Raw genomic sequence first — 143,240 nt, forward strand, 5'->3', positions numbered from 1 at the left:
GGTCCATGGCTTGGAAGCTGGCCTCACATTCTGGGGGAAAAGGCTGCTCAGATAGAGAAGGGAACACCAAGTAAAATGTGGTTGGAGACCATGCGCAGGAAGGGAGATGCGTGCTGAAAGAAGACTATAGATTGAACACAATTGCCACTCAATACCCCTATTGCAAACCACAGCACCCAATTGGAGAGAGATAACAAAAGGGAATGCCCTGCCACATAGGCAAGGTGGGGTGGGGGGAGATGGATTGGGGGTGAGAGGGAATGGGCACTGGTGGAGGAATGGATTCTCCAACATTGTATGAGGGAAACACAAGCACGAAAATGTTTAAATCTATAACTGCACCCTCACGGTGATTAACTAATTAAAAAATAAATAAATTTAAATTTTTTAAAATTAAAAAAAAAACCTTCTGTAAGTAAAACACTGGTTATAAAAAAAGAACTTCATATTGGGACTGGAATGATAGCACAGCGGGTGGGGCGTTTGCCTTGCACACTGCCGACCCGGGTTCAATTCTCAGCATCCCATATGGTCCCCAGAGCACTGCCAGGAGTAATTCCTGAGTGCATGAGTCAGGAGTAACCCCTGTGCATCACCGGGTGTGACCAAAAAAAAAAAAAATAGAACTACATATCTACAGACATCGTCTTCTGAATACAAAGAGGGGGAAGAGATACCTTTGAAGAGGAAACCAAGATCTTAAGAGGATGTAGTTATGACCTACATCGAACTATAGATTATAAAGCTGGATCATCGTACTGTTGCACTGTTGTCCCATTGTTCATTGATTTGCTTGAGCAGGCACCAGTAACATCTCTATTGTGAGACTTGTTGTTACTGTTTTTGGCATATTAAATACGTCACGGGGTAGCTTGCCAGGCTCTGCCGTGCGGGTGAGATACTCTCGGTAGCTTGCTGGGCTCTCTCAGAGGGGCTGAAGAATCGAACCCAGGTCGACCGCGTGCAAGGCAAATGCCATACCTACTGTGCTATCGCTTGGCCCTGAAAAATCACATCCAAGACCCCTGTCCACATCTGGACATTAAGGTGATGCCCTAATGGGGTAACATTTGGAAAAAGGATTATGTAGGCTTTTCTCTTTGTGGAAGGGATATGACTTGGGGTAAGAATGTGGGCTCTGGCAGATGTTATTTTGCAAATATTCCCAAACTACAGCCCACATCCCATATAGTTTTGTTTTTGGTTTTTGTGGTGGTGGTGGTGGTAATACTGAAAGCCTTTTCATCAAATGATGGGGTCTATTCCCTCTATATTATGTTTTGAGTGAATATTTGTGACTGTTTCAAGTAATATATTATTATGAAAATAATGAAACTAAGTTAATTATATGCTCTTCCTTGCACCTTATCTTGGGATACTTATTCTTGGACAATACTCAAAGTGCAGTGAGAAAGCCCAGCTCACATGGAAAACCCACAGGGAGATGTCCTGGCCACAATCCTAAACGTACCTCAGTCAATAGCTGATGTCAACCACCAGATATGATAAACAAGGAAGCCTTTGAGATGATTCTAGCCTCAGCCACTGTCTGACTACAGCTAAATGATATTCACCAAGTAAGAATTATATCCAATGCTCCATAAGCTATGAAGACTTGTAAAAAATAAAGAAGAGTTTGGGCTGGAGTGATAGCACTGCAGGTAGGGTGTTTGCCTTGCATGCAGCCAACCCAGGTTCGATTCCTCCGCCCTTCTCGGAGAGCCCGGCAAGCTACCGAGAGTATCCCGCCCGCACAGCAGAGCCTGGCAAGCTACCTGTGGCATATTCAATATGCCAAAAACAGTAACAACTAGTCTCACATGGAGACATTACCGGTGCCCACTCGAGAAAATGAGCAATGGGATGACAATGACAGTGACAGTGAAAGGAGAGGTCCTGTCCTAACCCTCCCTGTGGGAAGAAAAAGATTATTGCCCCAAGTCAGATGAGGTCCAGGGTATATAAGTAAATTATATTGTGCTCTGTCTTCTCCTCAGAGAGAATATTTGTGTAATAAAAATTTGTGTAATAAATAAATAAAGAGATCTTATATGGTTCCTGGGCTCAAACCTGGGTCAGCTGCTTGCAATACAAGCACTCTTCCCATTTCATCACTCCCTATCATTCCAGCCCCTTCTTTAGTGATCTTATAGCTAGAGAACATTGTTTCATTTTTGTTATTTTTTTTCTTTTGGGGTCACACCCAGCGATTCACAGAGGTTACTCCTGGCTCTGCGCTCAGGAATTACTCCTGGCGGTGCTCAGGGGACCATATGGGATGCTGAGAATCGAACCCAGGTCGGCCGCGTGCAAGGCAAACACCCTACCCGCTATGCTATTGCTCCAGCCCCCCCTTTTTGGATTTTGCTTGTCTGCTTTGTTTTGGGCCCACACCTGGCTATGCTAGGGTAAATGGAGTGAAGTTCTTACTCTTTTTTTTGGTGGGAGTGGGGGTGGGGTGGGCGGGGCAGCTCAGTGTAATCCTTATACAATTTATAATATAATCCCATAACTTTTGAGGGGGGTGTTGGGATTATATTGGAATCATAGAACCTCCCTATGACTCTCAGCAACCTAGACAGGCAGCCATGCAAGGACCCAAAGGTAAAGTGGTGCTCAGCTTCTGCAGTACTTGGGATTTCCTGGGACATCCAGTGCTCAAGGGCCTCCAGTGTGCTTATGGGACCATGTGGTTCCAGGAATTGATCTGCAGTCAGCCACATGCAAAGCATACAAAGGAAGGAAAGAAAAGAGGAAGGGTCATGTTCCGCCCTCTGTCCACTACCAGGTGCGACCCCAGAGCAAAAAGCCTGGACTAAGCCCTGAGCACTCCCCCCTTTAAAAAAAAAGAAAGAAAGAAACCCATTGTTTTCTTTTTACAGAAAATAATCTAATTAAAACTTCATAAAAGATAAAAATAACACTTCATATAGAGGGGGCTGGAGTGATAGCACAGCGGGTAGGCATTTGCCTTGCTCGCTGCTGACCCGGGTTCAACTCCCAGCATCCCATATGGTCCCCAAGCACCACCAGGAGTAAATCCTTAGTGCAGAGCCAGGAGTAACCTCTGTGAATCGCTGGGTGTGACCCAAAAAGAAAAACAACTTTATATAGAGCTGGATGCGCTGGAGCACAGGCTCCAAGTTCAGTCTCAGGTACCACATGACTCCCAAGCACCACCAAGTGAGATCTTGGTGGTCCCAAAGAATCACTCACCAGAATGATTCTAGTAACCCTGAGCAACATATCACTGGACCCAAGCACCTGTCAGGTCTGGCACTGATAGGGCAACTATCCAGGAGTGGCCCCTTGGTCATTGAGTACTGTTGGAGAAGCCACCCAAAGTAAGCCTCATCATACATTTATAGAAAATCATCAAAGTGGCAACCAAAGATTCATAGAATTTTTTATAATCATTTCACAACACAAAAACTTTTAGAATTATATAAATACTGCCAGGCCAACTCAATATGTTGGATAACATTGAGTTATCCTTGCTCCTCCCTCAGGGAACATTAGATTTATGAGTTACTTCCACAACAGTACCCCTGAGGCACACCCAATTTCATCAAGCACTAATAATTCTATATTGATTTTCTCCTTCCTTTATGTCATTTGCATGGTTTATTTGGTAATGTCCTTTTGTATAGACACAGAAAGACAGTTCATGCTATGCTTTGTAACGTGGGAGTTAATTGACTTCAATATAATATTTACTCTTGGTTATCCATATTTACTTGACTTAAGCCTCAGTTGCCCTTACTTCCTAGCACTCCATAAGCAAGGTCCCGACAAAGGGACTGGGTAGACCCAAGGCAAACTGTAAGCTACCCTGGTATCGAAAGGGGACAAGCTAAGCACCATAAGTATAAGTTAAGAGCATGGTCATGGGACAAACTCTGTCATGAACCAAACAGAAGTAACTGAATAAGGACCCTGATGAGGTTGGGAAAGACTAACCTGATCTGAGGACTGTGGTCTGGAATATATAGAGAGATGTCCCCAGGAAGAGCCAACCTTTAAGCTTAATACATCTCTTACTGGGTTCATACAAAATGACTAGAAATATTACAAGAAGTAAATTCACTATGATTGTTTAAATGGATTACTAGCTGAGGAAAGGAGAAAACAATACACCCTAGATAGAATCCCGCCCTTGAGCAGATCTCCTAGTAATTTGAAGTGCTGAACTCTCAGATGAGATTTTGTCCTTGAGTTAATCCCCTAGAACTTCCCCTGAAGGAATGGTCTTACCTCTGTTTGTTGTTATGCCAATGTTCAACCCCATCTACGTGTATCCCCACCCTTCATAATTTCTATATAACTATGCTGTAAGGGAGAGAGGGTAGTAGACGAGAACTAGAAGATTAAGAAGGAGAGGACTTTGAGTTGTATGAGGAGACTAGGATGATAGAACTATGAAGACTGGGACTACGACCAAAACTAAGACTCCGATTGTGCTGTAAGGGGAGAGATCAGACTATGCTGGGAAAGAGAGAGAAATAAACTGACTACCAACAAACCTGGGGCCCAATTCCTGTTTCTCCATTCCCCTGGTCCTTTTGTCCCATCTGTCACCGTGGACTGGCCTGGGGAGCTGGCTCTCGGCCACCGAATGCTCTCATTCCCCATGCGCCAGTGCCTTTCTTTGGAAACTCACTATTTTCATTTGCAATCCCAAAATGTAGGTGTAGAAAGGAGCAGAAATCTGACTTCCACCACTTGATTCGTGCGGAAGTGTGTTCAGCAAATTCAGAGAACTTTCCCTCCACTACCAATGTTCCCAGTATCCTTCCCACCACCCACACCCCTTCCCACCCCTTGAACATTGTATGACTGAAACTAATCACAAAAGTTTGTAAGTCTGTAACTGTATCTCAAGGTGATTCATTAAAATATTTTTTTTAATTTTTAAAAATCAAAACTCAAAAAATATCCAGAGAGCTCTCATTGGAAGAAAAACAGTAACAATTTGTCATTCTGTTTCTGCTCTATAGCTCTTTGAGGGAGTTGATAGAAAGAACTTTTGATGCTCAGGAGGATCCTAACTCCCTAGGCTCTCAGTTTTGAATCAAATTTTTTATTTTATTTATTTAGTTATTTAGTTATTTATTGCCTTTTGGGTCACACCCAGCAATGCACAGGGGTTACTTCTGGCTTTGCACTCAGAAATTACTCCTGGCAGTGCTCGGGGGACCATATGTTATGCTGGAAATCGAACCTGGGTCGGCCACGTGCAAGGCAAACGCCCTACCAGCTGTACTGTCGCTCCAGCCCCATGAATCAAATTTTTTAAAGGAAACACAGAAATCCTAAAAGCTCCATGGACTGCAGTTAGCAATAGTTCTAGCCTAACTCTGCTACTCCTGAGTAGGTTAGGGTGAAAGCAGTCATGATGATTTTCGGAGTTATTATTCAACCCAAAACTTTTTTATGATATATTACTGACACTATTGTTTTATACTTGTTGTGCTCGGTGGTCAATATAACTGTAACCTGAGGATGATAAAAGAAAGATGAGGGACGAAGGGGTGAGGGACCAAGGAATTGAGTCTGTCCGTTTCTTTCTTTCTTTTTTCTTTCTTTCTTTTTTCTTTCTTTCTTTCTTTCTTTCTTTCTTTCTTTCTTTCTTTCTTTCTTTCTTTCTTTCTTTCTTTCTTTTCTTTCTTTCTTTCTTTCTTTCTCTCTCTCTTTCTTTCTTTCTTTCTTTCTTTCTTTCTTTCCTTCCTTCCTCTTTCTTTCGCTTTTGCATTAACATTGTTCTATAACATTATATAGACTTTTATAACTACAGATTCACACCTCACCAAATGTGTGTTAGCACACCATACAAGCCTAAGTCCTAGGTCTTAGGGCATGATTAAATTCTGGGATACAGTTATAAAAGAAAAACTGCTTGCAGAAACTTGAGTTATTTAAAAGCAACGGTAGATTGGGTTAATTAGTATTCTAACATTCATGTTTATAAAAATTGATTAAAAATTCAGACACCACAGGAATAATATAGGAAGCAGGACAGATACAATTTTGGCTTTGCCTTCCTAATTTTGTTTTAAAGGGGAATGGTTACTCAATGAATTAGATTTTTTTCTGTCTGACGCTAACAGATAACATTATATGTAACCTGTTATATTAAGGGCAATTCTACTGGCTCAAATTGTGTGTGTGTTCGGAAAGTTCTGAGAATTTGGTTCATTTTGGAAGTGATAACACCTCTAATAAATGAATTACGAGTACAAAATTTCTGAGACTGGAATTAAATTGAGATTAGAGACTAGAAAAGGGAGATACAGTTTTATCAAACCCGGTAAAGGACTATCAGCTGGGGCTCTCTGCCAAGATGTGATCCCGGGGACCGCACATATGCGGCCTCACTGCAGTGCACGAGCGGCATGAGCATGATTCCAGAGGCCAGCTAAACTACTTTTGGTACCAGCAGTTTTTGCTGAATGTCTCCAGACTGAGAACTAAGCCACGGCCCCATGCCTGCCCATGAGGAGAAAGGTTTTTCTCTTTTGCCTTTTCCTTGCTGGGTGGGGTGGGGGGGGCGAGGAGGAAGGGCATGGCAACTGCCATATTATGAGGACCACTAATGAGAGATACAAGCTTGCAGTGATCCAATTTCTGGGGTATTGCCAGGGTGACCCTGTGCCCCATAACTGCTTATTATGCACTCCCCTTATTTTGGTTTTTGGGCCGCAGATGGATGTGCTTAGGGCATACTCCTATGTGCTCAGGGATCACTCCTGATGGTATTTGAGGATTATATGTCCCAGGGATCAAACCAGAGTCGGCTAAGGGCAACTGAGGCTTAAGTCAAGTAAATACGACAGATGCCCAGGAGTAAATGTTATTTGAGTTAATTAACTCTCAAGTTACAAACGCATAGTATTAACTATCTTCCTGAGTCTATACAAAAAGGATATTGCTCTAAAGTAAACTATGCAGGACATAAAGGAAGGACAAAAGCAATATTTCACTTTCCTGTACAAAATCCAGGGTCCCCAGAAGAATCTGACTTTACAAGTATGATTAGGGAAATGAACAATTAACAGAAGTAGAGCACAAAGGAGAAGTTAAAGAAGAATGGGAGTGCCTCAAGAGCATTGTAATGGGTGTTACTCAATAAACCTAAACTCCTTGTGACAGAGGAGAAAGGACTGGACCAATGTTATCTAACAGTCCTTTTCACAGTACACTTTTGCCCAAGGGCAGACCTAAGAGTAAGGTTGAATAGAAGTCCCTACAATCACCTCAAACACAAAGCACATACTATTCAAAATCACTATCACTATCACTATCATCCCATTGATCACAGATTTGCTCTAGAAGGCCCAATAACATCTTCATTCATCCTAGCCCTGAGATTTTAGCAGCCTCTCTTTACTCGTCCTTCCCAAGGTGCCTCATTTAGGCTCTTTTAGGGTCAGGGGAATAAGACCCATCATTGTTACTGTATCCTGCATATGAATACGCCACAGGGAGCTTGCCAGGCTCTTCCATGTGACAGGAAGCTTGCCAGGTTCTCTGAGGGGGAGAACTAGGCTATAAGATGTCATGCAGCCGCTTTGTGGCCACGTGCTTCCAGGAACTTGGTTTTATAGTCTCTGGATGTTAGCCGTTGATGAGATTACACGGAGCTGGGGGCAGTTTCTGAGTGTGACTGCTTAGCTACTGGAAAATGGGGGATCTGGGTGGAAGAGGCCCAGTCCTGATCCAAGCAGGCTTGGAGATCTCAGCCCTGGGTCCCGCACACCTGGGTCCCTTTGCCGGTTCCTTCATGAGTGAGGCTCATCCAAGCATGTGGAGAGTGGCCTTGAGCATGGCTGTGGCTGGGTCTATTGCTGGAGAAGGTCTATTAAAAATATATACAGTATTTTGGTATCTGCCATTGGGGTAGAGTGGGGGGCTGGGAATTGATGGGGAAGATGCACACCCAGCTATGATTGAGGCTTACAACTGGTACTTCCCTCCTCCTCAGGGATCACTCCTGGCAAGCTCAGAGGACCATATGGGATGTCAGGGATCAAACCAGGGTCAACTCCATGCAAGGCCTTACTCACTATACTATCTCTCTGGCCCCTCAGCTTCCCCTCAGCTTTTTAATAAGAATACCTTTCTTATTCAAAAAGGTACACCCAGCCATCTCAAACTTTGCCTAAGAAACTGGCTTTGAAGAACCATGAAGAGGGCATTGCTTCTCTCTCCGACTGATGTAGAGTAGGCACGTAGGTAAGGGAAGGGGTCCCCCACATCATGGAAATGAAATTTCTGGGAAGTAATAAAGTCACCAACCCTAAGTCTGACCCACCTTGTGGATACACAAAGCAAGACCTGATAAGACCTTCTCCAGCAATAGACCCTGAGGAGACTGGATCCCTCCCTACAGAAAGGGCCTGAAGAACTTTCAATTCCTTCCTTTAATTCGATTAAACCTCATCTAACTCAGACTAGAGAAGGGTGGACCCACCCTCCAAAAGATGATTCAGCAGGAACAAAGGTCAAGTTTTCAAAAAAAGAGTACTCCCAACTCTACCACTTAGCAACATCTCTAACAAAGGAGTCTTATCTAGCTAGAAAGTCCCACGTAGGGATAAAATTGGGAAAACCCTATAAAGGCCACTTTGAACAAAGGGAGCGCACACATATGCTGCCTGAGCCCAAATGCTGCCTGTGCCCATGTGGCTGAGCACATCTGGCACCCAAGTACATGTACCGTCTACATCTCCCCTCTTGAGATATGTGCTTTCATGCTTCCCTATCTAACTCCCTTGAGCTTGTTACTCTTTCTCTCTCTCTCTTGCCTTCCCTCCTTCATCACATGCAAAAAACTCTAAATAAAATCTGTTCTACTTCACTGCCCCTCTACTACTGAAATTCTTTTCTGCGAGGTGAGACTAAAACCCGGTAACCCTGGATAAGATCTAAGACTGACATTCCTTTCCTGCCAAGAGCAGTTCCTCATCCCAACCTAAGTCCATGGCTCTCCAAGAAATCGGGTGGTGGGGATCAACTCTTGTGCCAAGAAGACCACGTGGACATCAGGTGTGACTTGATGGTCATCTGGTGGGGCTGGCAGGGCTCTGGCCAGTGTCGAGCAGGGGCTCATTGCAGATTTTAACAGTCCTAGCTGGGTCTTGGGGTGACAGAGATGGATCAGGAGAAAGAACCAGCACTCTCCTCCCCACCTCACATAAGCCATTTCTGGGGCCTACCGACATCAAAATGATATTGCAAATAGTTAACATTTTGGGAACACCAAGCATGATTGAGAAAATGGATGCAGTTAAATTCTGAAAATCCCAGTCTGGAGGGGAACTCACTCACTGCCACCCGTGCCAGCTTCCTGAACTCCAGAAACAGGCTGACATAAGCCAGAGGTAAAAAGACTCCTGTTAGAGGACACTAATCACAACCCAGCACAATTATCTACAAGCATCACATTTGGTATCTTCTACCAAATAATCAGGCCACCACCTGCTCACTCTCAGAAAAGCCTTCTAGGGCCAGAAAGATAGTATAGGGACTAAGGCACATGCCTTGCATCAACTGGCCCTAGTTCAAATGTCCAGCACCACACATGGACCCCTGATCAAAGACTCAGATATAACCCCTGAGTACTGCCAGGCATGGCTCAAAAACTAATAAATAAATAAAATTTGGGTGGTGGAGCAATAGTACACTAGGTAGGGTATTTGTCTTGCACACAGCCGACCATGGTTTGATCCCCTAAATCCCAAATGGTCCCCTAAGCACTGCCAGGAGTAATTCATGAGTACAGAGCCAGGGTTAATGCCAGAGAGCCACGGGGTGTGACCAAAAAAATTAAGATTTTTTGTGGTACAAAAACACATTGATAAACACGAAGATTCTAAGAAATACCTCAGAGGGCCTTTAAGTGTGAAAGATAGTCATGTCAACATGTGTTTGCAAAAAGCTTCTAGTGTGTAATATAGAAACCAAATAGAAGTGGAACCTGGAGATAAGAAAGATATGAAGGAAGTGAGGAAAATATTTTTTATCATTAACTCAAAAAGGAAATAAGATGTTGCACCATGAAACAAGAACAGGAACCTAGTTTTTATTTTTTTTTATTTTTATTTTATTTTTTTTTTTTTTTTTGCTTTTTGGGTCACACCTGGCGATGCACAGGGGTTACTCCTGGCTCTGCACTCAGGAATTACTCCTGGCGGTGCTCAGGGGACCATATGGGATGCTGGGAATTGAACCCGGGTCGGCCGCGTGCAAGGCAAACGCCCTACCCGCTGTGCTATTGCTCCAGCCCCAGGAACCTAGTTTTTAAAAAGGAAAAGAAACACAGAGACTGAAGAAGGAGGCTTCAGAAATTAAAAAAAAAAAATCCAAAAGTTTTCAAAACGGTTAAAAAGTTAATAAAATATTCCAGAAAAGACAGATAGTAAGATTTCCTGAATGTACGAAAACTTGTAAAATAAATAAGGAGCTCATGGTGTGACTCAAGTCTTATTTGTTTGAGGCTGTAGAGTGATTCCACATGCCTGTCCACTCCCCCACAGCCCAGAGCCTCTAGAAGTGGCAAAAACAATAGCAATAAAATAAATTAAATAATAAAATTTTCTAGAATTGAGCAGTAAGTTCCAGATTAATACAACTGGTTTTAATTAATACAACAAGGTTTTAAATGTCAAAACCTTGAAAAACAAGGTTTTGACATTTCAGGCTGCTAGAGACAAAGGGAAAAATCATAAGAGCATCCAGAGTTTTTATTATTGAGATCATTTTTGGCCTACAACACTGTGTATACTTGAAGAAAACATCTTCAGAGTTTTCAGATATGCATAACTACACCACACCCACTACCAAAGAACCAATATCTCTCTGCCACTGATCACTGGAGCATCTCTCTCCTTGGTTTGCATTCCTAAATCCCCCTCTGATAACATCATTCTGTAGGACAGTCCAAGAGTTTGTTTTGGTTTGGCTTTGTCTATTGATTGCCTTGCTTCTGATGTATCCCACATATGACTAAAATCATCTGGTACTTGTCTTTCTCATTGTGACTTGTTTTGCTTAATATAATCCCTCCAATTCCAACTATGCTCTCCCAAATGGCCAGATTTTATCTTTTCATATGATGGAGTGGTATTCTATTGTGTATATATACCATATCTTTTTTTATCCACTCATCCATAGTTGTATACTTGGGTTATTTTCATACCTAAGCTACTGTAATATCACTGCAATATTGGGCCTGATAACACAGTAGGTTGGGTGCTTTCCTTGCACGCAGCAGACCCAGGTCCAATTCCCAGCATCCCATAAGGATGGTCCCCCAAACTCACTCAGGAGTAATACCTGGGGGAAAAGCTAGGAGTAAGTCCTGAGTATGGTAGGGCCCAGTTTTTATTAATTGCTGCAGTGAACATTGGAGTGTATATATCTTATCCCCCAAAAATTATATCTCCAGATAGTTACCTATAACTAGTATTTCTGGATCATATGGTAGATCTATTTTTATTATTTTGAAGACTTTTCATACTATTTTCCATAAAGACTGAACTAGTTTACATTCCCTCCACCAATGTGAGTAGATTCCTTTATCTCCAAACACTCGCCAACATTTGTTGTTTCAGATATATGCATTTTTTATAGAATGTGAGGAAATATGTTATTGTGGTTTTGATTTATATTTCCCCAGTAATGGTGATTAAGCCTGTTTTCGTGTGCCTGTGAGCCATCTGTATGTCTTCTTTGAAGGAATGTCTAATTAGCAGTTAGGCGCACATCATCTGAGATGGTTATTTTTGTTATAATTATTGAGCTACAGTGGTGAGATTATATGATGTGGAAATATTTTCTCTCAGGATGAATCAAAAGGAGAGGGACAGACACAGAATGACTGCACTCATTTGTAGGATATAAAAAAAATAGTATGAGACTAATATCCAAGACCAGGAAAAACAGGGGCCAGGAGGACTGGTCAATGGTTGGAAAGCTTGCCACAAGTGTGTGGGAGGCAAAGGGCAGTTAGGATAGAGAAGAGACTAGTATGACAATAATTGAAATGATCATTCTGGACAAGAATTGAGTATTGAAAGTAGGTAAAAGGGATATACATGAGATATACATGATAACCTTTCAGTATCTGTATTGCAAACCATAATGTACAAAAGGAGAGAGATACGGACACACAGAGACAGATATACATATGTATGTATATATATATGTATATATATATATAGAGAGAGAGAGAGAGAGGGGGGGGGAGGGCGGGGAGGGAGAGAGAGAGGAAAAGTGCCTGCGTCAGAGGCGGGGGCAAGGGGGAGTTGGCCAAGGGCAGTAAACTGGGGATATTGGTGGTGGGAAATGTACACTAGTGAAGGGATGGGTGTTGGAACACTATATAACTGAAACCCAATCATGAACAACCTTGCAACTGTGTATTTCACTATTTCTCCATACTGGAGAAATAGTACCAGGGTAAGATGTTTGTTTGCATGCAGCTGACCCTGGTTTGGGCCCCAACATCACCCAAGCACTACCAGGAGTGACCCCTAAGCACAGCCAGGTGTGGCCCAAAATCCCAACAAAATTTTTTTTATTTGTTAGGATGTCTGGGTTTTTTTATTTTTCAAATTCACATCTCCCTCTTCCCTTCATTGTTGTTGCTAACATTGCTGTGATGGATAATAGGGAATTACACACACCAGGCTGTGGGGCTCACTTTTTCTTATTTTTTATTTTTATTTTTTGCCGTATCACTTTCAGGTGTTGTACATCAGGTGTAGTGCTCACCCACTGAACTGTACTGTTCTTGTGCTATTATTTTGGGACCTGTCTTGCTGTGACAAAGACTTTTCATTTGATGCAATCCCATTTGTTCATTTTTGGTGTCTTTATTTCCCTTATCATCAGAGAAAAGTCCACCAACTCATTACTGAAGCCAATATCATAGAGTATATTGCCTATAAATTTTCTTTATTCCATAGTTTTAGTTTTTATATTTACATTTTAATCTGTTTTGAGTTTATTTCTGTGAATGGTGTCAATGGTCCAGCTTCCTCTTGCATGTGGCAATCCAGTTTTCTCAATACCATCTCTGTTTGTTTTATACCACACCCAGATATATTCAAGGATCATTCCTGGCAGTGCTCAGGAAACATATGTGGTTCAGAGGGTCAAACTGGAGTCATTTTTGCATGAAAGGCAAGGACCTTAACCCTATACTATCTCTCGAGTCCTTACCAATGCCATTTTTTAAAGCACTACTTCTCTTCTTTGTATGCTCTTGGCTCTTTTTTCATAAATTAACTTCATACACAGCAGTGAGATCTGGAAGACACCACAGAGACAGATTCCAAGCCAATTTCACCGGGGCACCCCAGATGGAGCAGGTGCAGTCTCCCCACCTACTCTAGATGGAATCCCGGCTACCAAGCGCTTCCACAAGCAAGGCTCAGGCAGGCACATCCTAGAACTAAATCTCCATGCTGCATGGTGGCAGAGGTGCCAGACTGTCCCTCCCCAGGTCCCCCCACACTCGTCAGCCTGGCTGTCACCCCCACAATGTGCTTTGGGTGCCATCTTAGCACATCAATAGCCCTGGCTCAGAGACTCCAAATTGAATCCCCAAAATTGGTTAGTGCCCTACAGAAATGTCTTTGGAACTCAACCAGTAACAATCTAGGATTCCAGAAGTGCGCGTTCCCGGCAACCATGATATTCAAAATGAGCAATGGACAATAAATGATCTAGCATTTGCCTCTGGCAGGCAGACTTAAAAGGTGGTGGGAAAATTCAAGCAAAATATAGTGCCCAAAAGTAGATAGAGTATTGGGTAAATTGCCTGCCATGGAAGCAGCATGAGGACTGGGATGTGGGGGGGGAATGGGAGGGGGGGGTAATATACCACCGGTGGTGGAAAGTGTGCACTGGTGAAGAGATAGGTGTTCAATCATTATACAGCTGAATCTTGAACATGAAAACTTTGTAACTATCTCACGGTGATTCAATTTAAAAAAAAAAAAAAAGAAATGTGGAGTTTGTGCCCAATTCAAACAGCTTAGTCAATGGCTGAATATAATAGCAATATTCCTACATTAATAATAATAATAAAATAAATTAACTTCATATATGTGTGGATATATCTGGGCTCTCAATTATATTCCTTTGAGCTCCAATACAATAATATTTTGCCTACCACAATTTTGTTTTATACTTAAAACTGGTAAAGTTCCATTATTTTTCCCTTTGGATTTGTTTTTGACTACTTAGTGTGTTTTCTTTCTTTTTCTTGTTTTTTGTTTTTGCTTTTTTTGGCGATGCTCGAAGTTTATTCATGGCTCTGACTCAGGAATTGGTCCTGGCAGTGATCATGGAACCATATGGGATGCCCAGGATTGAACCCGGCTTGACTGTGTGCAAGGTAGAAGATCTACTCGCTGTACTATCGCTCTGGCCCCACAGTGTGTTTTCTTATTCCATGAGAATTTCAGTGATATTTGTTCTATTACCTGGAAGAAGTTATGAGCACCACACACAAAAAACACACACACACAGAGAACACCACAACTGAAAAAGATATGTGAGGGGCCAAAGAAATAGCATAACAGGTAAGGTGCTAGCCTGGCACACAGCTCATCCAAGGCCAATTCCCAGCTTCACATATGGTCGGTCCCTGAGACCTACCAGAAGTGTGCCCTGAATGCAGATGGGTGTGGGCCCAGCCCCCAAAAATGTGTTTAGTAACAAGGTCAGGAAATATTATCTCTGGCAAGTACATGCACGAGCACTTATGATCCCTCACAAACACAACCATGTGTGCCTCAATTAAGAGGGCAAGTCAAGCAAGAAGTATGCAAACAATAATAAAAGAAGTGCAAGTCTTGGTCATGAGTTTAAATCTCCAGTGTCCCACATACATAATGCACAGTCCTGGCAACTCTGCCTTTTCAACCTAGTAACGGAAGTCCAAGTGTGGATAATGGCCACATCATTATCCAGTTGAGGGAGCACCTGGCAAGAGGAGTGTGATTCCAGTCAAGCACAAATTAAAGGATATATAAGTACCATGGCCAGATGAGTCTGTGACCCAGAGTCATCACATCATCAGCAATGAGGAAAGATGAACAAATAGAGAACAATAACTTTGTCTGGGGACCACACGTAGAAGTGCTCAGGGATCACTCCAGGTGAGACTCAGAGGACCATAAGCAGTACTGGGTATCAAACCTCATAAAAGGTAAACACCCTGCCCACTGTACTCTTTCTTCAACCCCTGTCACTGTCACTGTCATCCCGTTGCTCATCAATTTGCTCAAGCGGGTACCAGTAGCACCAGTAACATCTGCATTGTGAGACTTCTTGTTACTGTTTTTGGCATATCAAATATGCCATGGGTAGCTTGCCAGGCTCTGCCGTGCAGGCAAAATACTCTCGGTAGCTTGCCGAGCTCTCCAAGAGGGGTGGTGGAATCAAACCCAGATCGACAGTGTGCAAGGCAAACGCCCTACCCTCTGTGTTCTTGCTCCAGCCCTTCTTCAACCCCTAGAATAATATTTTTAAAGTAAATCACTTGTCCAAATGATAGAGCTTAGCTTAGTGTCTCTCTTTGCTTTTGTCAACCATAAGTGAATTTATTTTTGAAGTTTTATAGAAAACATGTGAAAAATCTCTTCAAGTAAGTTTCTCTTTGTCTCGTTTCAAGGTGCCACCGGCTATTACACAATATCTTAGATGACCCTTTTCCCTCAGAATTTTCCAATCATGCTTCCAATATTGCTTCTATAATTCTTTTCTAAAGTAGCTAAATACTGAAGAAATAAACATTATTATTAGATGACAAAAAATAATAAAGTAAATCACTTGTCCAGGTGTGCGACTCGTAGAGAACACAGTAACCAAGTGTGCAAACTCTAGCAAGTACCAAAACCAAGTGTGTGGTTGAACATTACAATGGTAACAGTGACAGGAACAATAAAGGGAAAGAAAGAGACTAAACACCTTTTTTAAATGTAATCTTTTTAAATTTAAGAGCAATTCTTTTTTTTTTCCTTTTGGGTAACACCTGGCAATGCACAGGGGTTACCTCCTAGCTTTGCGCTCAGGAATTAAGACTCCTGCCAGTGCTCAGGGGACCATATGGGATGCTGGGAATTGAACCCAGGTCAGCCGCATGCAAGGCAAATGCCCTATTCGCTGTGCTATTGCTCCAGTCCCCAAGAGCAATTCTATTACCTTTTCAAACTGATTTGTAAATTCGGAGGTCTTTTGGTGTGCCAGCCTCAGTGTTTCATGCAAACTGAAGAAGTGATGCATAATAATAAAACTAAGCTGGAAAAAAATGAAACTGCAATTTCAGTACTTAAATGCTCTACACTTGTGACTCTGGGGCCAGATAAAAGGAGAGAAATGCTTTGTCAGAGCCTAAGAGTCCATAAATCAAACAATAACCTCACCTAATGTTAGCCTGGCAGGTAGTATTCTCATGTAACAGGGCTCTATTTAGGTAAAGGTTGCAAATAAATCTCTCATTGGCATTATTTTTTGGTGTTGATAGAAATTAGAAAGGTAAATAATTCTAGACTATAACCAAGCAATAGTTAGCAAAGGTGGTTCATGAATGGATATGGAAGGTGTCCGGGAAAGAATGAGGCAACAGCTTGACCATCTTTGGTGCAAGGGGAAGAGTTCAGGTCAGAGATGGGACAAGGGTACCTGTGACTTGGGGACACTAAAAAGGTTAAGCTCATTAAAAGTAGAGACTCAGCATTGAACCCTGAAAGACAGCAGATTGCTGGAGATTTCTCCAGACCCCATACTGAGCCAATTCCATGGGGCACCTCAGATGGAATGGGTGTGCCCTCTCCACCCACTCCAGATGAAACTCTGGTAGCCAATGCTTCCAGAAGCAAAACCCAGGTACAAGGCATCAGGGATTAAGACTCCAGACCACATGGCAGCAGCAGAGATGGGCCATCCCTTCCCATCTCCCCGCCCACTTGGGGTTCTGGCTGTCACACCCACAATAACTGCCTCAAGGCACCATCTCAGCACATTAACGACCTTGATCCAGAGACTCACAAATGAACCTCAAAATGGATTAGCTCCCTACAAAGATGTCTCAGGACCCCAATCATTTACAATTTTAGAATTCCAGAAGTGTGCGGCCACTTTTGTGGCCGCGTGACCTCTCGTTATATTCATAAGCACTGTAGCACTGTCGCATCTCATTGTTCATCGATTTGCTCAAGCAGGCACCAGTAACATCTCCATTGTGAGACTTGTTACTGTTTTTGGCATATTGAATACGCCATGGGTAGCTTGTCAGGCTCTGCATGCGGGTGGGATACTCTTGGTGGCTTGGTGGGGTCTCCGAGAGGGACCGAGGAATCGAACCCGAGTCAGCCGCGTGCAAGGCAAACACCCTACCCTCTGTGCTATCGCTCCAGCCCTTCATAATAACACTGTCATTGTATTACTATCATCCCATTGCTCATCGATTTGCTCGAGCGGGCACCAGTAACGTCTCCATTGTGAGACTTGCTGTTACTGTTTTTGGCATATCGAACACGCCAAGGGTAGCTTGCCAGGCTCTGTTGTACGGGCGAGATGCTCTTGATAGCTTGCTGGGCTCTCCAAGAGGGGCAGAGGAATCGAGCCTGGGTTGGCCACGAGAAGACAAACACCCTACCCACTATGCTATCGCTCTAGCCGTTCATAATAAGCAAGAGAAAATAAAGTATCTAGCATCTGCCCTGGGCAGCCAGGCTTGAATGGTGGTGGGAAGGTGTAATGGTGGCAGAATTGGTGTTGAAATATTGAATGTAATCAATTAATGTGAACAACCTAAAATGTTTTAAATGTTTTTTAATTATATGGGTTAAAATAATTCTTTATAAATACATGGTAAATTTGTTATTAAACTGGCCAAATTGATCAAATTTAATATTTTGGAGTTTTTGTTAAAAATTAAAGCGGAGGGCCAGAGCAATAGCACAGTGGGGAGGGTGTTTGCCTTGCACACAGCCAACCTGGGTTCGATCCCCAGCATCCCATGTGGTCCCCCGAGCACTGACCGCCAGGAGTAATTCCTGAGTGTAGAGACAGGAGTAACCCCTGAGCATTTCTGGCTGTGACCCAAAAAGCAAAAAAATAAAAAATTAAAGCGGATATTATACATACAAAATATTACTGAAGGTGATTATAAACATTAGTGAGACAATTGGGGGATTCCTATAGGCAAAATATTAGGTCATAACATTCACAGTTCTTAGATTGCTTGATTCCATTAGGTTATCCTTGATTTGGTATAAGTTTTGGAAAATACCAAGTAAATGTTGAGGAGGGCAGTAGTATTTCAGAGTAAAGTAACATGATACAACTGATTCTCAAATAATTCAAGAATACTGATGTTGAGAAAGCAAATGTGGCAAAATATCAGTATTTGTTAGATAAATGAAAATTATGAGTGTGCATTACTGTTCAGTTAACTTTTCTACAGATTAGGATAAAAATAAGTTAGGAACTTTTAAAATTGAAGTGAAATACTTTTGACATTAAGAATATCAAAATGGGGCTGGAGCAATAGCACAGCGGGTAGGGCATTTGCCTTGCACGCCGCTGACCCGGGTTCAATTCCCAGCATTCCATATGGTTCCCTGAGCACTGCCAGGGGTGATTCCTGAGTTCAGAGCCAGGAGTAACCCCTGTGCATCGCCAGATGTGACCCAAAAAGAAAAAAAAAAAAGAAATGTCAAAATGACCTGCTTACTGGTTCCAGTCACTTTAAGGTTTGTGACTTTGTGGTATTCCTTGACCTTTCATCTAGAATGCCTGTTTCTCAACCACTAGTGTTCTCCAAAGCCTTCTTGACACCCTTTAATCATCCTTCTACTACTCCCTTCATGAATCCAAGAGCCTTTCTTTGGGGGTTCCAATATTCTTGGAAATTACAAAATAATTACAAAATAATTGCAATTGCCAAGTTACCTGTCCTTTTCTCAGTAAAGAGGCATTACAGAGGGTAGTTACCGTTGTTTTCATTTGTGTTATCTCCAGCATCTACCATGTGTGCTCACAGAAAGTCTTAGAACATTCTTGGGGCCAGAGAGATAACAATGGGTAGAGCACTTGCATTACATGCAGCCAACCAGGGTTTGATCCCTAGTATCCCATATGGTCCCCTGTACACTGTACGGGTAATTCCTGAGTGCTGTTAAATCCCTGAGCTGGAGAAACAAAAGATATGGCAGACTTAAAGGAATCAGAGAAGTGATGAAATCTGAAGCAAAATAGTTAATTATTGAGGACAAGCTGGAATGTCAGCCCAACAAGGAGAGGGCTTATTTTGTATGCCAGAGACCCTTGTTTTATGCCCAGCACCAGTCTTCCAAGCAGAGTCTGTAGTCCGAGTACTGCGGGCTGTAGCTCAAAACAAAAAAATTTTCATTTCATTAAAACACCATTAGTTATTAATCATTGATCATTGGATTACCATATTCCAGCACCAATCCCACCACCAGTGTCCACTTCAACCTTCATCGCTACTCCCAGTTTCCTTCCCACCCACCCTCAGGATCCCAACCTGCTACTTTGACACTTTTTTAAAAAAAGTTTGGTTGTTAAAGTCTGAGTCTGACTTTCATGTTTTCAATGCTATTGATTCTGTAATTCAGATATTTACCTACACCATTCCTCTACATCACCATATACCCATGTCCTCTTGACCCGTCCCTCATTGATTCTCATCTGTTTCTTCTTCTCCCTCAATTTATTTCCTTCTCCTTACTTCTTTCTATATTCTGGGCCGAGTGATCTAGCCATCCCCCTTTAATACACTACATTCCCTTGTCCACTTATTCTGTACAACATATATGAGGTCATCCTGTGTCCTTTTTCTGGCTTATTTCATTTATCTTCCAGTTTCATCTGTGTTGCAGTGAAATGGTTTCATCACTGTGTAGTATTCCATTGTGTATATGTAGCACATCATCCATCTGTCATCGGTCACCTAGATTGATTCCACATCTTGGCTACTATATAAAGTACTGCAATGAGTAATGGTGTGCCTATATACCTTTGAACGAATGCTTTTATGTCCTGGGAACAGATACCCAGAAGTGGAATTGCTGGGTTGTAATCTTCAGTTTCCATACTAAACCAGACAGCATGCCCTCCAGCAGTGGCTGAGAATTTTTCACCCATAATCTTGTCAACACATACTCTTCCCAGAATTTGATATGTGGCATTCTTACTGGTGTAAAAATGGCATAATTCTCACTTTGTTGGAGAAAGTCAGATTAGTATGAAATTAAGAGACCAAAGGACTAAAACAGGTACGGTCCCTCTGATTACACACAGAAACACATTTACTCACCCCACTAGGCCAAATATGTGGCTAGGAATCAGAAAGGAATGCCTGGGTGCCAGAGCAATGATATAGTGGGGAAGGCGCTTGTCTTGCATGAGGCCATTCCAGATTTGATCTTCACATGGCACCCCATATGGTCCCCCAAGCACCACCAGGAGTAATCCCTGAGCCAGGAGTGACCTCTGAGCATTGCCCAGTAGGAAGGAAGGAAGGAAAGAAGGAAGGGAGGGAGGGAGGGAGGGAGGGAGGGAGGGAGGGAGGGAGGGAAGGAAGGAAGGAAGGAAGGAAGGAAGGAAGGAAGGAAGGAAGGAAGGAAGGAAGGAAGGAAGGAAGAAAGAAAGAAAGAAAGAAAGAAAGAAAGAAAGAAAGAAAGAAAGAAAGAAAGAAAGAAAGAAAGAAAGAAAGAAAGAAAGAAAGAAAGAAAGAAAGAAAGAAAGAAAGAGGGAGGGAGAGAGGGAGGGAGGGAGGGAGGAATGCCTAACATAGTCTGAAGAGATGGCTCAACAGGATAGAGTGAATGCTTTGCATGAGAAGGCCTAAGTTCCACTCTGGCCAAGTCACAGTTCCTTGAGTACTGCCAGGATCAACCTCTGAGCAGAGCCAGGTGTGACCCAAAACAAAACAAGAATGTTTAACACACAATCCCTCTGCAGAGGTGACTAGAGATGAGTAACCATTTAGTAAAACCCACCAGGCAGGCTGTAGGGAGATTACTCTGAAGTGAAAAAATTTAGAGGCAGAGGGGGAAGACTAGAGGCAGGACCTCTGAGTGACCTATTCTTGAGGCTGGGCAGAGATAAATGAGTCATACATCACAGTTACAAGAACAGAGCAGAACAAAACTGATCAGGGTGTTTGAACAGGAATTAGACAGGGTTACAGAAACAATTAGTATATGTCTATATGGAACTTCAAACTAATTCTATTAGCGCATATGCTGCCTGGCCCAAGTGCTGCCTCTGCCAATGTGTTGCTGCCTAGCACATGTGGTGCCTGAGCACATATGTCACCTGCATCTCCCCTCTACAGATGTGTACTTACACACTTTCATATCTAATGATGGAATGTGTACTGGGGCTCCCTCCTCACTCTGGATAAGCCTGTTTCTCTCGCTCCACTTTCTCAAAACTTCCATATAAATTATACTTAAAAATATATTAATCACAAATTCTATTGTACCAACTATGTAATGTCAGCAACTATGTTAGAAATCTGTTCGATAAAGAAGAAATGCATCCAAAGAACCTGTATCTAACCTATATAAATTCCTTGGGCACTGCTTTCAGACCTTGGCCCATTTGTGTCGAACATAGGTTGAATCCACTTGCATAATAAAATTGGCTTTCCTTTGCTTTTAAGTGGATGGACATGGAGAGTATCATGCTAAGTGAAATGAATCAGAGAGGGACAGACATAGAATGACTGTACTCATTTGTGGAATATAAAATAACAGAACATGAGACTAATACCCAAGGAAAGTGAAGACAAGGGCCAGAAGTTTGCCCCACAATTCGAAGACTGCCTCACGAACTGGGAAAGAAAGCAGTTGGGATGGAGGACTCATTAAGTCAGTGATAGTTGGAGAGATCATTCAGGATGGGAGATTTATGCTGAAAGTAGATATAGGACCAAACGTGATGGCCTTTCACTATCTATATTGCAAACCATAAGGCCCAAAAGTAGAGAGAGAAAGTCTGGGAGAAACTGTCTGCTAGAGGCAGAGGGAAGGGTGGAATGGTTGGGGGGGGGGGGTGATACTGGGGACATTGGTGGTGGAAAATGTACACAATGTACACTGGTGGACAGATAAGTGTTTGATCATTGCATGACTGAAACTCAAACATGAAGGCTTTGAAACTATCTTACAATGATTCCATTTTTAAAATTTAATAAATTGGCTTTCTTCCCTCACACTTCTCAGATGCCACCTGTTTCTTGGTCAGAGTTTGCTAACAATTCATCCAGCATTTGAAGAGAAATCTCCACTAAGGCCCCCGTAAGTATTCTAACTGGGGAAGTGAATAAGGCACAGGCACTGCAGAATCGAAGTGATCCCAGGGAGACAAAGGCCAGAAATATGGCACTCTGAGAACAACCTCTCAAACCTTCCTAGGCTAGCAAGGGGCCAGAGATGTCATAATGCAATGGCAGGGGCAGCCCAGCACCCTGGCCCATTTTGTTACTGCTTCCAGACACAGTAACAGGAGAGCAAGTGTAGGCAGAGCTGAAGGCTGAGTGACCCCTGCTGATAGTGAAGGGAAGGGCAGGTTGGATGGACATGGCTACCCTAACTTGGCCAAACTATTTCTAAATTTCCTCTAGCTGGATGTAATCAGCTGCTGCTCATCTCACTTATCATGTTTACGTCAGGTTCATTTATCTCCACTTTCACTTCCTCAAAGAACTGAGAGGGCACCAGCCTTATTTTGGATTACTCCAAGTTACTGTCATTTGTTCTTTAAATAGTTGAGCCCCCACAAGCCCAGAATTTGGGTTTGAAAATTCACAAACCAAACTGAAAACAAAAAGCAATGTGTATTCCTCATGTTGCTTACATCCTACTGGAGACAAAGTCCAAGTAAATTTGTATTAAACATTAAATATATTATCTATATTTGTAATAAAAATATTATCAAATAATATATACGAAGTGGTCATGTATTTCAAAGCAGAGAAAAGTTGGGAAAGGGATTAAAATATGGAAGATGTGAGCTAGAGACTTAGCAGAGGATTAGGTACTCACTTTGTATGCTGTTGACCCCGGTTCAGTCTTCAGCACTGCGTATGCTCCCCCAAGCCCCACCAAGAATGATCCCCAAGTACAGAGCCAGGAGTAAGCCCTGGGCACCAACGGGTATAAACCAAAAAATTTTTAAGAACTACAAAGGGATAATTTGGGACAAAAGCAAATGACCTCTCTCAAAACATGGTGGGGGAAGGGGGATACTTACTGGTGCCCAAGGATCAGATTCCTGGCTCTGTGTTCATAGGATCACTTGTAGCAGGCTAGGGGGAACATGTGGGATGCTAGAGATCAAACCTGGGTCTGCCATGTGCAAGGTAAGCATCCTTTCCACTCTTCTACCACTCCAGCTCTCTAAACATCTTTACCTGTTAGAGGTGAGGCCTCTCCAAAGAGGAGGGGACAGAAACCAAAAGAGGCTGAGGAAAGGCCCCTCTCGAGAGAAACGCCATTCAGGGAAGCACCAAGACCTACACCTAGGGCTGGGTGGAATCCAGCCAGCTCCTCCTCTTCACTTCACAGGATCTTACTTTCCCCACTTTCCGCATACACCCCCACACCCTGTCTCTCTCTTGAGCTCTACCCCACCGACCTAATGACTGTTCCCAGAGTTTAGAGATCATGCACAAATCAAAAAGGCCTTTCCCAGAAGCTGACACTATCTCTTAAGTCCTTCCCTATTCTGAGACACCACTCTCTTAACCCTCTTTTAAGGGCCCACTGCCCCTGAAATTGTTGGTGTTTAGTGAGTTCCATACTCAATCCACTTCTCGTTTCACTCTAGCCATGTTCTTAGGTGACTTCTTGCTCCAAGACCTATATTTCTAGTTGTTGACTCTTAAGAGATCCTGCTCAGCATGTCTAATCATTATCAGACTGTGAATTAATGTGCTCTGTACATTACTTTGATGTTTACAGGAGATTTCTAGTTTCCAGCAATCCACTCAGTTCTGAGGAAAAGCAGACAGACCACCCCAGGGAGATACAGCCAGCTTTGATAGTTTCTCAGACTGATGACTACCTGGTAGCCCACTGGCAGTGGGTGAAAGAGCTTAAACACCAGCAGGTCTCAGCCACCTCCTCCCTGCCCATTGTTACTGGCCAAAGTTACTTCCCAAGGTTACAGCCATTTGCCACATAAACATTTTCTTTGTGATTTCTTGGAATCCAATTCTCCTCCACAGGCCTAAACTGACAGAACTAGTGCCCTCTCCGAGGTTAAACTGTGACAGAATCTCTGCTATCTAGGACAAGCTTCTGAGCACAGCTTTCCCAGGCCCACCCCAAACTCACTGGACTACATCCACATGTCTCCTCTCCCTGCCCACTCCAGTTCTTTAAACAACCTTCAATCTTCCTCCTAGCTCTGAATCCATGTTTCTGTTGATCAACACCTTCTTATACTAGAACGTAACTGTATAATTGCTTGATGCACACAGAACTATACTCTCACCTCTATAAAATTCTAACATACAACTTGTTAAGATCTTGTCAGGACAGAGCAATAGTACAATGGATAGGGTGCCTGCCTTGCACACAGCTGACCCAGATTCAATCCCTGGCATTCCAATGGTCCCCCAAGCTCACCAGGAGTGATCCCTGAGTGCAGAGCCATGAGTAAGCCCCTGAACATTGCTGGGCGTGTCCCCAAAAAAAGAAGGGGGGAAAAAAACCTTGTCAGGTAATTCCAAATATATGCCAGCCTTCCAATTCTGTGTCTCATTAATATTTAAAAAACAAAACTAGGGGCTGGAGCGACAGCACAGCGGGTTGGGCGTTTACCTTGAACACGGCCAACCCGGGTTCAATTCCCAGCATCCCATATGGTCCCCTGAGCACCACCAGGAGTAGTTCCTGAGCACCACCAGGAGTAGTTCCTGAGTGCAGTAGCCAGGAGTAACCCCTGTGCATCACCAGGTGTGACCCAAAAAGCAAAAAATAAATAAAATAAAAATTAAACAAATAAAAAACAGAACTAAATCCAATTTACTTCAGCGATTTTGAACAAGGTCTGGTGCACAACCCAAGGCACCATCTGAGAACCAGACTCATTATCCTTTGGGTGTGTGACTAGTAACTAACATAACTTCATTATCTTAATAGTCAACATGCTCTATATTTGCTACAAGTATACAATAAGACTATTGAAGAGCTTGAAAAATCCCATGTTCTCCTCTTTCCCCATTAATCCATATTCTGAATTGTGACCACAATTCTTGAGAGGCATAGTGTTGGGAATCAAATGCAACTCAAAACATGCAAGGAAAATACTCAACCACTAAGACACATCCTGGCCCAAGTTTCTTAAAGTTAAGCTAAAACATTCTGAGTAACCTACTCTTCCTGATTCTAGAAAACACCATAAAGCCACAAGAAACAAGGGCACAGGCAGATCAATGAAATAGAACTCATGGTCAAGAATCAGGTCTAACTACATACAGAAACTTCAAATCAGAAAAAGATGGACTAACATCTTTTAGTTATCTTAAGATAACAAGTAGTTATCTGAACAAGCTACTTGAATCTATGCCTCATGTTTACACAAGGATAAAATCTAAATAAAGGAAAATTCAAATGTATAAATCTGTCGGATAGTTTGTGCTACAAAAGTGACATCACAAAAATATTAGGAAATTTCTGAGAATCTTCTAACAGTCTCAAAATAGTGATGACATAAAGATGACTCAGGCAATGGCTCACTGCTTTATCTGCAGCCAGATGCCTGTGTGGCTGCCCAAGGGGAATCTGAACAGTCTTTGGTGGAAAACACTCTTACCTACCCCCAGCAGTCCTTCGGAAAGCCCTAGGTATGGTGACCAAGGCCCACACTGACCAAGTCATTGTGCCTAGTCATCTACACCAATAGACAGAACAAGAGCACGTGATTGAGGCTCTCTACTTTGAAGCAAGTTCCAGATCCCCAGCCTGCTACCAAGATTCGCCAAGTTCAGTGTGGGAGTTTGAAGACAGTGACTGCAGAACAACTCATCCTAGATAGCTGTGAGGTCTCTCATCAAACTCCCTCCCTCCTGTGCCCCCAATAAAACCTGCTTCTCTCTGCACTTTCCCTCTCCCTCTCCCTCCCCCTCCCCCACACCCTCCTTCTCCCTCTCCATGAATGACTTGAGCTTGAAATGTTAGCTCAGTAGTAGACACTGCCTTTGGTCAGAAATACCACAAAAAATAACTGAAAATATGTCTCAAAACCCCAAACTTTTATATCATGGTTTTTGTCTGACAGGGGGCCACACCCAGCAATGCTGGGGGTTGGGGAGGTGAGAAGGGCGGAAGTCATGCTATGCCTGAGATCAGGCTCAGGGCCTCATACATGCAAGGCAGATGCTCTACCAAATACTCAAATACTACCACTTAAGTATTTCCCTGGCCCCAAACACAAAAGCTTTTAAAAAATGATCAACTAATAATTAAACTGTTCAGTATGAAAGCTTCTTACTCTTAGAAATCTTAATAGACAACCCAGCATTTATATGGCCTCAGCAAGAACAGTGGGGAAAAATCCTGACTTACTGAGTGTTCCCCGTTTGTCAATAGTTCCTGCTCTGGGAATGCTATGATATCTCTGAAAATCTCCACAGGCAACTGAGCTTCTGGCTGGGGACAGTTACAGCAAAAAGCAAAAGTAGCAGTTGATTACCCAAGGACATAACTTTATTGGAAACAAGGAGCGGGATGATAGGAGAGGGCTAGGAATCAGGCTCTGTGGTAAGTGGTGGCTTCTCATCATCAGGGGGACAATCAATAAAGTCGGCCAACATGGCAGCTGTGTCATCCTGCTCCTTTTAGAACAAAGACAAAATATGAAATAGTCACACATACACAGAAGACTAAGTCAGGTTGTGGAAAAAGCTCTCCCCTTACACTACCTCCTGCTACCCCTTCTCCCATAAGCACCCCCTGACCCCAGAGCCACCCTCCCAGCTTGACCCATTCACCTTTTCCTGAAGATCTGCTGCCTCTGTCTGTGCCTCCATTTCCTCCTCTTCAGCTGCCCCAGATTTCTCAGGCAAGGATGGTACCTTGTCACCCCCATCCTCAGTTCCCTCTTCCAGCAGGGCTGGGGGAGCAGAAGGCTCTTCTTCAACAAGCTCTTTAGGAGGTGGGGAGGAGTTTGCTGGGGGGTTTCCCCCTTCCTTCTCTGCCTCTTCCTGGGAGGGGAGGACCTCAGGGGCAAGTGTGGGGGCCCTCTCAGGCCCCTGTTCTTCCTCTGCCCCAGGCTCCTCCACTTCCAACAACAGCCCAGGTTCTGGCTCCGGTTCAGGCTGCACCTTGGGAGACTCTGGCGGGGGCAGAGCTGGAGGCAGGCTTGGGGGAGGAGGCCCACCCTCTTCTACCTCCCCTCCTGCTGGGCCAAACTCCAACTCTTCCACTTCCTCCATTTCTTCTTCTTCCTCCTCATCTTCCTCCTCTTCTTCCTCTAATTCCCCTTCCTCTTCCTCAAACTCCTCCTCAAACTCTTCTTCCTCTTCTTCTTCCTCTTCAAAATACTCTTCTTCATCTTCCTCATCTTCAAAATCTTCTTCTTCCTCCTCTTCTTCCTCTTCCTCTTCTTCCTCTTCCTCCTCCTCCTCATCACTGCTGTTGATATTAATAACTGTTAAGTCTTCTTCCAGAGCTGGGGGTCCTCCCCCACTAGCAGTCCCTTCAGGGACCAGCTGGGGCGGTGGGAGTGTCACAGGGCCAGGAACAGGAGGGGGTGGGGGTGGAGGGAGAGGCCCAGGGACTGCAGGAAGTTCGTCAGGCTCCTCCTTGGCTGGCACAGGAGAAGAGGCTGTTGGTGGCCCAGCTGGGGCTACAGGGGGTGGTGTGGTGCCTGCAGGGGGAGGGGGTGGCAAGGGCGGCAGCCCCTCAGGCACGATTACCACACTGTCGTCAGAGTCGCTTTCCAAGGAAATCTCCACATCAGAAGCCTCCTCCTTATCATAATGGACAAAGGCTGGTCTGGGCACTCTCCCTCCAAAAGTCTCATCGGAGGATATAGGTGGAGGAGTGCCACTAGGTGCAAGGACAGGGTCCTCATTTGAGCCTGCCCGGTGGTTCTCAGGACCAGGGAGGAGTCTGGAGGGAACAGACACCAGGCCTGGAACAGCAAGGCCTAAATGGTTGGCTGTGGCTGGAGGTCCAGGCCGTGCAGGGGGAACTGGGCCCACTGAGGACATGGGACCTGCTGGGGGCATGGGACCCGCTGAGGGCATGGGGGCCACTGAGGGCATAGGGCCCACTGAGGACATGGGGCCCACTGAGGGCAGGGGGCCCACTGAGGGCATGGGGCCCGCCGCAGGCAGGGGGGCCGCTGTAGGGAGTGGACCAGGGGGATGGAAGGGTGGAGCTCTGAATGGAGATGGGGCCTCCGGAGGGGGAGCAGGTGCAGGTGCAAGACAGGTGGGGCCCATGGACTGTAGCGGAGGAACCCGGGGGTGGGTAAGAGCAGCACAGGTGACCAAGGCTTCAGAACAGAAAGAGGAGACCTGGGGAATGAAGATAGGGCAAGTGTGAGTGTCAGGACACAGGGCTGCACAGAGCTAGAAATATAAATAGGCCACCAGCCTCAGAAAGAACTGAATCAAAACCCAACAGGTGGGTTCAGCCCTGGTCAGCCGTTACCTCAAGGCTGTCTTCTCTTTGGCCAAGGGAGAAGGCCTGCAGGGCACAGGCAAGCGGAGGAGGGCAGCGAGGAGAAGGTGCCAGCAGCAGAGCCAGCAGCAGGCGGTAGAGCTCTCGGCGGCAACGGGAGCTGGTGTATGGCGAATTGCCCAGGACCTCGCCCTGCTGGACGCCCATAACCAGGGGCAGCACCAGATCATGCAGCCTCTGGAAGAGCCAAGGATGGATACCTGGGAATGTCACCCAACTCTTACAGGGCTACACCTAGGCTTGAATGAACCCACCTCTAGGCATCATCCCCAATCTGTACAGACGAGTGTTTCCCTCCGCAGTGTCCCAGGGACCAGCTCCACTCACCCTGTGAGTCTCCTCCTTGATGAGAGGCCCACACATGAGGATGGTCCGGCTGAGGCCTGGGGAAGAAGAATGGTGGGTAGGAGGAAGGCTACTAACAGGAGAGTAAGGAGGGCCTCTGAAGCCCCCAACTGGGGAACCCAGTGCTGCCACAAGACTCAGTCTGTTCCCTCAACTACAAAATAGGATCATTCAAGTCCCTCCCCACTACATGAGGCTAGTGCCAACGTGGAAATGAGATAAGCAAGGAGGACACTACTGATGTGCATCCAACTATGTAGGGAGAGTTGTCTCTTCTCTATTCAAGGAGTGGATGGCAGGCAGCGAAAACAGAGGACTCAAAGGAGTGACCCACCCAATAGCACCTGACTTGAGCTTCTGTTTACATATCAGCAGCTATGTTCCCAGTAAGAAGCCCTACCCCCCAAAACCTGCCCTGGGGAGAGCATTAAGTCCACAGGGCAGTAAGGATTTTCCCCAGGTGGCGCACACACATGCTACGGAGACAGCACCTGCCCAGCAAACTGCTTAAACAAACTTCTGAGACCCTCACTGAGCAGCAAAGCACAACACCCCCCACTCTGTTGCCCTGAAGCTGCATGGCTGCTTCTGCTCCACCCCGTGGTCTCTCTCCACAGGCCCAGCTGACTCTGCCTTTGAAGCGCACCCACCACACCAACAATCAGTTGTGTGATCACCAGGCTATCCCAGTGCCTTAGGGTACATAGTACCGGCCTCACCCACCTCTCAGTGCAGCTGCACACACATCACTGTTGGCATTGTTATCCCCTTTCCGGTGGCTGGGTGGGGCCATCGTCTCCTCAACATCCAGCTTTAGCTTCTTGGGGGCACTGGGCTTGCTGGTCTGCAAACTGTCAGGGCTGCCCCGGGGACTGCGCAACTGGTGGAGAGAAGAAGACTCAGACGAGACAGGTCACAATCAGGGGATTCTTTTGTCTCTTTGATGAGGAGACTCATCAGGACCAAAGGCACATACAGGACAGAGACTCCTGAGATACGCAAAGGCCTCTCACCTTAAGGGCTTCAGCAGGGGGGGAGATGTCACTTAGCAGGTGGGTGAGCAGAGCCTCTCCAGAAGCACCTCCCTGAAGCAATCCCGCTGAGGAACCACAAACCTGAACCCACAGTTCTAATACAGCATACACCTTGGTCCGCATAATGCTGTGGAGTGAAAAGGACAGCTCTTAAAGGAGCCGATGTAACAGATCCTGCCTCTCCCCCCCCAGGGGCCCCAGCCCATGGTCACCTGTAAGGCTTTTCCTGGCCAGGCGAGAGGGTGTCCCTACCAATGCTCCAAGCATTGAGGACCTGGGGAAGGAGGCGGCTAATCAGGGCCCCAAAGCGCAGGAGTCGGCTTCCACACCTGGAGGGAGACAGGACGGTGACTCACTGCCAACATGGCCCAGTTTCTCCACACTGCCCAACCCCACTCACGCAAGGATGAGCGCAGACAGCAGGTCCAAGGCTTCCAGGTGGATAGACGGTAGCAGCAGTAACCGCAACGGACCATCTCCAAGTAAACTCTGAAAAACATGGGCGAACCTAAGGTGTGGGTGAAGAGGTAAGGCTGGACAGACAGGAAGGAAATAGAGTAGAGGCATGAGTAAATAATTATTTACTTTATTGCTTTTGAGGCTTTAGTTTTGGTTTTTGGGCCACACCCAGTTGTACTCATGGCTTATTCCTGGCTCTGCTAAGGTATTACTCCTGGTGGGCTCCGAGACCATATAGGGATTAAACCCAGCACCCTACCCGCCATACTATCTCTTCGGTCCCAACAGGAGTTTTAAAAACAACAACCAAAAAAACCTAAATTCTAACCCCAGCTCTCCCCAAGACCCAACCCCGACCCTCTAAAACAGACCCCTTCAGTTAGAACTACCTGACTCCCATGTTCACCCTCCCCTAGGGAAACCACTGATAGTGTCCCCACAATATAAGTGGATTCACAATGGCAGTGAGTCACTTATGTTGCCCATGTGTCGAAGCACAAAGACTAGTGGCATTTAGAGAAAAGGAAGGAATGTCAAGGACAACCTCAGGGAAGACACTGAGGAGTTTCAGACTCCACATCGTCTTTCTGGCTGCCCTGGGTCCTGACTAAGGGCTGTGAACAGAGGAGCAACTCCACTTACAATGTTCTTGGCACTGATGCTGAGAATTCGGCAGATGACATCTAGGATTTCCTGCACAGGGACTGAGACAGGCGCCCCAAACTCAGAGCTAAAGAGAATCAGAGCAGAGAGATCCTCAGCACGGATCCTCCAGGGTGGCACCACACCCTACCATATGACAAAGACCAATGGCCACCGTCTCAGCCCTCCTGTTCCACGTCACTGTGGTCTCTAATACTCATTCACATACCTCAGCATGAGCCCCAGGCAGCGGGCCAGTCCAGAAAACCTCTGCCGAAGCCGGAGAAGAACATGGGAGTCACCTTCTTCAGAGGGAGCAAGCAGCATCTCCACTCCAGCACCTTCATACTGCACAGGAGCTAGAACAAAACACAATCATCTTCACACTTTATGCCAGTGGCTTTCAACTTCTTTATACCTGCAGACCAGTGAAAATAGTGCAGACCAGTGAAAACAGATCACAAATTGCTAAGATGGAAATAAGTACTCTTACTTATAGGACAAACATTCATACATCAATACTGACGATTCACTGCATGATTCAGGTATGCCATGTGTTAAGCAGCTATAACCTTCTCAGGCCAGCAGAAAAATTCTTAAACTGGCTGTTGAAAACCATTGTTCTAGTCTTTCTTCCATCCCCTCCTTTTCCACTGTGGTAAATGATCCACCTAGTTGTTCAAATTTGCCTAGAAAGCAATTACCCCACCTTTCTGGCCACCCTCCTGCCCTCCCTGCAAGTTCCCAACCACTCTGCCACTGACTCCCTGCTGCAGTCCCTACCTGTCTCCGCTCCCTCGTACAAGGTCCCTAGCAGGCTGTGCAGGGAGGCCAGCAGGCTGTGCAGCTCCTGCTCCCAGCTCTCAGTATGTTTCAGGCCCTGGGAAAAGCCAGCTCCTAAGGAGGGCAGCCGGGAATAACATTCACAGGCCAACTGCAGAAGAAGGGGAAACCTGGTCAGCAAGGATCTGGCCCAGCCACAGAATCCCTCAAGCCACCAATGCCAAGAAAGTCAGAGATCAAAGAGACGATAAAGGAATACCAAGAGGGATAAGAGGGTAAAGGGGCACAGACAAAAACAAGGAGGAAGTGGGAACATGTGGAAAAGCAGGAATAGAGAAAAACACTAAGGATGAGGAATAAGAGAAGTGTGGGGCACCAATCTTCAGGCACTCCTATCCCTCTTTACTCTACCTGCTGGAGCTGCGGACTCAAGGAATCAACCCGTGACAAAAAAAATGAGGCCAGCTTGCCCTGTTAGAAAGAAAGAAAAAGTGGCTGGTGAGTCAGAGGCAAAGGCCAAAAACATATACCCTATTCATTCCCGAGAACAGACACAGGAAGCAAAGTACTGAGAGCAGGCATGCTTTTATGACAGAAAGACATACTAAGATGTTCAGCTCTTGAGCTTAGCTTCCTATTTAGAAAGAATGGGTCTGTCCTATGCCTCAGATATCTGGAGTCTTTCCTGCCAAGTTTTACAAAATGACTGTCATCCTCCTCAAACCAAAATGAGAGAGAATTACTGAAAAGCCGCAATCACATACTCAACTCCAAAGTGATTCACATGTATCACTAATTTTGAAATATAAGTAGTTATTAAACATACCACGGGATTTTACTATCTGACAGCTTAATAAGGAAGCAAATAATATATTACTCTATTTTCATAGGGGTCACCAGATCCAGTAGGGGTCAGAGCAGGGGAACACAATGCTAGGGATCTAACTCAGGGCCTGCCTCACCTATGCATGGTAATAAGCTATTTCCCCAGCCCCTCTAACAATTGTTTTAAATATACACTTCAACAGAACCTATTTCCTTTATAATTCCTTTTATTTTTTTAACACATGTAAAAACATTCTGAAAAGAAGGGTTGAATGGCATAGAAAGCTTATTAACACCATGGCACGTGATCAATCCCTGAGCAGAGTCAGAAAGAAGCCCTGAACATAGCCATGTTTGACCCCAAAACAAAACAAAAAAAAAACCTTAAAGTAAAAGTATAGAAATGATGAGACTATGATGTCCATCTTCAGAGGGAACTAAGAGAGAGGGGAAAAAGGACCAGGAAAGTGAATAAAGCAATAACCCAGGCACCATGTCAAGGACTAATGCTAAGAAGCAGGACCACAACGAACTGAAAAGGGTCAAGTCCACATAAGGAGAGCAGGAAAGGAGAGACTCTGTAAAGTAAGAAAGCTACAGAATAGAAGATACCCATGTAGTAGCAGACTGGCATTAAATCCCAACTTCCTGGAAGATAAATGAGCACTGGCCTGTGGCATGAGATTTACAAGAACAATGTAAGAGGGGAGGCCCACCAGCATGTGCTTCTGAAAGCAAGGACTCCCTCCCATCTCACTAGTGCAGAAATCACAATTATGTGTTCATGGCAGTCTTCAGGATTCTTCCTGACAAAGGAATGAACCCTAGCTATTCCCAGGTGAAAACCGTGAAAAATTTCAAAATTTGCCAAACCTAAAGATTCACCAGCCTATCAAAGAATTGTGTCTCAGAGTTGCCAAATCCTCAATGAATGGCACTCAACCCTTTAGGCCAACCGACTGCTCAAGCTTTCCCGAAGATCTGGCTCAATGTGAAGAATAGATTGACTGAAGATGACATAGGGATGTGTGTCAATGGTTTTTGGCACTCTGGTGGTATGTTCACCCAAACCATAAATGTCAACATCGCTGTACACATATTACCTATTTTTAATAATATTTTTAAAGCTGGAATGAGGCCAACAGAAGTAGTCTGCTTATATGATAGATATAAACCAAATGCACATGCACATATGTACACACACACTCATGCACAACATATCTGTGTATCTTTACAAGATTATCTAGCCCACTCATTCCAAGGAGCTTTAAATCAACTAGGCATGGAGAGGCAGAGTCCCTACAGAGACTGACTTCATGGACACAGAATGCCTAAGACACATCATTTGGAAAGAATGATCATGACCTTGGAGACTGCATCAGCCCTAGGTGCTTCTGGGAAATGGGAACAGAGAACAAATAAACCCTCCAGAACAGGAATCATCAGTTTCCTAAGAACTAGTCTGAAAGACATTACAAATTGCTCTGGGACCCTTTATACAGATTCTTATCCAACATATTTGTCAAAATCCTGAACAGAGGGACAAAAGGCACTATTCAAACACACGAACACTCCAGAACAGGAATTATCAGTTTCCTAAGAAACTGGGTTAAAAGACAGTACAAGTACAAATTCCCCTGAGTCCCTTATACAAAACAGATTCTTATCCAACATATTTGCAACAAAGTCAAAATACTGAGCAAAAGGACAAAAGAAACTTTATTTCTAGAGAAAGTCATAAGTAACCAGAAAAAAACATAAGAACATGGTCATTTGGTTTGGAAAGAGTATTCAGAATATGCAAGTCATAACTTGTCATATCTGACAAAAGCTTCTGAATTATAGGTGAATTCTCCTGACAACTCACAATGAAAACTAAGATGCAACAGCAGAAGAAAACTTAGCATTCTGGTTTCCATTAAGTATTCAAATCTCAACCTGCAGGTTAACATTCAATTCTCCTTTCACTTCATGGGGGTGGGGGTGGAGTGAAATACAGATTCATACAGGTAACCCCAAACCAAGCTTTATCAAAATAGACATCTGTAGTAAAACCCCACAAACTCTGACTAATGAAGTGTCAGGGACAAAGACCTAGCTACCAAATTTGAGAAGTGAATTTACAACATTTTTCAGAGAATGACTGAACATGGTAAAACATTACTGTTTTTTGGGGGGAGAGGGGGAGGGTTCCCACTCTGGAAAAGCCTGTATTCCCTCTTTACAAATGTGCCCCTCTAGTTCTCTCCTCCCGCAACTCTCTAAGTAAATTTTTTTAATAAAAACTTTTTTTTTTTTTTTTGCTTTTTGGGTCACACCCAGCGATGCTCAGGGGTTACTCCTGGCTTTGCACTCAGGAATTACTCCTGGTGGTGCTTGGGGGACCATATGGGATGCCAGGGATTGAACCCGGGTCGGCCACGTGCAAGGCGAACGCCCTACCCACTGTGCTATCACTCCGGCCCCTAAAAACTATTTTGTTTCGCTGAAAACAAGAAAGAAATTTGATCCCCAGTACTCTATATGGTCCTTCCAGCACCACCAGGAGAGATACCTCAGTGCTGCAGAACCAGGAGTAAGCCCTGAGCATAGCTGGATGTGGTACAAAAACAACAAACAAAAAGAGATCTTGCCCATATGTGGGATAAAAAAGGAAACATAGTCAGGGAAGAACAAATGGTCAAAGCCATCAGAACTGAAATTCTGTCTCAGAGCTGAGCTTATATGCTGGGGTTGGGGGACGCAGCAGCAATGGGAGGGGTCCTAGGGACACTGGTGGAGAGAAGCAGGCACTATGATGATGGATGCGGTGTCAAAATGATATATCACAAAAACAGTCATTAACAGTTGTAATTCCTGGTACTACAATAAAATTAATATTTACTAACAATAAAATGAATATAAAGTGAGGACTGGAGGGACCGGACGGACATTAAGGCACTTGGCTAGCAGGTGAAATTCCAGTTCAATCTCCAGCACCACATATGATCTCCCAAGGCGCACCAAGACTGGTCCCTGAACAACAATGAGATACCATCTCACACCACACAGACTGGCCCACATCCAAAAGAACAAAAGCAACTGGTGTTGGCGCGGATGTGGGGAGAAAGGGACTCTCCTTCATTGCTGGTGGGAATGCCGACTGGTTCAGTCCTTTTGGAAGACACTATGGACACTCCTCAAAAAATTAGAAATTGAGGGCTGGTGTGATAGCACAGCGGGTAGGGCGTTTGTTTGCCTTGTACGCAGCCGACCCGGGTTCAAATCCCAGCATCCCATATGGTCCCCTGAGCACCGCCAGGGGTGATTCCTGAGTGCATGAGCCAGGAGTGACCCCTGTGCATTGCTGGGTGTGACCCAAAAAGCAAAAAAAAAAAAAAAAATCAGAAATTGAGCTCCCACTTGACCCAGCAATACCACTTCTGGGAACACATCCCAGAGATGCAAAAAAGCATAGTAGAAATCACATATGCACTTATATGTCCATTGCAGCACTGTTTACAATAGCCAGAATCTGGAAAAAACCCAAGTGCTCAAGAACACATGACTGGTTAAAGAAACTTTGGTACATCTACACAATGGAATACAATGCAGCTGTTAGAAAAGATGAAGTTTACATATAGGTGAATCAACATGGAAAGTATCATGTTAAGTGAAATGAGTCAGAAAGAGAGGGACAGACATGGAAAGATTGCATTCATTTGTAGAATTTAAAGTAACAGAATGGGAGACTGACTCCCAAGAACAGTCACTGTCACTGTCACTGTCATCCCGTTGCTCATCAATTTGTTTGAGCGGACACCAGTAACGTCTTTCATTGTGAGACTTGCTGTTACTGTTTTTGGCATATCGAATACGCCACGGGTAGCTTGCCAGGCTCTGCCGTGCAGGCGCGATACTCTTGGTAGCTTGCCAGGCTCTCTGAGAGGGGCGGAGGAACCGAACACGGGTCGGCCGCATGAAAGGCGAACGCCCTACCGCTGTGCTATCGCTCCAGCCCCCTAAGAACAGTAAAGTTAAGTATCAGGAGAATTGCCCCACAGCTTGGAAGCCGGTCTCACATGCTGGGGGAAAAGGCAGCTCAGATGGAGAAGGGACCACCAAGTAAAGGGTGTTAGGAGGGCCCGCTCCAGATGGGAGATGCGCGCTGAAAGCAGACTATAGACCAAACATGATGGCCACTTAATACCTCTATTACAAACCACAACACACAAAAAGATAGAGAGAGCAACAGGGAATGCCCTGCCACAGAGGCAGGATGGGGTGGGGGGGACAAGGTCGGGGTGGTGGGAGGGATACTGGGATCACTGGTGGTAAATGGACTCTGGTAGAGGGATGGATACTCGATCATTGTATGACTGAAACGCAAACACAAAAGTTTGTAAATCGGTAACTGTACCTCATAGTGATTCATTAATAAAAATTTAAAAAAATTAAAAAATAAAGACTGGTCCCTGAACACAAAACCCTGAACTACGCTGGGTATGCACCACCAACACCCCCAGAGGGGAAGAAGCAGAAAGTAAAGAAAAATCTAAGGAGAGAGAAATGCTGGGGGAAGTTGTTATAGGAGCATTATCCCATTACAGAGTCAAGAACCTCCCCCTAGTCACAGCTGGGTCTCAAAAAAAAAAATAATAATAACTGGCTGCAAGGTGTCCTAACTATAGCTGTGCATACAGGCAACTTGAAAAAAATTATCATAAGACAAATGTGATAGTGCTGGATTAAGGGCCTTGCCTTGCACTTGGTCCCAAACCCATCAGGAATGATCCCTGAGTGCAAAGCCAGGATTAAGCCCTGAGTGTGGCCCATAAACAGACCCAGAAAAAGCCTATCAGCAGATAGGTGCTAAGAAACTAGAAAATCTCAGCAACCATCATTAATATTTTCACTAGGGGTGGAGTTTCCAGGCATACTTACTTTGAGAGAACCACAAGCCCGAGGAAAATAGGTCATACAGGCCTTCATGCCCTCTAGTGCTGAAAGCTCACACTGCGGAAAAAAACAGCATCAAGAGACAAGAGTCCACCACCCCAGTACCCACACCCACCCTGCTACCCTCCATGCATTCTTTTTGGTCTTTCCCTCTTCCCACTCCTTTAGCCCTATTCTCCACTTACTCCCCATCTTGTGCTTTAATCGAAATGGTATGAGCGTGGGCAGGTACCGGAAGGAACCAAGGAGTTATGGAAGACCGGAAAGAGATCTCACCTCTGGTTTGAGGCCTAGCAGGGAAGTGAGTAGTCCAGGGAGGTGGTTCATGGAGATGTCTCTGAACAGTGTAGGAAGCTGGGCAGCGTATCGGAGCAGGTCCCTCAAGACAGCCACAGCCAACTCCATTGTCGGGGGTGGGTCCTGGGACTAAAAGACAATTATGCCCCATGCTTCCGACCTTAACTTCATGGGAGGAAGGAGCAAGAGGCAGAACGTGGGGCTTTTTGAGAAACACTATTAAAATTGATATTTCCATTGGGGTCGGAGAGATAGCACAGTGGGTATGGTGCTTGCCTTGATACAGCCTACCGGGATTTGATTCCCCAGCATCCCATGAGGTCCCCAAGCACCACGAGGAGTAACGCCTGAGTGCAGAGCCCCTGAACATTGCAAAGTGTGGCCCAAAAGTCAAACCACTCCCCCACACACACCAATAAGATCAATATTACAATCAAATCTAGCATTGGTGGTATAGTGGTTAGCATAGCTGCCTTCCAAATCTACTAGGAATAGAGTCTATTCAAAATATGAAATTTCCAAAGTTAAGTGTCTCCAGAAAGATCACATGATTTACATTTTGGTATTACTCAATATTTGGGGTCCTAGGTATTTGCTTAAGAAAAAAAAAAAAAACTATAGCAAAGTCACACCTTAAAGACCTGACTAACTGGAAAATCTCAAGAGCTTCTTGATCTCCCATTCTCAAGTTTCCCTGCTAGGAATAAAGAACACCCCTCAGCTTGAAGGGAGGGGAAGAAAGGTTTTCGTAGCCACAACAAAACTGCTCTTATCTCCAAGTTTACATCCAACTGGCTCAAACATACCCCAAAACTCAAAGAGAAAAAAAAAGATTTTGTGTTTTTTGTTTGCTTTGGGTTTTTTTGTGGAGTGACAACAGTTTTTGTCACTGCTCAGAAAATTAGAGGAATTTTTCTTGGTTTTTTTTTTGTCTGTTTGTTTGGTTGGTTAACTGGTTTCTAGTTTGGGGGTCACACTCGGCAGTGGTACTCAGAGCTTATTCCTGACTGTACGCTCAGGATCACTCCTGACAGGGCTCAGGGGACCATATGTCGTACCAGGGGTCAAACCTGCTGTGCTTGCAAGTAAGTGCTCTACCCATTATGCTATTGCTCTGGCCCTATCATTCATGCCGAGTTCAATCCCTAACATTCCATATAGTTCCCTGAGCACCTCTGGGAGTGATTCCCGGGTGCAGAGCCAGGAGTAACCCCTAGTAACCCTTGAGCATCACTGGGTGTGCCGCAAAAACAACCACCAAAAGAGCAATTCAGTTTGTACCTCCTGCCTAGCCATGCATGCCAACAAAATTAAGTAAAAGGCTTATTAAGAACATTGAAAAAGGAGCCATATAGTACAGCAGGGATGGTATGACACTTGCCTTACAGTGCCCAGTGTAGCCCCCAAAATAAAAAGTAAAAACCATTGTGGCTATGCGGGCACCTACAAGTTTGCTGATCCCCATTCTACTGGAAGACACTTTATTGAAGAGTGAGTATTCTCCTTAGTATAGTTCTCTGAGAACATCCAATGAAAATGAAAATGTGGCCCACAGTGGGATAGGCTTTTTTTTTTTAACTCATCAGTAGGAGTAAGCTGGGTCAAAAGAGTGTTCTATGTGTACAAAAGCTCCAAGAGAAGTAGAACGTGATCTGTCTGAAGAACTATAAGCATGCTGGGGGTGGTGAATAGCTGCTGAAGAAGGTACACAGCTGGGAATCAAGTCGGTGTGGCTTGTGAGCATGCGAAGGAGTTTGGTTTTTATTCTTTGCATAGTGCGGATTTATGGAAGGTTCTATGTAAGGGAGAGGAAGTGCTGCTGGTAGTGAAAGAATCAGATCTTTTGGAAATATCATTCATTGGCTGCTGTGTAGAGAGGATTAAAAAGAAGTCAGGATGCAAGCAGAAAAAAAAAAATAGCTGCGTCTCCCCATTTCTATTCTCTGGTCCCTATTTGTTCCCATCCCAATTCAGTGTGGCTACAGGTAGGGTGCTTATCTTGTACACAGCTGACCTGGTTTTGATCTGCAGCATCCCATATGGTCCCCCAAGCATCACCAGGAGTAATTTCTGAGCTCATAGCCAGGACTCACCCCTTGGTGATCACCACCAAAAGGAAGGACAGAATAGAACACAGCAAAAAAGTTTTTTGAATGCATCTATTTCAGGTTTACCCACTCTCTCATCCCTCAAATCAGAAAATTTTTCCTTATTCTGAGCTCAAAATTAAGTGCCCAGGTAGCAAAAAACATCCAGTACATCCAGGATGGAGACTAAAGCATGATGGAGAACAGAAAGCACTGAATGAATTCTTACCTGTAAGACCTGCTGAATGCTCCGAAGCCAAGAGACACAATGCTGCTGGAACATCTCCGTGGGGCTCTCCCCCACCAGTAAGGAGAGCAAACACAGGCCCTCAAATCTTCAAGAAAAACAGTGAGTGATGAGAAGTGGATAGAGGCTTTACTTCAGAAAAAAGTTATCATGTGCTGTCTCGCTGTCCCTGGATTAGAATAAGTCAATACTTCCAGCTTCAGTGTCTCTAACTCCTGAAATATCTGCGAGGAGTAAAGTTCAAGTAGAAAGGAAAGCAGGGAAAGGAAACCTGGGTGCTGGAAGGTGGAGTTCAACTGAAGTGGGATGACAAAAAGAATAAAACTCCCCGGTCTCTGGGAATGGAGAAATCATTTGACTCCACAGGCAGTGACAAGGGATGAAAAAGTGCACAGCCCACTTCCAAGAAGAGCAACCCTCTAAAGAAGAGGTAGGTTTAAAGACTTACCGAGTCTTGACGGAGCCAAGTCGTGCATTACTGAGACTCACCAATGCCCCAACAGCTGAAAGGTTCTGAGGAAAAAAACAAAAGTGAATCAGGGATACGATGTTAGTGATTCAGATCTCCTCCCAGCCTTTCCCTGTTCTGACAGCAATGAAGACTTTTCTGAAGTGACACATCTTTTGAAGCTAAGATACCATTCCTTATGACACTTTCAGGTGACATAAGTTCTGTAGACCTCCCTGAAGTTACCTCTGCCTGATCCCTTCTCCCACTTCCTACCCACAAAATTAGAACAATACAAAGAACAGCCCAACTAATCCCAGCTATCAGACTGCAAAGATGGGTACATTTTACTTGTTTCCCTAAATATACAAAGCCAGGAGACATCCCATAAATCTCTGCTGAATGATCCCTACACTTATCTGCTACCCTTCGTCATTGGTTTCTGAAAAGATCCTTCTCCTCCTCTGATTGACCTATTCCTACCTACTTCTATTAAGAAGGCCAATTCAGAACTAGTCAAGAAGAGCTATCTTCCAGCTCTTTCCTTCTCTTCCTTCTGGAAGCACTGAAAGCTCAGCCTCCTCAGCCCTCCCACAATAACCACTCTCCATCCCTGAACAGCCAGAGTTCTTACACAGCCCCCGTACCACACTAAAGATCCTCCTCACTCACAGAGAGCAGGTACTGAGTTCAGTACAGGTATACAGTGCTGAGTAAAATAAGGAAGGTCGCTCGCTGCTCTCATGAAAGGAAATGTTCAGGGGCTGGAGAGAGGGCACAGGGGTTAAGGCACTTCCCTTTCAACAGCAGACCCTGGGGTTTGACCCAAAGCACTACATATAGTCCCCTGACTATCAATCACCAGGAGTGATCCTCAAGCACAGCTGGACATGGCCCCGAATCTAGCCCCCCACCAAATAAACCAAAAAGGGGGGAATAAATACTTATTAATTTATTCAATAAATATTTACTTAACATCAATTGTTAAGTTTATCACTCTGATAAACTAATCGCCAAATAATAGTACAGTGAATTATGTCATGTGCTGTGGGACAGAATAAAGCAGAGTAAATGAATTAGTGCCTGGTACAAAAAAGATTGTATCGAGTGTCTAGGAGACACAAAAGATCTCCGCTCAAATGAGGAGAGACCTAAACAAAAGTGAGACCATTTATTATTTATATAAAATGGCTAACTGGGAAATCTACTAATAGTGCAGGGCTAAAGATACCTTGGTCCTGCATATTACCAACCCTGGTTCAAATCCCCAATACAATGCATGGGCCCTCAGCACCAACGGGGTCACTCTTGAACAGTCAGAAATAGTCCCTGAGCACCACAGGACATGGCCAAAAGGACACACACACACGCGCACACACACACGCACGCACACACAAGAAAAAAAACATTAGTGGTTGCCTGTGGCTGAAGGACAGTGAGGGGTAGAGGGAGGGAGAGGGGAAGTGACAACTGCTGGGTAATAGTCCTTTTAGAGTGACAGAAATGTTTTAAAACTCATCATGATAATGGTACTACTCTACAAATATACTAAAAATCATTGATTTATATACCCTCAATTGGTTAATTATCCTGTGTCAGCTACATCTCAGTAACACAGTGTTTTAGACACTGGTAACAATAAAAGTGTTACAGGAGTCCAGAGAGATAGTACAGGTGCTTTCTTGCTTGCAAATACCGGTTCTAATCCCTGGCACCACATATAGTTCCCCAAGCACTGCGAGAGGTTACTTCTGAGGATAACAAACGTGACCTCAAAACCAAAATAAAATGCATTATGGGTAGAGAGAAAAAGCAAAGGTCGGAAGATGAGAGCACACTGGCATATTTGAAGACGAGCAGAGAGGCAATCTGCCAATAAAAAAAGAGAACAGAAGTATTGGAAGATGAGCATCTGGTATCAAACCAGATATGCCTGTTGACTTTTACTTGAAGTAAGATAAAAGCCAGGAGGGAGAGGGAAATTAAGTATAACTGATATCTGGCTTACAATTTATTTTTAAAAATACATCGGGGCCAGAGAGGTAGTGCAAGGGTTAAGGTGCCTGCCTTGCATACAGCTGATCTGGTTCAAATCCTCAGCACCACATGTGGTCACTTGAGCACCTCCAGGGGTAAGTCCTCAGCAAAGAGCCATCTGAGCACCACCAGGTATGGTCTCCCAACAGCCCCCTTAAAAAAAAAAAAAAAAAACTCGACGAGAGCCAGAGCGTATAGGGGTTAGGGCACATCAAGCAGCCAAACCCAGATGGATCCTCAGTAACTCAGCAGGTGCGGCCCTGGAAACCCCCAAACACTACAGAATGCAGCCCAGACAATCTCCTGCACCACGGGGTCTGAAAGGCCCTGGCTCAGGCCTAGTACTCAACTGTCAGCCCAGTTGGCCAAGAAACACCTGAGAGGCCCCCGACTACCCCCACCAAAAAAAAAACAAAAAACAAAACAGGCTTAACTTTATAGGAATAACAGAAGAAGACAGAAGCCTACTATAAGAATCCAAAAGAGAAACGATGGCATTAGAGAGCCTGGGAACACTGGAGAGATAACGTAATTCTGGACGGATTCTGAAAGTAGAGACTAAGGGGCTTGAGGATAAGTTATATGTGGGTGGGAAATAAAAAGCAAAGATAATCAATTTCCAAGTTTTTTGGCTTGAGTAACTAGAAAGATGGAGCTGTTATTTGCAAAGACAGAGACTATTACAGAAGAAACAGGTTTTTGGAGGTGAGAATCAGGCATTTTTGAGGCGTTTAATCAAGGCTGCTAAATAGTTGGATAGAAACCTCAATAGTTTAGAACATCTGATGCCTGCTTATAGGCGGCCTGGGGTCAATATCCAGCACTACATGATCCACAGATCAGAGTAACCCTTCAGCCAGGAGTAGTCCCTGAGCACCACCAGGTATGGCTCCAAAAAATTGGCCAATAGGCCTAGTGTTAGAAATCCTCACTAAACTATTAATTTGGGGGGTCAGAGCAATAATACAACAGATACAACACTTGTCCTGTATGCAGCCAACTTTGGTTTGATCTCTGGCACCCCATGTGATTCCTCAAGCCCTGCCAGAAGTGATCCCTGAATGAAAGCCAAGAGCCAGCCCTGAGCATGGCCAGGTGTGGTCCAAAAAACAAAAATAGACAACAAAAGAACTGCCTTCTTGGACACTCAAACATTAAGAGGTCAAAAAAGTGAAGAGGAAGACTAGTAAAGAAAACCAAAAGAGGAATGATCAGTATGATAGAAGAGTGAAGAGGGGTATCCCAGAAGCCAAATGAAGAAAATTTTGTGAGCAAAATGTGATCAACTGAATCAAGCACAACAGATAGATCAAGTTAATATGAGAGGTAAACAACAAATTTACCTCTAAATGTAGTATCTTGATAGTCATGGGGTATTTCAGTACAGTGGTTTGGTTAAAAGCCTAAATGGAATGCCCTACTATGTTGTATGGGACAACCACCGTAACAGTAATTCACTTGGGATGAGTGAAGAATCTTAACAGATGTTAAAACAAATGGGTGAAAACTTGACAAGACACAGAACATTTACATAATCTCCCCAGAAGATACTTTGCAATTACTAAAGAAAAAAATCCTTTATAGTCAAGAAGCCTCACAGATATCCCCTTAACCTGATGATCAAAACTTAACAGCACCAGTAATGAATGAGTGATACTTCACTTTTTGATACACTACTAAGAATGATGCATCATTTCAGTATTCCTCCCAAAAATGTACAACATGAATCTAACAATGAGGAAGCGAAAAACAAAATAAACTAAGTCCTATGAAATAGCTTTCCTAAATATCAAAATCAGGCTGGGGAGATGACTCAAAGGGGCAAAGTGCACAGACCTGGATTTGCTGCTTTAGCCCTGCCTGGTCCCCTGATTACCTGAGTACCACCAGCATCAATCCATGAGCACCAATTAAAAAAAAAAAAATAGTAGAATAGCCCCCAAAGAAAACAGTAATAGAGTAGACCAAAAACCAAAAAATCAATATCATGAGACTGGAATAGTACTTCTCAGTAAAGACTAGAGGGAGATGGGGAAGGAGAGAGAAAGAGAGAGGAAGGGCGGAAGGGGAGGGGGAAGTGAGCGAGTGCAGGCACTGCATATAAGGCAAATGCCTTGCATGTAGCTGATGCAGGTTAGATCCCCAGCACCACCTTTGGTCCCTCAAGTCCAGCCACTAGTGATCCCTAAACACAGCAGATATGGCTCAAAAACCAAAAATGTTCATTTAAAAAATAAGGAAGACTAAGTCCTGAATCATTCCTGGCAAGTTCAAGGGACCATATGGATCAGAAACTTTTCTTATGCTATAAGGAGCACATTTAATACATTACAAAAACTAAGATCATTCATTGTAACAATAATATTCTGATTTTTATGAAATTTAGTTACATGATAAAACAGTTGGGTTTTTTGTTTTTTTTGGTTTTTTTGCTTTTTGGGTCACACCTGGCGATGCACAGGGGTTACTCCTGGCTCTGCACTCAGGAATTACCCCTGGTCGTGCTCAGGGGACCATATGGGATGCTGGGATTTGAACCCGGGTCAGACGCGTGCAAGGCAAACGCACTCCAGCCCCGATAAAACAGTTGTTTTTGGAATACCTATCTTGCAAACTTAGAAGCATATGGCCATAGTTCTAATTCCAGGGGTCACATATGTGCCAAGTGTGATCCTGGCAGCACTGCTATTTCAGTCTGGCAGCTATACTGTCTGTGAACCCCGGCACCACAAATGATGTTCAGTCACAGCATAGTCAGATGAGTGTATAATCACAAAAAGGGGCAGCCCTTATGGCCCCTAAAATGTATGGGAGCCATCACAGGTAAGCTCTGCACAGTCCCCACCGAGACCCCCAGCAATTCAACCATAACCTGTGACTCCACTAAGAATCCCAACTGGGCAAGCACATGTGTAAATATGGAACTAAAGGAGTGCAAACCAGAGTGAGCATTGAGGGCAAGAAAACAAGCATTACAATCTGATGTGCCACCCACCCCTTAGCACCACTGCCAGGCAGATGTGCAATCTGTCATGAAAACAATATCCACAACAATGAAGGAAATAATATATGGGAATAACAAATTTTTAAAATAAAATATGTAAGGGATCACTAAAACAATGACTGAGGGAAGTGGTCACTCTGGACCAGGACAAGGCACTGAAAGGAGGTAAAGTGATATGCACAATACCGTCAGTAACAGTACTGTAAACCACAGTGCCTAAAAGAACCAGTGCATGGGGGAGGAAAATAGAAAAAGAAAAAGGTGCCAAAAGCCTTCCATAAAGGCAAGCCAGGATGTGAGAGGGTAACTGGGGACACTGGAAGGGTGAAGTGGACACTGATGAAGAACTGGTGTTAGAACTCAGTCATGGATAGTTTTATAACTCTGTAATTCATGATGATTAGATTTTTTAAAATTTTAATAAGTAAATTAACTCAGTATTTATTTTTGTTTTGGTTCAGCACTCAGGGATCATTCCTGGCAAGTTCAAGGCACCATATGAAGTACTGGGGATAGAACCCAGCTAGTTATGTGCAAGGCAAGCACCCTACCCGCTGTACTATCCAGTCCCTGGGTATTTTTCTACAGTATTTTAAAATTTTTGTTAATTTAAAAAACAGGAAAAAAAATATTGCTTTTAAGAGTACACACACTGGGGCTGGAGCGATAGCACAGCAGGTAGGGTGTTGCACACAGCCTTGCACACAGCCAACCCGGGTTCAATTCCCAGCATCCCATATAGGTCCCCCTGGCACTGCCAGGAGTAATTCCTGAGTGCAGAGCTAGGAGTAACCCCTGTGCATTGCCGGGCGTGACCCAAAAAGAAGAAAAAAAAAAGAATATATACACTGAGGGCTAGAGGGATAGTATAGCTGACCGGGTTCAATCCCCAATATCCCATATGGTCCCCCAGTATCCCTTATGGTCCTGCCAGGAATAATTCCTGACTGCAGATCCAGGAGCAACCCCTGAGCATCGCTGGGTGTGACCCAAAAAGCAAAAAAAAAAGAATACACACACTGGGGGGCTGGAGTGATAGCACAGCGGGTAGGGCGTTTGCCTTGCACTCGGCCGACCCAGGTTCAAATCCCAGCATCCCGTATGGCCCTCTGAGCACCGCCAGGGGTGATTCTTGAGTGCATGAGCCAGGAGTGACCCCTGTGCATTGCTGGGTGTGACCCAAAAAGCAAAACAAACAAACAAACAAAAAAAATACACACACTGAAATATGGGGTAATAATACCACACCAGAAAGATAGTTCAGGAGGAAAAAAGCTTACCTTGCATGCAAGCAAGTTTCAATTCTCAGCTGCATACTTCCTTGAGCATCACTAGGTGACCCCTACGGAGAACTGTTTAGGAGGAATCCCTAAACACAGCCCCAAGTGGCCCAGAAAAAACAATAAAAAGACACAAGAATTTCAAACTCACATGCTGAAAAGGGAGATAACAGCTGAGCAGAAGCAACACAGTTTATTTTTTGTTTTAAATCCCAATTTGTATTGTTTTGTTTGCCATGTGCCTCTTTAAGTGGAAAGGAGAACGAACAGACATAGTGCACAGAGTTGCATGGTTATGCAGTTAAGCAGAGCATATATGATAGAGCATATGAGCAGACACAACTAAGCTGGTAGGAAATAGTGGGGATCTATAGAAATTCCCATTCAATCTTTTTATTTTCTTGGTGAAATGGAGAAAATAAAAATGATGTAGCAGCCAAGAGTGAGGACAAAAAGAAGTAATCACAGTGGTTCTAGGAAATATGACCAGATTGCTAGGCAACACCAAGGGCCCACTTGAAAAGATGGTCATGTTAGCTAGGACACAAGAATTTTCTCTAGCTATAGCAAGTAACGCAGGTGCAGACACAGAATACTGGTTATAACTGAAAGTTAAACCAGTGAAGAAAAAATGGTCAGGAAGTGATCTTTTCTCTATCAGAAAGTAAAATCCAGGTCCCTCCATAAAGTAATTTTTTGTTCGGGGACACCCAGTGGTACCTGGGGGTCACTCCTACCTGTGCAGTGCCATGCAGTGCCAGAATGGAACATGGACGACCTGCATATTAAACAGACATTTCAGTCAGTTATTTCTACTGACCAAAGAAGTGATTTTAATACAATGAAAGCAGGCAAGAGGGCAAGAGGCCATGGCAGAAAATTTCAAAGAGTGATAAACGCGGGTCCAGAGTGATAGCACAGCAAGTAGGGCGTTTAACTTGCACGTGGCCAACACAGATTCCTGATCCCTGTGGGCATCCCATATGATCATAGCAGGACTGTTGTTCAGATGGTGTTTTCTCTACTTCTTTCATGTAATATAAAATTTTCTGCACGTTGTTTTTAAATTACACACAAAAATGAAACAAAATTAAAGACTTGTGAGGGGGTGAGAGGAGGGCATGCTGTGTAAAGTGAGTAGAAATTTCAATATAGAGAAGTTAATCATAGATAGTTTTAAACATTTCCCAAATAAGCAGAGTGCTAAAAGAATTAAAGAACAAAAGAGAAGGCAGCAGAGGGAAGAATTCCAAGCAAAGAACAGTAAGGCTGAAGATGAAACAGCCCAGATACTGAATGTGTTCTAAAGATAAATAATCAGAATTATACTTTAAAAGGCTTAAGCCAGTTTCCACTCATGTGGAAAATGAATTAAAAAGAGCAAGCTAAGAGCAGAAACTGGTTAGTAGGCTGTTGGTTATGTACAATCCAATCAAACTGAAATATGGGGGCTGGAGAGACAGTATAGGGTAAGGTGCATGCCTTTCACATGGCGAACACAGGTTCGTCCCCCCCGCCCCCAGCATCCCATATGGTTCTGGGAGCACTGCCAGGAGTAGTTCCTGAGTGTAACCCCTGAGTACCTTTGGGTGTGCCTGCCCCCCCTCCCCCTGGGGGAAAAAAAAAAACTGTGAAACCAGTGCAGAGGTAGTTCCATTAACTGAGAAAGCAAAATTCACAATTAAATTTACTTAAAGGTGCAATCAAGAATCTATTTTCCACTTTATATGTATTTTATTTCTCATCACTTCTAATTAGACTGAAAATTCTCTAACCAAAATCTAAGACATAAACAGATACTCAGTGCTTATGGAATAAAAACACATGAGGAAATCAAAACAAAAAGCAATCCACAGTTTTAGGTACTAAGGGCTCAATATAAGAGATACAAGTAAAAAAAAAAAATTCAAGGCAGGATGTATCAAAAATTGTGGGACAGCAGTATTAAAAGGGAAGTCTAGCTTCCCACATCACCCTCACTTTTACTAAACTTTACTAAAAAACTTTAGACACTCTGAGGGAAGGGAATATACTTCAAAGAGCTGAAATTACATATTGACATACAGAATATTTCAGAAATACTTAGGAACTACATGAATGAAAGGGAGATTTATAGGGTAAGGGAAAGAATCAGTTCCTGCATCTGAAACTGGCATGAGATACAGCATGAGATACAGCACATCTCCAAGGATGGGCAAAACATGGGGGAAATTCAGGGTAGGAGGAGGGTGGGTGGTGGAAGACAATATTACAAGAGTATCAATAGGTTCAGAGTATTAGATCTTTCTTAACATCGGTGCTTAACCCAGAGGAAATTATGGGGGGGGAAACTAGGATGGGGCAATGGAAAAGATGCGGAGTAGATATATCCCAGTAGTTCCTAACAATAAAACAGGTCATGAAGGCTACATATAGAGGAGTGTGAACAAGATTCAAGTGTTTTAAGAGGACACCTGGGTTTCTGAGTTGTTTGGTTTTTTGTTTGGGGTTTTATTTTTGGCGGGGGTTGTTGTTTTTGGCTTGGGGGCCACAACCAGTGATGCTCTGGGGATACTGCTGGCCAGAGCCACTCAGGAATTACTCCTAGCGGCGCTGGAGCGGGGACCATACTCCGGAATTAATCCCGGTTGCCCTACCCTCTGTACTATCGCTGCAGCCCCGAGGACACCGGGGTTTCTGACCTGAAGAGCTGAGTGGGTGTTAGACTACTTAGTATACCCAAAGGGCCCTTGGGGCTCATCTACAAAGCTCTACACCTCATCACAGGTGCTCACGCCCCTTCACTCCTGAGCACCAGACATAATGCCCTTCTTTCCAGAGCCGGGTTTCAATGGCAGGCACCACATGTGGCCCCCCTGCGCCCTACCAGGAGCGATGCCCACAACACAGAAGCCGGGACTAAGCTCTGAGCACCGCCGGCTGTGACCTCCAAACAGAAATAGTGTCTTGGAAGACACGTTTCTTCCTATCCCAGGAGCTTTCTTCCACTAAATGCAGCGCATCCCATTTTCTTTCACCACCCTGCTGCGAATCATCCTAGTAAAATGAGACCAGTACTTGAGGAAAACATGATTCCCCAGATCCGGATTAGAGGCAATCTTCCATACAATTCTCACTGTGCTTCCTAACATTCTGTTTCTCGCTATTGCGCTGGTAACTGAAATGAAGAGTTAATACCTACATAAATACTACTCAGTCGAAACAATCACAAAAACAAGCTGCCACCGGATTTGGGGGGGGGGGTGGAGAGGGGGAGGCGGAACTAAAAAATCTTCCAACTATGAGAGACGCGCTCCGGAATCCAGCCCATTGAGACGACAGAAATTTTTCAAGCAATAGAAAAACGAGACCGAGCATCTCTTCCCTGGGTTTCCACTCACGGCTTATAAACCAGAAATGCGCCTTGAGCCTCGCCCAGGCTGTCCCCTGGACCCGACGGGAGTCCCCAGACAGCCTTCCTGCCCTTTCCCTAGCTCGGCGGCACCGCCCCGCGACCGCGGCGCCCACCTGGCCCCAGGCCGCCCGCACGCAGCCCGAGACTCACCTGAGCCCCGCCCACAGTCCCATGCAGCCGCAAAAGGCACATGAGCCCCGGCAAATGCGGGGCCGACCGGGCCGGGGGATGCACCGGAGTCACGGTAGAGCCCGCTCGGGATTGCAGCAACCCGGACACGCTCTCCAGCAGCAGCAAACGCAGACGTGGGCCCGAAGCCACCGCCGAGAGACCCCCGGTCCCGCCGGGAACCCCAGCCGCGGAGCCCGCCGACGGGCCGCTAAGAACCGCTGCCGCCATCTTCACCCGGGCTCTCCGACCGGCGTGGCGCGATGACGCAAACCCTCGGCGCCGGACGCCTCCTGAGGAGGGGGCGTGAGGAGAGGGCTGCGGGCCCGCGCGGAGTGGGAGGCGGACTCCGCACGCCAAAGAGGAAGGAGCATGCGCGGCGTGGCCCGTGGTGGGAAGGGGCGGGTTCGGGTCCGCGAGGCCTCCGATGGGCGGGGCTGGGGCGCCCGCCGGGCTGCGGAAAGAGCACGTGGTCAGCACGAAAGGCGCCGCTTCGGAAAACCGTCCGTTAACGGGGTTTTCGGGGATTTTCCTCTAGGATTCAAAGGTATAGAAAGAACTTGGCCCTCGTGTTTGGAATCATAGATCTGTTGAACTACATTTACAGCTACGAAAATGGTAACACCGGGGCCGGAGCGATAGTACGGGGAGGGCGTTTGCCTCGCTGCTGCTGCCCGGGCTGGATCTTCGGCATCCCACCTGGATCCCCGAGCTCGCCGGGAGTGATTCCTGACTGCAGAGCCGAGCCAGAGTGAGCTCTGAGCACTGCCAGGGGTGGCCCCCGCCCCCAAAAATACACCACATGTGCATCGGCAAAACAATCCAAACGATACAGATAACATTAAAAGAAGTCTCCCGTATTATGTATACTTTATTGATAGAAATAGTTTAATGATATTTCATAACTTGCTAATAATAAACAGAACATTTCAGGCTTTGTTGCATTTCTTAATTATTATTATTTTGGGGGTCCTTTTTGAGGGGCAGGGGAGGGCCCACACCTGGCAATGCTCAGGGGTTATTCTGGCTCTGCACTCAGGAGTTACTAACGGTAGTGCTCATGGGACCATATGGGATGGCAGAGATTGAACATGGGTCAGCTACATGCAAGACAAACACCCTACCAGCTATACTATCACTCCAACTCCATTTTCCAATCATTAATCAAAAAACTTAGAGCAAATTTCTAAAAACTTCTTATTACCACTGTTATTCCTCAGTTGAACTTCACCTTCAAAATGGGAATGATTTATCCATTTCTGTACAGTTTTTACAGGAACCAAATAAAAAGCATGCATCAAAAGAAACTAAGAACTGTAGTATGTAATAAACAGGGGAAAAAATGCCATTTATGAAATTGGAAATGTAACATATTCCATTCCTAATACCAAATCTAAACACAACTTCATCATCAAAATTGTGATAGGCTAAAACTGGCCTAACTACTTTAACATTCTTTCCTTTAAGAGGTAGGGATTAAAAAAAGAAAGAGAGAGAGAGAGAGGGAGAAAGAAAAAGAAAGAAAGAAAGAAAGAAAGAAAGAAAGAAAGAAAGAAAGAAAGAAAGAAAGAAAGAAAGAAAGAAAGAAAGAAAGAAAGAGAAAGAAAGAAAGAAAAGAAAAAAGTAGGGTCTACTGTCAAGGAGGGAGGAATACCTACTATTTACCTAACAGCATATGGAGGAAGTAAAGCTTCAAGCTACATTTTTAAAATATAATAATAATGTACAATACTATTTGTTAAATGTATAATAAATAGTAGCATTAAGATAGCTAAATTTGGGGGGCTGGAGAGATAATGTAGTGAGGGAGAGTGCTTGCCTTGTGCAATCCCAGATGCCCCATAGGGTCCCGTGATCCTTGACTACAGGCAGAGCCAGGAATAAGCCCTGGGCACTGCCTGAATGTGGCCCCAAAACAAAACAGACTAAGGAAAAAAGCTAATTTTTGTCTGTTTGGGGGCCACATTGTTGCAGCAGGGAGTTGGGTTGCAGGGGAATTACTCGTGGTTCATTCACTGGAGCGAATGAGCCTTGAGCCATCTTCCCTGCCTCTAAATCTTCTCTTCAGATGATAATTTATGCTTTGCATTGAGGAGCACCAGGTTTGATCCCCAGCACTGCCCAGTCCCTAAGCAAACCACCACAGACATTCCCCTAAGGATAACCCCGGCACCACTGAGCACAATGTAAACAGATTAGAATTCAGCTCCACATAATTATAACTTGTCTCAGAGACTTACCCAGGAGAAGACTTTCCACTAATACAACAAAATGAAATTATATAGTCTAATACCAATTTTAAAACTAATGGTGAATCTTGAAAAGATTTAGGGATATTTTAACTTGATTTTAATTTCTCTGTTGCAGAATCTTAATCCTGAATATGATTTTTCATTATTTTGGTAGACTGGGAACATTAGGATTTAAGACACTGATTTCAGATAATTTCTAATTGCTATCTTAATGTTGTTTTGTTTTTGTTTTGCTTAGTAACATGCTTATGTCCTTCCTATTCATGGTACTGTCTTGGCTGCATATAGGATTCACCCAAGGCTTTTTAAAGAGACCTATGTAGAGGGCTAGGGCAATAATATCACGGGTACAGTATTTGGCTTGTACATGTCTGACCCAGGTTTGATCCCTAGCTTCCCATATGGTCCCCTGAACCTGCCAGGAGTGATTCCTGAGTGCAGAGCCAAGAATAAGCCCTGAGCTCTCAGGGCCCAAAATCAAAATAAATAAATAAAATAAAATGCCTATAACTATTTAGGTATACTGTTGGGAGCTACAGGGTATACAACGAATATAGCTCCTAATAAAGTTTCTGCCTCTTAAGATGAAACTAAGAACACAGCGTTATACAAAGCAAAGTATGCTTAGTGTGATAAGAAATTATCACTCATAAACCATGTCCAAATCTATATTTATTAAAAAGATATTATTTTCCAGTGTGTCTACCTACATGTAAAACCTTAATCCATTTCCTGTTATCTCTCCCTCAATAGCACCTTCATGGTACTCAGGACTTGGTCCTAACTCTGTGCTTAAGGATGTCTCATGGTGGGGTTTGGAGGACTATCCATGGAGTTAGGAATCCACCTGGGTCAGCCACATGCAAAACAAGCACCTTTACTCCTGTACCATCTCTCCGGCCCCTTGATGTAGGTATCTTAAAATGTTCACCAAATTAAAGCCAGTTTATATAGTTACTCTTGAGAATTTGGGCTAATTATATTTAACTCCCTTTTTAAGAGCCTTTTTAGTATTTTGTTAGATATCCTGGCATTCTCTGATTTCCCAGAAACTTTTTCCTGCTTTTTCTAACCAAATTCCTAATGATTTCTGTTTCTTATCTCTATTATGGGCCCACTTTCTCCCAGCTCCCGGTTCTGGGCCCTTTACACATCATGTGAGCTGGAGAAACAGAGATTGTCTCCATGATAATGCATTCTAGTGATTTTAATTACTGGTGGCATGAAATCTATGCTTGAAGTCAAGGCTGTTGCGGATGCATGTGTGTGGCCCCGAGCTGAATCCCCAGCACCACATCCTCCCTACCCCTTATTGCTGGGTAGAGCACTACAGGCCCCCAGCATCACCGAGGCTGTGCAGGACCACACCACTGGGCTGAGCGGCAGTGGTAATGATCCCCAGGTCCCTCCACCATGATAACTGTTTAAAAACTATTAAATTGGGGGGCCAGAGAGATAGTATAGTAGTAAGTAAGGCACTTGCCTTGCTGGCTGACCCAGTTTCGATCCCTGTCTTCCCATTCAGTCATACCCTGAGGCGTAACTCCTGAGTGCAGAGACAGAACTAAGTCCTGGGCACAGCTGGGGGTGGCCCCAAAAACTAAAACTTAAAATTTTAAATATGCATAGAAGTGAAGAAAATAAGATTACTTCAATCCAGTCATAACAGGGTGCTTGCCTTGCATACGGCTGACCTGGGTTCCATCCCCAGCATCCCATATGGTCTCCCAAGCACTACCAGGAATAGTTCCTGAGTGCAGAGCCAGGAATAACCCTTGAGCATCGCCAAGTATGGCCTAAAAACCAAAAAGCAAACAAACAAGTAAATCAAGCAGGCGATAACATTTTAGGCTCAGTACTGGTCTCCCAAAACAATAGGTAGCATCAAAATTGTCTTTTAATAGTTGATCTGGACTGGAGCGATAGCACAGCGGGTAGGGCATTTGCCAACCCAGGTTCAATTCCTCCATCCCTCTCGGAGAGTCTGGCAAGCTATCGAGTGTATCCCGCCAGATGGCAGAGCCTGGCAAGTTCCCGGTGGTATATTCAATATGCCAAAAACAGTAACAACAAGTCTCACAATGGAGACATTACTGGTGCCCGCTCGAGCAAATCGATGAACAATGGGACGACAGTGCTACAGTGCTATTGATAGAAGTGTGCATAAATAATTTACAAAATGAGTACATGAACGCTGTTTCTTAAGCTTCATGGCACAATGAAATGTGGGTGGCCGATGATTTGACAATTTTATTACTGAGGATCTCCAAGTACTCCATTTTGTCCGTAATGCAAATACTTGCAAAAAACAGTAGGGGCCTGAGAGTACAAGGAGTAGGACCCTTGCCTTCACAAGGTGGACCACTTCTATTCCGGCACCCTGTAATCCTTGAGCACAGCCTGGTATGGCCAAAAACAAGTGAGGAGGGGAGGGAGGTAGAAAAGAAGGAAGGATCCTTGCATATTTAGGTACGCAGAGATAATATTATTTTTAATAAATAATTCAATGAAAATCTCAATCTGGTCTTTTTTCCTCCTTCCATTTTGTGGCTTTTTTTGGGGGGGTCACACCCAGCATTGCTCAGGGGTTACTCCTGGCTTTGCACTCAGGAACTACTCCTGGCAGTGCTCCGGGGACCTTATGGGATGTCGAGGATGAAACTCCTATTGATCGCATGCAAGACAAACGTCCTACCCAATGTACTATGGCTCCAGCCCCTCTAAGCTGTTTTTTTTTTCTTTTTGGGTCACACTTGGCGATGCACAGGGGTTACTCCTGGCTCATGCACTCAGGAATCACTCCTGGCGGTGCTCAGGGGACCATATAGGATGCTGGAACTCGAACCCGGGTCAGCCTCGTACAAAGCAAACGTCCTACCCGCTGTGCTATCACTCCAGCCCTCTCTAAGCTGTTTTTAAGTTCTGTCTATCTCCAAAATGCATTAACCCAAATATCAATACCAAGTGTGTGATCCCCAGGACATTGGAATAACAACAGAGGGAACAGAAAGGGAGGAAGTGAAATACATTAACAGAGCAGGGTTAATTTTTATTTCCCAGCTTCTTTGCCACTCTGATCCAAAGTCTCTCACGGTCTCTCCTGTCCTTTCCCCACACACATACATTTTATTTTAACACCATGGTTTATAAAGTTTTTCATGATGATTTGTTTCAGGCATTCAATACTTCAACATCCACCACCACTATCACCTTTCCTCCACTATTATTTCCAAATTTTCCATACCACCCCTAAAGCCTACCTCCGTAGTACGCACACAACAATTTATTTTATGTTGCTTGTTACCAATAAATTGCTAATGGGATGATCAAAAAATATTTTCACAGAAGAAAATTAGTGAAAACTGTATCTCAACATGGGGATGTTAAGTTCTTGACTGAGGGATTACTAAAATGTTGTTACAAGTTAAGTAAACCTTCTGGATTAATGTTTCTGTTAGTCTAGATTGGTTGGCTTCTAAACTACAGCCTATCCAATCTGGTGTTCTATCACTGGATTGTCAGTGTTGTAGAGTTTGGAGATGTCCAGAAAATCCAGAATTCTTTACTAGATGGCAGCTTTAGGGTGTGGGCATGATTTCACCAGCTTTCGGAAGTACAAGGAGGTGGAGGGAGGTAGCCCATCCCAACTCAGAAGGCCTGGAGTTTTCAGTCACAGGGATCTGTGTACCTGAGGTTTGGAGCAGGTTAAATTCTCTGTGAGGCTGTCCTGAAGCAGTGGAATCCCATCCACCCAAGGCATGGCAGCAACTTAGCAGTGTGGGAGTGACTTCCAGGGCTTTGTTAGGGCAAGTACTAACCCCACCCCCACCCTATCCCACACACACACACACACCCCGGATGTCTCAGCCAGAAACAGGTGTCCAAGAAAATTTTGTGACTAGTTGATCTCTTTCAAGATTTATTTATAAATCGGGGGCCGGAGCGATAGCACAAAGGGTAGGGCGTTTGCCTTGCAAGCGGCCGACCTGGGTTCAATCCCCGGCATCCCATATGGTCCCCAAAGCACCGCCAGGAGTAATTCCTGAGTGCAGAGCCAGGAGTAACCCCTGAGCATTGCTGGGTGTGACCCAAAAAGCAAAAAAAAAAAAAAAAAAGATTTATTTATAAATCTCTGGAACAAGGCCTGTAGATGAGCTTACATGGCAGTGAAGGTGGTTCACTGACATGACTGTTGGGGCTTCCAAAGTACATCTCCTGGCCTTCTACAATGGCCTCTACTTGCCTTGCTAATCTCTTGAATATCTATGGTCCCTTTTCCACAGTGCAACCACCTGAATGATCTTTTCTAACAAATTGACCACTTTTTGCTGAGAACCCTCCAAATGAGTTATGAATGAAATCTTATCTTTTCACCTGAGACTACTAGAATTCAAATAATCTAACACACAACTTCTTCTCTGTCACTCTCCCTCTTCCCCTATCCAAAAGCCTGTTCCCATCGCAGAGTTACCATATGCTGCTACTTCTGCCTAGAGAAACTTTTTCCTATATAACTGATATCATCTAAGTCCCTATTCTTCAACCTTTATGCACCTTCAGACCAGGTTCCTGTCCTGCATGCTGGTCAGTCCATTACCTGACCATTATAACAAAGGTGTTGACCAGTGTTTTTCATTTTCAAACTTTCTACACATGCAGACTGGTGGCTCAAAACTATTGATCTAGGGTACAAAGTGATAGTATAGTGGGTAGGGGGAATTCCTGAGTGCAGAGTCAGGAGTAAACCCCAAGCACACTGGGTGTGATTTTCCCCCACCCTCAAAAAAGACTACTGATCTAGATACACTCAGAAAGGGCTCCCTTTTAAGTACATAGTTCTTCAGTACTCCAATCCCCACCACCCTTTATCACAATCCCTAATTTGATCTTTATGCCTAATAACACTATCTAAGATTTATTTACTTTCTTATTTATTAACTGCAAATCTCTTCCATTTGTTAGAGAAAAAGCCTAGTCAGGGCTAAAATTGTTAGTCATGCTGTGGGAACCAGGTTCTTGACTTTGCCACAGGAAAGAATTTGAGGATGAGTGAGATAAATCTAGTATAGAAAGTGGTTTATTAAATCAAAGCATGCACTAATAACACAGCAGAATTAGAGTGAGTCTAGGAGTTAAGGCCTTGCATGTACCTGACATAGGCTTGATCCCCAGCACTGACTATGAACCCTAAGCACTGCCAGCAATCCCTCAGGAGACCAGGAATAGCCTTTGAGCACCACCTGCTTTGGCCCAAAACACCCCCCAAAAGAGAAAAGGAAAATTAAAAAAAATGGAGTGCATATTTGTGGGCTGTAAAATATCATAATGTGAGACTAATACCCAAGGACAGTAGAGACAATGGCCAAGAAGCTTGCTTCATGGTTGGAAGCCTGCCTTATGAGCTGGGGGAGGAGAAAGCTGGGATAGAGAAGGGATCACTAAGTCAATGATGATTGGAGGGATCACTCAAGATGGGAGACGTGTGCTGAAAGTTGATAAAGGACCAAACATGATGGCCTCTTATTATCTGTATTGCAACCCATAATACCCATAAATAGAGAGAGGATTAGAGGGAAATTGTCTGCCACAGAGGCAGGGGGAGGGGTGGAACGGGACAGAGGGGAGGGATACTGAGGACATTGGTGGTGAAAAGTGTACACTTGGGGAGGGATGGATGTTCAAATTGTGTGGCTGAAACTCAAACATGAAAGTTTTGTAGCTGTTACAAAAAATGGAGTGCAGAACTAGATAGCACAGGAATAAGGAACTAGCCCTGCATGCTTACATGCAGCCAAGCCTGGGTTTAATCCCTACACTGCATGGTGCCCCCAAGCACACAGCTTGGAGTAGCCCCATGCAGTGCCAGATATAGTCAAAGCCCCCTCTCTAAACCCCCCAAAAGAAATCAGAGTGAAGGGGCCAGGTAGTTCAAAGGGTATCGTTTGCATGCAGGATTAATTCCTGCACCACATGGCTCCCCCGCATAATGCCAGGAGTAACTCCTAAACTCTGCTAGGCGTGCCCCCAAAGCAAATAAACAAAAGAATCAGAGTACAGGTATAGCCTAAAGGGAATAGCAATTTTTCTAATTAGGAAAGGCAGTTTACTAAGAGTAAGCATACACACTCAGAGTCCCGTTAGAGATATACCTAGAGTAGGGTAAGGAAGGCCCACCCCATGGGCTGCATAACCCCATGAAATCATGTGATCTGGTTCTGGTACATGATTGGATAGACACATATGCTTCTCATCAGCTTTCTATGGCCTGGTCTATCTCCCTGTATTATATTGTCCGCAAAGCATATCAGCATACAAATGGCCCCTTTTCAGAAAAGTTTCCCCAACCCTGCAGAAGAGTGCTTTTCTGAACAAGTTATATGGGTATAAGAACAGATGGGTATAAGAACTTTTCCAAGTTATATGGGTATAAGAACAGATGGAAATAACATGGCCAGAAAAGAAGGAGGTTTTGGGGGTGGTAATTTCTCAGAGTCAAGGCACCCCCCACAATCTACCTTATTTATTTAGTCATGTCTAGAGGGTGCAGTGAAAATTGCAAATTGTGATGGTGCATTTGGTTTTTGGTTTTTTCTTTTCCTTTTTGCAGAGCAGGGGATTGAACCCAGGGCATCACGCATGCACATGCTCTGCCCCTAGCTTGCTTCCCTGACCCCAGGAGTGATTTGTTTGATAAGCAGGGATATCTCCCAGAAAGCTTTTAGGGGGCCAGGTTTCACTCCCATCAATACTTGGCCAACTGAGCCAGGTTTATGCTAGGATCCAAGGATGCAGAGTTATGCCCAGGCCCTGCAGTGCTGGGGCCATGGACAATAGTGCTCAGAAATATCCAAGACCACACCTGATGGTGCTCAGGAAGTGATGTGGTGTCAAGGTTTATACTCAGGTCCAGCACATATAAATCCTGTACCCTTGAGCACAAGCTCCACAACTTTTATACTATAAATGGCTTAACCCTTTGGTGTCCAACATTTACTACTCATTAACTTTGTTAGCCTGATCATACCAGGCTTCATGATTTTGTGTGCTGGCTTGCAGGAAAAACTTGATCTAAGATGAAAAGTGTTCAAAAATGAAAAGGGAGGCGATGTTGACATGTTAAAAGACTGGGTACAATAGTTACCAAATACAATGGTCTTGTCTAAGTACATAAATATTTGTTTAGGGGAATAACAAAATGTTGCAAATGCTAAATTTTGCAGTGTCTCCACAATTCCACAAGGGAATATTTTTCAGTGAGGAGGAGTAAAGTTTTTTTCTATTCCTTCCTTATCTAGACACTTGTATACCAATTTCTTCTATCTTACATCTAAAATGCAAATCCCATGAAAGGAATCTTCTCTTCTTCATTATTTTATTCTGGTTGCTGAGAACACTACCTGATATATAAATGGTGCTCAGAAGTTGGAGAGATAGTACATAGGTTAAAGTGTTTGCCTTGCATTCTGTCAACTCTGGTGCAATACCCAGCACATTTTAGGGATCGCTTCTGAGCAAGAGCCATGAATGGCCCCTGTGCAACACTGGATGTGGTCCCAAAATGCAACAAGAAAAAGAAGGTGCTCAATAAATTTACACTCCGTGATACATAAGTGAATTTTTTTTTTTGCTTTTTGGGTCACACCCAGCGATGCTCAGGGGTTACTCCTGGTTTTGCACTCAGGAATTACTCCTGGCAGTGCTTGGGAGACTATATGGGACGCCGGGGATCGAACCCGGGTCGGCCGTGTGCAAGGCAAACGCCCTACCCGCTGTGCTATCGCTCCGGCCCCTACATAAATGAATTTTGAATGAATTAGTATGCCGATTATTTTTTTAGCTTTTTGTGTCACACCTGACCATGCTTAAGGGTTACTCCTGGCTCTGCACTCAGGAAATACTCCCGATGGAGCTCAGGGGACCATATGGGATCCCGGGGATTGAACCAGGTCAGCAACATGCAAGGCAAATGCCCTACCTGCTGTACTATCGCTCCATCCCATTGTATATCTCGTATATCTATTTTTAATTTTGACAGAAACTGACAAATGCCCTCTAGAAAAGTTGCTTGAATTTACAGCCACGACAACAATGTAGAATAGTGTTCTATAACTTACTTATCCCAAGAGTAGTATTATTTATACTATTAAATTTTGAAATCTGGGGGCTGGAGCAATAGCATAGCGGGTAGGACGTTTACCTTGCATGTGGCTGACCCAGGTTCAATTCCCAGCATCCATATGGTCCCCCGAGTACTGCCAGAAGTAATTCCTGAGTGCAGAGCCAGAAGTAACTCCTGTGCATTGCCAGATGTGATCCAAAAGCCAAAAAAAATTTTTTTGATATCTGAATAATAAAAGATTTTCTTATTTTAATTAGTTTTCCCTGATGAGTTATAAAGTAGAATAACTTTTCATGTATTTAGTAAACATTTGTTCCTTCTTTTTTAATAGATTTATCTATTTACAGCAATGTTGGGCTGGAGCGATAGCACATCAGTTGGGCGTTCGCCTTTCACACAAGCCAACCCGAGTTTGATTCTTCAGCCCCTCTAGGAGAGTCCAGCAAGCTACCCATGCATATTGAATATGCCAAAAAAAAACAGTAACAATAAGTCTCTCAATGAGAGACGTTACTGGTACCCGCTCGAACAAATCGATGAACGACAGGATGACAGTGACAGTGATATTAATGTCTTCCCCACCAGTCCCCACCTGCCAGCCCCCTCCCCTCCTCTTAGTAATTTGTTTTGCTGTCAGATTTAAGGAACTTGTTTCCATTGGACATTGTCCATTTCTTCTCTTTGTTTCTGTATATACCACAAATGCATTAGGTTACCTGGTATTTGACTTCTCCTTCTGACTTATTTCATTTATCATGACACCCTCTACTTCCATCCAGTTTCTAGGGGGCAACTGAAGGTAGTGAATATCTTGTTGGTTGTATAAAATGGTAGGATTGAGTGGGTGGGTTTTGAGCCATAGCAGTGGTGTTTAGGAATTACTCCTGACTTTGTGCTCAAGGATCACTCCTGGCAGTATTCAAGGGAACATATGCAAGCATCTCACGTGCTGTGATATCTCTTCAATCCCTAATGTGTTTTTTAATACAGCACTTTACCTTTAAGCTAATCTCTTCTGTTTGGAGGAATATTTTCATACCTTGTTACAAACTTTCTATCAGCTTATTGATTATTTTCTTTCTCTGACTTCTTCATTTCACCGAAAAGTGATGATTGTTGTTTAGAAATCTTCCTCACATAGTTCAGAAAGTTCTAGCATGTTTAGGAAATTCTGGGCTTCTCACCCTCTACTGATGAGGTGAATCCCTTAATTTCTTCATTATGCCTAGTGTTGTGAGTGGCATGAGCAAATAATTAAGTACTCACAATCACCAAATTGAGTCTATGCCTGTGGCTTTGAGGTTCTGTGGACCTTAACACCTGATGGGGATTTGTGATGGCACATGGCCTGAAGCAACCACAATGCTGCTGGGAATTAACGGTCTTAGCTCACTGCATCAGCTGTATCCCTAGATTGGGTAGGCTAGTTTTACAGGACCGGTATCCCCAAGTAGTTTTGATATCAACAAGAGTATCTGTGCTTGCTGGCACCTGGTGTCTGTATTACTTAGCTCAAGCCAGTTTAGGGAATTCCTATGGTCCCACCCTATGTTTGACCAGATTTGGACTCCAACCCAATGCCAAATACAGCAGGTAGGTGTAGGTCTGCTGCCAGCTTTCTTAAGTCTCTGCAGACTGTCCCCCTTTCAATCCACTGCCTACAATCAAGAAGATATAGATTAAGAGATTGTATAGTGGGTAGGGCACATGGCTGAGGTTCAATCCTCAGTATCCCATATGACCCCTTGAGCACTGCCACGAGTGATTCCTGAATAGAGCCAGGAGTAACCCCACAGCACTGCCAGATGTGTCCCCAAAGCAAAAATCAAAAAATAAAATAAAATAAATGAATTGGCAATTTATAAAGTTCTTGGAACCTTTGACTCATAATAAATCTCTAAAGTGTTAATATATTATTGCTATTATTATTATCCATTATTATTATTAGCTGCTATTATTTATAAACACGGGACTAATATCTTTTTTTTTTTTTTGCTTTTTGGGTCACACCCGGCGATGCACAGGGGTTACTCCTGGTTCTACACTCAGGAATTACTCCTGGCGGTGCTCAGGGGACCATATGGGATGCTGGGATTCGAACCTGGGTCGGCCGAGTGCAAGGCAAACGCCCTACCCGCTGTGCTATCGCTCCAGCCCCACGGGACTAATATCTTAGGAGGATTTCTCTGACCTCCAGGATTATAAAACATTTTGCAATATTGTTTTGCATGTGACTTCTATTCTGTTTTAATGTTCTTTTTAGTGCTATTGTATCAATGATACATTTGTAATTTGGATGGGTGGGCCACACCTGGCAGTGCTCGCGCTTACTTCTACCTCTGTTCTCAAGAATCACCCCTGGGGGCCTGGAGGATCATAATGGATTCCAGGGATCAAACCCAAGTCAGCTGTGTGCAAGGCAAGCACCCTACCTGCGCTACCATTCTGGCTCTCACATATGTACTGTAACATAAAAATTAGTTAAGTGCAGAGCCAGGTATAAGTCCTGAGCACTGCTGGGTGTGGCCCCCAAACAAAACCAAACCAAAAACTAGTAAAATAAATGCCTACTTTACTAGTTTTTTAGAACTTTTTTGACTTTATTTGAAAGTTGATTTTTTGGATTATATTTATTTATTTCTGTTTGGGGGCCACAACTGGAAGTGCTTAGAGGCTCCTCCAGCATGGTGCTTCGGGGGCTCCCAGCCATGTCAGAGATTGAACCTAGACCCCCAATGTGCAAAGCTGCACTTGCCCCTTGAGCTTTCTCTCCAGAACCTTCAGATTGTATTTAGGATAAAATCTTTCCTCTCTAAAGAGCCCTCATTGATATTTTGACATGGCATTAAGTTTTATACATAATTGGACATTCTGTATAACCATAGTTTTCCCCAAAGAGATTATGGTTCTTTCAATTTTCCCTGCTTTCCTTAATATCTTTTTAAAGTAGTCATTACCTTAGTATTTTTGATGGTTTGTTTGTGGGGGGTAGGTAGTGATATCACTACCTTCTTTACCCACATATGTGGTTCCCCAGCACCACATATGGCCCCCTGAGTGCCTCCAAGTGATCTCTGACACAGATCCAGAGTTAGCCCTGAGCACCACCAGGCATGGCCCCCCTTAAGACAAACAAAAATATATGGGATCAGAAACAGACATGTGTGGCCAGAGAGATAGTACAGTGAGTAAGGCACTTGCCTTGCATTAGACCTACCTGGGTTTTACCCCTGGCACCCAAAAACTCCCCTGAGACTCACTGGGAGTGATCCCTGAGCACAGAATTAGGTGTAAACACTGAGCACAGCCAGGTATGCCCAAACTCACCCCCTCTCACCACCAAAAAAAAAAAAAAAACCAGAAACAGACTTGTGCATATTATTTTTTTATTGCATACAAAAATGGAGGGTAGGGGCTGGAGCAATAGCACAGCAAGTAGATCGTTTGCCTTGCACGCGGCCGACCCGGGTTCGATTCCCAGCATCCCATATGGTCCCCTGAGCACCACCAGGAGTAATTCCTGAGTGCAGAGCCAGGAGCAAGCCCTGTGCATCATTGGGTATGACCCAAAAAGCAAAAAAAAAAAAAAAAATGGAGGGTAAAATGTGATATTAATTATCTTGGGAAAACTAGAAGGAATATGGGGAAAGAGTTGGAATAAAGAGAAACACTTTAACTTCTTAAGTCCAGAAATGTCAGTGAGGTTGCAGAGACAGCTCAAGTCGCTGAGGGATGCCATGCATGCTGGAGGGACCGATTGAACCGGCACCACATTGTTGCTGAGCCCTACCAGCACTGACCCCTGAACACACCTGGGAGTACCCCCTGAGCATGGTGTGTGCCCCGTCCCCCAACAAAACAGAAAATTTAATCATCCCTCCCTCCACCCCCAAGTCCAGTCAATTTTCCTCAAAATGAACCAGGTTGCTAATTCAAAGGGTTAGAATACATGCCTGTAAGGCAGAAGGCCTTAGTTTCCATCCCTGGCCCCACACACCCTCTGAACACCAATAGACATATCCTGATGAGGAGGTCCCCCCAAAAAATTACCCTAAAAATGCCCTCTTCAGTAAAGCCCCTAAGCCTTCATCTCCCCTTGACTATGTGCGGCTTTGCCACACTGCCTCCATCCTTCACATTGTGCAGAATTATGTTCTTTTTTAAAAACAAACAAACAAACAACAAAAAACTCTCATCCTGCCACTCATCTGCTTAGAAAAAAAAATACACTTGTTCTGGATGCCTGCATTCTCCTCCTCCTCCTCCAGGAAGGGCCTGAATCTCTTTTCCCATATTTTACAATATCCTTCACATTCTCTTCCTGTCGACCCTCTGCCTTCAAATCCCACAAACACTTCAGAACAGAATGTGCTTTGCCATGTCCTTTCACTACTTCTGACCACATTTCAGGATTGTCCTCAAATGTCGCCTACACTTCCTCCATTCCAGCTGCAGTAAAGCCCTGGTAGTTTTTGTCCTCTGAGTCATAACTCTAATACTGGGATCACAATATCCGCTATGCGTCTCCCAATTACACGAGAAAGATCGTGTTAATTATACCATAAAAGCCATTGCCTATTCCAGAGACCAACACAAAATAACTACTACTTTACAGTACATAGATGAATGCCTGCATGCCTGTATGCTTGGATGGGTAGATGCAGGAGCAGAGACGGACACGAGTGGTCAGAAATTTGGGAAAGTATTTCTGCGAAGATCAAAGGTAGACACCAGGGGGAGCTGACATACCACCAAAACAGCTCGAGGCGGCCCTACACGAGCTGCAAGCATTGGGATGAACGCGTGAGTGACGCTCACTAAAGCATCACGCAAAAGAAGCCGCTCGCCCACGTGTGCATCCCCTCGTCCTCCATCCCAGGCTGTGTGCTTCAGCTCAACTAGACCTAACACCCCCATCTCTTCCACCACCAAGGAAGCAAACAAAGGGGAGGAGACCCCTGCCCGGAACGCAGGAAGCCAATCAGGGGTCTCTGATCTCCCGGGAGGCGGGCGCCTTCGTTTAAGAGGACCCAATCACTTCCTAAGAGGGTGCAGAGGGGCGGAGAGATGGGCGGAAAGTTGCAGGGAGTCGGAACTGTGTTGGAGGGTAGGGCTCCCCAGGAGGGGCTGGGATGGGGCGCGGAGGAGGCGAGGGCAGGACCAATCGCTGCGCGGCTCTGTGAGGAGGGCGGGCAGCGCCGTAGCGCGCGCGATCCTAGCTGACGCATCTGGCCCCAGTTCCCCAGGATCGGAAGGGGTGGGGGGTGGGGGGGTGCCGAAGGGGAGGAGGGAGAGGAGAAAAAAAGCGGAGCGCGCGCGTGCGCAGTGGCGCGGGGAGGAGCAGGGACCTGGCAGCGGGCTCCGAGGCTGCGAGCTATCCGCGAACCGGGCGGGCGGCGGGCGGCGGGCGCGCGCACCATGGGGGAGAAACCCGGGACCAGGTAAGGGAGGTGGGGCCACGCGATGGGACGTGGGCTGCGACTCCGTGCGGTTACCTAGACGGTTCCTAGACAAGGACGCGAGGAGAGAATGCAGGATCCGGACGCCTGGGTCCCCAGGGGGCAGCCATCCGGGGCCGTGTGCCTGGGTCCTCCAGGATATTAATTAGGGAGTGGGGGACGCATGCTAGGGTCCTTGCAAAACGCCAGGGCTGAAGTTCAGGAAACCGGCGTCTGGGTTTCACAGGGATGTGGGGGCCGGACTATTGGGTTCTCTCGTGCAGGCTGAGATGCAGGGGCGGAGGAAGAAGGAGCAGGTGGCCGGCTCCCGAGGGGCCGGGTGTGGGGAGGCGCGTTGCTGGAGGGGGGTTCCCTCCAGAGTAGTGCAGAACCGCTGAAAAGACTCTCGTCCAGTACCCCACTGGCAGTCAGTAGAGCACCGCCGGCCTTCAGGGTCGGGTGGCTCAGCTTCCAAACTTCTGCCTTCCCTCCGCAAGAGCTTCATCTTGATAGAGCTGAGTACTTGATGACCCTCCCCAATTTATGGGCATCCTCAATTCCTGGGGTGAGGGGAAGCAGTATCAGCCCTGTGCACGCCATCCACTCCCCGGATGTTCTCTGTGCAATCGAGACTCTTTCCTTCCACTGACACCGAGTTCTCTTTTGTGGTCTTTAGCAAAGTCCACTTCCTGTTGTGACCCAACACCCCAAAGTGACAGTGGTTGAAAGCCTGAGTTCTTGGGAAGCGGGATTAAAGAGGACAAGGTAGGGGCTATAAGCCTGTAATTAATAGGTCCTGATAGGTCATTTGTTCTTCAAAACAGTTTGGCCACCCCTCCTATTCCCCATCTGCAGAGTATGAACCCAGTTTCTGAACACCAGGTTGACTGCCACTGGAGCTGATGATGAGAAAGAAGATTGCTGTCCGGGATTAGGAGTTAAACACCCCAGTGAAAGGGGAAGTCGCTGACTTGAGGAAGGCCCCCAATTTCCGCTGTGTGGTTCTGGGAGAGAAATGATGGACCAGGATGGGACTGCTGACTTGACACAATTCACCCCACTCCCCCCAATACAACTCTAGGCCACAGGAAATGAAGAGAATAGCAGGAAGTGTGATGGGGCATCTGTGTCTGTTACCCCCTTCCCTATACTGGGTACCTCCCTGGCCATCCCCTTAGACCCCCTACTCCTTGGCCAGCCTCAGTATATTCATGCTGCTTCTCCCTAGCCTCACAGAAGGTTGGCTGGATTAAGATCCAAGTGGCAGAGTTGTACAGCTACTTCCAGAACAATTAGCCCGAAACTACTCTCCAGCTTGCCAATTGAATGTGACTGCCACAGGTCTCTGCCAGGGCCCAGGATCAGCATCACTGGGACTAAAGAAGACCAGAAATAACAGAGAGGGAGTTGATGCCGTAGCAGTCGAGTCCCCCGAGTTGGAAAAAGAATTGGGAAGCTTCTAGCTGCCATCGTATCAGTGTTTGTTCTTAGCTTTGTCGGATGGTCATATCTATGGGCTTCCATATGCTTTCTCTTTGGATAGATAGCTTAGCCTTCCTGGAAGGAGCAAGTGTAATTTTTATAGCAAAAAGTAGGGTTAGAGGAGGGACAGGAGAGTTGGCAGTTTTTGGGAACTTCTAAGTCAGCAACTTAAAAGCCCATGTGCTTTTAAGTCCCAACTCATTTAGCACTTCTTTTAGAACATATATTGAACCCCAGACCCTAGTCACTCTTTTTTTTGGGGGGGGGTCACACCCGGCCATGCTCAGGGGTACTCCTGGCTCTGCACTCAGGAATTACTCCTGGCGGTGCTCAGGGGACCATATGGGATGCTGGGACTCGAACCCGGGTCAGCCGCGTGCAAGGCAAACGCCCTACCCACTGTGCTATCATTCCAGCCCCCCTGGTCACTCTTAATTTGGGTTCCTGTTACTCTTTGTTTATATCTTACTTGTATGATAACATGCAAAGGCAGATTTTGAGAATTCTGGGAACCCTCCTCAGCGTTCGCTGCTGAGACAGTGAATTGGGAGGGGATTGTAGGATGGTACCACAAATAACAGGCCCTCGAGTGGCTCTAGTTCAGGGTTTGCCAGATACCACCTTACCTTTCCGGCAATGCATGGAGAGACCGTCTCCCCAACAGGGAAGTGAATCCCCTTCACTTCAACAAACCATGCTAGCTACAGAGGCAGGACTATAAATAGTTTTGTTACTAAGATTGTGGACTCAGAGTCACAGTACCTCTGTTTCTATATTCCATTTACTTGTGACCTTAGACAAAATACCTTTCTTATGCCTGCCTCAGTTTTCTCACCTGTAAAATAGGGTCATTGGGTTATTTTATTACATGAGATGACCTTTATAGGACACTTGAAATACAGCCTCAGTATTGAGTGTTCACCTAATACATGTTAACTTAATCATTTTTGTCATACGGCTGGCATTGTGCCAGAGATGGCTAACCACATGAGCCCGCGGTGGCATACAGTCTGTCTCATGAAATTGGTGATATACATCTAACTGCCTTTGCATGCTGTCCTACAAGTAGGATACAAACAAGGAGTAACAGGAACTCAAATTAAGAATGACCAGGGTCTGGGGCTCAATATGTGTTCTAAAGGAAGTGCTAAATGAGTTGGGCCTTGAAAGCACGTGGGCTTTTAAGTTGCTGAGAGCAGAGATGACAACAGTTGGAAGTTAATGGAATAGACAGACTTAGGTAGTGTCAGTGGTAGAAATTATGTTAGAAGCAAAGGCCAGCACCATTACTCTTCTGAGTACTCTAGCTGTCTTGGAGCTGGAGACAGAGAAGATGAAAGAAGTTCACTGTATCACTGTATCGTTGTCATCCCATGCTCATTGATTTGTGCCCTACCTACTGTGCTATCGCTCCAGCCACTTATAAATGGCATATAGGTGGCATGCACAGCCAACCCTTTATATGCCCCTGAGGGAGGACCTCTGGGGAAAGCCTGAATGGTCACTGAGGCAACCAGTGGCCATTGCCATAGAAGAGGGGAACTGGTGAGATGAACTGGGGAGAGTGGGGGTTACTATAGTAACTACTTTGGGGGGATTTCCCTGTTGAGAACATGTGCTCATCTTCTGTGTAGAAGTGGGAGTGGGTAGAGCTAAACAAAGCCCCAAAGCTTCCAGATGAGATTGTGAATAAGTGGGGCTAGAGAGGGATAAGGCCACTGCTGAGTCTGAGGGAGGCAATGGGATTTTTCCTTTCTGTTTTCTTAGGGTCTTCAAGAAGTCAAGCCCTAACTGCAAGGTGAGTAGCCTCCTGCCGTGCTTGTGGTCCTGACTCTCCTTGGCCCTGGTAAGCCCAGCCTACGCCTAGACACTCCCCGGCCCTAGCTCCCCACTTCCTGTGGCAGCTAAGAGGCACTTCCTTCCCTCCTGAAGCCCCTTGTGGCAAAGGCTGCTCTGTCTGAGCTAGCCACAGAGTGAGTGGGGACAAGGATAGGTTCTTAAGCAAGACCAGCTTCAAGGAGGGCCCTGGAAGTCCGTGCCTTTGGCTCTCTTTAAGAACCAAACAGTGTCCGGGGTTGTTGTCTGTTTATCCCAGAGTCCCTGCGCTCTGCCTGCCTGCTCAGGGCCAAGTCCTCTCTGTGCACCCCCACATACTCCACCCCCACTGACTGGACACAGCTGTGAAAGGATATTGCTAAAAAACGTCAAGATTGAATTGTTTGGGAAACTCCCTCCGTGCCTCCCTTCCTCAGTGTCCATTTTGAAAACCCTTCTGGGCAGAAATCTGGAGGAACTCTTTCACTCTCCAGGCTGAGTAAACGGACAGGGCAGCCATTTTGAGGGTTTTTTTAGTTTGTTTGGGTTCTTTTCTGGTGTTTGGGCCATACAAACCGAGTGGTATTGGGGATGCAGAATATGTGCTCCAGCCCTTTGAGCTATCTCCCCAGAGCACACGGGTACTCTGATGCCTTGTGACACCCCAACCTAATCTTCCCTGTGACTCCACATCCTCAGCTCACCGTGTACTTGGGCAAGCGGGACTTTGTAGATCACCTGGACAAAGTGGATCCTGTAGGTGAGTGTTCCCAGAAATGGCATCACATCTCCCAAAAGGGGAAGAAGTTCCAGAGCCCAGAAATGGTGGCGCAGTCCTTACAGGGTGCCCTCATGTGTCCCTTTCCTAGATGGTGTGGTGCTTGTGGACCCTGACTACTTGAAGGATCGCAAAGGTACTGGTCCCGAGTTCGGGGACGGAGGGAAGGTGGGGGGTTGGGGAAGTGAAATGTGCTGGAATTGAAAAGGGCCCAGAAAGTTGGAGAACTGGGACAAAGCCAGGAGTAGGAGGAAAGATTTTAGTTGCCGAGAAAGGAGCAGGTGCTGGTAGATGCTAGGGCTGGGGGCTGAGGGGTGGAGGGGTAACAGCCACGGGAGGCTCCTGACCCACTACCTGCTCTCCTTTGCCAGTGTTTGTGACCCTCACCTGCGCCTTTCGCTATGGCCGTGAAGACCTGGACGTGCTGGGCTTGTCCTTCCGAAAAGACCTGTTCATCGCCACATACCAGGCTTTCCCCCCAGTGCCCAACCCGCCCCGACCCCCTTCCACACGCCTGCAGGACCGGCTGCTGAGGAAGCTGGGCCAACATGCCCACCCCTTTTTTTTCACAGTGAGAGTGCCCCCAACCTTAGTAGGGCAAGGGATTTGGATCTGTGTCTGTGTGTGTGTGTATGTGTGTGTGTGTGTAGCGCGGGGTTGGGTAGGGGGGAGATAATGCACTTGTTACAGGCAAGAAAAGGATACTGGAAGAAATAGTAAGGAGGGACCCTACACCTCATTAAGGGGTGAGGGAGGCATCTGTGCTTAGGAAGCCTTAGTCTCTCTGTCCTCTCCCGGGGTAACCCTCTCTTCTTTTTCATCCTCAGGAGTCCTGCTCTAGCCTCTTAGTTGAGATTGGGACTTTTTTGGGAAGAACTAGGGGCTATGGATGAACTAAGCTTCCCCTTTCTTTTGCCACAGATACCCCAGAACCTACCTTGTTCTGTCACCCTGCAGCCAGGCCCAGAGGACACGGGCAAGGTAAGGAAGAAACAGCCGGAGGCCCAAGGGACTCAAGGGGCCCAGCAGGAGCGTAGGACATGCCTCAGAGGGGTGGGGCTATCAAGAAGAAGCCAGGGTGGGACTGAGAGCCAGGAAGTATGCCCAGTGGAAGTGGGATGTGCATGAGGTGCCCCCTGTCCTCAAATCCTGCCCGAATCAGATACGGTGGCTCACCCTACCATAGCCAGGTGCCAGCCTGCAGGAGGCAGAAGAGGAAGACCCTATGATCCTCAGATCAGAATGAGAAAAGAGTCCTTGCCCGTGATGAGAGGAGAAGGAAGTGGGGGCAGGGCCAGGGGCTGAGGGCTGGCGTGAGGTTTCTCTCTCTTCCAAGGCCTGCGGGGTAGACTTTGAGATTCGAGCCTTCTGTGCCATATCACTAGAAGAGAAAAGCCACAAAAGGTGAGGAAACAGCCTCCCCACCACTGCGCACTCCCAGGAACCCCAGACCCCTGGAGGAGGTGGAAGTGGGTATCTGAGGACTGACCGCAGCCTCCCAACCTCCAGGAATTCTGTGCGTCTGGTGATCCGAAAGGTGCAGTTTGCCCCAGAGAAACCCGGCCCCCAACCTTCAGCTGAAACCACGCGCCACTTCCTCATGTCTGACCGGTCCCTGCACCTTGAGGCTTCCCTGGATAAAGAGGTGGGATGTGTGAGGGATGCACAGGGGTCACAGGACAGGACAGGCCCTGAATGAAGGCAGGGGATGAAATCACATGTCAGGGCTGCCTGAGCACTTTAGAAGGGGTTGGGGGATGAGCCACACCTTTTGAGGCTCTGGAGTTACGTCCAGTTCTGTGCCCAGGGGTAACTCCCAGCAATGATGGGGGATGGGGCTGGGCTCCGCTGCATGCAGGCCAATGCCTTACCCCCTGTACTATCTCTCCAGACATAGCACCTTTAAAGGAGGCTGCCTTAGTGGCATCTGGAGATTTGCTGTGGGCTTGGGTTTAGAGGGAGGGTGCCACGCAGTATCTGTATCAGGGGCCACATTATCAAAGGGATCAGTAGAGATCGGATTACAGGGCCAGAGAGAGGACAGCTGTGAAGTCACTTGTCTCACAGAGCTGGTCAACCAGCTGACCCAGGTTCAATCCCAGTTCCACATCTGGTCCCCCAAGCACTGCCAGGAGTGATCCCTGAGCACAGAGCCAGGAATAAAGTTAAGCCCCACTGGGTGTGGCTCTCCCCCAGATTAATTTGACCCTCTTTCCCCTTACAAGCTGTACTACCATGGGGAGCCCCTCAATGTCAACGTCCACGTCACCAACAACTCTACCAAGACTGTCAAGAAGATCAAAGTTTCTGGTAGGAAGTGAGATTGGGGGCTGGCACGGGGCCCGCAGGGCAGTGGGGAACATGCAAGTTAGGGGAATTTGCTGCACGAGCGGTTTCTGGTGTCATGGCCCTTGAATGTCCAGTGTGAGAGCTCTACCAGCACTCATAGGATGTAGACTGTTCCAACGAGCTGTGCAGTGGGGGCTACTGTTGTTCGCTGCTTGGGGCACGTATCGGAGTAGAGGCCAGCGTTGGACAGGAAACACTGTGGTGGGCACGCGACAGTCAGCTCTGCAGAACCATTAACCCCTCCTCGCCCTGCAGTGAGACAGTATGCCGACATCTGCCTCTTCAGCACTGCCCAGTACAAGTGTCCTGTGGCTCAGATCGAACAAGAGTAAGTATCAAACAGCCCTGGATCCCAACCTGAGGGGAGAAGAGCAGGCCCAGGGAAATGTGAGGTGGGGGTGGAAGCCTCCCCAAACTGCACCTGCAGGGACATTCCTGCCTCAGCTGAGACATCTGGGAGGTGCGTTTTCTTGAGAAGACTGAGCTGTTCCCTTGTTGGTTTTTTTTTTTTTTTGCTTTTTATTTTTTCTTTTTGGGTCATACCCGGCGATGCACAGGGGTTACTCCCGGCTCATGCACTCAGGAATTACCTCTGGTGGTGCTCAGCTCAGGTGACCATATGGGATGCTGGGACTCGAACCTGGCTCAGCCTCGTGCAAGGCAAACACCCTACCCACTGTGCTATTGCTCCAGCCCCCTGGGCTGTTCCCTTGTGACCTGTGTCCAAAGAGAAAGGAGGCGATGCCATTAGGAGATAGGAACTGCCACCACACCCTGACTCCTTTAAGAGCTTTATTTTCTCCTTCCTCCTCCTCAAACCCCTCCCCCACTCAGTGACCAGGTATCTCCCAGCTCAACGTTCTGTAAGGTGTACACCATAACCCCACTGCTCAGCGACAACAGAGAGAAACGAGGGCTTGCCCTGGACGGGAAGCTCAAGCATGAGGACACCAACCTGGCTTCCAGCACCATGTGAGAATGAGCTGGATGGGGAGGCGTGGAGGGGATAGCTGCCTGCCTGGATAGACATTCATTCGATGCCAGCTGTGTGTGAGGCTCTGTCCTCATTACCAGTGGCATACACATTCTAAGGGGAAGTATATAGTATATTTAGGGCCAAGTGTTGGAAATACCAAAAAAAAAAAAAAAAGGCATGCAGAGGGCTGGAGAGATAGTACTTGCCATGCTTGCCTGAGTTTGATTCCTCAGCACTCAGCTTGGTCCCCTGAGCACCACCAGGAGTGATTCGTGAGTGCAAAGCCAGGGGTAAGCCCCGAGCACAGCAGAGTATGGCCCCGAAACTAATAAACAACCCCAAAAAGGCAAGTAGAGAAGAGAGATAAAGAGATAAAAAGCACAGAGAGGATTTATGTGTTAGCATTAAATGAGGTGGCCTAATATTGAGGTAAATGTTGAGTATGAACCCAGAGGAAGTACGTGATGTGACTACCCAGGAAACAGTGGTCCAGGCGGAGAGAAAGGCAGGCACCTCTTCAGTCTTAGAGGTGAAGGTGACAGTGTGTTGGAGGAAGTGTGAAGAGGCCCAGAGAGCTGCTGGCCTTGAGGGGGCTGCCTCTGCTGTGGCTGCACTTGCCCAGAGACTCTTGGTTTCACAGAGGGGTCCCACTGACCCTTGCATAAAGCCAGGAGGCTGGTGAGGTGAGAATGAACTAACTAGAGGAGCAGGAGGTGAGATCTGAGGGCTGATGGAGAGCAAGACAGTGTTGGCCTGTTAGGTCACAAGGACCTCATCTTACCTGTGGGGGGACAGAAGTTCCCAAGGGGCTCCCACCTGCTCCCATCGCTGGGCCTTCTGCCATGATCTGAGCTGTAGGAGCCCCGAGGGCTAATTGACCTTAGTAGCCCCTTCCCAGAATTCAGAATCCAGTGGAAACCCTGAGGGAAAGGTGGGGCGCCCTGGTCCAACTCCACCCTTCCCAACTGCAGTGTGAAGGAGGGTGCCAACAAGGAGGTGCTGGGAATCCTGGTGTCCTACCGGGTCAAGGTGAAGCTGGTGGTATCTCGTGGCGGGTGAGTGAGGTGAGGGGGCCTTGGGTGGGAGTTCCAGGAATTTTTCTCTGCCTCTGTGACATTGTGGCTACATGTGGCCGTTCTCCCCATCCAGGGACGTCTCTGTGGAGCTACCTTTTGTTCTTATGCACCCCAAGCCCCATGACCATATCACCCTCCCCAGACCCCAGTCAGGTGAGCATTAAACATCCCCCTGAACCCCCGGCTGGAGGTTCTAAAGCAAGGCCAGTGACAAAAAACATCAAAACTGGTTCTTCCAGCATCCACCCATCCACCCCCTCTGCTCCCCTCAGCTGTTCCTGAAACAGATGCCCCTGTGGATACCAACCTCATTGAATTTGATACCAAGTAAGAAATTCTTCTACCTTTCTACCTTTGACCCGCTGGGACAAAGATTCCTATAATTTTACAATCTGCCCTTCATTTCTTTCTGGGGGTGTGCGGTGGGGGGCAGGGGTGAATGTTAAGGAGTGGGGAAAAGGCCAAAGTGCCAGTGCAGATGGCTGAGCAATGTGAGCGGCCATTTTTGTTTGCTAGCAGGGATTGAAGACAGTGCCTGCAAGGCCTGTTTCTGTAACTCTCCAATTCTGTGACCTGCCTTTTACTGCCCTTTCTTGCAAATGCCTCTGGCCCCACTGCTGCTCTAACCCCTCGGTCTCTGGGAAGGGAGCAGGAGGTCAAGTGAGGGGGCTGTAGCCCTCACTTCACCTCATCCTTTCCACCACCAAGCTATGCCACTGATGATGACATCGTGTTTGAGGACTTTGCCCGGCTTCGGCTGAAGGGGATGAAGGATGAAGATTACGATGACCAATTCTGCTAGGAAGGGGGACTGGAAGGAGGGAGTGGATGGTGCTTGGAGGGGTGGGGGCAGGACCAAGCACACACTTTCATCGTGAGGAGGGTGCCAGCCTCTCTTCCCTCTGCTGCCATCCAGTGGCTTCTTCCACCAACTCCCATTTCCTTCCTCTCCCCTTTCTCCCAGTCCCTCCAGATACACACTGGACCCATCTCTTGTTGTATGTGGGCATTAATATTTTACTAAGCTGTGCTTCCCCAAGGCCCCCATTGGGTGGCAAGTTATATTCACAACTAAATTTTTAGAGGAGGACACTGAGAAGAGGAGTGATAGTAGGGAAAGTGGGCTGTTCCCACATTTAACGTCACACCAACACCGTTCTGTCACTATCTTAGCTTTCCATTCCTTCAAGATGAGACTCTTCGGGGGGGGAAAGACCACTTCTTTATTTCTGAGCATAAAGAAGAAAATAAACCTTTTAATAAGCATGAGTGTGTGTGTTTTCTCTGTAGCATTTAAAGACTAGCAATGTGGCTCAGCATATAGCATGGACTCATATGTATGAGGCCCTAAGTTTGATTTCTGACACCATAAAAAAAGTATCTTGTGTTCAAAGAACATAGAGTGTGCTTGTCCATGTCTGCCAGCTCTTTGTAGAGAATCAGTCTTCTGTGTGGCAGTTGGCCAGCAGACAGTCAATAAAAGTTTATGGAAGGACGGGCTGGAGTGATAGCACAGCGGGCAGGGCTTTTGCCTTGCACACGGTCAACCTGGGTTTGATTCCCAGCATCTCATATGGTCCCCTGAGCACTGCCAGGGGTAATTCCTGCATGCAGAGCCAGGAGTAACCTCTGTGCATTGCCAGGTGTAATGCAAAAAATATATATATATATATGGAAGAATTGGGCCGTACCTCTCTCTAACAATATAAACAGCAAACTTGATCTGGTCAGCTCAAACTCAAAGGTACAGTTTTGGTAAAGCCACAAAGTAAACTTATCATTTTCAGGGGAGATAATAACTCACTTCCTTCCAAACCAGATGCTCTGGGAAGCAGGGCAAGGCTCATGACCATGTGGTGACCTGTTGTGGCCAAGTGTACTCAAGTCCATGGCTCCTGTGCTCCAGCACGCCATTCCTGGATTCAGTTGAACCACAGCTGCAGGCTCCCTAGCGAAAGTCGCACCGCCTATCTGTGAAGTCTGGTGCTTATATTTTAACTCTGAAGCCAAGACACTTGGCTAAGCCAACTCTTTTAGGTAAGCCAGAGTGTGATGCTGCTGTGGCCAAGTCTGAGATGCTTCGACTGCTATTCTGACATTTCACCAGCAACTCCTTGAAGCTTGGCCAAAGTCCCAGGCTGAGCTGGAGAGAGTTAGTAACACTCCACTACTTTTCTCACCTCCACTACCTGCTGCATAGCCTTTCTTCTTTTTCTCTCTTTTTTTTCCTGTTTTGGGCCCATACTTGGCAACGCTCAGGAGACCAAACGCAGTCCCAGGGATTGAACCTGGCTCTCTCACGTGCAAAGTACATGCTCAGCCTGTTGAGCTATCTCTCCAACCCTCTTTCTCGGTTTTTCTTTTTGTTTGGCTTGTTTTTTTTGTTTTTTTGGTTGGGTTTTTTTAAGGGACACCTGGTAGTGCTCAAAACTTAATTCTTGCTCTATTCTCAGGGGTCACTCCTGGTGAAGCTCAGGGGGGCGTATATGGCTCAAGGAATCAAACCTGTGCCAGTCAAATGCAAGGCAAACACACTACCCACTATGCTATCTCTCCAGCTCTCTTTTTTCATTAAGGTTCATTCATTCATACATGAAGTTTCTTTTTCCCAAGGTAGTAAAATACTTTCATTTTTATTGAAAGAAATTTAGAGAAATGTGAAAAGTGAGATAATGGTAAGTGTTTGAGAGAGAACACGGGCTTCTCCAGAGTGAACAAAGCAAAAATTGACCCATATATGGAAGGTTTTACTATTTGTTTATATTTTGATTTTGGGGCCACTCCCAATAGCACTTGGGGGACAAGTGGTGCTAGAGGTTGAACCCAGAGTTTTTGCCTATTGAGCATGCTCTCCAGCCCATTGAGCCATCTACAAGGCCCCAAATCTTGATTTCAAACCCCTAGTATAAGGCAGACATAGTATAGGGACATAGAAGTGACCAGAATAAACATTACTCTGTACCTAGTTATTATTAATAATAATAATAGGGGCTGGAGAGATAGCACAGCAGGTAGGGCGTTTGCCTTGCACGCGGCCGACCCGGGTTCGATTCCCAGCATCCCATATGGTCCCCTGAGCACTGCCAGGGGTAATTCCTGAGTGCTGAGCCAGGAGTGGCCCCTGTGCATTGCCAGGTGTGACCCCAAAAAAGCCGAAAAAAAAAGAATAATAATAATAAAAAATGTGCTTCAAAGGAGAAATTTAGGAGCCATGACAGAGAGTTCTGACAGAGATTGGGCTGTGTAAGATTTTTTCCAGAGGAAGTGACCTTTGAATAGAGAATTGGAAGATGAGGAGGAATTTGAACATTCCGGGCAATGTGTAAAGACAGGAAGGAACAGAACACACTTCAGGACAGAAAGAGGTCAGACTCTATTGCAAACCACAACACCCAAAAGGAGAGAGAGAGAGAGAGAGAGAGAGAGAGAGAGAGAGAGAGAGAGAGAGAGAGAGAGAGAGAGAGAGAGAGAGAAAGAGAGAGAGAGAGAGAGAGAGAGAGAGCAAAAGGGAATGCCCTGCCACAGAGCCGGGGTGGGGGTGGTGGGAGGGACACTGGGACCATTGGTGGTGGAAAATGGGCACTGGTGGAGGGATGGGTACTCAACCATTGTATGACTGGAACGCAAGCAGGAAAGTTTGTAAATCTGTAACTGTACCTCACAGTGATTCACTACTAAAAAATTAAAAAAAAAAAAAAGAGGTCAGAGAGGTTGAATCAGGGATAGCCAGGAATAAAGTTCCAAATGAGGCTGGAGAGGAAGATGGAGCAGCTCACACAGGCCTTTCCATCTATTATAGTTCATGACATCTAATAAAGTCATTACTTACCCACAGGCTTTAGTGTTGCCAATATGCCTATGACCTTGCTTACCCCAAGCAGTGTGCTAAATAAAGGCCTGATCCCCTGCACACCCTGCTCTTTATCATTTATACAAGCCCTGCAACTAAAGAAATGTGACACACACCCCCTCCCAGTCATCACAAAAAAGGGGGAAAATAAGATTTGGAAAAAAAGAGTTGTTTCAGAAGAGAGAGATAGTACAAAGGTTAGGGTGCTTGCCTTGCATGGGAATGACCCAGGTTCTATCTCTAGCATCCCATATGGTCCTCCAAGCTCACCAGGAGTGATCCTTGATCACTGCCAGGTGTATCCTAAAAACAACAATAAAAATGAGTTTTTTGTTTGTTTGTTTGTTTGTTTTATGAATCACTGTGAATTACAAAGTTACAAAGATACTTATGATTGAGTTTCAGATGTATACTGTTCCAACACCAATCCCTTCACCAGTGCCCACTACCCAAGAGCTGTTTCTTAAGTTATAAAAACAATGCATTTAAATGACTGCTACTTAATTTTTTAATATTTTTATTTTTTATTTTTTTATATTTTTAATTTTTAAAAAATTTTATTGAATCATTGTGAGGTAGTTACAAGCTTTCATGTTTGGGTTACAATCTCACAATGATCAAACACCCATCCCTCCACCAGTGCATTCCACACCACCGATATCCCCGGTATACCCCCCCTTTTCCCACCCTCAATGGCAGACAATATTCCCCATACTCTCTCTACTTTTGGGCATTATAGCTTGCAACACAGACACTGAGAGGTCATCATGTTTGGTCCATTATCTACTTTCGGCATGCATCTCCCATCTCAACTGGTTCTTCCAGCCATCACTTTCTTAGTGATCCCTTCTCTATTCCATCTGCCTTTTCCCCTCCGCTCATGAAGCAGTCTTCCAGCTATGGGGCAATCCTCCTGGCTCTTGGGTATCAGCCTCATGTGATGTTATTTTATACTCCACAAATGAGTGCAGTCCCTCTATGTCTGTCCCTCTCTTTCTGACTCATTTCACCTAGCGTAATACTCTCCATGTCTATCCATTTATAAGCAAATTTTATGACTTCATCTCTCCTAACAGTTGCATAGTATTCCATTGTGTAGATGTACCAATGTTCCTTTAACCAGCCATCTGTTTTAGGGCATTCGGGTTGTTTCCATATTTTGGCTATTGTGTACAGTGCTGCAATGAATGTATAAGTACAGATGTCACTTCTACTGTGCTTTTTTGCGTCCTCAGGATATATTCCCAGAAGTGGTATTGCGAGGTCATATGGAAGCTCAATTTCTAGTTTTTGAAGGACTGTCCATATTGTTATACAGAAAGGCTGGACCAGTCAACATTCCCACCAACAGTGAAAGAGCGTCCCTTTTTCCCTACATCCACGCCAGCGCTGGTTGCTTTTGTTCTTTTGAATGTGTGTCAAAATGACTGCTACTTTAAGTATAACTTGCTACCAATGACCCACCAGCATTCTGATTCCCATGAACCTACTCCTTGACCTTTGGTTCTTGAATCTCAAACTTCTCAGGTAGAGCAGAATCCTCTTCGAGATACTATAGAGTCTTGAACCTATGTAGGTTTTTTTGTTTGTTTGTTTGTTTTTTGTTTGTTTGTGCTTTGGGGGCCACAACTGGCGATGCTCAGGGGTTATTCCTGGCTCTGCATTCAGGAATTACTCCTGGTGGTAGACAGGGGACCACGTGGAATGCCAGAGATTGAACCCTGTTGACCGTGTGAAAGGCAAGCACCCTACCCACTGTCCTACCGCTCCAGCCCCAACCTTCAGTGGGTTTTAGGAAGATACTAATGAATCTGAGTTTTAAATTGGCACACAATTTTAAAAAACAACATCTTTTTTACATTTTTCATGTTCTAAAAGGTAAGACAAACTCATTATTTGAAAAAAGAAAAAAAAATTATAGTGAACGATGAAAAGAAGGCTGTCTTCAGCTCCCATTTCTCATTCCCAAAGACAAATAGTCTCACCTTCTCTTTGGCTATTTTCTTTTAACATTTTGCTTTTTGGAATCATACCTGGCGATGTTCAGGAGTTACTCTGGCTCTGCACTCAGGAATTACTCCTAGCATTGCTAGGGAGACCATATGGGATGCTGGGGATTGAACCCAGGTCAGCCTCGTTACCCGCTGTACTATCACTCCAGCCCCAACTTTGGTTATTTTTTAAGACATTCTTCAGACTCATATGTAAAGCTATGTCCCCATAATTTCAATACACACAGTAGTATGCTATGAACACTCTTAGTACACTTTGCCTTATCCCCTCATTAAGATAGCTGTAAAAACATCCTTATTATTCTACATTTAGGCTATTTCATTCTTGTAAAGAGCTTTTTATTGATAGAAGAATCATTTATTTTTCTCAGTTTCCTGCAAATACTTATGAAGGCTATTCACTCTTCAGTTGATTCAAACTATGCTACAATAATTGCTGTGAAGATAAATGCTTTTGTACATGTAAAGTTATCTATAGAACAATCTTAAAATAGATAGTTCAAGGCCAGAGCAATAGTACAGCAGGTAGGGTGTTTGCCTTGCACCCCGCCAAACAGGGTTCAATCCCCAGCAACCCATATGGTCCCCTGAACATCACAAGACATGATTCCTGAGTTCAGAGCTAGATGTAATCCCTGAGAATTGTCGGGTGTGCCCCATACCCACAAAAGAGAGTGAGAGAGAGGGAGATACAGATAGAGGGTTAGAGAGAGAAGGGAGAGAGAAAGAGAGAGAGGATGCTTGTCTTGCATACAGCCAAACACAGTTCAATCTCCCTTAGCCTATGGCGCCCTGAGCATGACCAAAAGTGACCCCTGAGCACAGAGCCAGGGGGTAGCCCAAGCATGTGTGTATGTGTGTGTGTACAGTAGGTAGGGTGTTTGCCTTGCATGCGACCGACCTGGGTTCGATCCCCAGCATCCCATATGGTCCCCTGAGAACTCCCAGGAGTTATTCCTGAGCGCAGAGCGCAGAGCCAGGAGCAACCATTTAGCATCTCCAGGTGTGAACCCAAAAGCACCCCCCCCAAATTTTATCCTTTGTCACACATATTTGCAAATATTTTTCCCAATTTTTCATTTGTCTTTAGAATTAGTTTTTGAAGGTTTTTTTCCCTTTTACTGAGATAAAGTTCACACAAAAATCAATCATTTTAAAGTATACAAGTCACTGACATTTAATACATTCACAATGTACAATCACTTCTCCTTTTCTTAAGTGGTGGTGGTAGAGTTGGGTTTGGGGCTACACCTAGTGGTGCTCAGGGCTTGCCTAGTGGTGTTCAGGGATCACTGTTGAGGGGGGCATTGGGGGACTATGAGGGATGCCAGGAATCAAACCTGGGTTTGCAAGCTCCTTACTCACTGTACTATTTCTTTGACCCCCAATCACCTCTTGTTTTAAAGTTTTTTGCTTGTCTTAAAGTGTTTTTTTTTTTTAGTGAAATTTATCAATTTCACAGGCGGGGAGGTGGGGGGGGTATACTGTGATTCTTGGTGGTGGAATATGTGCACTGGTGAAGGGATGGGTATTCAAGCATTGTATGACTGAGACTTAAACCTGAAAGCTTTGTAACTTTCTACATGGTGATTCAATAAAAGAATAAATTAATTAAAAAAAAACAAAATAAAGTGTTTTTTAACATTTGACTTTTGTGTGTGTGTGCCACAACTAAGATCACTCCTTGTGCTCAAGAATCACTCCTGATAGGGTTTTGGGGCATGGGGAGCATACGTGCAGCCATAATCAAGCCCGGGTCAATGGCATGCAAGACAAGTGCCCAACTTACTATACCTGACTCTCTGGCCCTGTTTGTAGTATTTTTAATAACTCACAAATTTTGTTTTAATATAGTCCATTTTTATGGCTTCTTATTTTCTTCACAAAGTTCTTAGCCCTTTTATCTTCTCAGAATTTGACACTTCCCTTTCTTTTCAGATTCTTTGATCAGTCATTATTTCATCAGCACCCTCAAATTCTTCCCCTTTCAAAATACCTTCTCTCAAACTCTGTCCAAACAGCATCCCACCCTTCTCCATTCCAACACAGGTCAGAGGAAAAAAATCACACAACCCTATTAACTTTCCCAGTTAATTAATACTATTAAACATATCTAAGTGCCTATACAACACTGCTAGGTGCTGGGTGCAGATTTGGGTCACTAAAAACATTGTCTCTAACCTTGGCAAGGACCTCAAAACCTAACAATTCTTTGTTCTTCCTTACATCTCCTTTCACCTCCCTTTCTTATTCCCACCTGTTCACTCATTTTCCAACCTCTCCTTACATTCTTAGTGACTTCTGTTACTAAGAAAAACTTCTGTTTTCACAGATTGAGGGCACAAGGAAGAAATTATTTCGATTTCCCACTTCTTACAAACGCTGACATGTACACCAGTTCTACACAACCACTATTAATATATTCTAATTCAAGAGGCAGCACAGAGGTTAAGGGGCTTGCTTGCCTTGCACACTGCCAACTGTAGATCCCAGGCACCAGATATGGTACCCTGAGTACTCTAGGAGTGATCCCTAAGCACAGCAACAGGAGTAAGCTCTGGGCACTGCTAGGTGTGGTTTCCCCCCAAAAAAATTTTTAAAACCCTCCAACTCACAGTTATCTCCTCTACCAAGTTTCCCTCCTGTTTCTGAGTCCTTTATTCATCAAGTCGCCCCCCTCCCATTCAACTCTGACCTCACTATAGGTTTTTCCTCCACAATAAACAAGGTCAGGGCTGTGGTTCAAGTGGCAGAATATATGCTTTACATGTGCCACATTCTGGTTTCAATCCCTAATATTGCATACACACAAACACACACACGTGCACACATGCACACCCATTATACATTACCACATATGACCCCATAAGAAACAAAAAATAACAATAATAGTCCACACAGGTATCTTTCATTAAAGAAAGCAAGGCAGGGCTGAAGAGATAGTACAGGAGTTAAGACACTTGCCTTGTACATGGCTGACACAGGTTTGATCACTGGTACCACATGACTGATTCCTTAAGCATCACCAAAAGTTAACCTTGAATCCAGAGCCAGGAGTTAAGTTATAAGCATGCCAGTGTGGTCCAAAAACCAATAAATAAATAAGTGTACCTCCATTTTAGGTCTACATCACAACAAAATATATCTCTATTTCCTCTATCACTTCTCATTTTTATTTGGTTTTTACTTTCAATGCTATATATGCACAACGTTTCAGGACTAAACAAGAACTATAACAATAAAGAGTAAACTCAGGGGCTGGAGTGATAGTATAGCAAGTAGGGAACTTGCCTCCCAGGCTACCTAAGGTTCAACCCCAGGCATCATATATGGTTCCCAGTGCACATCTAGGAGGAATTCCAGAGTGCAAAGCCAAGAGTAACCCTTGAGCACTGCCAGGTATAACCCAAAATCCAAATAAAATAAAATAAAATAAAAAATAAAGAGCAGGGTCAGAGCAATAGTATGGCAGGTGAGGCATTTGCCTTGCATATGACTGACCCAGGTTCGATCCCTAGCATCCCATATGGTCTCCCACATCTGCCAGGAGTAATCCCTGAGCACAGAGCCAGAAATAAGACCTAAGCACCACCGTGTGTTGCCCAAATCCCCACCCCTCCCCAAAGAATAATAAATAGCAGACTCGTTTATCCATAATTTCCTCCTCAGAGGTATCTCCTCAGAAACTTTCACCTTCTTTATATGTTTCTTTGACTTATTTATCTCTATACATGCTTATTTTGCTACTTGGGGGTAGGACTAGGCCACACTCAACAGTACTCAAGTCTTATTCCTGGTTGTGTTCCCAGTATTACTTCTGGTGGTACTTGGAGGACCATGTCAGGTACCAGAGATAAAACCCAGGTTGGCTGCTTGCAAGGCAAGGCCCTGCCCACTGGTACTCTCTCCTGTCCTATTTTATTACTTTAATACTGTACTATTTCTCCTGTCCCATTTTAAAGCTTTGTAATTTTAATTTTAGCATTTCTTTCCCCTCCTTCCCTGCCCCTCACTCCTCACTGCTGGTGCTATGAGCAAGGGTTTCCCACAGGCCTGGTCATGGTGCTCATTGTGGTCTGCACTTCTGTCACTGTGCTTGCACATGCTCACAAGGCTCTTGTTCTGAGTTGAGGGACACAATTATGGTTATGGAGCTTGCTGGGGTCACTTCAGTGCTCATACATGTGCTTGCCAGGGGTCACACTTCCTGTCTGTGATACTAATCTCTTTAGTTGCAAGGCTTGCCACACTTTTTTTTCTTTTTGGGTCACACTTGGCAATGCACAGGGGTTACTCCTGGTTCATGCACTCAGGAATCACTCCTGGCAGTGCTCAGGGGACCATATGGGATGCCAGGAATCAAATCCGGGTCAGCCACATGCAAGGCAAACACCCTACCTGCTGTGCTATCGCTCGAGCCCCCAGCTTGCCACACTATTTATCTTTTTTTAAATTTAGTTACTATGAGTCATACGTTGTTTCAATACCAATCTTTACCAGTGTCCATTTCCCTCCACTAAATTTCCTCCATACCCCCATTTGCCTCCCACCCACCAGTGTACCTCTATGATATGCACTTTCTTTTTTTTTTTTTTGCTTTTTTTTTTGGGTCACACCCAGCGATGCTCAGGGGTTACTCCTGGCTTTGCACCCAGGAATTACCCCCTGGCGGTGCTTGGGGGACCATATGGGATGCCGGGGATCGAACCCGGGTCGGCCGCGTGCAAGGCAAACGCCCTACCCGCTGTGCTATCGCTCCGGCCCCAATATGCACTTTCTTTTTTTGGGGGGGGGGCGCAGAGTGAGAGATTGGGGCCACATCCAGCAATGCTCAGGGGTAACTCATGGCTCTGCATTCAGGACTTACTTCTAGCCGTGCTTGGAGGACCCATTGGGATGCCGGAGATTGAACCTCAGACACCAAATGCAAGGCAAACATCCTATCCACTGTACTATTACTCCAGGAGGGGGACTTTTTTCAGTTTATAAATTTTTTGCACTGTGGATTACAGTACTCCTGCTGATAGTGTTTCACACATAACACTTTATCACCTTTTAGCATCTAGTTCTCCCAGTTAAACACCTCCCTCTACCCTAGTTGTCACTCCTTTTTTTTTCTTTTTGCTTTTTTGGGTCACACCTGGCAATGCAGAGGGGTTACTCCTGGCTCTGCACTCAGGAATTACCCCTGGCGGTGCTCAGGGGACCATATGGGATGCTGGGAATCAAACCCAGGCCGGGCGAATGCAAGACAAATGCCCTACCCGCTGTGCTATAATGGAGTGGCTCCAGCCCCACACTCCATTTTTGTGGTGCTCACACACCCTGCCACACATCCCTGGCTTCAGTGCAACCAGAAATGGGGTTGCAGACTGTAGAGCTGCCGGGTTCAAACTGCAGAGCTGCCAGGATTGCACTGCCAAGTTCATATAGCAGAGCTGCCAGGAGCCAAATGGGATACCAGGGATTTGAACACCTGACCACACTTCTCTCTTTTTTGTTTGTTTTGGTCACATGCAGCAGTCTTCAGTGACTATTCCCACTCCGGGCTTGGTATTAGAGGTTCACTTCCTGGAGTGGCTTAGGAACTGTGAAATATTAGGAATCAATTCCCCATGTGCTAGATGTGTGTTATACTACTTGAACCATATCATAGCCCCTTATTGTGTCACTTTCTAATTTTCATTTTAAGCACCATCTAGACTTTCTACAACCTGAGGTGAAGACTTAGCTCTATAATATGATCCCTTTATCCCACCATGAAACACTTTCCATGTGTCCCCACAGTTTATACACCTAAAAGAATGGTAATCTGGAGTTTGATTGGTATTCAGTATTTGATTTATTATGCATATGCAAAATCTACCTATGACTGAGTCACATGGTTTTTACTTCTTTAATTATTTACTTTCTCAACTTGCACACACCTTTGTTCTTCCTCCACGAATTTTTGTTTTATTATTGTTTCATATTGTTGCTTTATTTTTTTTTTGCCACACCTGCCAGTGCTCAGTTTATTCCTAGCTCTGCACTCATGAATCATTTCTGGTAGTGCTCAGGGGACCATATGTGATGTCATATGGTCTATGCAACCCAGGACTACCGGGTGCAAGACAAGTGCCCTACCTGCTATCTTACTTTCCAGTCCCTCCCTGAATAATTTTTATTTTTTAATTTTATTCTTCTATGTCTGAGAATGTTGCTCAGTGGTGGAACCTTATATGTGTAAGGCTCTGGGTTTGATCCCCAGCACTGCCAAAATTCTTTTATTCTCTTAATTTATCTCTAAGTTAATTCTAAACAGTCTTCCAAAAATCTGTATCTCAAGCCAGACAGACAGCTCAAAAGGCTGAGCATCTGCTTTGTGCAGGATGTTCAATTTCAATGCCAGTCCCACATGGTCCTCTGAGCTCTACCAGGAGCAACACCCAAGAACAGAGTCATGAATAGCCCCTAAGCACCACTGCACAGAGTGGAGTTCCCTCCACCCAAGACTATATTTCCTCTCAATGTATGCAGAACAAGAGTTCCATTACTTTCCTTGGAGAAACATCTTCCAATCTGCTGTATTTGGAAGTGGATGCTCTTCATGCCTGGCCTGCATTTTCCTTTACTCATTAAAACCAGCACTTCTGTCCACCTCTGATGAACTGAAGACCTTAGTTCCTCTATCCCTTCCTTCCTCTTCTGCATCCAACTCCAATACCATCTTGAAAAAGTCTACTTGGGAGAGAAATATGAGATCTCTACATATCGAGTGTCTTTAATCTCTATTAGGCTACTGTGAGTCTAGATATTCCTTAAAATCTGTTCTTTCATGGTTCTAGAACAGTAGCTAGCTCTCTAGGTCAGGACTAGATTCCTCAGAATCATAAATGTAGGGGAGACTATATACATAATTCATGGGCAGCTTCTTAGCCAGGCCTCTGAGCCAGGTATGCCTCTGTCTTTTCTCTTGCCTGTTTCTGCCAACTGCTATCCATGAATGGCAGCAACTCCTGCAGACAACAATGCCCAAGAATAGTAGTTCTAGACTGGGGGCTATATACACCCTGACCTCCGATATTTCAAGGGAACTAAAGGTGACAATCACACATGGTGGGGGTGAGGACATAGCACAAGACTAGGAGGCCAACAGTAGGATAGGGACCATAGGAAGGAAACAAAGACAGGAAGAGCTACTGTGCAAAAGAAGGTTGAGTAACACTGCCCTCAAGGAGTTTTTCAAATTTTACTGCATATAGATCACCTGGTAACCTTTGAATAGATACTGACTCAGTGGGCCTGGGGTGAAGCAGAGATTCTATTTCTAGTAAGTTCCTAGCTTCTTGGGAGGGGGAGGGAGGACAAAGGGGATTGCAGTTTGGCCTATACCCAACAGTATACAAGATTTACTCTGACTCTTCACTTGGGAATCCCTCTTGGTAGAGCTCAGGGAATCATATGAGATGCTAAGAGATTCAACCCAGGTCAGTCACAGGCAAGGCAAAAACTCTCCCTACTATAATATCTCTGCAGACCACTCCTAGTTTCTTAAAGTGTAGGTCACAACCCCGTATGGGATCATGTAATAGAATGAGAAGAGGAGCACAAAAAGTTGGTAACACCAAAAGATCTATGAATAAATGATGACCAAAAATTAATTCAAGGACCAGAGAGATAGTACAAAGGTTAAGGCAATTGCCTCTAGGTTTGTGGCTCTGAAGCAAGTTTGAATTCCAGCACCATATATAGTCCCCTGAGCATAGGACCACATGTGACCCAAACTCAAAAAAATTAAGCACACAATACATCCAAGATGTTTCTGGCAGCACTTGCTCATGTCATATTTCTCAGGCAAAGGAGAGTGGAAAATGTTGAAAGAGCTCTATCCTAGGTGACACCCCTGCTGCCCGTCTGCAATTCAGTTTTGAGTCAAGACCCAAAAGGATGGCAGAGATCACTGCTGGCCCAGTTCCCAGAATGATTTGTGAAACACATTGAATTAACTGTTCTATGAGAAATTTTAACTTCTATTTTGTTGGGTCATTGGGCTACACCCTGCAGTGCTTGGTCCAGTGCTTCTGAAGAATATCGGAGACACACCCAGAAGCACTCAGGAGGGTATCTGATGCCAGGTATCTAATTCAAGGGATCTAACACAGGAGATGTGCACTACCACTTGAGCTATCTCTCCAGCCTCCAAACATTGCATTTTTAGCAGTCATCCTAATACAGCTGCACGACAAAATTCTAGTTAATCACTTTCCCCCATAATATTAAAGACAATGCCCTATTGTCTTCTAGCTCTAACTACAGGTCCAGCACCACTCTGCCTGCCAATTGCTAGAGGAGCATGCAGTCTGTATTCTCTAAGGAAAGCTTTGGCAAGACTTGTTCTTTGAGCCTAGTATTCTGATGTCTCATGTGGATGTTGGGAACTTAATGAATCTGGACGTACCAGACCTTTCTTTCTCTTTATTTTCTCTGGTCTCATAGAATTTAAATTTTTGAGACTAATTCTCTAATTCTTATCTTTGTTTTTACTAAATACCATATTTTCTTTACGTTGCTATCCATGCTGAAAATACCTTGATTTGAGTTTCAACCATTTTTTCAAAAATTAATTTTGAGCCACATGTGGCAGTGTTTAGGAGTCACTCCCAGTGATGCCTAGGGGATTGTTCGATATCAAGGATCAAACCCAGGTCTCCCACATGCATGACAAGTGCTCATTTAGAAACAAGGCAGCATTCAGGGACCAAGATGCTGAACCCAGAACTCCCACAGGCAAAGCATGTACTCTGGCCCTTACTTTCAAAATCCTTTGCTACTTCTTTTTTTTGTTTGTTTTGTGGTTTTTTTTGTTTGCCTGTTTTGGGGTCACACCAGCAGTGCTCAGGGGCTACCCCTGGCTCTGAATTCAGAAATTACTCCCGGTGGCACAAGGGGGACCATGTGGGATGTCTGGGATCAAATCTGGGTTGGTCATATGCAAGTGCCCTACCCACTGTAGTATTGCTCCAACCCGGACATTTTTCATTCCTTCCTCAAGATTCTGCTTTTCAAGTGTACTTCCTTGGACTCAAATCTTTAATATATCTTATCTAAAATCATCAATTGTTTTGTTTCTTAAGTTTTACTCTCTAGGGCCCAGAGACATAGTAAGAGGAATTAAGGCACATGCCTGGCGTACAGCACCCTGGTTTGATTATAGATGCCACAACCACCTACAGAGGCAATCCCCAAGCATAGAACCTGGAATATCCCTAGCACTCCAGGTATGCCCCCTATTTCCCCCCCCCAAAAAAAAAAGTTTACACTTTATTGTTTTGTTTGTTTCCATTTATGTTGGTTTCTGCCTTTCATGTTAAAAAACAGCTTTTTTTCAGTGAAACAAGATCATTTTTATTGAAATTTACTTAAAAAAGATGTGTGGGGACAAAGAGAAGTGTGTGTTTAAGAAAGGACACAGGTTTCTCCAGAATGGGAAAAACAAGCAAAGAAACACAGATACAAGGAAGCTAGATAAGCATTTAAGGGAGAATACTGGCTTGAAGAGCAAGCAGGAAAAGTTACTTTTAAGGTATTTACAAGTGAGATGCTAAGAAGATGACTGACTAGAGATCTGTGAACAGATTTGGGGCTTACCAACTCTGGGTTTCAATATGGGGTGATCTTTTTCTTTTGACCTTTTTTTCTAACTAATAAAAGGCGCCAGCTAAGAGTCTCAATCTTTGACCTGGAAAGTATAACCCTGATTACCAGAGTTCTAGAAACCCCCACTTAGTAAATATTTTTTTTAATTAATCTGTTCTCATTACAACTATGCTCAGGTGCTTTCCATGCCAAAGGTTGTTTTCCATCTTCAATAATAACAACAAACCCTCCAGTGAGAGATGAGTTAGAGGAGAGTAGTTGCCAAAGTAAAGGAGATGAGCCTAACCATTTTAAAGAATCCTAATTTGATTTGTTTGTTTGGAGCCACACCCAGATGCTCTCAGGAGCTACTCCTGGCCCCTGATCTTCATGCTCAGTAGACCATGCATGCAGGAGATTGAAATTAAGCCTCTGGTGTGCAAAATACCTGGTTCAATCCCAGTCACCACTTTGAACCCTTAGCACTGAACTAGGTATGCCCCCAAATAGCAAAATATCACCTACACCACAATGGTACCTGATACCACAATTTAAGGTAAATCAAGTGACTTCTAAGTTTTCCTCACTATTGGCTTAATTAGTAACCACTTATTCTTCTGTTTTTCAATTTCAGTATGAAATTTTGCTATTAACTTGGGGTGGGGAGGTGGGAGGAGACACACCTGGCTGTGCTCAGAGATTACTCCAGGCTCTGTGCTCAGGGATCGTCACTCTTGGTGGGACTTGGAGAACCATATGGGGTCCTAGGGACTGAAACCGGGTTAACAGCGTGCAAGGCAAGTGCCCTACCTGCTGTACTCTCAGATTCACTATTAATTTCAGAAAATCTCTTTATCATTGTTTTATTAGGATTTAGGAAGTGAAAGCAAGTGATAGAACCCTCAAGTTTACTGAAAGTCTCTCTTCATTTGCTTTCCCTGTGCAACTTGTTTGCATTTCTTCCATTAGTTGTCAACTGATCTTTCCAAAAAGGTAAAATAGTCATAACATACTTCTTGAAAAAGTCTTCAATAGTTCCAAAATGTCTTTATTGTGAAGTCCAATTTACTTAGTCTGCAAGCTTTTTCCTGATTAGCTCCAGATTCCAGTGACACCTAACCATTCACCACCACACCCCATTCATTCCAGTCCCGCTGAATCCCTCGCTGAATTCCAAATGAATAGGTGCTTCTCAGCACCACTTATTTGCCTACATGGATGCCTCGGGGCGGGAAGGGGAGGGGCACAATTCGGCGATGCTCAGATCAGGGGTTAGTTACTCGTGCGCTGTGCTCAGGGATCTCTCCTGGCGATGCTCCGAGGACCTTGTAGGACTAGGATGCCAGGATCTAACTCCGATCGGCAGCACGAGGCAAGCGCCCTTTCCTCCCCGCCCTTCCCTCCCCCCATGTTAACCCTTTAGAATTCAGTTCAAGCAGCACTTCCTCCCAGAATTTTCTAAGAGTTCCTAATGTTACACTCTGGGCATCTCTCTAACAAACTATGTATCCCACTACTATTATTTCGTCGCTTTGTTCTTTGTTTCGCCGGCTCCCACCACATTCTAGGAACCAGAGACAGGCAAGAGTCAAGCATGTGAGAATGTGCGGCTAGTCTATGTACCAGATGGGGTCCTGTCGAAAGGGAAGCGCTAAGGCGAATAACCTAGCACTCACCTAGTCAAGCTTCCCCCGGCCCTGATAGACGGTGGAATGCGGTCGGCAGACAGAGGGTCCGGACTTGTCCAGTTTAGGGGGACCCCAGATATCCCGTCATCGTCATCTAGCACTCAGCAGACGCTCAATAAATTCTTGCTGGAGAAATTAAACGTATGGGGCTGGAGCGATAGTACAGCGGGTAGGGCATTTGCCTCGCACGAGTCCGACCCGGGTTCGATTCCCAGCATCCTATATGGTCCCCCAAGCACCGTTACCAGGAGCAACCCCTGAGCATCGCCGGGTGTGACCCAAAATGCAAAATAACAGTAATAATAATAATAATAATAATAATAATAATAAATGAATAAAATGAAATTACACGTAGACCGCAAGAGAATGTCGTGCACAAATCTAAAGGGTCTCTGGCTAGGGTGTATCTTCGAGACAGCCTTTCACCGCAGGTGGTCTCAGTGAGGTGACGGTCTAGACCTGGGCTCGCGCAGCACACCCTGGGAGTTGTAGTTCGCCGGGGGGGACTAGAGAAAACGCGATAGTGCGCGGAGCATTTTGGGAACTGTGGTTTCCGCGCTCGAGAACGCCCTGCGCAGGCGCAGGCCGGCAGCAGTTTCCGTGCCCGAGAGTTCGTATCTCACAGCCCGAGCAAACCCAGCAGACGACCATGGCTACTTACAGCTTGGCGAACGAACGACTGCGCGCCCTAGAAGACATCGAACGGGAAATCGGCGCCATTCTTCAGAATGCAGGTTCGGGAAACGACAACCGGAGAGCTGGGAGAGACAGCAGGAGTGGGGCGGGACCAGGGCACTCGTGGTGGGAAGGTTGGGCCTGGCAAGGACTGGACTGGCTACGGTAACTCCCCCTTTTCCGTTTGGCAGGTACCGTGATCTTGGAACTGTCCAAAGAAAAAACCAATGAGCGGCTCCTAGACCGGCAGGCAGCAGCCTTCATGGCGTCGGTGCAACATGTAGAGGCAGAACTGTCAGCTCAGATCCGTTACCTCACCCAGGTAGGTGCTGCATAGTTTTGTACCTTAGCCTGGGAGGTGGTTAGTTATTGCCCCCTGGATCTGTTAACACTAACCTCCCTACCCCCAATACGACTCCACTCTCGCTGGAAGGGGTGACCACTCTCTCCCAGGGCTGTTTTCTTTCTTCTTCATTGGGTAGAATGACTGGAGCCACCTGCTGGGGAACTTCTGGGAGACGCCCAAACCATGAGACTTTGTAGTTAGAAATTTATTCTGACAGTAGTGGCAGACAACTCATAGGCCATGGGATAGAGCGATAACACAGCAGGCAGGGGCGCTTACCTTGCACATGCCTTTCCTGGGTTTGATCTGCCACATCCCTGTGGTTCACTGAGCTCAACAGGAGTTGAGCCAGGATTGACCAGGATTAAGACCTGAGCACCTCTGGGTGTGGCAAAACAAAAGACAAACAAACAAACACACAAAACCCCCACAGAACTCCAGAAGTCTACATTCTGAGAAAAGGAGCTGGATGGAGAAAGTTCAGGAGTCATTAAAACAGCACTTATATAACTACCATTTATTGATACTTTATAGAGTACTGGATACTGCATTATGATCCTGAATCTTACAACTCAAGAACAGAATTACTGGGTCTGGAGCTATGTAGTACAGTGGGTAGGGCTTTTGCCTTGCACGCGGCCAACCCAAGTTCGATCCGCAGCATCCCATATGGTCCCCCGAGCACCACCAAGAGTATTTTCTGAGTGCAGAGCCAGAAGTAACCCCTGTGCATCGCCAGGTGTGACCCAACAAAAGAAAAAAAATTATTGTCACCTCCATTTTATGAATGAGCTTAACAGAAGTTAAGTGATTTGCCCTAGGTCATCCATCCACCAGGTAGCATAAATAATTTAAACTCAGGGAAGAAATGAGACAAGAGACCTGATGTCTGACCTGGGGCTGGGTAAACAAAGTGATGCTTCACTGATAAATTTAACTGTTCTGTAGGTGGCCACAGGGCAGCCCCATGAGGGCTCCAGCTATTCTTCAAGAAAGGATTGTCAGATGGCCCTGAAGCGTGTGGACTATGCTTGCCTCAAACTCAGTGACGTGGCCCGAACCTGTGAGCAGATGCTAGAAAGCTAGACTACAGATGCAGAGCAAGAATTTGGTGTGCCACCTTTACCCCAGGACAGAACCCGGAGACCTGTATGATGGGGAGTAGGGGCTACCACATCCATGCCCAGCTCATCAGAGTAAATGAGGACGAAAGGTGGAAATGGGAAACAAAGACCAAGTTGCCCAGAACTACGACACCCTGGCTCCTTTACCAGACTCCGTTTTGCACTTCATGGACATGCTCGGTCAGGAGAGGAAGATACAGACACCAGAACCACTTTCTCATATCCATCATTGGAAGAAAACCAAGGATTTTAATAATAAAAGCAATAACATAAAAACAAGGGGCTCACACAATCACTGGGGTATGTATCGCTGGGTGATACAAGGGATTCAAGGCAGTAAAACGAGACTGGCAGCCTTAAAGGAACAAGGGTAGAAAAAAGCAGTTTTTCACTTTGGGGCTGGGGTAGGAGAGGTTTGAAGCTGGGAAGGAATATCTGGTGTAGTATGGAGAGACTTAGGACAAAGGGGAATCACCAACAGAGAAGCTGGTACCAGAAATCATGGTAAGGGATAAGGGTATGAGACCAGTCTCTGCAGAGTCAATAATTCATATGGTAGAGTACATGGCCACCATGTGATGAAGTCCTTAGTGATTCCCTGGACCACATGCCTCACCTAGGCACAGTGTGGTATGTCCCTAGGTACTCCCTAATACCACAGACCCATACATCACCTCACCATGATCAGAAGTGGGCCACAGGGGCCGGAGCGATAGTACAGCGGGTAGGGCGTTTGCCTTGCATGAGGCCGACCCGGGTTCGATCCCCGGCATCCCAAATGGTCCCCAAGCATGCCAGGAGTAATTCCTGAGTGCAAAGCCAGGAGTAACCCCTGAGCATCGCTGGGTGTGACCCCCCCAAAAAAAAGCAAAAGAAAAAAAGAAGTGGGCCACAAACATAATAATAAGTAAAATAAGTTAAAAAGAGAATTTGTCCAAGGTATTATTATTTTGTAAAGCAACATCCAACATGATCATGCAAAAGAGAAAAATCAGGAAAGTTGAGGGCAGTTTTATTATATCTTGTCACATTTTCAGGTTGAAGAATTAAATGCCCATGGTATTGAACAAATCAGCCAGCCTCACAGGTTTCCATTCTTTAAGCAGTGGAATCTGGTGCCAAGGGGAGCTCTAAATCTGAAAAAGAGAAAAGTTAAGAGATGAGCTTTAGGGCCTGGAGCTATAGTATGGTGGACAGGGTGTTTTTCTTGCGTGCAACCAGCCTGGGTTTGAACCCTGGCACCCTATGTGGTCCCCTGAGCCCACCAGGAGTGATCCCTGAGTGCTGAGTCAGAAGTAAGCTCTGAGAGGACAAAGAATATGATAACATGAACTGGGAAAGGCTCATAGAGGGGACTGCGGGAGATGGAGGTTAGAGGGAGGCAGAAAGATCATACTGGGGTGGGGGTGGGGGGTTGCTTTGCACAAGGCAGACTCCAGTTTGATCTCAGGTACCACATATGGTCCCCTGAGCCCTGCCAAGAGTGATTCCTGAACATAGAGCCAGAAGTAAACCCTGAGCACAGTTCCACCCCATCCCCCCAAAAAAAACTCAAAGATTTATGAATTGAGTGAATGGCTTCCACCTTCCTCCATAGCTTTATTTCCCACTAGCCTACTGTAGCTGCTCCAAGCACTGGTCCCAGAAACTATGGTACCTTCTCTCACCATTTTGTAGTCTCTGGCTAACTCTTCCCTCTGCCTGTAGTCTGTGGTGCAGTTAGTCTCATATTAACCTAGAACAGTTTTTGAGCCAACTGAAAAGCTAGTAGTAGGATGCCTGTCAGGGAGTCTCTGGGTTTCTGCAGAAGAGGTTCAGAAGAAGATCAGCTTACCTGGAGAGTCGTGCCGTGATTTCTGTTTCTTGCATTTCAAATATAGGATGATTATGGTGAGGATGAAGACAATTCCCAACAGGGATGGTACGGCCACCAAAGCTGACGCCCCGGCTGCAGAGCCCTTGTTTCCTTTCTCTTGCTCCCTAATTTCAAGTGCTGCGTGCAGACTTGGTCCCACCGTGGAAGTTGTGGTTTCACTATTATGAGTGAAATTTTTTTCGAAGGATGGTGTTGCTGCTGGCAGGGTGGGCTGCTGAGTAGACGGCAGGGTGGGCTGCTGAGTAGACTGCAGGGTGGGTGATGGGGCAGTCTGGGTAGGAGTGCTGGTATTCCAAGATGTCTTTTCTGTGGACTCAGGAACCTGATGGTTGGGTGGAAGTAAATGTTCCTGGCGAGCCATACTCTGGGATTGGGAGTGATGTCCACATTCTGGAAAAGCAAGAAGTGAAGAATCAGGGCTATAAACGAACAAGTAGAGGGAAAGTAGTAGGTCAAGGAAAACAGGAAGAAAAGACGGAGGAGCAGGAGAAAAAGGCAAGTGTGGAGGGAAAAGGTAGAAAGAAAGAACAAGCTGTCACATGGAACCAGGCTGTGCTTGCTCTGGTCATTTGGGTTTGGGACTATATCCAGTGGGAGTTGGGGGGGAGGGTAAGGATAATGAGGTGTCACTGGCATTCCCACATACAAAGTTTGCACTCCGCCCATTGTCCTCTCTCCTCTTCCCCAAGTTGCTTTCTGAACTGGATGGTTAGGAGACCTGGGTTGGCTGGAACCCTAGCTCTGCTACAAAGTCACCATTCTGACCTTGCCCCTGGTTTCAGCTATCTTGGGTCTCATTTCCTCATTTCTTTCAAATGTAAAATGGAGATGATTTTATTTTTATTTTATTTGATGGGGGCCAGAGGTAGATGGTCTAGAGGGGACATGTTTCTGGCTCTGTGCTCTAGAGTACTGGGGGGGGGGAGGGAGCAGGGGGAGAGCGGTGCAGCAGGGATTCAAACTAGGGTCAGTAAGTGCCTTAGTCCCTGTACTCTCCAGCCCCAGAGATAATTTTAGTGCCAAAAGTCAAGGTAACCGGAAAGACGTTATGTGGATCTCTGCAATCTAAAGGGTAGTATGTGTCCCACTAATGTTAGAACAGGGGCTGGAGCGGTAGTATAGCAGGTCGGGGCATTTGCCTTGCACGAGGCCAGCCTGGGTTCAATCCCTGACATCCCATGTGGTACCCTGAGCACCACCAGGAGTAATTTCTGAGTGCAGAGCCAGGAGTAGCCTGAGCATTGCCAGGTGTGATCCAAAAGAAAAACAAATTACTGTTAGAGAAGACAACTTTAGGTGGAACACAAAATAAAATTTTAGTGACTTGAAAGGAAAAAAAAAGAGACTATACATTAAATTTGTGACTTCACAGATATTGAGTAGAAGTTGCTAACTAAACTAAGTTTTTCAAAAGTAACTTTGGGGGCTGGTGAGATAGAACAGGTAAGGTGCATGCCTTGCAGGCAGTCGGCCCAGTTTTGATAGCCTGGCACCCTATATGGTCCCCCAAGCCAGATAGGATGATCCCTGAGCCAGGAATAAGCTCTCAGTAAAGCCAGGTGTTGCCCCCAAATCAGAAAACAAACCACAAACATACTAAAAATAATAACAATGACTATAATAATATACATGCTGGAGTTGAAGAGAGTACAGTGGGTAAGGTGGGTAAGCATTCAGCTGACACGGGTTTGAGTCCTGCCACCCCATATGTTCCTCTAAGCAGAGCCAGGAGTGAGCCCTGCGTGCAGAGCCTGGTGTAAGCCTTAATTACTGATATGGCCCAAAACAAAACAAAACAATATATATGCCAAAATGCTGGGAGATGAAATAGTCATGCCAGCAGTTCACTTGGAAATACATTGAAAAATAGGCTGATGCTCACGGGATGGCTAAGCAGATGAATGCTCAATAATGCAAATATAGATTGAACACAAATTGTAACTTACTGTAAACTACTGTAATCAAAGTTACTGCAAATAAAGATATATTTGCTCTATTATGTACATATATAAAATATTTAAGGTAGAAAATATTGTAGAAATTAGTGGATATCTCTATCACTGTCATCTCGTTGCTCATCAATTTTGCTTCTTGTTACTGTTTTTGGCATATCGAATATGCCATGGGGAGCTTACCAGGCTCTGCCATGCGGGTGGGATACTCTCGGTAGCTTGCCACGCTCTCCGAGAGAGACGGAGGAATCAAACCCGGGTCTGCCATGTGCAAGGCAAACACCTTACCCGCTGGGCTATCTCTCCAGCCGGGTGGTGGATATATTTTTGGAAAATAAAAATAGTGTCTCAGATTCAAGAAAAATCTTGAATAAATAGAAGCACAGGTGATGAGATGAATTGACAGTTTTGACAATGGTGGTGAACAATGTCTGGAAAAGGAGAACTTCAGTGAAAGTATTTTGGCCAACATCAGATGGTCCTAGGGATTCTTAGGGATAGGGGGAAAGGGCTGAGGCAAGGAGGTGAGGTCCCTGACTCCTCAAGACAGAACCTGGGGAGGAGAAGAAATTGCTCACCTTTTTTTTCATAGCAGCTAATCAAGTCCAGCACCCAAGGGTCTTGGCTGCCCCCACACACAGAGTACAACTTGGGCTGGGAACTGGACCGAGGACGCAAGCGGAACCTGTGGAGTTAGACCCAGCCTCAGCCACCGCTCCTGCGGCCCCACCTCTGTTCCTCATTCCAAAGTCGTGAGTCACCGCCCACCTGGCGTGTCTCTGCCGCCTTGGGAAAGTCCAGAGAGGTGGGACCGGAAGGGAAAGTGACAATTTCTCTATTTTGTGAGGGTCGTGGCGGCACCACACGAAGGAAAAAGGGTTGCGCGGGATGGCTGATTCTACCTGGCATAGCCAAAGCATTGATTGTACTCTTCCAGTCGCTTTCTCAAAGCCTTCAACTGGTCAGCGGTTGGTGGAGAGTTTGAAGAAAACGTTTTCATGCAGTAACAGTTTCCAGCTTTGCTGCCCTCGTTCCCATTACCTAAGCAGGATAGAGGCGGTCAGCTGATTCCCCCACCAAGGGGAACTACTACTTAGCCTCCAATACCCAGCCCGAAACAATCTCTCCTCTAGACCTGGGGATCGACCTCCAGATTCAGCCCACAGGCACATTCCCCCAAAGCCATCCATCATTCCACAGGACCGGATGTCTGCCTCCAACCTCAGGGAGTTAGTTGGTCCTTCTGACTTGAGCACCCTGGTGAGCTTGTACCCACTTAATCCAACTCAACCTGCGGCCTTATCCGCTTCCCAGGATTCGGGAATCAGGACCGCCAGCCCAGCCCCTGGACGAACCTGGCAAAATCAGCAGCATTAGCAGGAGGAGACCGAGGAGGAGACCGGTCCTGTAGGCACCAGGACCCCCGCCCTGTACCATCTCAGCGCCGCCTGCCGCAGACTGATTCCCAGAAGGTTCAGAGAGTGAAATCAAACAAGTTTCTCAATGACTTTCGCTTCCTTGCCCCGCTTCCCCCGAGGAGGCTGGCTGGGGAGACGGCGGCGCCGGTGCGGTGGGCGCAGGAGGGAGCGCGAGGTGGCGGCGCCCCCCCTCCCGGCTCCCGGCGCTGGCCCAGGCGCGGTCGGTGGCACTGCCGCAAGTCGGGGCGGCGGGCTGGGGGTGCCGCAGGGGAACCCCCAGAGGCGGAGCTCCGCCACCCGCGCCCCGGCGTGGATCCCGCAGTGTCCGGTCCCCAAGACTGTTTAAAGAAACCGAAAGGAAACTCGGGCTGCCAGTCCTGGAGAGGGCGGGTCTGGGAATGACTTGAAGAATGCCAGTCATACCCTGGCCGCCTCTGGCTCCAGACCATGCTACCTGGACACGGAGGAGCGGCTCTCCGCATCCCCTACTCTGCAAGACACGCGCGCTTCCCGGCCAAGGGTCAGGACCGGCAGCCTCGAGTCCAGTGGTCCGACGCCAGACAAGCCAGCCGGCAGGTGCGCGCGCCAAGCCCCACCTCCACGGTGGCCTCGGGCGCTGTCCCTGCAACCACGGGGGCGTGGCCACGGAAGGCCCGGCCGCGGGGCTCGGGCAGCCGACCACGTCACCGCCCACCCCCGCATCCACGAGGTATTTACCTTCGAAAAGTGGTGGCGGCTGCAGGTACCGGAGTAGCGGAGGTGCGGGGAGATCCTTTGGGGGTCACCACCAAACCGATTCAAGAAAAAGGGATGACGCGGCTCCTAGCCCCTTCTCCAACACCCCAGAGACAGATCCAAAATTCTCCCCATCCCTCCCCGAATCCTTCCTGTTAGTGTAGCCCCTTCTCATCTCTATCTTCAATTCATAGTCGATGTTTGAAGATTTGAGCCTCAAATTTTGAGTTCTAAACACCCTCTCTCTCCTGAATAGATTCTTTAACCCTAATCACCTGCTTTCAAGTCCAGTCTCTTACTTGAACTCCCCTCCTCCGTCCTGAGAACCCTGTTCCCAGCTCCTAATATTCATTTCTAGATCACACCCTAAAAATCTCAGGGCTGGGAGGAATAGAGACGTTACTGGTGCCCACTCTATTAAATCCACGAACTATGGGATGACAGTGACAGTGATAACAGTGATACAGATCACACCCTAAGAATCCTTCAAACCCCTGCTTGTGTCCCAACCCCAAGCCCCCTCACCATATTTCCCTTCCTTTCCACAGTCTGGACCCAAGCCCTGTGCCCCTGAAGACATGGAATTTGTGTCTGGTTACCGGGATGAGTTCCTCGATTTCGCTGCCCTTCTCTTTGGCTGGTTCCACAAGTTCGTGTCAGAGCGTGGGGCTGTAGGGGCCAGTTTTGAAGGCCGTTGGCGACAACTGGAGGCTCAGATCAGAAGGCTACCTCAGGACCCTGCCCTTTGGGTGCTCCACGTCTTACCCAACCGCAGTGTGGGCATCAGCCTGGGCCAAGGGGCAGAGCCAGGTCCAGGATCAGGCCTGGGGGCTGCCCGCCTCTTGGGAGATGAGCCTCCACTCCACCTGCAAGACCTAACCCCCTACGTTAGCTTTGTCAGCCTGGAGGAAGGAGAGGAGGAGGAGGAGGAGGAAGAAGAAGAAGAGAACAGAGAAGAGGAGGGTCAAGGCCATAAGGTAGAAACAGAGAAGAATGGGGAGCCAGCCCTGTCCAACAGAGAGTGCCTGCAGGAAGCAAATCCATCAGGGGAATCCAAAGAGGCTGAAAAGCAAACAGGAGGTATTGAGGATGGCTGCCGAGAGGACAGAACTGAGGACGAAGTAGGTCTTGAGAAGAGGAAGGGACGAAGAAGTGGTAAGAACTGAGGGCTTCCCTGCTGGGCCAGGCCAGGTGACTCCCCTTTCAAGGCACCTTTCCTATTGAGAAGCCAGGCCAGAGTACAAACAGAAGTCTTGGGGCCATTCATCCTGAAGAGTGGATATCCGCAGTGCCCCACAATATTTGGATTGGTTGAGTTTTGATTTAAACAGTGAAAGGGGGACCTGGGAAAAAGCCTCTAGAATTGCAGATTTACACCTTCTCAGGAGGTGTAAATTCAGAATCTAAAATTCTGCCAGTGGTTCCACATTTCTACATGGCAGCAAATGCTTGCACATCTAGCAGCTCTTGCCTTTGAATGAAGCCAACCCTTTCTACCTACTCTTCTTTAGTCATTTGGTGCTACATGTCAAAAAAAAAATTCACTTAGGGACCGAGAGATCATACAGTGGATAGGGCCTTGTACACGGCTGACCCACATTCAATCTCCGTCATTTCATGTAGTCCCCCAAACCTACGAGGAGTGATTTCTGAGTGCAGAGCCAAAAGAAACTCTTGAGCATAGCCAAGTGTGGCCCAAAACTAAACAAAACAAAAAAAGAAAGAAAATTTCACTGAATTAATTGCTTGCATAGACCCTGTGGGTATTTGAATTTGGTACCTCCAACCTGACCACATTTGCTATCCCTCACCCCAACTTTTCATTTCTTCCCCAGAGGCTGCCCCCCTTCATCTTTCCTGCCTCTTATTGGTGACGGATGAACATGGCACCATCTTGGGCATTGACCTGCTAATGGATGGAGCCCCAGGCAATGCAGGCAGGGGCTCAGGGACCGAGAACCTGGCTCGCCGGGCCTATGCCCTCCTCTGTCACAGCATGGCCTGCCCCATGGGCTCTGGAGACCCCAGGAAGCCCCGGCAGCTTACTGTGGGTGATGCCCAGCTACATAGGTACAGGGATCTGATATTTAAGGGGGTGGAGGCTTCAGGGCCTAGATCCCTGAGCACTGCCCTCCACCCCTTGCCTGATACGATCTTTATTCCTGCCCCCTCTTCAGAGACCTGGAGAGTCTAATTCCAAGACTGGGAATAAAGTTAGCCAAGACCCCAATGCGGACCTGGGGGCCCCGACCAGGCTTCACCTTTGCCTCCCTTCGGGCTCGAACTTGCCATGTTTGTCACAGGCACAGCTTTGAAGTGAAGCTGACACCCTGGTAAGCAGTCTACAAAGATGGGGTGAAAGGGTGGAAGGCCTTCACAGTCAGGCAGAGAGAGCAGACCATTGGACAGATAGAATTTTGAGGGACAGAAAAATAAAATGACCCACACAAATAAAAGGGCTGCTCTTGGCTGCATGCAAAGCAAGTGGTTCAATTCCTCACACTGCATCATCTCCTCAGTACTGCTGAGAAGGACAACTGAGCACAGAGCTGGGAGTAGCCCTAGAATTACCAGGTGTGACTCCCAAGCTTACCACCCTCTCCCACTAGAAAACTAAACAAACAAATAAAAAATCTGTTGTTCACACAGACTATGTGACATATTGGCGACTGCAGGGCAGAGGGACAACAGGAAGAAGACCTACAGAGATGAGCTAGATTGGGTTAGAATATAGCTTAGTGGTAGAGCACTCTCTCCTGGCTGGTGTGAGGCCCTGGGTTCAATTCCTGGCACACACACAGACACCCATGAAAGGACAAGAGAGAGTAATGCGGGGTGCCCATCTCTCTAACTGCAGCCCCCAGTGCGGTGCTGTCTTATACTGTGGAGAGGCTTGTCTCCGGGCTGACTGGCGCCGATGCCCAGATGATGTGAGCCATCGATTTTGGTGCCCAAGGCTTGCCGCCTTCATGGAGAGGGCAGGAGAACTGGCAACTCTGCCTTTTACCTACACTGCAGGTACAATACTGAGGTTGGGGAGACAAGAGAAGGGACGAGGTCTTGACACCGGGAACAGCGTCTTGGGGTAGGGGCTAGTGTCTGGAGGTATGATATAAAACCTTGGAATAAGGACAGACTGCTAGGTGTTTGTGGATGCAGGCTCTATAACCAGGGCTGAAAACAGAAACTCTGAGGCATGGGGGTGAGCATCAGAGAGACCTTCAGAAATTCAGGGATTTCCAACATTAGCTTCTTCTTCCACCACATCACTCATGTGTAACCTTGAATATCTCCCTGCTTAGAACCTGTTTTGTCTGATGTCAAATCAAAAGACTAACAAACACTGAACCCAGAGCTCTTCTAAGAATTCTGTGAACTCAGTGCCTGCCACCTGTAGACACTCAAAAATAGTATTTCTCTCTCCAACTGGAACCAGACTCACACCCAGAGTCCTTGGAAAGACTGAAAAGAACTAAAATCTGAGTTCAACCCCTCCCTTTCTCCTTCTTCAGAAGTGACCAGTGAAACCTTTAACAAGGAGGCCTTCCTGGCCTCCCGGGGCCTCACTCGTGGCTACTGGACCCAGCTCAGCATGCTTATTCCAGGCCCTGGAACCCCCCGGCATCCCCGCGGCAGCATGCCATCTCTCAGTCTCCTTCTCAGTGGTGTGTAAGGCCTCCCTTCAGGCCTGGGCTTCTTCGGTGTAGAGGGAATGGAGGGAGAAAATGGAGTTCCCTTCCACATACATGCCAAGCTCCGCACCACCACCGGGACCATTCGAAGCCTTTCTCTGGCCCTCAGAGTCATCAGCCCTGCCCTGTCCCACCCAGCAGCTTCACCCCCTACTGCTGCTCTTGCTACTGCCCCAGGTCCTCATTCAGAGCATTCAACTTCTTTGTAAAGAACAATGTGTGGGTTGGGTTGGTGTGTGTGTGGTGGGGGGGTCTTCTAGATACAAGCTTCTGTTCTTCCTTTCACCCTCTCAGGAGACCCCTACCAGCTCCTCCAGGGGGATGGTACTGCCTTGATGCCCCCTGTGCCCTCTGATCCACCCAGGAGCCTCTTTGGTGAGTTGCAGAAACTCTGAGGGAACCAGAAATAGAAATAGGAACAGGAGGGTCAGGGTCTCGGTAACTGAAGAAATGACCAGATTGCTAGAGGGAAGGGAAGGGTTGGGGTCTGGCCTGGTGCCTGTGGTCTTCCAGTCACCCGCTCTCCCCAGTCTCGTGGCAGGATTATTACACATGGAGGGGCCTCGGCTTGGACTCCCCTATGGCTGTGCTTCTCACCTACCCACTGACTGTATACTACGTCATCACCCATCTGGTGCCTCAGTCCTGTAAGGGGTTGGGGGCAAGGGCTACATGCATGGAGAAGAGGGGACAGGGTGCTGGTAGGGCACCCTAGGGAGGAGGAGGGGAAGACCATCTCCTTAAGTAGCAAGCTTTATACCCAGTCCCTGAGCTCAACATCCAGAACAAACAGTCACTGAAAATCCATGTGGTGGAAGCTGGGAAGGAGTTTGACCTTATCATGGTGTTTTGGGTAAGTTCTTTCAGGGCTGAAGGTTGCGTGAGTATTTGGGGATGAAAGTGGATGCAGGGAGAGACCCAGGCCCGTCCTTCCCTCTGTCCTTTAGGAGCTCTTGGTCTTGCTCCCTCATGTGGCCCTGGAGCTGCAGTTCGTAGGTGATGGCCTGCCCCCAGAGAGTGACGAGCAGCATTTTACCCTGCAGAGGGTAAGAGCTGAGGGTTCCCTGCTCCTCAGCATCACCCTTCTCCTCTCCCCGTGATGGGCCCCTGCTCATTCCTTCTCCTCTCTTGCCTGATGGGTGCCTGCTCCAGCACCCTAACTTCCAAGGGTTTCCCCGTCCATTCCTGGCTCCTCAGGATGGCCCCAAAGTATCTGTCCGGCCGGGTCCCGGAGCTTCAGCTCGCCTCAGCTCTGGGACTAAAGAGAAGGGGGGTCGCAGAGACCTGCAGATCAAGGTGTCTGCCCGGCCCTACCACCTGCTCCAGGGGCCCAAGCCTGACGTGGTTATCGGTAAGAGCCTGGGGTAGGGGTGTATGTTGGGGGACAGTTTGGGGTGGAGGCGGGAGAGATCCTGGGAGCCAGTTTCTTCTTGTTCTCCTGGCTCTGCAGGATTTAACTCCGGCTTTGGTCTCAAGGACACCTGGTTGAGCTCCCTGCCCAGGTTACAGGTGGGGGCTAGGACACAAGTCAGGTCCTCTCCCTGCCCCCCTAGTCGCCCCTGTTCTGAAAGACTCTTCTCTGTCTTCTCCACGTACCCAGTCCCACCAACCTGTCCTTCCCTGTGTCTGCCTCACGCCTCTCCCTATCCGGGTCTGCCATGGACCCTGGTTTACAGCCTTCAGTGAGCCCTGTAGATCGGGAGGTGCTGGTGGAAGGAGCCCGCCTGGGGATCTCTGAGGCTCCCTTCCACCCCAGTCCCTCCGAGTGCCGGCCTTCTTCACTGAGAGCAGTGAGTACGGCTGCATGATGGATGACCAGACCATGGCGGTGGCCACCGGCGGGGGCACCAGCCCTCCGCAGCCCAACCCCTTCCGCTCTCCGTTTCGACTCAGAGCCGCCGACAACTGCATGCCTTGGTAGGACCCGCTCCACTTCCGAGGGTTTACTAGGGGCGGGGGGCTTCCGTAGTACTCCTTTACCAACCCCCTTGCACTCCCCTCCCCCCCAAACCCATCCCTGGGGGACCTGCCCCCTCTGTCCCCAAGACGCAGCACCACGCGGGCAGGTCTTAACAAACCCATCGCACCCATCAATAGCCAGCTCACAGAATCTCCGCACCCCTAGCCCCGAGAACCCGCCACCGTCTAATCGTCTAATCGCAGCTCCAGGCCCCCGGAATTCAAGCCTCAGGCCTCGCCCCTTGGGGGACCCCCGGTTGCCTGGCCTGGGCCCTAATGGCGCGCCCCCATCCTCAGGTACTGCAACGCCTTCATCTTCCACCTGGTCTACAAACCTGCGCAGGGCAGCGGAGTCCGCCCGCCCCCGGGGCCCCCGCCCGCCGCCCCGACTCCTGTGGTCCCTCCCGCCCCGGCCCGAAGGCGGCGAGGAGACAAGAAAGCTGGGGGCGGGGGCCGCCGTCGGAGATGAGGCTGGGAGGGGGCAACCCGTCCTCTCCCCAGCGCTCCTCACAAAGGAAAGCAGAAACAACCCAGCCCAGGGGGAGGCCGGTTGGCGAAACACGAAAAGGTAAATAAAATGACTCGTTTGAAACCCCTGAGTCATTGATTCTCGGATGATACGGGTCGCGGAAACAGGGATGCGACTAAGTGGGAGAGCGGCTGCCTTGCTGGCCTCCTGCCACCCCTTGGGCCCCTCGACCCCTTCCTGATCGCCGCCTGCCAAGTGTTCCGAGAGAGTGCGAGAGAGTGTCACAACCCATTGGGCTATACCCTGCGTGATTGCCCGCCACTCTGCATCAATAAAACCAGAAGAAACAACCCCGGGCCCGGGAGGGAAGGGGAGGGGAGGAGAGGAAAGGGGAGGAGAGGGGAGGGGAGGGAAGATGCTCAGTGCCCCGGAGTCTGGATTTGACCTGCTGCATTGCAAGGTGCCCTGGGCACTACAAGGTAAAGCCCTAAAACTAAATTACAAACTGAAAAAACAGAAAAGAATTTAGGGATATTTCCCTTCTGCTTCTTTCAGACCAGTTTTTCCCTGTCTTACTGGGACTCTGACCCTCCCCAGTTCATGGTGTTCAACAATTTCTTCCACTGTCATTTTTCCAGACCAAGAATCTTTGGGGGACCTGCCCCCTAGATAAGACAAGAACGAACAGAATATAACTTCTCAGGGACCAGGGAGCCTTATAAACTATTGTTGTAAGATTAAATCTCTGGTGTCCCACATGCACTGAGCAAGATCCTGAACAGTTATTTTAGAGACTCAGTGAGATAGTACAGTGAGTAAGGCAATAGCCTTGTATGGACTGACCCAGGTTTGATCCTTGGCATCCCATATGGTCCTCCAAGCAGTGTCAGAAGTGATTCCTGAGGCATGCATATGCTGCCTGTGCCCATGCGTTGCTGCCGAACACATGTCACATGTGGTGCCTGAGCACATTTGTTTCCCACATCTCCCGTCTTGAGATATCTAATGCTGGGATGTTTACTGGGGCTCCCTCTCCACTTCTGGCGAAGCCTGCTTTGCTCTTGAGTCTCTCTCTCTCTCTCTCTCTCTCTCTCTCTCTCTCTCTCTCTCTCTCTCCTCTCACTCCCCCCCTCTCCTCTTCCTCAAAATAACCAAATAAAAAAAGAAGTTATGCGTGAGCACAGAGCCAGGAGTTAGCCCTGAGCATAGCTAGGTGCGGCCCCAAAATCCCCCCATTAATTTTTTGACTAGGCCAGCAAGATAGTACAACAGGGAAGATCCATGCCTTGCCGACAGCTGACCCTGGTTTGGTCCTTGACACCACATATGGTCCTCTGAGCCCACCAAGGGATGATCCTTGAGTGTAGAGTTAGGAGTAGGCCTTAAGCACCACTGATTGTGGCCCAAAACCAAAACAGAACTACAAGAATCACAACCAGGAATGGGATATGATAAATAGAAGTGTGACCTCTGGTAAGCACATGTGTCAAAACTGCAGTGACACTAGCAAACACCATAATCAAAATGTGTGGGGTGAGGGAGCTAGAGCTATAGTGCAGCGGGTAGGGCATTTGCCTTGCACGCGGCTGACCTGGGTTCGATTCCCTGCATCCCATATGGTTCCCGGAGCACCGCCAGGAGTAATTCCTGAGTGCAAAGCTAGGAGTAACCCGTGTGCATCGCCAGGTGTGACCCTGCCCCCAAATAAAAGTACACTTGTGGGGTGAGACCCATGGCATATAGATAATATGCCAAAAATAAATAAATAAAATATAATTGTTTTGGGGCTGGGGAAGATACTTCAGAGTTCTGAAGTAAGCCCTGAAAATGAAAGAGCACATACCTCATGAGTGCACAAGCATCGTGACTGATGCACCATCCCCAGCGATCACCACAGCTAAAACATGCAGAGCGCCTAGGCCTGAAAGAGATCTCAGATGGCTGGAGCACATGTTTTGCAAGAGGGTACCACAGGATTGATCCTTAGCACTAAGTGGTCTAGTGAGCACCCACAAGGAGCAACCCTACCCCCACCTCCATGAAAGCATTGTTAGGCATGACCCCAAAACAAACCTAAAAATGTGCTAACAGGTGTATGTGTAATCCCTGCTCATTGCATCAATATCAATAGAAACAAAATAGAGGGGGAAGGAGGTTAAAAATGAATGAATGAATGAATGAATGAATGAATGAATGAATGATAGGTTAGGGAGAGTTTACAACTTCCTAGGAACACAGAGACCTTTTCATTTAGATTCAGTGAAAAGTCCTGGTCACTCAATTGTTTCTTATTTCATCTGTTTCAAACTATCTTTGATTCCACCTTCTCTCATATCTTACTCAAAAGAGAACCACCTGGCATAAACTTCCTTAACTAATTACAGTTACTACGTAATAATATATCACTTGACATCCTTTGCTCCTTGACAATGAACAAATTGTCTCTTTAACAGTCTTCCCAACAATATAGCCTGTCTGAATCATGTGAAAGCATACAACATACTTCAATACTATTCTTCAAATGTTTCAAAGTCATTAAAGGCAAAGAAAGACAAGAATCTGTGACAGAGTGGAAAAGACTAAGGAAGCAGGATAACTATATTCGATGCAGTATCTTGGAATCGGAAAAGGATATTAGTAGGAAAACTGGAGAAATCCAGATAAAATGTAGTTTAGCTAATGCTGCATCAATGTAAATTTCTTAGTTTTGATATAAGATGTATTTTTAAGATGGGTGAGGGTATGTGGGCAGGGTATCTTTGCAACATATCTATAAATCTAAAATGATTATGGAATAAAAAGTTAAAAAATCAAGTTCATTCTCCTTTGTATGGATGGTTGGGTGTCAACTTTATTCTCTTTTGGTGGGGGGCACATACCCAGTGGCACTCAGGGGCTGCTCCTGACTTAGTGTTCAGGGGTCACTCCTGGTGAGGCTCAGAGCATCAAGCACAGCTGGGGATTGAACTCAGGGTTCCTTTGTGCAAGCATGAATTCCAGAACTCTGAATTATCTTCCCCAGCCCCAAAACAGTTATATTTTATTTTATTTACTTATTTTTAGTGAAGCAAGAAAAGTTTTTTTATTGAAACTTAATTAGAAAGATGTGAGGGAGAGAAAGGGAGAAGCACAGGTCCAAAGAGAACACAAGTTTCTTCAGAGTGAAAGTAGGCAAAGATCCACAGATACATGTTAAAAAGCAAGCACCCAGAACAATTTTTAAGACTCTTTTTTTTTCAGGGTGCTAGGATATGGAACCCAAGACCTCTACCATTGCACTACATACCCAGCCATCTCTTTCTTTTTGTGGAGGTCAGGGAAATGAGGAGGCACACTTGGCTGTACTCAAGGTTGACTCCTGACTCTGCACTCAGAAATTACTCCTGGCAAGTTCAAAGGACCACATGAGACAAGGCAAGCACATTACCCACTGCACCATCTCTCCAGTCCCATTTTAAAATTTTTTTAAAATTTTATTTTATTTATATAAAGTTGTTTACGATGATTTATTCCATTCAGAATTCCAACACCAATCCCACCATATACCTTCCCACCACCATTATTTTCAATTGTCCTAAGTCTGCCCCAAGAGCAGGCCCTAAATAATTTATTTTGTATTGCTTGTTATGAATAAATTGCTAAAAATGATCAAAAAAGATTTCCTTAGAGAATCAATATTGTCAAAATGGCAATACTCCCCAAAGCATTATACAGATTCAACGTGATCCCTATAAGGATACCCATGACATTCTTCAAAGAAACGGATCAAGCAATCCTAAAATTCATATGGAACAACAAACGCCCACGGATAGCTAAAACAATTCTTGGGAAAAAGACGATGGGGGGCATCACCCTCCCCAACCTTAAACTTTACTACAAAGCAGTAACAATTAAAACAGCATGGTACTGGAACAAAGGCAGAGCCGCAGACCAATGGAACAGGGTGGCATATCCCTACACACAACCCCAAATGTATGATCATCTAATCTTTGATAAGGGAACAAGAGATGTGAAGTGGAGCAAGGAAAGCCTCTTTAACAAATGGTGCTGGCACAACTGGACAACCACATGCAAAAGAATGGGCTTAGACCTTGACCTGACACCATGCACAAAAGTCAGATCAAAATGGATTAAAGACCTCAACATCAGACCACAAACCATAAGGTACATCGAAGACAAGGTCGGCAAAACCCTCCACAATATTGAAGATAAAGGTATCTTCAAAGATGACATGTAACTGGCCAACCAAGTGGAAACAGAGATCAACAAATGGGACTACATTAAACTAAAAAGCTTCTGCACCGCAAAAGATACAGTGACCAAAATACAAAGACTATCCACAGAATGGGAAAGGATATTTACACAATACCCATCAGATAAGGGGTTGATATCAATGGTATATAAAGCACTGGTTGAACTCTACAAGAAGAAAACATCCAACCCCATCAGAAAATGGGGCAAAGAAATGAACAGAAACTTTACCAAGGAAGAGATACGAATGGCCAAAAGGCACATGAAAAAGTGCTCTATATCACTAATCATCAGCTAGATGCAGATCAAAACAACCGTGAGATACCACCTCACACCACAGAGACTAGCACACATCCAAAAGAACAAAAGCAACCACTGCTGGAGAGGATGTGGGGAGAAAGGGGCCCTTCTACACTGCTGGTGGGAATGCCGACTGGTTCGGCCCTTTTGGAAAACAATATGGACGATTCTCAAGAAATTAGAAGTTGAGCTCCCATTTGACCCAGCAATATCAATTCTGGGAATATATCCCAGAGGAGCAAAAAAGTATAGTCGAAATGACATCTGCACTTATATGTTCATCGCAGCACTGTTTACAATAGCCAGAATCTGGAAAAAACCTGAGTGCCCTAGAACAGATGACTGGTTGAAGAAACTTTGGTACATCTATACAATGGAATACTATGCAGCTGTTAGAAAACATGAGGTCATGAATTTTGCATATAAGTGGATCAGCATGGAAAGTATCATGCTAAGTGAAATGAGTCAGAAAGAGAGAGACAGACATAGAAAGATTGCACTCATCTGTGGAATATAGAATAACAGAGTAAGAGACTAACACCCAAGAATGGTAGAAATTAGTACCAGGAGGTTGTCTCCATGGCATGGAGGCTGGCCTCACATTCTGGGGAGAGGGCAACTCAGAGAAGGGAACACCAAGTAAAATGTGGTCGGAGGCCATGCGGGGGAAGGGTGATGCGTGCCGAATGTAGACTAGAGACTGAACACAATGGCCACTCAACACCTTTATTGCAAACCACAACACCTAATTAGAGAGGGAGAACAAAAGGGAATACCCTGCCACAGTGGCAGGGTGGGGTGGGGGGAGATGGGACTGGGGAGGTGGGAGGGATGCTGGGTTTACTGGTGGTGGAGAATGGGCACTGGTGAAAGGATGGGTTCCCGAACTTTGTATGAGGGAAACATGAGCACAACAATGTATAAATCTGTAACTGTACCCTTACGGTGATTCCCTAATTAAAAATAAATAAATTTTTTTTAAAAAGAGAAAGATATATGGTATAAAAAAATTAAAAAAAAAAGATTTCCTTAAAAGAAAGTGTATGAAGATTGTTGTATCCCACATTAATTGCTCCAAGGAGCAATTAAGCCATTGTTTAAGATAAGAGATTACTAACATGTTACAGGTTAAGCCTTGTGTGTTAATATTTTCTTAATCAAGGTTGGTTGCCTTCTATACATTGTAGGAAAACATTGGGTTTGTCCTTTTTGCCTTGCCACAGGGAACTTGTTTACCTTAAAGCAATGTCCTTTCTGTATGGACACAGGAAGACAGTTAATATTATGCTTTGTAACTTGGGAGTTGATTGACTCCAATAATATTTACTCCTGGGCATCTGCTTTCTCAACTCAATTGCCCTTAGTTCCTAGCACCCCAAAATCAGGGTCCCAATGAGGGACAGAATGGACCCAGGGCAGGCTGTGAGCTACTGTGGCATCGAAATGGGCCAGGCCAAAGCGCCACAATACTCAACTATAAGTTGAGAGCATGGTCATAGACAAATGCTGTTGTGATCCAAATGTAACAACGAAACTAGGACCCTGCTGGGGTTAAGAAGACTAACCTGACCTGAGGACTGTGGTCTGGAATATATAGTGAGATGTTCTCAGGAAGAACCAAACTTTAAGTTTGATATATCTCTTCCTGTGTCCATACAAAAAGGACATTGCTTTAAGGTAAACTAAGTTCCCTGCGGCAAGGCTGAAAGGAAAAACCCAATGTTATCCTATAATGTATAGAAGGCATATCAGTAGTATATCCTGGTATATCAGTAGTGTAGAGTATGAGATTCAGGAATTCTAAAATTTTGAATGGGGTAATACACAAGCCCTCACTTTTATATAAATATTATATTATCTATATAATATAAATCTTGCATGTACATGTTGGGACAGGGACAAGATATGGTACAAAGGTCTGGAGAACATGCTGGGCCCAATCACTGATACTGCATCCCTGAGTGCCTCCAGGTGAAGCCCCAAAACCAAAACCAAACTTAATGTTTCAGAAATGTTGGGAGATGTGAAACCTTTGATTCCTGACTGACCGCATAATCACCCTTGATGGAGAAAGACAGATGTGCTCTGATCAGTTTTATCTCTTAGTTATTCTTTGTGTGTGCATAAGTAAAGTCAAAAGATAGTTCTGGTTTAAACTGATGCTAAACTCATATTGTTGTCAACATCAATCACTAACCTTAAAGCTACCCACAAAGTAACAATTAATGCAGGAAAATCAGAGAGTCTTTTTAAGGCCTCTCTGATCACCAAGAAAGCAGAGGTTGTAAGGGACAAATCTAAGAAACTGCAGAAGCCAGATGGTGTTAGGGTACCTCATGTTGCAGATTGGGGCCATCAGCTTTCTAAAGAACCTTTATCAAGATGGATTTTGAGAGGGACTAATTTTTGGTTTTAAATGCTGCAGAGTGGAAGAGCATCTTTGAGTTGATACAGAACCACAGTTCCCTCCTAAACAATCTCAAATTGATATATAGGATCCAGGACATGAAATAATTACCAAGAAATAAACCTAAATCTAGGTAGAGTTCTGCCAAGAGTCACCTCATTAGCATAAACTCAGGTATGGCTGAATGGGGCTTATTGTTTGTTATCTATAATTTAAAAAATGCTCTTCTTACACCTCCATATTTCACTATACAGCGTTGCACCCTGTTTTTCCAGTAGTATTGGCATAATATTTTTAATAAAAAAGCTTCACATAATGGTAACACCATTCTTTTTTGTTTGTTTTTTGTTTGGGAAACACACATTTGATTCTCAGGGGTTACTCCTGGTTACTTAGCATTCAGGAATTACTCCTGTTGGTGCTTGGGGACCATATGGGATGCCGGGGATTGAACCTGCATGCAAGGCAAACCCTACTTGGTATATTATTGCTCCAGTCCCTCACCCAGTTTTTTTCTTTTCTCTCTCTCTCTTTTTTTTTTTGGAGGGGGGTGGATTGGGGCCATACCTGGCTGTGGTTAGGTCTTAACTTTCAGTTCTGCACTCAGGCATCATTCCTGGTGGGGATCTTGAAATATATGTAGTCCTGGGGGTCGAACCCAAGTCAGGTATAAGCATGGCAAACATCCTAACTCTGTACTATCTCTCTGGCCCTCTAGAATGTTTAAAATACACCAAATATCAATCCCTATATTTAATATGGGATTTTAAAACATGTAACCGCCAACCTGGATGAACAGCACAGGGGCATAAAATTGCTGTCTTGCATGTGTATTATTATGAGTTTGAATCCCCAGTGTCCCTGGCAGCAGCTGCTAAAGCCTCGCAGCCTTGCTGTCTGTACTTCCAAGAACCACAAGTAATTTCCAGCTGTACCACAGTCAGTTGTATATATCGTAAAAAAGGGTGTATGAGCCCCACAACCAGAAAGTGTGAGTAAACACCACAAAGACCCCTGGTGAATACCACAGTCACAACTTGTATCTGAACTAAGAGTGAGTCATGGAGAGCAAGTGTGCAAGTGCCACAATTAGAGGAGTGCAAACCTCAGTGAGAACTATGGCCGAGTGTGCAAGCACCACAACTTTATGTGCAACATCAAGCAAGCAGACTTAAAAAACAAAAACAAAAGAATGGGGGCCAGATAGATAGGTTCCAGTCCTATCACAACATGGTTTGCCAAGTATTTCTAGGAGTAAGTTCTAAGTACTGGGTCAGGAGTAGCCCACCCCCTTGTACCACTAAGTGTGTCCCCCAAAACAAGCAAGCAAACAAAAATATATGAGCACCACAACCAGATGTAGTTCATTCCCCTTATAAAGAGCAACAACATCAACGAGAACAACAATGAAGGAATAACTAACCAGCACTGTAAACCACCATGCCATTACCATACCAAATAAAATTAATAATTTGGGTTTGTTTGTTCTGGAACCACACCCAGGGTTCCTCAGGGTTTATACCTGGTTCTGTGTGCAGGCACCACTCCTGATGGTACTTGGGAAGACAATATGTGGTGCTAGAGATTGAACCCTGGCCAGCTCTGTGCTATCTTTTCGATTCCAATAATTATTTATAATACCTAGATCATGGGCTGGAGCAATAGCACAGCGGTTGGGCATTCGCTTTCACTCGGCTGAGCCAAGTTCGATTCTTCCGCCCCTCTCAGAAAGCCTGGCAAGCTACTGAGAGTATTGAGCCCGAGAGGCAGAGCCTGGCAAGCTACCCATGCATATTGGATATGCCAAAAACAGTATCAATAAGTCTCTCAATGAGAGATGTTACTGGTGCCCGCCTGAACAAATCGATGAGCAACGGGATGACAGTGACAGTGACTCAGATCATACTCACATTTCTTCAGTTATCTCAAGGATTTTTTTTTATAACAACTTTGTTTCAGATGATAAAGTTCACTTACAGCTTTTAGCTGTTATCTCAGCTCACTTGTACTCTGTGACAGACTTTCTTCCTTCCTTCTCTTACTGGGGTGTGTGTGCGGGGGGAGGGGGTGTGTGGGTGTGTGTGGGTGTGTGTGGGTGAGATCCATTGAGAAACTGGATTCCTATACAATTTTCCTCCTTCTGAATCTAGCCGATTGCTTCCAGGGAGTGTTTTTTATTTGTTTATCCATCTTCTTCAGTTCTTGAACACTGTAGATCTAGACTACAAAGCTCTTTAATTTAGTATTAATTTTGTTTGGTTGTTTTTATATTTGTTTTGGGGCCACACCTGGTGGTGCTTAGTGGTTACGCCAGACTCTGCACTCAGAAATCACTCCTGGCCAGCAAATGCCCTACCCACTGTACTACCACTCCAGCCCCTACAAAGCCCTTTCAATGTGGTCCCTGCCAACCTCCACAAGCTGATCTCTTTCCCACCCTCCTCTGTACACTTGAGCCAGCTGCCTCTAAATGAAAACACCACTCTCATTGTGGGGCTTCCCCATGTTCTTGCTCAAATAATTCCTTCTCAGTCTAAAAATTCACTTCCTTAGAGGAGAATTTTATTCACCCCTAGATGAAAGGAGACCCCTGCTAAACACACTGGTGTATGTCCCCACTACCTACAGGTGTAAGAGATAAGCCAGGTTCCTGATGGACTGAGGGAAATAGAACCCACTCTCCCAGACAGAAAATAACCATTCCCAAAATTCCTACCATGGACTGCATGAAAATATGAAAGAATATGGTTATTGCCAAGAGATGGAATTATTAACACCTTGTTTATTCTGTTTAGCTATACTGTTCATTTTTCTTCTGGAACACATAATTTTGTAATAAATATTTTAATTTATAGGTTAGTCTCTCTCTCTTTTGGTTTTAGTTTTGGTTCTTGGGCTATACCAGGCAGTGTTCAGGGCTTACTCCTGGCTCTGTACTCAGGAATTACTCTTAGAGTGCTCAGGGGACCCTATGGGATGTTGGAGATCTATCAAAGATTGGCCTCGTGCTATTCTATCTCTCCAGCTCCTAAATTGATCTCCTTAACAGTCCACCTTCTATTGATTAAATGCACCTGAGGCTCTGTGTTGGACATTTGGAGATGCAATGGGAAGAAGACTAACATAGGCCTGCATCCAGGATCCTTACAGCATACACAGAGGTCAGAAAACTATGACTCCAGCCAAGCCAAGTTCATTACCTGTTTTCATATAGCCTTAAAACTAAGAAATTAAGAGAACAAATTTTATAATGTCAAATTTTATACAATTCAAATATCATGTTTATATTAAAATAGACCCACAATGTTTCTTTTTGGGGGGGGGGGAATCACACACAGTAGTGCTCAGGGACCATTCTGGGACCAATTGCTCAAGGGACCAATATTGATGCAAAGCAAGTGCCTCAACTTCTCTCAAGCCCCCAGAACCATTTCTTTTTTTTTTTTTTTTGCTTTTTGGGTCACACCCAGCTATGCTCAGGGGTTACTCCTGGCTTTTTCACTCAGGAATTACTCCTGGCAGTGCTTGGGGGACCATATGGGATGCTGGGAATCGAACCCGGGTCGGCCACTTGCAAGGCAAACGCCCTACCCACTGTGCTACCACTCCAGCCCCGCCCCCAGAACCATTTCTGTATGTAGCAATGTTTGTGACTATTTTCATAATACTAATATCTGGGCTATTGGCTATTATTTTCATAATACCAATATCCTGTGACAGAGAAAGGCCTATAAAGTCTAAAATACAATAGGCTCTTTATACAATTTTGCTAATCCTGGACTAGGACAAGAGTCTATAAATCTAAGATAAGATTTTGTGCCAGACTTCCAAATCAATTTAATGAAGCTTTTGCAGTATTTTATTTTGGCGTGGTTTGATTTGGGGGGCACACACTATGGTGCTCAGGAGCTACTCCCAGCACAGTACACTGGGGTCACTCCCAGTAGTTCTTGGGGGAACCAGGCAGTTTTGGGGATCAAACTGGGACTTTTACATTAAAAACGTGTGCTCAGGTCCTTTGTGCTCTCTTTCTAGCCCCAATATTCTCCCCCCACACTCAATGTCTCCCCCACACCTAATGTAATAGAAGGGGAAAAAATGTTAGGATATCTCGTGTAGTAAGAGTAAATATGGGGACTGGAGAGATAGTGCGTTGCACAGCAAATTTTCATTGCACACAGCCAACTCAGGTTCAATCCCTGGCATTCTAAATAATTCCCTGAGCACTGCCAGCACTGAGTTAATACTATGCTTTTGTAACTTGGGATTTAACTGGCTTCGAATAATGTTCCCTTCCAAGCATCTGTTTCTTGACTTAGGCCTCAGTTGTCCTTAGTTCCTAGCACCCCAAAAGCAGGGTCCCAGTGAGGGATGGAATGGGCCCAGGGCAAGCTGTCAGCTACTCTGGCATCTAAATGGGCCAGGCCAAAGAGCCATGTTACTTAACTCTAAGTTGAGAGCATGGTCATGGACAAATACTGTCTTTTTTTTTTATTAATTTTTTTTTTTATTGAAACACCATGTGGAAAGTTACAAAGCTTTCAGGCTTAAGTCTCAGTTATACAATGCTAAAACACCCATCCCTTCACCGGTGCACATATTCCACCACCAAGAACCCAGTAAACCTCCCCCGCCACCCCCCAGCCCCCCACCCTGCCTGTGTAGCTGATAAATTTCACTTTGCTTTTTCTTTACTTTGATTACATTCAATATTTCAAAAAAAACTCACTATTATTGTTTGGACTTTCCCCCCCACCCCAAAGTCAGACCTGCTGGAAAGGAAGCATTTGATAATTTGTTTTCATTGCTGAGAATGAAGAGATATGAGGTCGTGTGGCTACAATAGCGGCCACGAGGTTTTGGATTTCTGTATTTTAGTATTTTAGTAACTAAGTTCAGAGAAATTTCTGCCAGAAGTTGCATCATTGCTAACTCCTACCTCTCTGCTACATTATATTCCACATATGAGTGCAATCTTTCTATGTCTGTCTCTTTCTTTCTGACTCATTTCACTCAACATGATAGTTTCCATGTTGTTCCACTTATATGCGAACTTCATGACTTTATCTTTTCTAACAGCTGCATAGTATTCCATTGTGTAGATGTACCAAAGTTTCTTTAACCAGTCATCTGTTTTTGGGCACTCCGGTTTTTTCCAGATTCTGGCTATTGTAAACAGTGCTGCAATGAACATAGAAATGCAAATGTCATTTCTACTATACCTTTTTGCCTCTCCGGGATATATTCCCAGGAGTGGTATTGCTGGGTCAAATGGGACACCACTAATCATCAGGGAGATGCAGATCAAAACAACAATGACATACCATCTCACACCACAGAGACTGGCCCACAGCCAAAAAAACAAAAGCAACCGGTGTTGGCGCGGATGTGGGGAGAAAGGGACTCTTCTTCACTGCTGGTGGGAATGCCGACTTGTTCAGCCCTCTGGAAAACAAATACTGTCTTGATCCAAAAGTAACGATGAGATAAGGATCCTGCTAGGGATAGGAAAGACTAATCTGGCCTGAGCACTGTAGTCTGAGTTTGAGATGGCAGTTAAGAGAGCAATCCTATAACCTTAATGTATCTCTTGCTGTGTCCATATAAAAGGATTAATATTATGAATATTTATACGTTTAGTGGACAAGAAGGGGAGAAACACACCCATGGGATTCTGCTCTTGGGTGGGTCGTCCTGCTCAGTGAGAATCTGTCCTAAAAGCAGCTTCCCCTGAGGGAAGGATTACCCCTATTGATTGTGACCACACCTATGTGTAAGCCCCAACCCCTCATGCTTTGAGATTTAACTAGGCTGTAAGAGTGGGCTGGGGAATCCAGAGCCAGGAAAAGGAGAGAGGCAGAATGGGAATGAAGATGGGAATGGAATAAACTGCAACTGACTCCAACCAGCCTGGCCCTTGTTTCCCTCCTTCGTCCTCCCATCACCATCGACCTCCTTGAGGTGGGAAAAGTGGCATGAGACTACCGAACGCAGGCGGCAGGAGAGAGAGAACCGCTGCACGTGGCTCTTTCCTATTTTATTTTTAGTAAATATACAATTGAGATATTATGTACACCACAGAGACTAGCACACATCCAAAAGAACAAGAGCAACCAATGCTGGTGCAGATTCAGGGAGAAAGGGACTGTCCTTCTTTGTTGGTGGGAATGCCCACTGGTGCAGACTTTTTGGAAAACAATATGGACATTCCTCAAAAACACTAGAAATTGAGCTCCCATTTGATACCACTTCTGGGAATATACCCTGGGGGCCCCAAGACACGCAGCAGAAACACCATCTGCACTTCTATGTACATTGTAGAACTATTCACAATAGCCAGAATCTGGAAACAACCTGAGTCCCCCAGAATAGATGACTGGATAGAAACTATAGTACACCTACACAATGGAATACTATGCAGCTATTAGGAAGAATGAAGTCATGAAATTTGCTTGTAAATGGATGAGCATGGAGAGTATCATGCTGAGTAAATGAGTCAGAAGGAGAGGGATAGTCATAGAATTCCTATATTCGTTTGTGGGATTATATATATATGTGTATATATATATCACTGTAATCACTGCATTACAGTCATCCCATTGCTCATCTATTTGCTCGAGTAGGCATCAGTAACATCTCCATTGTGAGACTTGTTACTGTTTTTGGCATATCGAATATGCCACAGGTAGCTTGCCAGACTTTGCCGTGTGGGTGGGATACTCTCAGTAGCTTGCCAGGCTCTCCGAGAGGGATGGAGGAATCGAACCGGGTCGGCCATGTGCAAGGCAAATGCCCTACCCACTGTGCTATTGCTCCAGCCCATATGTATATATATATATATGTATGTATATATATACATATATATGTATATATATGTATGTATATATATACATATATATGTATATATGTATGTATATATGGGGGTCTGGAGATATATATATGTATACATGGGCTGGAGATATAGATATAGATAGATAGATAGATATCTATAGATAGATAGATAGATAGATAGATAGATAGATAAAATGAGACTCATATCCAAGGCGAGGGTAAACAGAGGCCAGGAGGACTGATCAATGGTTGAAGCTTGCCACAAGAGTGGTGCAAGGGGGGGGGCGGTGGCGCAAAGGGCAGTTAGGATATAGAAGGGACCAGCATGACAATAATAGTTGGAAAAGACCATTTTGAATAGGAACTGAGTGTTGAAGTGGGTAAAGGAATATACCTGATAACCCTTCATTATCTATATTCCAAACCATAAGGCCCAAAAGGGGGGAGAGAGAGAGAGAGAGAGAGAGAGAGAGAGAGAGAGAGAGAGAGAGAAGAAAAGAAGAAAAGTGTCTCCCTTAGAGTTAGGCAGGGGGTAGAGGGTGAGAGGGAAACGAGAACCATTGGTGGTAGGAAAATGGGAAAATTATACTGGTGAACAGATGAGTATTGGGAAAATTATGTACACCACAGAGACTAGCACACATCCAAAAGAACAAGAGCAACCAATGCTGGTGCAGATTCAGGGAGAAAGGGACTGTCCTTCTGGTGAACAGACAAGTATTGGAACTTATATGACCTAAATCCAATCATGAACAACTTTGCAAATGTGTTTATCATTGTGATTCATTAAAATAAATTTAAAAAAATAAAAGAAACCATGTTCTCTCTGAATGTGTTTCTCTCTCTTTCTCTCTTCTCATATTTCCTAAATAAATATATCTTACTTCACTATTTGCCTCCTTCTTGAGTTTCAAAGAAAAAGCACACACTTTCATTCCCCTGGCCAGATGATGGTGACAAAGAACCAGGGGATTGGAGAAACAGGGCCCTAGGCTTGTTGGTAATCAGTTTATTGCTTTCCCCTCCCCAGTATAGTCTTATCTCTCCCTTACAGCACATTGTAGTCATAGTTTTGGTCGTGGTCTCAGTCATCATAGTTCCATCATCTTAGTCTCCTTGTAGACCTCAAAATCCTCTACCTCCAGTCTTCATTATTTCCTTGACTAGTCCTCATCTTTGTAGTCCCGTCTTTCCCCTTACAGCAGAGTTATATAGAAATTATGAAGGGTGGGGGTACACGTAGTTGGGGTTGAACATTGTCATAACAACAATGTTCAACAACAGATGTAAAGCCACTCCTTCAGTGGAAGTTCTAGGAGATTAACTCAAGGACAAAATCTCATTTGAGGATTCAGCACTTCAGATTACTAGGAGATCCACTCAAGGGCGGGATTCCATCCAGGGTGCATTGCTTTATCCTTTTCTCAGTTAGTAATCCATTTAAATCATCATCATCATCCCCTTGATCTCAATTTTCTCAAGCGGTCTCAGCCTCTCAGCTATCCTAGCCCAAAGATTTTAGAGCCTCTCTTTACTGGTCCTTCCCAACAGTGCCACATTGGAGGCTCTGTCAGAGTCAGAGAATGAGACCCATCATTGTTACTGGTTTTGGCATATTAATACTCCACGGGAACTTGCCAGACTCTCCCATGCGGGTAGGAAACTCTCGGTAACTTGCCGGTTCTCCGAAGAGGAGAATTAGGCTATAAAATGTCGGGCAGCTGCAAAGCGCATTCAGAAGCTTTGTTTTATAGTTTCTGGATATTGGCTATTGATGGGATTACATGGTGCTGGGGGCAGTTTCTGGGTGTGACCTCGTAGCTACTGGAAAATGGGGGATCTGGCAAGAAGAGGCCCAGTCCCAATCTGAGCAGCTTTGGAGATCTCGGCCCTGGGTCCTGCACACCTGGGTTCCTCTGCCTGTTCCTTCATGTGTGAGGCTTGTCCAAACGTGTGGAGAGGGTCTTGAGCATGGTTTTGGCTGGGTTCCAGAGGTCTTCAGCTCAGGACAGGGAGGGAAATTAAACCCACCCACTCCGAGTGGCTGCAGTGAAGACAGCCAGGTGTGGGGGCAAGAGACTCTTAAAAATCCATTTAAATTGTCATAGTAAATTTACTTCTTATAATATTTCTTTTTTGCTTTTTGGGTCACACCCAGTGATGCTCAGGGGTTACTCCTGGCTTTGCACTCAGGAATTACTCCTGGCGATGCTTGGGGGACCATATGGGATGCCGGGGATCGAACCCGGGTCGGCTGCGTGCAAGGCAAACACCCTACCCGCTGTGCTATCGCTCCGGCCCCGACTTCTTATAATATTTTTAGTCATTTTGTATGAACACAGTAACAGATATATTAAGCTTAAAGATTGACTCTTCCTGGGGACATCTTGCTCCAGACCACAGTCATCAGGCCAAGTTAGTCCTTCCTAATCCCAGCAGGGTCCTTATTCAGTTACTTCTTTTGGGGTCATGACAGAATTTGTTCCATGACTATGCTCTTAACTTATACTTATGGTGCTTAGCTTGTCCTCTTTCGATGCCAGGGTAGCTTACAGCTTGCCCTCTTGTCCATCCAGTCCCTTAGTTGGGACCCTGCTTTTGGAGTGCTAGAAGCTAAGGGAAACTGAGGCTTAAGTCAAATAAATATGGATGGATACCCAGGAGTAAATATTATTTGGAGTCAATTAATCCCCATGTTATAAAAGCATAACATGAACTGTCTTCCTGTGTCTATACAAAAAGGACATTGCTAAACTATGCAAGTGATATAAAGGAAAGAGAAAAGCAATATAGGATTATTGCTCCTTGATGTAATATAGTGTGCCTCAGGCGCACTGTTGTGGGAGTAGCTCAATAAACCTTTATCTCCTTGTGGGAGAAGCAAGGATAGAAAATGACCTGGAATCTACGTGGAAGTTGGGAGTGGCTATCATTTCCCTTCAAAGAGCAGTTCTTCACTCCAGTTTGAGACCACAGTTCCATGAAACTAGGGTGATAAAAAGTTTCTCCCATGTCATGAAGATCAAATGGGCATCAGGCACAGGCTAATGACTTCCCAGTGGAATTGATGGGACACTATCCACACTGAAAAGGTGCTTATGGTAAATGTTACCAGTCAGAGCACTCCCAAGACACAAGACACTTCTGGGCGATCAAGGTGGGCCAAATAGGGAGGCAAAAGTGTGTGATATCTTCTCTCTCTCTCTCTCTCTCTCTCTCTCTCTCTCTCTCTCTCTCTCTCTCTCTCTCTGCGCCACCCCACCCCACTACCACCCAACTACCCCTAAGTCACCTGCAGCATTAATATGTGAAATTTGAAAATCTTACTGTAAATTATGATTGCCTAAAAATCATTGACAAGAAAGGAAGTCTAGAAAAAAAAAGAAGTGATTGGAAAATTCCTGGAGAGTGTGATTGATCTGATGATGAGAGAGTTACAGATTCTCAGAAACACAGAAGAGGAATTAAGATCCCTTTAGGGGATTCTTAGAGAAAATGACATCTAAGTAGTGACTTAAAGGGAAAAATAAAAGTAAGAAAGAAAAAGAAATATGAGGGACTGGAGTGGTAATACAGTGGGTAAGGTGCTTGTTATGCATATGAAAGACCTGGATTGATCCCCAGCACCCCAAATGGTTCCCTGAGCTCCAAGAGGACTGATATCTGAGTGCAGAGCCAGGAATAAACCCTAAGCACAGCGAGGTGGGACCCAAAACAAAAATAAGAGAGAGAAAAATGGGGTAATAGTATATACAAAGGCCCTGGGGTAAGCAAGGCATTTAGGTGAAGCTACGAGAAATTCAGTATGTTTAAAGTATAAAATAGCATGAGGGCTGGAGAGAAAATAAAGAAGTTAAGGTATTGGGGGTTGAAGTGATTCCTAAGCACAGAACCAGGAATAATCCCTGAGTACCACTTTTGAATAGGAACTGAGTGTTGAAAGTATATAAAGGAATATACCTGATAACCCTTCATTACCTACATTCCAAACCATAAGGCCCAAAAGGAAAGAGAAAGAGAGAGAGAGAAAAGAAAAGTAGAAAAGTGCTTCCCTTAGTGGCAGGCAGGGTGTGTGTTCCCCCTACAAGTAAAAGAAGCCTGGTTAGATTCTTGGAATTGACATATGGTCCCCCAAGCAATACCAGGAATCATTTCAGAGAAGAGTCAGAAATAGCCCCTGGGCAATGCCAGGTATATCCCTCAAACAAACAAAATAAATAAATAAAATGATATCAGATTCTTTTATCCCCGTTAATCTTAATAACTAAGCAGTCCTTGTATTTTTCTATTATTAAACAAGGAAGGAGAAAGTGTCCCAGCTGAAATCAAAACTAACACAGGCTGGTCCTGCCCTGGTGGATGTGGAACTGATTTGCCTGGACTGTTTTGCATTGGGTTTCTGGCCAAGAAAGGAGAAAGGGAGTTTGTATGTGCTTGGGTAGAAGCATAGAATGAGAAAAAGCAACATGGGTGTGTGGAGTGCCAGTCCCACCCCACCTGATGGACCCCATGAGAGAGGAAGCACAGGCAGAGCCAAGGGAACCCCTAGAAGTCTTGGGACACAAGGAGCACTGCACAGAACTTATCCCCAGAGAAAAGCCAGACGCCGAAGAGCTTTCTCTCACTTCTGGGGGAACACTGTATGACTCTGGGGGGTCACTGAGAACTCAAAAGACCCTAAAAGAATGGCCCTGGCACATAGATGATGATCGAGTTTGGAAGTTGATACTTTTGAACGAGAATTTAGATGAACGAGACAAGACAGAAAGTTACAGGTTGTCACCATTAATGGATCAGTTAGTTCCATAAACTAGTGAGACTTGACTTTTGATTATTTTATAAACTTTGGGAGACTATAGACCGAACATGATGGCCACTTAATACCTCTACTGCAAACCACAACACCCGAAAGGAGAGAGAGAGCAAAAAAGAATGCCCTGCCACCACAGAGGTGGGGTGGGGAGGGAGGAGGTCTGGGTGGAGGTGGTGGGAGGGATGCTGGGATCATTGGTGGTGGAAAATGATCCTGGCACTGGTGGAGGGATGGGTACTCGACCATTGTATGACTGAAACGCAAGCACGGAAGTTTGTAAGTTTGTAACTGTATCTCACAGTGATTCACTAATAAAAAATCAAATTAAAAACTTTGGGAGATATTTTTTCTTTTATTGATTTCTAGTTTGAGTTCCTAGTGGTTGGAGAATGTACTCTGCATATTTCACCTTTTTTGTAGTTGTTGTTTGGGGACCACACCTAGTCGTTCTGAGGGGCTATTTTTGGTTGGTCTTGAGGGCGGGGAGTCACTCCTGATAGATCCTGGTTTGAATATTAGCAACACAGGGTCCTGAGCACCTCCAGGAGTGACACCTGAGCACAGGACAGGGAGTAACCCTTGGTCACTGCCAGATGTGGCCCAAATCTTTATCCCCACACTTTCTCAAAAACCCACACAACCAAACAAGTAAACTTGTTGAGGTTTCCCCGTGTACAACTCTTGATATATAATCTGTGAGTATGTATAAAGAATTTTTGTTGTGTTGTTGAATTGTTTATATCCGTGCTGATTTTCTGTTGTGAAAACCATTTTCTAACTCGTAGGATAGGGACCAAAGAAATAGTAGAGCACTTTCCTAGCACATAGCTGACCTGGCACCACATATAGTCCCCTGAGAACTTCCAGAAGTGAACCCTGTACATGTACACAGAGACAGAAGTAAGCTCTGAGCATCTTGGGTGTGGCAAAAAAATAAAAATGACAGGGCATAGGTAATGGGTTTAGACAGATTTGATTTGAACTCAGACAGATTTAGATCCAGAGTACTGCAAAAGTTCTCCAGAGATCCAAGCTCTTTTGGCCTCCATAATATTTGTTCCCACCTAATTTCCAATGTGAGCATGTGGAGGATTCCAGGATGTCTGAGAATTCAACCCAGTTGGGACACCATTTAACCAGAAATTGCATGAGCCTCCAAAGTTAAGGATTCACTTTTTTCAAGGAGACCCTCAGTTCTGGGGCTGGAGCAATAGTACAGAGGGGAGGATGCTTGCCTTGCATGCAACTGACTCAGGTTCAATTCCCAGTATCCCATATGGTCCCTCAAGCTCTTTTGGGAATGACTCCTGAGCAGAGAGCAAGGAGTAATCTGTAAGCATTGTTGAGTATAGCACAACCCCAAGCCCCATGGCATAAATAAAATAACTGTAGCACTGTAGCACTGTTGTCCTGTTGTTCATCGATTTGCTTGAGTGGGCACCAGTAACATCTCCATTGCAAGACTTGTTACTGTTTTTGGCATATCGAATATGCCACAGGTAGTTTTCCAGGCTCTGCCCTATGGACAAAATACTTTAAAAAAAAAGGCCCTCACTACAGATGTCAGACACAAACCCAGATTATAATATGTTTCTGACTACTCAGTTATAGATTGGAGGTTCCTGTGACATCCTTCTTAGACTTTAAGTACCATGCCAGGTTATAACTTGGGTTCTTATTCAGTGGCTACAAATCAGAGGTTCCCACACCCTCCTCCTCAAGTTTAATTTGCTAGAGCAGCTCACAGAAGTCAGGGAATTTCTTTGCTCAATAGATTACTGGTTTAGGATCTGGAGAAATAGTACACTGGGTAGGGTGTTTGCCTTTCACGCGGCCAACCCAGGTTTGAATCCCAGCATCCCATATGGTCCCCTGAGCACTGCCAGGAGTAATTCCTGAGTGCAGAGCCAGGAGTAACCCTGTGCATCGACGGATGTGACCCAAAAAGCAAAAAAAAATAGATTGCTGGTTTATTACAAAGAATAGACAGCCAACTGGAAGATATATATAAGGCACAGTATGGAAGAGGGTATGAAGCCTCCGTGCCTACTTAAAGTGCACCATTCTCCCCAAGTCTCCATGTTCACCAACTGAAAGGTCTCCAACTCTTGTTCTTTTAGTTTTTTTTAGAACACTTTGCAACATAGGCATGGAAGATTATTCTGTTTTTATGATAATAGGCATCAAACCCAGGAAACCTGATCAGAGGCCAGGACTGACTTGTTGGGCACTGATATTTGAATTCAGTCACCAGTTGATTTCTGGTCCTAGAGATGTGGGGGTAGGACTGGAAATTCAAGCCCTCTGAATATCGGGTTGAATCTCCAGCTGTCATTCTTAGGTGCTTCCCCAAAGTTACTAATTCAGATAACAAAAGAAGCCTTTATCACTGACAACGTTTTGGCTTGTGGAAATTATAATCCAGAAACTCTGTGTGCGTGCTGGCATGCGTGCGTATGTGCACGGGTATGAAGTCTGTGTGAACTCTGTGTGTGTATTAGATATTGTGGTCATCTTACCTTCATGGACCAACTAGCACAGCCAGTAGGGAATTTGCCCTGCACCCGGCCAACCCAGGTTCAATTCCTCCGCCCCTCTCGGAGAGCCCGGCAAGCTACCGAGAGTATCCTGCCCTCACTGCAGAGCCTGGCAAGCTACCCCTGGCATATTCGATATACCAAAAACAGTAACAACAAGTCTCACAATAGAGACATTACTGGTGCCCGCTTGAGCAAATCGATGAACATCAGGATGACAGTGACAGTGATACAGTGACATCTTAGCCTCCTCCCTTGCTGGTAAGTGTTGGGAGCTACAGGGTGGGGACAGAGTAGTAGCTACAATAGAACATACCGCTTTCTTCCTTCGTGGCCTATCACAATGTAGTAAGTGAAGCGCTTAGGGAGGGAGGTTGAAACCAATAGGTGGACATAAGCTCATGCGTGACATGGATGCTAAGGTCTTCTTATCCCATGAGACCTGAAACCCACCTGATAAAGAGGTATGGGAACTGGTCTCTACCATCCATTTTTTCAGGGACCCATAATTCTCAGCCTGAAGGCACGTTTTTTTTCTTCACAGGAAAATGAAAGTCAGTCCTGGCCTCTGATCAGGTTTCCCGGGTTTGATGCCTATTCTCATAAAAACAGAAGGGACCTCAGGTGTGTCTTCAGTGATTCGACTCCATTGGCAAAGAAAACAGAAATAAACAATGGGACTACAGAAAATTTTAAAGGTTTTAAATAGCAAGAGAAAACTGGCCTAAAATTAAACACACCCTTACTGAATGGGAAAAAATATTTGCACCCTTACTGAATGGGAGAAAACATAGTCCTTGATAAAGAACTAATATCCAAGATATATAAAGCACTCACCAAGCTCCACAACAACAAAAACAATAACCTCATTAAAAATGGAGAGAGGAAAATGAATAGACACTTGAAGAGAACATACAGATTGCCGGTAGGTATATAAAAAATGCGTAATATCAATTATCATCAGAAAAATGGAAAACATTTTGCATTTTTCGGAGTCAAAACAATGAGGAGATATCATCTCACACCAATGGAATGGCATATGTCACAAAGCCTGGAGACAATCACAGTGGGCAGAAATATTTGATAAAGGATCCTTTGTTCACTGTTGGCAGGAATGTCACCTGGTTCAACTTCTGTGGAAAACAATATGAAGATTCCTCATTAAAGGAAAAATAGAGGAGCTGGAGAGGTAATAGAGTGGGAGGGCATCCCTCTGTTGCACAGCTAACCAGAGTATGACACCCCAAATTGTCCTTCAAGCCCATGAGGGGAGTCAGGAGTAAGCCGTGAGCACTGCTTACTTATGGGTCCCTTCCCCCAAAAAACAAAAGACTGGCCAGAGCCATTGTACAGGTAGGGGAATTGCCTCGCATGTGAGCCACTGAGATTTGATCCCCAGAACCCCATATTTCCCCCTGAGCACCACCAGAAGTAATTCCTGAGTGCAGAACCAGGAGTAATCCCTGAGCATCGCCATGTATGACCCCCCAAAAAGCCATAAATAAATAAATGAATAAATAAATAAATAAATAAATAGATGGAGAAAAAGAAAGGTGTTCAAAAGAGCACAGGCTTCTCCAGAGAGAAAAGAGAGCCCCACAGAGTAAAGTAATTACACGCCCCAGGTTGGAATGCAGTCAACACCAAAGTGGAATGCACCTCACTTGCTTTTGCAAAGTTGGTTTCATAGAATTTTTCCTAAATTTCCCTGTCTTGGAGGCTTACTATAGTGATAAGAATCATTGCTAGGGTGTTATCAAGGGAAAAGGACATTGAATTTTTGGTGGTCATGTAAATTTTTTTATTTTCCTTTTTAATAACAGTGCAAAATTATTGCCTTATTCTTGCATTGCTGCTCTATCATACCTACCACCAGAGTGCCAAGATCCCAAAAATCATTATCCTGAGGTCCTTTTACCCCTATCCTCAAAATCACAGTTCAACTTAACTCATATCAGAATTTGATTCCAGTAAGAATTGTCTGATTTCTTGCTTTGTTTCTTGATACTCTGAAAACTAGTGGGAAAATCTGGTGTTTGTATTTTTCTTTCTCAGTCACTTGCAATTATTTCCTTCAATCTCACCCACGTTGCAATGAATTCCAAGATTTCTTTTCTCATAACTGCGTATACATATCAGTTTCATTATCTACTCATCTGTTATTGGGCATTTGGGTTGTTGCTAGATCTTGCTATTTATAAGTAATGCTACAATGAACATAGGTGTGCAAATTTCCTTTCTATTCTTGGAGTAAATGCCTAGGAATGGAATTGCAGGATCAAATGGAAACTCTATTCTTAATATTTTGGGTTTTTTTTTTGTTTGGGGCCATACCTGGCAATGTTCAGGGCTTACTCTTGGCTGTACTCAGGAATCACTTCTGGTGATGCTCAGTGGACCAGATGGGAAGTCAGGGATCGAACCTGGGTCTGTCACATGCAAGGCAAATGCCTTACCAGCTGCACTGTCTCTATGGCCCCTCTATTCCTAATTTTTCAGACATCTCCAAACCATTTTCCAAAGAGGTTAAACCAAGCAACTGTCCTCCCAGCAATGGCCTTTTCACCACATCACAGCCAGCACTTGCTATTTCTGGACTTTTGATTAGACTATTCCCGTTGTTGTGGGTTAATATCTCACTGACATTTTGATTTTGCATTCCCCTGATACTTAGTGATGAACATTCTTGTTTTTTGGGACCTCTTTGGTGGTTGTGGTGGAGGTAGGGGAGGTGGTGAGGGTGCATATGCATGTCTGGCAGTGCTCAACAGCTATGTCTAACTCTACTCAGCAGTGACCTCTGGTGGTACCAGGATCAAACCAGAGTAATGACGAGGCTACATGTAAGGCAAGTACTCCTGTACCATCTCCCCAGGCCCTCTGTTGTCATTTTTATGCCATTTTTGTGGACTTATTCAGTCTTATAAGGATCTTTTATTCCTCTTAAAGTTTCTCCTCTCCAGAGACTTTCATCTTCTCTGTTTGGGCTGGTATGATTCATATAATCTCCTAAGGTCTTAGTTCTTTGTGGAATTATCATTGTAGGGAGTTCTGCCATTGTAGCTTCTTTTCAGAACATAGTTTGGTTTGGGTTTTTTTTGTTTGTTTGTTTTTTCTTTTTGGATCACACCCGGCAATTCACAAGGGTTACTCCTGGCTCTGCACTCAGGAATTAATTACTCCTGGCGGTGCTTGGGGGACCATATGAGATGCTGGGAATCGAACCCAGGTTGGCCGCGTTCAAGGCAAACATCCTACCCACTGTGCTATTCCCCCATCCCCAGAACATAGTTAATTTAATTTTATTTTTTTTTTCTTTTTGGGTCACACCCGGCGATGCACAGGGGTCACTCCTGGCTCTGCACTCAGGAATTATCCCTGGCGGTGCTCAGGGGACCATATAGGATGCTGGGAATCGAACCCGGGTTGGCCGCGTGCAAGGCAAATGCCCTACCCGCTGTGCTATTGCTCCAGCCCCATAATTAATTTTAATTACTTCCAGAGACTCATTGCCAAGTAGCCGCCCCCCCATGCCTGTCTGACTGTTTTCCTGTCTGCCTGCTTCTTCTACTTCAATTCAATTTGAATGACCAAACATATTTTTCTTCTCTTTTGCAAATGGGAAATACAAACTGTAAATAGGTGCATAGCACTTACTCTGTGCCAGACTGAATTTTTTTGGCCACACCCAGCAGTGATCAGGGCTTACTCCTGGCTCTACAGTCAGAGATCACTCCTGTCAGCGGTCAAGAGACCAAATGGGGTGCTGGGATCCAACTTAGGTCAGCCATGTTCAAGGCAAGCACCCAACCTGCTGTGCTTTGGCTCTGGCCCCTGTGCCAGACTGAATTCTGTGAATATCTTATGTGCATCCATTTCATCCTCAGATTTTATATGATGAGGAAACTGAAGCACAGGGAAGTTCAGTGGCCTAGAAGCAAGTGCCGGCATCCTGGCTCCTGACACACTTTTAACCTCTACCCTACACCACACTGCTTCTTGAAAAACAATAATTTCCCAGAACAGTTAGGAAACACTTCTGAGGAAACCTCCGCTTTTTTTTATAATCTAATCTGCCTTGCCAGTCAAAACCGTTTCTCACACATTCCATGGTCATAATGGAGGGACTTCAGGGAGACCAACAAAATTTAGTGGTATATAAAATTCCTTCCCAGCAGGGGAGTTTCTTTTTCTTTTCCTTTTCCTTTTCAATAAACCTATTTTGGGATGGAGGAGGGGGGCTACATCAGGCAGTCCTTGGGGGCTATTTGCAGCTCAGTGACTGGAGGACAGTCCTTGTGTGCTCAGGGGACCATGCAGTGCCCAGGTCAAATCCAGACTTCCTGCATGCAGAGCCATGTGCTCTGTGCACCGAACTATCTCTCAGGCACCTTTAATCCCTTCTTTTTGTTTGTTTTGTCTTTGGGTCACACCGAGTTGTTTTAGGAGTTACTCCCTGCACAGTACTAGAGGGTCTCGTTTCCGGTGGTGCTTGGGGGACATATGACACTGGGGACGGAACCCGAGTCTGCATGCAGAGCCTGTGATCCAGCCCACTGAGCTATCTCTCTGTCCCATTTCTTTCATTTTATTTTTTTCCTCCCTTTCCTTCCCGTTTGCTTATTTTGTAGTTTTTTAATTCCTAGCTCCCACTTCCTTTCATTGTTGATGTTGTTGCTGTGATGGTGGGGGTGGAGGGGTGTTGAACACATGCCCGGCTGTGGTGCACACACACTTTTTTAGCTTGTGGTGTTCACCAGGAGTCACATGTCAGATTCCCACATTTGCAGAGATGGGCAGTGGTCCCTAAGGTACACTCCTTCAGTTGTGGTGCTCACACATATTCTGGCTCTTTGTGCTCACTGGGGATCACTTCAGTGTTCACACACGTGCCCCTAAAGGGTTGCATTCTCTTCTGAGCTCGTAGTGCTCATCCGGCAGGGGGGCTGCTCCCCTTAGTCGTGGTGATTGCACACACCTGGCCGCAGCATGGTGGGAAATCATTTGGGTACCAGAATCTCAGTAGAGCTGTCAGACCCATGTGGTGGCAAACAGAACTGTACTAGCAGCAATATGTTTGTGAGACAGGTATTCTCTTGGTGGGAGGTAGTGTCAGGGCCTCACTTGGTGGTACTTGAAGGCTACTCCTGGCTCTGTGCTCAGGAGTCACTCCTGGCAGTGACGGGGGGTCACGTGCAATACCTGGAGGATCAAACCAGATCTGTAAGATGCAAGACAAGTGCCTTAACTCCTGCACTCTCCCCAGCCCAAGATTAATGTTCTAAGGTGAGCCAACCCTCCATTGTGAGTTCTAGAGCCACTTACTTGGTTGCAGTTCACCAGAAGTCACACTTGTAAGTCTGGGTATTACTATGGCAGGACCAGAGATGGAACTTACCCATGAAGAGCACTCTACCACTGACTACATCAAATATATTCGTTTTGGTGTTTTGGGGCCACACCCGACTGCCTTCAGGATTTACTCCTGACTCTGGGCTCATGACAGTGATCAGGAGACCATATGCAGTTCTGGGGTAAGAACCAAAGTCAGGGCTAGAGAAATAGTATAGATGGTAGGGTGCTTGCCTTGCTTGAGGTGGTCCAATTCCAGTACCCCAAAAGGTCCCTTGAGCATCTCCAGGAATAATTTCTGAGTGTAGAGCCAGGAGAAACCCCTGAGCACTGTCTGGCTTGAACCAAAACCAAACTAAAACAAAAAAGAACTACAGTTAGCTGTGTGCATGACAAGTGCTTTAACCCCTATACTGTCTCTCCAGCCCTAAAATATAGTCTTAATATTTTAAATATTTTTTTTATTTTTTGCTTTTTTTGGGGGGAGGGAAGTCATACCCGGCAATGCACAGGGGTTACTCCTGGCTCTGCACTCAGGAATTACTCCTGGTGGTGCTTAGGGGACTGTATGGGATGCTGGGAATCAAACCCAGGTCAGCCACGCACAAGGCAAATGCCCTACAGGCTGTGCTATCACTCCAGTCCCTTTTAAATATTTTAAAAGCTTGTGATTTAGGGAGTCAAACAGCCTAAGTTTGAAAGGTCTCCAGCTTACTGGTTTTATGATTTTTCATAAGTTACACAAATCTCTCTCTTCAATGTAAAAATGGAATAGTAATAACATTGTTATGAAGGAAATTAATAAATGTGGATGCTTAGAAGAGTCCTCAATCCTGAGGTTAAATAGATGCTACTTGTTATTATGGTAAATTTCTTAAGACATTAATCCGAAACAGTGGCCTTTCATGGTGATATGCTCCTTGCAGGCAAGTCAGAAGTCCACCGTTGCTATTGTCATTCTAATGTATTCTCAAGTTGCTCTATTCATCCCTATTCTGGTTCAGACTTCCACCCTCCCTCACCCTGTCCTAGATCCTTTTATTGTACCCTCAAAACTTCAGATCAGCAAAGTTTCCTCAAATCATCATGTCTACTCTCAGTTTTAGTCTCCCTGACACTTGGCTTCCTCCCAAACCACTGCTCCCTCACAACCCAGCAGTTTCTTTTTCTCCAACACATCACATATCCCATCCAATAATAATCAGATGCTAATAAAACAGCATACTAAATATATCTGAAATAGGTGTCTTTCCATTATCACTTCCTTTTGAAAGTTCTTTTCTTCATAAATCTGACATAAAATTATTTTATTTTATTTTATTCTGGGATCTTGGGGGATTAGCAGGAGCTGTTCCTAGCTGTTCCTAGCTCTGTGTTCAGGAGTGACCCCTGGTGGTATTTGGATGACAACATGCGGTACAGGGAGTTCAAACAGGGTGACCAGTGATAATCCCTTTACTCTCTCTTTGGTCTTGACACAAAGATATTTAATGCTCTACTGCAGTTTTTTTTTTTTCTCTTCCTCAGTTGAGGTAACAGCTCCAAGTCTGTTTGTTTTTGTAGCTTTTAGCTTTTGTCATCGTTTTACTCAAAATAGCACAAATGTTACTCAATCTCATTGCTCAACAGTAACTATTGTAAAATGTACATGCAAAGTTTGATCCCTGGTCTCTTTCATTTACAATTCCTTTTAGAGTGTACCTAGATTTTTTTTTTTTTGCCTGCTGAATCAGGATGATTAATCTTTATTTCATATCTCAAACTTTATTGAACGTAATCCAGATCAGAAGCAGTTTTCTGGAACAGCAGTTCTAGTTTGGCAGCCTCACCTCCGTGTTGAAAAGTTGACATTCCTCGGACCCCAGAAGTGCTTTGATCATTCAGCTCTTTTGATTTTGTTATCATTGACCAATCCACATTTTTACTGACCATCATCCTATACATACTTTATATCCCACTTCAACCAGTTAATTTTCTATTTATTTGAGGTTAGGGCCACACCCAGTGATGCTCAGGGCTTACTCCTGGCAGTGCTTGGGAGACTATATGTGGTGCTGGGAAATAACCCAGGGTAGGCCACATGCAAGACATGCTTCTTATGCCCTATACTATCTTTCTGGTTTCTACTGCACCCACTTTAGATCTCATTGTCCACTACCATAATCATTCATTTGCATATATTTCTCGTGTCATTCTCCTTCCTTTGGGGTGGGGGGGTGGCTACACCTGTCTGTGCTCAGGGCTTATTCTTGGCTCTGTGCCCAGGGATCATTACTGGTAGTGCTCAGGAGACCATATGGAGTGCCAGGGATTGAACCTGGGTCCACAAAATGCAAGGCAAACTCTTCACCCTCTACACTATCTCTCTGCTGTCTCTCCATCTTATTTGCAAAAAAAATGAAAGTTTGATTAAACCAAATTCCACCAACAAGGGAACTTTCCTGGAGCTCCTATATAGGGCTAGAGATGAATAACTGTGCTAATGGATCTCACTTTGAATTATATCATGAATAATTACAAGTCTGCTCTTAGTACTGCCCAACAATTCTATAGTTGTTGCCCTTTGAACTGTTTCTCCTGTTCTCTGAAACAACGACTCCATACCCCTTCTCTCTTCAAGAGAGAAATAATGACTCCAGGCTCCTCCTCTCTGTACCGCCACCTCTGTCTTAGGGATTTTTGTATGTTTGATTTGGGGCCAAACCCACCAGTGCTCAGGGGCTGCTCTTGGCTCTGTTCTAGGTAGTTACTCCCAGTAGTGTTCAGGGGATCTTATGTGTTTCTGAGGATTGAATCTGGGCCTCCCACATTTAAACCAAAGGGCTGGAGAGATAGCTCTATGGGTCAAGCCAAAGAGTTATCTCTCCAGCCCTTAGGTAGCAATCTCAATTCTTATTTTACCAAAGAAAAGGGAGTAGACAAGAAAAGAACTTCATCTTCCTACTTGTACCTCTTATGATTGTCTACTCCTGAAAACCTCCTTCTCTATTTTCAGTTTTGGGGGTCTTACCAGGTAGTGCTCAGGACTCGCTTCTGGCCCACCTGCTGGGACTTGGAGAACTATCTGGGGTACTGAGGATCAAACCCAGGTCAACCACATATAAGGCTAGTGTCCTGCATGCTGCACTATGCTTCAGTTCCTGCCCCACCTTTAATTTTTTTCTTTTGTTTTCTGTGTTTCTCAAAGGTCTGGTCATCCTTTCCTCTCATTCATATCCTCACACACTGATGAAGGCCCCGTGTCGAGCTGCTGCCCAGCCAATGCTCAGCAAATTCTTCACCCTCTATACTATCTGCCCCCTCAGCATGAGTGTGTGACAGTTGTTCCTAGCTCCTGGAAATTGTCTTGGCCTCCAGACGTGCCAAACTCCTGGTTTTCCTCTCACCTTGCCAGGAGACCCTCCTCTTATCAGTCTCTCTGTCCTCTACATTCTCTTTGATGTTTTTCTTTCCCTGACCCCTGCCCCACACACTTCTTGCCTGCACTTCCTCATGTTTACGTGTATCATCACCCATCTAATGTTAGGGGCTATCCAAACATGAACCCCCTCAACAGGTCTTTCTGGCTCTATCTGCAAACTCTGGACTGCCTGGGTAACCTCTCACCCACCTCCTGGCTTCCACTTTTGCCCTTCTAGAATCCATTCTCCTCATAACAAAGAAAAATCATGGAACATATGTGGATCACATAATCCCCTGAGCCAACCTCTCCAGTGCAGTCACTTCCCAAACACACTAATGACAGCTCTGAAATTGCTTTTTTCCCCCCTTTTAAATTTTTGTATATGTGTCTTTTTATTAACTCATTTAGAATCAAACAACAAAAATAATAGCAATATTATTTTATAATATATTACTATATAAAAATATAACATGTATTTTATTAGATAGTACTATATACATTATATTACTATTTTATATTATATTATAGGTATAAAGATGTTACTGTTGCCCGCTTGAACAAATCGATGAACAATGGAATGACAGTGACAGTGACAGTGATAGTTTAGTAATATATTTTAAAGCAATATTATTTTCAATATTATTTAATTAAATTCAATTACATTTAATTTTAAGGAGGAGGCTCAGGAAACTAGAGAGCACATCCTGGGGAGGAGCTCCGGGTTTGGTTATGGCACTTCCTGGTCCTCTGAACACTGCACCAAAAATTTAGAAAAAGAAAGCAAAAAAACAAACAAACTTGGGACTAGAGCAATAGCACAGCAGGTAGGGCATTTGCCTTGCAGGTGGCCGACCCGGGTTCGATTCCCAGCATCCCATATGGTCCCCTGAGCACTGCCAGGAGTAATTCCTGAGTGCTTGAGCCAGGAATAACCCCTGTGCATCGCCGGGTGTGACCCCCCAAAAAAAAGCAAAAAACAAAAACCCAAACACTGCACAAAAAATAGGTCCAGTCACTGCTGAATGTGACCAAAAAAAGCCAACAAATAAATAACATATGCCCTTTTCTCTTATGGATGCTGATACTTCTCCCTTATTTTTATGTCTTATGCTTGCTTAATTTTGTGTCACTCCCTCCGTTTACCTTTTTGTCTCTTACACAAAAACAAAAATTCCTTCAGCAGCACACAGGGTGGTTGCTCTAGGCCCAGCCACCCTCCAGGCCCAGCCCAGCAGTCTTCACCTCTTCTTGGAGATTTGACACAGCAGATAAGGAAGCCACATGCCTTTTCTATCTTAGTGCTCCATAGACACCCTCTTTCTCACCCATGACGATGGAAATGCTGGCCTTTGCCTGCTTTGTGGAGAACTATCTAGCAGTAATGTGCAAAGGGGAAGAGAGAAGTAACAAAGAGGTCTCAGAAAACTGGTTTTGGTTAAAGCCAACTTCAGTTGCCACCTCCTCCCCTCTGCATATTTTAATCATTTTGATCACACAGCACAGACATTCAAAGCACAAGAATTAGTCTTTCAGGCCTCAGCACAAGTCCCAGCTTGACTCATCTCAGCTGTGAGGTTCAGGCACCATGTCTTAAACTCTCTGAGCTACACTCATTCAGCAAACAGAAAGGTTCTGCATGCCTATTAATATCACAGGGGCACTATGCTGTCTGCTGTGGGAATTAAAGAAGATAATGTATGAACATTCTCTAGTGCCTTCTGGCTAACGATAAATGCTCAGTTATTTCATGCTTTTATGTTCATTCTTTTGAATTTTCTGTTTGTAAACAAACTGGATTCTTGGAGTGTGGGGGAGGAGGATTTGGGGCACACCTGGTGTTGCTCAGGGCTTACTCCTGGCTTGATATCCCTGGCAGTGCTCAGGAGATCTTATGGGGCCAGAAACTAAAACTGAGGGGCTGGAGCAATAGCACAGCAGGTAGGGCATTTGCCTTGCACGCAGCAGACCCAGGTTCGATTCCCAGCATAACATACAGTCCCTTGAGCACCGCCAGGGGTAATTCCTGAGTGCATGAGCCAGGAGTAAACCCCTCTGCATCGCCAGGTATGACCCAAAAAGCAAAAAAAAAGAAAAAAAAGAAATTAAAACTCACCCTTCCATTTGCAAAGCATGTATCAGCTCTTTGAGCTGTCTCTCTAGTTCTTTAAATAGTTTTTTAGATCTACCCAGTGACTCCACTTCTCCGCATCCATCTCCCAAAACAAAAAAACACTAACTCAGAAATATACATACAAAAAAAAAGAAATATATATACACACCTATGTTTATGGCAGCACTACATGCAATAACTAGGATATGGCAACAACCCAAATATTCAATGACAGATAAATGAACAAAGAAGCAATGGCAGGGCTGGAGGGATAGGACAGCAGCTAAGGTGCTTCTCCTGAACGTGGCTGACCTGGGTTTAATCCCCGGAATTCCATATGGTTCCCCAAACTCCACCAGGAGTGATCCTTGAGCACAGAGTCAGGAGTAAACCCTAAGCACCACCAGATGTGATCCCCAAAATAAAAACAAAAAAAAAGTTGTGGTATACTTATACAATGAAATACTATGCATCTATAAGTGAAAATTAGATCTTGCAATATTCTGCAATTTGGATGACTGGAGGACATTATGTTAAATGAAGTAAGTCAGAGAGACGGACAAATAATAATTCTTTCACTCACCTGTGGTATATAGAGAAACAAAATAAGAGAAAGGATGGCATTGATAAATGACAATCCTTTGACCTTTGAGCATAGAAGTGACATAAAGACAATGGTCTTGACAAAGAAGTCCGACCATGTCATAGGTGGGTGGCCAGGTGTTCTTTTGACATCCTGTGGAATTCAGTCAGTAATGACTCTAGTCCATCAGTCATCTCCAAATCGCATTACGTGTTCATCCAATCTGATTTTTGACGCCTTGGCAAATGGGGACGCATCCCTGATCCTCAATCATCAATGGAGATCGGAACTCCGGATTCCTTCTCTCACCAGAGTGAAACATGATACTCTAAGCATAGCTCTTCGATTCCTCTTTGGGAGACCCGAACAGTGTTCTCATCCTGTTTTCATAGGGCCCAGGTTTCTGAGGCATATGTTAGTGCAGGAAGAACAGTGGAAGAACAGTGGAGTCGAAAAGATGTGCCCGGAGCCAGAGGTTCTTCGTCCTCTTAACAACTTCTTCAATGCTCTTGAAGGCATTCCATGCTGCTCTCTTCCTCCTGCACAGTTCTGGTGCCAAGTCATTCATCATGCTGAGTTCCTGACCCAGGTATACATTACTGCTGCACTTGGAGATGTTCATTCCATTGAGAGCAAATGGAACATCAGAAACTAATCCATTTCATGGTTCACTGCCTCATCGTGACAGGGAATTGGGGGGGGGGGGGTCGTGGTAACAGTGCCAACCATCAAAGAGTGAACCAACAGGTGCTGCCCAGAGACTCAGGCAGGTGCCTGTTTGTCAGCGTTCAGATCATTACAACATGCCAGTCGACCAAAAGCTTGCATTTGGCAGACTGGTAGCACCGGTAAGGGTGATTAGAGGCTGCCCTAAAAGTCTCCGTCCCTCTCAGAGAGCCCAGCAAGCTACCCATGGTATATTCAATAAGCCAAAAACAGTAACAATAATGGGCAATGGGAAAATTTGAGCAAAACATAATGCTAAAATTAGAGAGAGAGAGAGTATTTTAGAGAGAGAGAGAGAGAGAGTATTGGGGAAATTGTCTGCCATAGAGGCAGGGTGAGGACTGGGATGTGGCGGGGGGTGGGGGGTGGATACTGGGGACATTGGTGATGGAAAATGTGCACTGGTGGAGGGATGGGTGTTCCATCATTATATGGTGAATCTCAAACATGAAAGCTTTGTAAGTATATCTCACGGTGATACAATAAAATAATTTTTAAAAAGTAATGTGGAGTTCATGCCCAATTCAATCAACTTAATCAATGGCTGAACAAATAGCAGTACTCCTACATTATTTAAGAAAGGAAGAAAGAAAGAAAGAAAGAAAGAAAGAAAGAAAGAAAGAAAGAAAGAAAGAAAGAAAGAAAGAAAGAAAGAAGGAAGGAAGGAAGGAAGGAAGGAAGGAAGGAAGGAAAGAAAGAAAGAAAGAAAGAAAGAAAGAAAGAAAGAAAGAAAGAAAGAAAGAAAGAAAGAAAGAAAGAAAGAAAGAAAGAAAGAAAGAAAGAAAGAAAGAAAGAAAGAAAGAGAAGGAGAGGAGAGGAGGAGAGAAGGAGAGGAGAGAAAAAGAGAAGGAGAGAGAGAAAGAGAGAGAAAGAGAGAAAGAAAGAAAGAAAGAAAGAAACAAAGAAAGAAAGAAAGAAAGAAAGAAAGAAAGAAAGAAAGAAAGAAAGAAAGAAAGAAAGAAAGAAAGAAAGAAAGAAAGAAAGAAAGAAAGAAAGAAAGAAAGAAAGAGGAAGGAAGAAGAGGGAAAGGGAGAGGAAGAAGAGTAGAAGGAAGTAGGAGAAAGAGGAGGAGGGAGAGGAGAAGGGAAAGGAGAAGAAAAAGAAGGAGAAGGAAGAGAAGAAGGACTGATTTGTTATTTTGTGGCAAATAATGTGATCAGGAAAATTTCAGGTGAGGGAGATTTAATATTTCCTTCAGAACCTAATATTTGATCAATATCTGTAAATGTTTTACCGGCATGGAAAAAGGTGTGGTGTTCATTTATGAGCCACAAAGTTCAATAAATATCATTTGAATGCAAGTTCCAACATAAAGATTGCACTGTTACTGTTAATTGCATTGTTCACTGCCCTGTTACTGGCAACCATCAAGGGGAATGTGTTTATCAGACACTTTCGTTGAATGAGTGACCAATCAATCAATAGTATTATTCAGATATTTGATACTTTCATAAGAACCTTTGGATATTTTTTCTTACTTTGATCCACTGATGATTGGTAAACTAAATTTTTCCACTATTACATTTCTCACAGTTCCCAGTATATGTCTAACAAAATATTTGACCTCATATATTTAAATACTATATGATTTTGTCCCTTAAGGTTTATGGCTCTTGTTTGTTTTGTTTTAGGGCTGTACCTAGCAGTACTCAAGAGTTACTCCTAGCTCTGTGCTCAGGGATCACACCTGGCAGGGTTCAGAGGACCATATGTGATGCTGAGGATTGAACCCGGGTGGGCCATGTGCTAGGTAAGCACTCTACCTGCTGTACTATTTCTCTAGCTCATTATTGTTGTTACTGGTTCACAGCCAGTGGTGCTCAGGAACTACTCCAAGTCCAGAACTCAAGTTCATTTTTGGTGGTGCTCAGGGAACTATGTGGAACTAGAGACCCCTGTATACAAAGCATGTGTTCAAGCCGATTGAGCCATCTCTCCTGCCCCCCGAAACTATCATAATAATAAATTTGTACTTATTAACTTAGAGTCAAGAGTAAAATAACATGACATGAGTCTCCCCAACTAAAGTTAAGCATATCAGAAGCATCTTTAAGGACGAAACACCACTGACCAAGCAAGTGGAAACAAACATAAACAAATGGGGCTACATCAAACTAAGAGCTTCTGCACTTCAAAAGGAACAGTGACCAAAATACAGAGCCCATGGAATGGGAAAGAATATTTACCCAATACCAATCTGATAAGGGGTTAATATCCAGGATATACAAGACACTAGTAGTACAAGAAAGAAACCTCCAACCCCATAAAAAAAAATGGGGAGGAGAAATGAACAGAAGCTTCCTCAAAAAAGAAATACAAATGGCCAAAAGGCACACACACACAAAAAAAATGCTCTACATCACTAATCAATCATTGGGGAAATGCAAATCAAAACAACAATGAGATATCATCTCAAACCACAGAGATTGGCACACATCAAAAAGAACAAGAACAACCAGTGCCGGCGCGGATGTGGGGAGAAAGGGACTCTCTTTCATTGCTAGTGAGAATGCCGACTGGTCCAGTCTTTTTGGGAAATAATATGAGCATTCCTTTAAAAACTAGAAATTGAGCTTCCATATGACCCCACAATACCACTTCTGGGAATATGTCCCAAGGGTGCAAAAAAGCACAGTAGAAATGACATCTGTACCTGTGTGTTCATTGCAGCACTGTTCACAATAGTCAGAATCTGGAAACAACCTGAGTGCTGAGAACAGATGACTGGTTAAAGAAACTTTGGTACATCTATGCAATGGAATACTATGCAGCTGTTAGGAAAGATGAAGTCATGAAATTTGCTTATAAATGGATGCTCATGGAGAGTATCCATGCGAAATGAAATGAATCAGAAAGAAAGGGACAGATATAGAATGACTGCACTCATTTGTGGAATATAAAATAACATAATATGAGACTGACACCCAAGGATAGTAGACACAAGGGCCAGGAATATTGCTTCACAGTTGAAAGCCTGCCTCATGAGCTGGGGGAGAAGGCAGCTGGAATAGAGAAGGGATCACTAAATCAATGATAGTTGGACGGATCATTCGGGATGGGAGATGTGTGCTGAAAGTAAGTAAAGGATCAAACATGGTGACCTCTCCGTACCTATATTGCAAACCATAATGCCCCAAAGTAGAGAGAGTGTATTGGGGAAATTGTCTGCCATAGAGGCAAGGGGAGGGTTGGGATGGAGGGAGGATACTGGGGACATTGGTGGTGAAAAATGTGCACTGGTGGAGGGATGTGTATTCGATCACTATATGACTGAAACTCAAACATGAAAGCTTTGTAACTGTATCTCATAGTGATTCAATTAAAAAAGAAGTTAAGCGTATCCCTTTATTCCCCCTCAGACAATGTTTATAAAATTGGGAGCTATGGAAAGAGATTTTTATTAATCTTTCATTGTTTTGAGTCACATCTGGTGGTGCTTGAGGGCTCCACCCAATTCAGTACTCAAGAGTCACCCCCCAACAGTGCCAGGATCAA

At 45.2% G+C, this 143,240-nt stretch overlaps 5 protein-coding genes across 6 annotated transcripts; 3 read left to right on the forward strand and 2 right to left on the reverse strand.

Annotated features, from left to right (window-relative positions):
* Positions 1 to 26,746: 26,746 nt before the first annotated feature.
* Positions 26,747 to 51,067, reverse strand: PELP1 (proline, glutamate and leucine rich protein 1). The gene is made up of 17 exons (XM_055130889.1): positions 50,716 to 51,067; positions 40,851 to 40,915; positions 40,385 to 40,490; positions 38,048 to 38,197; positions 37,757 to 37,828; positions 32,420 to 32,479; positions 32,009 to 32,159; positions 31,455 to 31,584; positions 31,226 to 31,313; positions 30,525 to 30,613; positions 30,337 to 30,453; positions 30,104 to 30,251; positions 29,814 to 29,970; positions 29,073 to 29,128; positions 28,716 to 28,922; positions 27,047 to 28,579; positions 26,747 to 26,890 (listed from the first exon to the last, which is right to left on the reverse strand). The coding sequence occupies exons 1-17, from the start codon at positions 50,962 to 50,964 to the stop codon at positions 26,798 to 26,800; spliced, it is 3,471 nt and encodes a 1,156-aa protein (XP_054986864.1). The 5' UTR covers positions 50,965 to 51,067; the 3' UTR covers positions 26,747 to 26,797.
* Positions 51,068 to 66,421: 15,354 nt separating this feature from the next.
* Positions 66,422 to 76,284, forward strand: ARRB2 (arrestin beta 2). Of its 2 annotated transcripts, none has more exons than XM_012931888.2 (15): positions 66,422 to 66,545; positions 69,792 to 69,822; positions 70,539 to 70,599; positions 70,709 to 70,753; positions 70,989 to 71,188; positions 71,539 to 71,598; positions 71,954 to 72,021; positions 72,127 to 72,262; positions 72,843 to 72,927; positions 73,222 to 73,294; positions 73,801 to 73,938; positions 74,914 to 74,997; positions 75,092 to 75,171; positions 75,258 to 75,345; positions 75,727 to 76,284. In XM_012931888.2, exons 1-15 carry the CDS (start codon positions 66,523 to 66,525, stop codon positions 75,818 to 75,820), a joined length of 1,266 nt encoding a protein of 421 aa, XP_012787342.2. In that variant the 5' UTR covers positions 66,422 to 66,522; the 3' UTR covers positions 75,821 to 76,284. The 2 variants fall into 2 exon arrangements, with proteins under 2 accessions (XP_012787342.2, XP_012787343.2); XM_012931889.2 differs by having other exon boundaries at positions 75,291 to 75,345.
* Positions 76,285 to 92,769: 16,485 nt separating this feature from the next.
* On the forward strand, positions 92,770 to 95,186 carry MED11 (mediator complex subunit 11). The gene is made up of 3 exons (XM_004604918.2): positions 92,770 to 92,920; positions 93,053 to 93,183; positions 94,156 to 95,186. Exons 1-3 carry the CDS (start codon positions 92,836 to 92,838, stop codon positions 94,291 to 94,293), a joined length of 354 nt encoding a protein of 117 aa, XP_004604975.1. The 5' UTR covers positions 92,770 to 92,835; the 3' UTR covers positions 94,294 to 95,186.
* On the reverse strand, positions 94,545 to 100,254 carry CXCL16 (C-X-C motif chemokine ligand 16). Its single transcript, XM_004605213.2, has 5 exons — positions 99,515 to 100,254; positions 99,062 to 99,200; positions 98,738 to 98,844; positions 96,166 to 96,597; positions 94,545 to 95,467 (listed from the first exon to the last, which is right to left on the reverse strand). Exons 1-5 carry the CDS (start codon positions 99,594 to 99,596, stop codon positions 95,430 to 95,432), a joined length of 798 nt encoding a protein of 265 aa, XP_004605270.1. The 5' UTR covers positions 99,597 to 100,254; the 3' UTR covers positions 94,545 to 95,429.
* An 11-nt stretch (positions 100,255 to 100,265) lies between these two features.
* Positions 100,266 to 106,491, forward strand: ZMYND15 (zinc finger MYND-type containing 15). Its single transcript, XM_055133677.1, has 14 exons — positions 100,266 to 100,286; positions 100,861 to 101,467; positions 102,148 to 102,382; positions 102,490 to 102,645; positions 103,170 to 103,330; positions 103,825 to 103,977; positions 104,299 to 104,379; positions 104,535 to 104,651; positions 104,769 to 104,857; positions 104,952 to 105,050; positions 105,202 to 105,355; positions 105,455 to 105,513; positions 105,761 to 105,921; positions 106,261 to 106,491. Exons 2-14 carry the CDS (start codon positions 100,891 to 100,893, stop codon positions 106,430 to 106,432), a joined length of 2,214 nt encoding a protein of 737 aa, XP_054989652.1. The 5' UTR covers positions 100,266 to 100,286; positions 100,861 to 100,890; the 3' UTR covers positions 106,433 to 106,491.
* The last annotated feature ends 36,749 nt before the right edge of the window (positions 106,492 to 143,240 follow it).

This window comes from Sorex araneus, chromosome 3 (assembly GCF_027595985.1).
Source record: "Sorex araneus isolate mSorAra2 chromosome 3, mSorAra2.pri, whole genome shotgun sequence".
In the NCBI taxonomy this organism is placed as follows: Eukaryota; Metazoa; Chordata; class Mammalia; order Eulipotyphla; family Soricidae; genus Sorex; species Sorex araneus.

Coding starts and splice junctions, on each gene's coding strand:
- PELP1 (XM_055130889.1), bottom strand. CDS start 50,964: ATGGCGGCAGCGGTTCTTAGCGGCCCGTCGGCGGGCTCCGCGGCTGGG. Junction 31,314..31,454: donor TGCCTGGGGCTCATGCTGAG/GTATGTGAATGA, acceptor GATTCTCTTTAG/CTCTGAGTTTGGGGCGCCTG. Junction 30,454..30,524: donor CTGTCTGCGCTCATCCTTGC/GTGAGTGGGGTT, acceptor GTCTCCCTCCAG/GTGTGGAAGCCGACTCCTGC.
- ARRB2 (XM_012931888.2), top strand. CDS start 66,523: ATGGGGGAGAAACCCGGGACCAG. Junction 69,823..70,538: donor AGTCAAGCCCTAACTGCAAG/GTGAGTAGCCTC, acceptor CCACATCCTCAG/CTCACCGTGTACTTGGGCAA. Junction 75,172..75,257: donor CCTCCCCAGACCCCAGTCAG/GTGAGCATTAAA, acceptor TGGTTCTTCCAG/CATCCACCCATCCACCCCCT.
- MED11 (XM_004604918.2), top strand. CDS start 92,836: ATGGCTACTTACAGCTTGGCGAACGAACGACTGCGCGCCCTAGAAGAC. Junction 92,921..93,052: donor CGCCATTCTTCAGAATGCAG/GTTCGGGAAACG, acceptor TCCGTTTGGCAG/GTACCGTGATCTTGGAACTG. Junction 93,184..94,155: donor AGATCCGTTACCTCACCCAG/GTAGGTGCTGCA, acceptor ACTGTTCTGTAG/GTGGCCACAGGGCAGCCCCA.
- CXCL16 (XM_004605213.2), bottom strand. CDS start 99,596: ATGGTACAGGGCGGGGGTCCTGGTGCCTACAGGACCGGTCTCCTCCTC. Junction 96,598..98,737: donor TAGCTGCTATGAAAAAAAAG/GTGAGCAATTTC, acceptor TTGCTTTTCCAG/AATGTGGACATCACTCCCAA. Junction 95,468..96,165: donor ATCACGGCACGACTCTCCAG/GTAAGCTGATCT, acceptor TCTCTTTTTCAG/ATTTAGAGCTCCCCTTGGCA.
- ZMYND15 (XM_055133677.1), top strand. CDS start 100,891: ATGGAATTTGTGTCTGGTTACCGGGATGAGTTCCTCGATTTCGCTGCC. Junction 102,646..103,169: donor GAAGTGAAGCTGACACCCTG/GTAAGCAGTCTA, acceptor CTCTAACTGCAG/CCCCCAGTGCGGTGCTGTCT. Junction 104,858..104,951: donor ACCTTATCATGGTGTTTTGG/GTAAGTTCTTTC, acceptor TCTGTCCTTTAG/GAGCTCTTGGTCTTGCTCCC.